Source organism: Atractosteus spatula, chromosome 1 (assembly GCF_055471065.1).
Source record: "Atractosteus spatula isolate fAtrSpa1 chromosome 1, fAtrSpa1.hap1, whole genome shotgun sequence".
NCBI lineage: Eukaryota > Metazoa > Chordata > Actinopteri > Semionotiformes > Lepisosteidae > Atractosteus > Atractosteus spatula.
This window is the reverse complement of record NC_142706.1, coordinates 60,572,447-60,695,676: the sequence shown is the minus strand read 5'-3', so window position 1 is coordinate 60,695,676 and position 123,230 is coordinate 60,572,447. Positions and strand designations below refer to the sequence as shown.

At 48.2% G+C, this 123,230-nt stretch overlaps 2 protein-coding genes and 1 long non-coding RNA gene across 5 annotated transcripts; 1 reads left to right on the top strand and 2 right to left on the bottom strand.

The window, feature by feature from the left end:
* Positions 1–11,350: 11,350 nt before the first annotated feature.
* Positions 11,351–15,122, bottom strand: LOC148841443 (uncharacterized). The gene is made up of 2 exons (XR_016091051.1): positions 14,874–15,122; positions 11,351–13,484 (listed from the first exon to the last, which is right to left on the bottom strand). It is a non-coding gene; the product is annotated as an uncharacterized LOC148841443 (long non-coding RNA).
* A 692-nt stretch (positions 15,123–15,814) lies between these two features.
* Positions 15,815–73,469, top strand: rarga (retinoic acid receptor gamma a). Of its 2 annotated transcripts, XM_088913759.1 has the most exons (9): positions 15,815–16,527; positions 30,779–31,686; positions 63,617–63,765; positions 64,196–64,337; positions 67,635–67,798; positions 68,133–68,309; positions 69,694–69,898; positions 70,047–70,205; positions 70,375–73,469. In XM_088913759.1, exons 2-9 carry the CDS (start codon positions 31,518–31,520, stop codon positions 70,716–70,718), a joined length of 1,509 nt encoding a protein of 502 aa, XP_088769885.1. In that variant the 5' UTR covers positions 15,815–16,527; positions 30,779–31,517; the 3' UTR covers positions 70,719–73,469. The 2 variants fall into 2 exon arrangements, with proteins under 2 accessions (XP_088769885.1, XP_088769893.1); XM_088913767.1 differs by lacking the exons at positions 15,815–16,527; positions 30,779–31,686 and adding an exon at positions 47,183–47,678.
* A 4,073-nt stretch (positions 73,470–77,542) lies between these two features.
* Positions 77,543–94,206, bottom strand: calcoco1a (calcium binding and coiled-coil domain 1a). 2 transcript variants are annotated; one of them, XM_088915133.1, is made up of 15 exons: positions 94,125–94,206; positions 91,801–91,973; positions 91,069–91,171; positions 90,263–90,471; positions 89,943–90,113; positions 89,715–89,863; positions 89,537–89,627; positions 88,975–89,130; positions 88,526–88,780; positions 83,435–83,560; positions 82,909–83,004; positions 81,816–81,903; positions 81,266–81,498; positions 81,071–81,168; positions 77,543–79,467 (listed from the first exon to the last, which is right to left on the bottom strand). In XM_088915133.1, the coding sequence occupies exons 2-15, from the start codon at positions 91,942–91,944 to the stop codon at positions 79,437–79,439; spliced, it is 1,950 nt and encodes a 649-aa protein (XP_088771259.1). In that variant the 5' UTR covers positions 91,945–91,973; positions 94,125–94,206; the 3' UTR covers positions 77,543–79,436. The 2 variants fall into 2 exon arrangements, with proteins under 2 accessions (XP_088771259.1, XP_088771260.1); XM_088915134.1 differs by having other exon boundaries at positions 83,468–83,560.
* Between the last annotated feature and the right edge of the window lie 29,024 nt (positions 94,207–123,230).

Sequence of the window (123,230 nt, the reverse complement as noted above, 5' to 3'; positions counted from 1 at the left end):
GCTCCCCCTCTCCACCCCCCCCGCCCCACTCTCTCTCCTCTCGTGCCTTCTGCATCCGTAAGCCCCCCCCCCCCCCTCCTCCTCCCCAGCACCGAAAAGTGGCAGGACGCTGAGAGTACGCGGGGCACGGGCACGGGCACGGGCACGCCGCGCAGACACGCCAGCCGAGCGGACAGCCAGCGCACTCGGGCTCGTCACGTTTTCTGGCTGTTGTTCCGCCGCTGAGCGCAAACAGGAAACTAGGTCAAGCCGCTGTTAATGTATTATTTGTGTGGCGATGTAAAAAAAAAATCCAGTGTTGTTGGCGATGGCGGCGGAGATGCGAAGAAGGAAGGAAAGCAGAGACGCGCTGGGACCGCATGTCGATACAGTCTCCCACGGCGGGCCGAGACACCGCGCTGGCTGCTGAGGGAGGTCTGCAGGTGTCTGAGAGGGAGGAGCGGCGCTTCAGAAGCCGCTGCGTATGAGGATCCGCGTTTCGCATAAGAAAGGGTACCGATGAAATGAGGCCATTCCCCATCTACCCCAATTATCTCCCAACTAACTGTGGTATTTGTATTTAATTGATCTGAGGTTCTCTTCTTCAAAGAAAGCGGCTTCAACAACGTGGCTGGGCAGCTTTTCCAACACACTCCCACCACCCTTTGTGTAAAGCGGTGCCTCCTGTCCTGACTCATCCAGCTGTGTCCTGGTAGAAGTCAGGCGATAAGCTACAACCACATGGCTGGGCAGCTTGTTCCACACTCCCAGCACCCTTTGGGTACAGAGGTGTCTCCTGTTCTCGGTTTTAAATAAATGCATTCCCACTAGTTTCCGCTTGTGGAATAAAAATAACTTTATTCCTCGAAGGAACATCCGCTTGGAGGATAAACATCCAGAAATGAATAGTGAATTTAATTCTTCTGGAACGTACCCTCCCTCTAAAATCCCGACTCCCCCAGTCCGGGGCTGCGTCCTCGCCCACCGCTCCGCCGTCCCGCCAGGCAGCAGCGCCGGGCCGGGGGAAGGAGAGGGCTCCCCCTTGCGGCGTGTTTGCGAAACTGGTTTTGCTTTCCCTTATTATGACAGTTCCCGGTCTGTCCGCTCCAGCCGCGAGCGAAGTGCGCCTGAATGAGCTGGTCGTGTCGCAGAGACAGGAGACACAGTTTCATGCCGTCGTGTGTCCTCAGTTCTGCACAAACAGTGTAACACGACAACTGTACAGGCCACCTTCCGATTGGAGTAGGGTTACCATTGCTGGTTACAGCCAGCAGCCATATCACCCTGCAACTCACAGCTGACAGCCCACTGAAGCCCAGCAGGTATGAGCCTGGTCAGTACCTGGATGGGAGACCTCCTGGGAAAAACTAAGGTTGCTGCTGGAAGAGGTGTTAGTGGGGCCAGCAGGGGGGGGCTCACCCTGCGGTCCATGTGGGTCCTAATGCCCCAGTATAGCAACTGAGACACTATACTGTAAACAGGCGCCATCCTTCGGATGAGATGTAAAACCGAGGTCCTGACTCTCAGTGGTCATTAAAAATCCCAGGGTTCTTCTTGAAAAGAGTAGGGGTGTAACCCCGGCGTCCTGGCCAAATTTCCCATTGGCCCTTACCAGTCATGGCCTCCTAATAATCCCCATCTATGAACTGGCTTCATCAATCTGCTCTCCTCCCCACTGAGAGCTGATGTGTGGTGAGCGTTCTGGTGCACTATGGCTGCCGTCACATCATCCAGGTGGGGCTGCACACTGGTGGTGGTGGAGGTGAGTCCCCATTACCTGTACAGCGCTTTAAGTGGAGTGTCCAGAAAAGCGCTATATAAGTGTAAGCAATTATTATTATTATTATATGTCCTCTACTCTGATCCTTATAACTCCGTCCGGGAGGAATTTCCAAATATCCACAAATATCCGGGATTTCGACCCCATTATTTTCACCATGAAGAATAATTAACAAAAGTTTCAAGGAGAGTAGATGAGTAGGTTAGAAAGAGAGACCTAAGTCGTCGTTGGGTTTTCGTCCTGTACGCGTGTGATTACAAAGGAACAGGTAACGGGTTTATTCCATGCTGAAAAGAAAAGAAAAGAAAGGAAAGGCAACGTTTCGGCTGTGGAGATTCTTCAGGCGTGAGGGTGTATGTATCCCAGATAAGGCAATAGGAAAGTTCCTCAGGGTGTCCTCCTTTTGTGATGTTCAAATATGGTGACCCTAGATTTGGGGTTGGTCTTCTCTCACGGTAAGCGGGTCTTTGCGTTAAAAACGTGACGTTTTCTTATCGCGGGTGGAAATCATCCCACGCTTCTCCGGCTCCTGGTAGTTCCCGTGTTCTGTCATTTCGGGTTTCAGTCTGACAGTCCTTAGCGCCGACACGGGCGACACACAGCTGTCGACGACCTTCCTGGTCTTGATGCCAACGTACCAGGGCAAGACAGTGGACCCAGATACCGTCTTCAGGGCCTATTTGAAACCCAAGGCAATGTCCTGGATCAACATGGACCAGTTGGGTGGGGGCACAACTGCTTCTGAGGTTCCCGGAAGTGTCGACGCCTGTGATTTCCGATTTCATCTTTGCATGGAATGATAATGCCTTTCATTAATGATAATGCCTTTCATTAATAATAATAATAATTGCTTACATTTATATAGCGCTTTTCTGGACACTCCACTCAAAGCGCTTTACAGGTAATGGGGATCCCCTCCACCACCACCTCCACCAGTGTGCAGCCCCACCAGCCCCAGACGGCAGCCATAGTGCACCAGAACACTCACCACACACCAGCTATCAGTGTAGAGGAGAGCAGAGTAATGAAGCCAGTTCAGAGATGGGGATTATAAGGAGGCCATGATTGGTAAGGGCCAATGGGACATTTGGCCAGGATGCCAGGGTTCCACCCCTACTCTTTTTGAGAGACACCCTGGGATTTTTAATGACCACAGAGAGTCAGGACCTCAGTTTTAAATCTCATCCGAAGGACAGCGCCTGTTTACAGTATAGTGTCCTCATCACTATACTGGGGCATTAGGACCCACATGGACTGCAGGTTGAGCACCCCCTGCAGGCCCCACTAACACCTCTTCCAGCAGCAACCTTAGTTTTTCCCAGGAGGTCTCCCATCCAGGTACTGACCAGGCTCACACCTGCTGAGCTTCAGTGGGCTGCCAGTTGTGAGTTGCAGGGTGATATGGTTACTGGCTTTAGCTAGTAACACTAGATAAATGTTGCTTTTTAGTTAAAGGAAAAAAAAATATTTGTGGTGTCTTAAACGTGGTTTATATTACTTTTGGAAGGCTGACTGTTCCAACTATATTTTAAAATAGTATTGAGAAGTATTTTGTGTGTATTCAGTTGTTAATGGCTGAACTGAAATAGCATGCATTTGGCAACTAACAACTCTTAAAACGCAAACACAAACTATTTCCCTTGTTAGGACAGATCCTTGGGATAATAATTTTTACTTTTGGGACAGACGTCTGTGATAACATTCCTCCTGGTTAGGACTGAGCACTGAGAAAATATTCGCCCTGATTTGGAAGGTGGGTTCGTGTTCATCCCTATAGAAAATTCCTGAGCTCTGCCATATGCTTTGGAAGTGTCTACAGTAAGAGAAATGATATTGTGCTATGATCTTTAATTCCAATATGTAAACACTACTGTCTTACTGAGTTGTGGATCACAGCTTTAGCCCTTGTTTTGTAATGAGATGTTATTGTTTACCGTTACCGTTTCCCCAGTGCAATCGCACACCCATTACGATGTTTAGTGGGAGGGAATGTGCAAATTCATCCGTTAAGCCTGGTATGGATCACTTTCCCAAGAGGGAGAAACTGAACTGCATTTCACCGCTAGACGGCACTGTTGCCAAAGAAAGGTCGAACTGATTGCCCTGTTCCACTTCAAACCACTAGAGGGCGTGTATCCGTGCGTGTGTGCGAAGATATACTGTACACTTTGGGGATATTGAAATCCAAGGGAGGAACCGTATCTGGTTAAGCAGCAGGAGACGCTGTTGGATCACGAGTGAGTGATAGGTGAGAGGCGCATGAAGGCACTGATCACAGTGTGCACGCGGATGGACACAGTGCTGTCCTGGTCAGTCAGGGTCAGAATACAGACACACTGAAGAGTGTAGGAGTGACTTCAGAGGGGCGCAGGCCATTAGAGTAGACTTGGCCATTGTGCAGGGGGCCATGTTTGAGACAACACCCCCACAGTAAGACTTGATAACTGGGAGAAGTGCAGATGTCCCCATAATGTAAATTACATTTCATGAGTAGCCAAATGGCCCCTTTGCTCAAACTCAAAAGCTCCAGAAGCGTTAGTTTGGTTTTATTTCAGTGGCGTAGAGAAAGGTAGTTAAAGCCAGAATGGGAGTGAACAGTGTGTGTGTATGTCTGTGTGTTAACGTGCACATTTGTGTGCGCGGGTGTGCATCTGTGCCTGTGTACATGTGCATATGTGTGTGCAGGTGTGAGAGGTGTGTGTGTGTGTAAATGTGTAAGTGTGTGTAAGCATGTGGGTATGCGTATGTTTGTGTACATGTGTGTAAGCACGTAGTTTGTGTGGGTATGTGTGTATGAGTGTGTAAGCATGTAGTTTGTGTGGGTGTGTGTGAGTGTGTAAGCATGTGAGTGAGTATGTGTGGGTATGTGTGTGTAAGTGTGTAAGCATGTAGTATGTGTGTGTGAGTGTGTAAGCATGTGGAGGAGAGAATGTATGGGTCTGTGTGTGTGTGTAAGCATATGGGTGAGGTTATGTGTGGGTATGTGTGTTTGTGTGAGTGTGTAAGCATGTAGGGGAGAGAATGTGTGGGTATGTGTGTGTGTAAGTGTGTAAGCATGTAGTTTGTGTGGGTATGTGTGTGTGTGAGTGTGAAAGCATGTGGGTGAGAGTATGTGTGTGTATGTGTGTATGTGCGTAAGCATATGGTGACAGCATGTGTGGTATGTGTGTAATAGTATGTGTAAGTGTGTAGTTGTATACAGTATACTTGTGGGGATATGTGACGTGTGTAGGTGTGTGTGTACACATGTGTCTATGTGTATGTGTGACAGAGCTCGCAGTGCCCTGGGCAGGGGGTGTTTTGCAGGTGTGTTGTTGGCAGCATCTCTTGTTCGGTTACAAAACTGCAGCACAGTCTGTAATTATCCACACGCTCTGTCACAACATGCACTGACACACACAGGTTGTTGTAAGAGCTGGGAGACCTGGAAAGAATCCAGAGAGCTCAGGGAGGTACTGCTACTGATTGTTCACACACAGACAGTGTTTCATTAGGCCCTGCCACAGTCCAGGAACAGGGGCAGAGGAAGGTCTCCACACTGTATAGTGCACAGTACGGTGTAGTGCGGCAGAGCTCACAGGGAGCAGGTGAAGGACAGACCGGTACAGTACAGTGTGTTTATCAGGGTGCACTGTAGTATTGTACACTTCAGTACAGTCCATTACAATACAGTACAGTATAGTGTGGTGCAGTTCAGTGGAGTATAGTGTAGCAGGATGCAGTATAATGTACAGTTCAGTACACTCCAATTATAGCACAGTACAGTGTGGTACAGTTAATTATAGTGACGTACACTGCAGTACAGTGTAGTACAAGTATAGTACAGTATAGTGTAGTACAGATCAGCACTGCCATTATAATACAGCACTGTATAGTGTAGTACGGTAAAGTATTTTGCAGTATTGTATGGAACACTATGGAAAAATCCATTATAATGCAGCAAAGTATAGTGTATTGGAGTTCAGAAGAGAATGATGAAGTACAGTGTAGTACAATATAGTACAGTATGGTATAATACAGCAGAGACCATTATAATGCAGTACAGTATAGTATACTGTAGCACAACAGTGTCCATTTTAATGCTGTATATTACAGCACTGCCCATTATAATGCATTTTAGTACAGTATATTACAGCTCTACCCATTATAATACAGTACAGTATAGTACTGTACAGCACTGTCCATTATATTACAGAATAAGATAAGATCTAAGAGATAAGAGATCTAAGAGATTAAGAGAGAGAATAGTATAGTATAGCCCAGCACTGTCCGTTATAATGGACAGTGTAGTATAGTGTAGTAAAGTACAGAAATGACCATTATAATGCAGTACAGTACAATACAGCACTTGTCATTATAGTGTAGTATAGTACAGTACATCACTGCCCATTATAATGTAGCATAATACAATACAGCACTGCCAATTATAATCCAGTACAGTATTGTATAGTACAGCACAGTCCATTGTAATGCAGCACACTAGAGGTAAAACACAGCAAGAAATCACATGGAAGATGTGATTCAGGGATCAGGGATTACTGTTCTAGTGAGCAATCCAGACTCCTCACTCGGATTCCTCGTCTGTCTCTCCCTCATTCTCACAAAGCCGGTCTTGTTTGCAGGGAAGGAGGGGTTGGAGAGAGAGCCCCCTCCTCTTCCTGCACTCCCAGATTCAAAGTAATTAGGGAATGACTTCCACATGTGGATCAGGCTGCCTTTCCACCGCGGTATTACTCCCATTCCCTCTCCCTCTGTCCTCTTCTCCCTTCATTGTCCCTCCTCTCCCTCCTTCTCTCTCTGCGCCTCCCCCCCCCCATCTGCATTTCTCCTTCTCTCCCCCTCTTTCCATCCCCTCTTCACCACCACCGCCATCCCTCCTTCGCTCCTTCTAAAACTGGGATCGAGTTGAAAACCCTCTGTTTTGCAAAAAGCCCCCGTCTTAATCGAAACAACCTGGCAGGTTTTGGCACTGCGGTACCATTGTGGTCTCTCAATCGGAGGGAGAGTGTGGAGGAGGGGGGCTGAGGGTCTGGAGGAATGGAGGGAGGGAGACAGGAGAGAGGGAGAGAGGGAGGACAGGGAGTGAAGGAGTGAGCACAGTGGACAAAGAGGAGAGAAGAAGGAAGACCTGGAAAAAGCAAATAAAGCCCATGCACAGCACTGTGGGAAAGGAGACAGAGCAACAGAATGGGGTTTTGTTTAGCCGCTGAAATCTGATCAATCCCAGAATCTCTCTTCAGAAGTTCTCCTCCCCCCAGTTTGCTCTGTTGCCACCCTGAATGAATTATCACTTTGCCGATACACCTGTCCTACCGCTGCACCCCGGTTCTGTTTCTGGGTGACCACGAGAGCTTTAAAGATGCTCCTCTTCGTTTGTCAGGTTGGCGCTGCAGTTCACCGCGGCAGCTGAGGGGACGTCCTCAGAAGCAGGCCGCGGAGGATGATGGGACTGGACCGGAACAGGGGAAGCTGGACGGAGCATGACGAGGCCAGAGGGAGGGGCAGGATGACAGAGGAGAGGGAGGAGTGAGGTGGACAGCACGCAGGCGGGACGAGGGAGAGAGATACTCCAGGGACAGGAAAGCGAATGGAGATGGACTGGGATGCAGGACTCAAAGGCTATGTCTGTCTGACTGTGAGATGTCCGGTGGCGTCAAATATTTATTTTTCATTTATTGTTAGGAATGTGTAGGTTTACTAATTGATCATATTATTTTCTCTCTGTGACCCAGCATCAAATGTGACTGTATCCTTTTTTAAGCTCCTGTGAACTGTTCTGTTTTCCTTCACAGTTGTATTCATTACATCACTGGTTGCCATTGTGATTAAGAGGGTGGCACAGTGATGCTGTGGTTAGCACTGCTGCCTTGTAGACATGGATAGACCTGGGCTACTATCTGCGTGGAGTTTGCATGTTCTCCCCATGTTCGCGTGGGTTTGCTCCGGGTGCTCCAGTTCCCACCAGTCCAAAGACATGCTGGGGGGGTTGATTGGCTTCTGGGAAACTGGTGTAATTGTGTCTGCCTGCTCTGCGATGGGCCGGTGTCCTGTCCAGAGTGAGTTCCCTCTGGCGCCTACTGCTTGCCAGGTTAGGCTCTGACTTTCCGGTGACCCAGTACTGGATAAACGAGCTTAGAAAATGGATGGATGGGCTACTTGATTAATTGTGAGCTGTTGTCATGCGTTTGGCAGCACTGTAACTGGTCTATCAGTCCCAGTAAAGCAGTGTGAATCTGCGAGGGAGCAGGGTGACGGGAGCGATCAAGAGAGTCACACTGTTCGACAAGAGGTGGGTTCAGGCTGAGGTCGCGATGACATCATGGCCCGTTCTGAGGAAACTTTATACAGCAGAGCCATAGAGACTGGAGCACTTTTCATTGGACACACATGTGGCAGAGTGTGTGTGCACACACACCCTGATAGGGCACAATGGACACGCATTGCGTCAACAACAAACGAACAAGGCATTTCAAAATGCCCAGAGACCTGGGCAAGACTCCTCAGCCTCCACAGCAGTCTTGCGGGCTCCTGGCCTGAGGGTCGTGGGTTCAGCTCCCAGGTGGCAAGCCTGACACTGGACCCACAATGCTCCTGCAAACTGAGCTGTTTAAAGTTACAGAAAGGGGTCGCTGTAGCCCCCACCTCTGATGAAAGTGGCAGCCGGAAAATTGGGACACTGTCTGATAAGGCTTGTTAGATTGCTGTGTGCTTACTGAAGGGGGGCTTCACGCTGCTGTTTCTTGAATTGTCCTGTGGCTTCAATGAGTTGGCATTATTCCAGTTCCAGTCTCTATTTGTCCCCTGTCCCTGTCTCTCTCTGTCCCCTGTCCCTGTCTCTCTCTGTCCCTGTGTTGAGCAGTCTGCTATGTGAGCGAGAGAGTGCTCACACTGGGCCCTGTCTCTCTCTGTCCCCTGTCTCTATCCATCTCCTGTCCCTGTCTCTCTCACTGTCCCTGTCTCTCTCACTGTCCCCTGTCCCTGTCTCTCTCTCTGTCCAATGTCCCAGTCTCTCTCTGTCCCTGTCTTGAGCAGTCTGCTGTGTGAGAGAGAGTGCTCACACTGGGCCCTGTCCCAGTCTCACTCTGTCCCTGTCTCTCTCTGTCCCCTGTCCTTGTCTCTCTCTGTCCCCTGTCTCTATCCATCTCCTGTCCCTGTCTCTCTCACTGTCCCTGTCTCTCTCACTGTCCCCTGTCCCTGTCTCTCTCACTGTCCCTCTCTCTCTCTGTCCCCTGTCCCTGTCTCTCTCTTTCCCATGTCCCAGTCTCTCTCTGTCCCTGTCTTGAGCAGTCTGCTGTGTGAGAGAGAGTGCTCACACTGGGCCCTGTCCCAGTCTCACTCTGTCCCTGTCTCTCTCTGTCCCCTGTCCTTGTCTCTCTCTGTGCCCTGTCTCTATCCATCTCCTGTCCCTGTCTCTCTCACTGTCCCCTGTCTCTCTCACTGTCCCCTGTCCCTGTCTCTCTCACTGTCCCTCTCTCTCTGTCCCCTGTCCCTGTCTCTCTCTTTCCCATGTCCCAGTCTCTCTCTGTCCCCATCTTGAGCAGTCTGCTGTGTGAGAGAGAGTGCTCACACTGGGCCCTGTCCCAGTCTCACTCTGTCCCTGTCTCTCTCACTGTCCCTGTCTCTCTCTGTCCCCTGTCCCTGTCTCTCTCTTTCCCATGTCCCAGTCTCTCTCTGTCCCTGTCTTGAGCAGTCTGCTGTGTGAGAGAGAGAGTGCTCTCACTTGTCCCCTGTCTCTCTCTGTCCCCTGTCCCTGTCTCTCTGTCTGTCCCCTGTCTCTATCCGTCCCCTGTCCCTGTCTTGAGCAGTCTGCTGTGTGAGAGAGAGTGCTCACACTGGGCCCTGTCCCAGTCTCACTCTGTCCCTGTCTCTCTCTGTCCCCTGTCCTTGTCTCTCTCTGTGCCCTGTCTCTATCCATCTCCTGTCCCTGTCTCTCTCACTGTCCCCTGTCTCTCTCACTGTCCCCTGTCCCTGTCTCTCTCACTGTCCCTCTCTCTCTGTCCCCTGTCCCTGTCTCTCTCTTTCCCATGTCCCAGTCTCTCTCTGTCCCCATCTTGAGCAGTCTGCTGTGTGAGAGAGAGTGCTCACACTGGGCCCTGTCCCAGTCTCACTCTGTCCCTGTCTCTCTCACTGTCCCTGTCTCTCTCTGTCCCCTGTCCCTGTCTCTCTCTTTCCCATGTCCCAGTCTCTCTCTGTCCCTGTCTTGAGCAGTCTGCTGTGTGAGAGAGAGAGTGCTCTCACTTGTCCCCTGTCTCTCTCTGTCCCCTGTCCCTGTCTCTCTGTCTGTCCCCTGTCTCTATCCGTCCCCTGTCCCTGTCTTGAGCAGTCTGCTGTGTGAGAGAGAGTGCTCACACTGGGCCCTGTGTATCTCTGTTTTTTTCCAAGCTGTTTTTTCACGGCTGCGGGAATATTAATGTGTAAATTGTGACGAGGTGGGATAAGGCTGAATGAATGGTTTCCTTCATTGCTAAATGGCCGTGTTTAACTTTATACCCCAAACTGACAGCTGCCCCCCCTTCTCTGCGTTTACTTTTCTGTTTTCAGCTCTCTTCATCCCTCCCTTTCTGCCTGTCTTTTCTCCTTCAGCACTTTTCCCCTTCGCTCCTCCATCTGCTCCTCCTCTCCTCTCCCCTCTCTCCCCTCCTCTCTCCACCCTTTCCTCTCTACCCTCTCCTCTCCCCTCTCCTCTCTCTCCTCTCTTTCTCCCTCTCCTCTCTTCACTCTCCCCCCTCCTCCTCCTCCTCTCCTCTCTCCCCCCTCTCCTCTTTCTTCCCCCTTCTACCCTCTCCTCTCTCTTCTCTCTCCCCCTCTCCTCTCCCCTCTTCCCCCCTCTTCCCTCTCCTCTCTCTCCCCCTCTCCTCTCCTCTGTCTCCCCCTCTCCTCTCCTCTCCTCTCTCTCCTCTCTCCTCTCTCTCGGTTCTAGAGCTTGCAGTGAGCTGTGTCAGTGTGTAGTGTGTCTCTCAGAAACTTGCACACAGACTCACATGACATCAATCTGGAGGGAGGGAAACAGTGATCTCATTACAGACGACTTGTTTCTGATTAAAACCTGCCGCGGCCGAGCCCCCCCCCCCCCCAGCCTCAGGCACACACCATTCTGTGGTTTATACTGTTTCCAACTGGGGCCCTCTTTTAGCTATCCCAAAATGAACAGCCTCTTTCCCTCTCTCGCTCCGTCTCCCTCTCTATCTCTCTTTCACCTTTGCCTGCCCCTGTCTTTCTCAGTCAGCTGGAGAGACTGTCGATCAGTCTGTCTGGCAGTGGGCAGCAGTGGATTCGAACCGCGTGTGTGATTTAGCCTGGTGAGATTTTCACAAATCTTGCGTTCCTGCAGCGCACAGCTGGGAAACCGGTTGGGTCTGCAGACTTCACCGAAAAAAGAGGATGAGGAAACACTGCAGGAAATTCGAAAAGATTTTGACAAACTTTGACAAACCAGGCCAACACCTGCTCGATGAGATTTAATATAGTCAAGTGCAGAGTGTTGCATGCAGGTAGCAGAAAAATAAACAGATAAAGATGGGGAAACACTGAGCTTGAAGAGGCCACTTATGCAAGAAATAAATAAATAAGGTAAACAAATTGTTGGATACACAGTTTAAAGCATGGAATTTTAATTAAGGGATGTTATATTAAAATTATACAATGACCTAGTACAACCTTATTTAGTATGTTGTTTACAAACTTGGTCACCGCTTTACAAATAAAAGATGTAGCTGCCCTGGAATCAGTCCAGAGAAAAGCAACCAGACTCATTCCTGGGCTTAAAGGAATGTCCTGTCCTGAGAAGCTGAATCTTTTCAGTCTTGAACAGAGCAGGCTAAGATAGCACTGCACTGACAAATCAGACTTGTAACTAGAGCTAACCAGAGCGCACAGATGGAAATTACTGGGACAAGGCAAGAATGGACTTTTTAGTTTGTAAGACTGAAGGAGTCTGAAGCTATGATGGCAGTATTGCCATCTTGTAGTCTGATCAGATAACAAAAGCTAGCCAAGTCTGGTTCTGGTTGGTACTGGGATAGGTTACTGCTGCTGTGGACCAGTGGGTGGCGCTCTTTCCACTGGACCAGAATTTCCACACCAATGTCCCAGTATGGTCACTTGTAGGAAGTGCCACCTTTCAGATGAGACATTCAGGTAAGGTGCTGACTACTTGATCATTCAGGATCTATTAGCTGTTTGTAAAATAATAGGTGTTAACCCCAGGGAAGCTTAATTTCACTCTGGGTTTGTAAAATCTGGAATCTTTCAGGTTTTCCCTCATTTCAAGTCTTTCTCCTCCCCTTGATCTGCTGTGCAGTGGGGCTGCTGGTGCAGACTGGCTGCTGTGTGTCTCCCAGGTGGGGCTGCTGGTGCAGACTGGCTGCTGTGTGTCTCCCAGGTGGGGCTGCTGGTGCAGAACGGCCGCTGTGTGTCTCCCAGCTGGGGCTGCTGGTGCATCGAATGGTCTCTTCCTCTCATCAGTAACCTTTCTTGTGTTCTCCATGTAGTGAGATAGAGAGAGAGGAGTGAGAGAGAGAAATAATTTGTCTTCATTCTCTGCATGAGTCTGCAGCCCAGACACTCCGATCATAAATCTCCAGACCCCCTCCTCCCAGCACACTCCACTGACACTGAAACACAAACAGTGCTGACCTCTGACCCTGCTACTGATACACACGCACTCAGACTGACGCGGAGGTGTGCTCATTCCCATTGACAAGATGCCAGGCCCTCTGCAGTTCTCTCAGAGAAGACCAGCAGGATTCGCAACAGACACAAAGCAAAATGCTTTTAGTCCGATTGCAGAGCAATTTTAGTGTCATTGAGATAGGCACACAACCTGTATACCATATAGAGATATGGTAGTGAGAAGGAAATATTGGAACCTTGTATTGGGAGCAAGGTAACTCATTTATTGAGTGTATAAGATATGGTTTTTAAGCTCTATGTATCACACAGTGATCCTTCTTCTATATTTGTCTAGTTGTGTCCAGTCCTGGTCTTGGGGGTCAGTGTGTCTACATGGTGTCCTGTCCTGGTTCTGGGGGGTCAGTATGTCTGCACGGTATCCTGTCCTGGTCCTGGCTCGTCAGTGTGTCTACAGGGTGTCCAGTCCAGGTCTCCTTAAAGAAGCACCTGAAGAACTGGGAGAAGCTGTTCAACTGGTCCCATTAATCCAGTAAAATGATGAGCTGTTTCAGGTCATTCAGACACAGGCCTGGAGAGCCCTGTCCTGGAGTGGGAGGTGTGGCAGCTGGCTCTGCTCTTAACAACCTAAACCAGCTCCTTCTTGACTAACTCAACAGCTTCTCCCAGTTCCTCAGGTTCTGCTGCTTCAAGGAGATGTACTGTAGAAAAACAAGACTGGAGCTCAACCACTCTGGTCTGAGATGCAGAGATACACTGATCCCATTGTTATAATAATTGTTCAGGTCCTCACTTAGGTAGTGCCATGTTCAGCAAATGCCGATGATTTCTTTTATTTACTAAACACCATTAAGTCATTTTTAAAAGCACCAGAAAATATTTGTTTGTTTTATTCTGGAGCATTTGAATATTGGACAGAAAAGAAGTGAGTCATCTCTCCTTACACTGTGTCCACTCAGACTCGGTGTGTCTCTGGGCATCTAGCATGATCTGGGCTGGCCGGGCTGGGCAGTCTGTGTCCAGACTGTGTCTGCATTGGTTCAGCATCTGTCTTTTCCGGAGGACACTTTTGTCTTGACCACAGTGTAGGTTCCCCCTATAGGGTACAGCAGCACTCTGTAACTTTGTTTTGACATTTCTTACCAATGCACCAACATGCAGGCCCTGCACTGAGACAGATATACTGACACACACACCCTCTTTCTCTCTCTGTGATTCTGTTTGCCTGCCTTCGCCTCAGTGTGGGTGAGTAAACCACTTCCTGTTGACTCCGCTGGGTACCTGAGAAGGACCCAGCTAGAGCCACTGGTTGGAAATGGGCGTCTATCTCGCTGCCTGACTGCAGAGCCATGTGCATGTTTTATCTGAGCGTGAATGTGTCTGTGGTTTGTTTTCTGTCAATGTGTGTGTGTGTGAGTGTGAATGCTTGTTTATGTGTGTGTGGCAGTCTCTGCAGTGTCTGTAGTGATTGTCTGGTATGTGTTGTGTGTGTGTGTGATTGCCTGGGGCTGTCTGTGTGGTCGGGCTAGTTTAATGACATTGCTGCGTTAGCTCTTCAAACTTGACATGTACCCGACACACCCTGCAGAGAAACAGGCTAAGACAGACACCCGCCCTCCTCCCATGTCCCTCTCTCTCCCCTATCCCTCCCTTTCTCCCTCTCTCTCAGTTCCTCAGTTCTAGCTGATAGCTCAGACAGCCTCTGTCTCTCACAGCTTCTCAGCTCAAATCACTGCCTCACACTGTATTCCTCATTCACAATCCCTTTCTCTCCTCTCTCTGCCTCTCAGTTTCTCAGATCTGTCCACTGGTTCACACTGCCTCCCTGTCTCTCCAGTCCTCTAATCTGACCACTGGTCCACACTGTCTCTCTCCTCTCTCCGTCCTCTAATCTGACCACTGGTCCACACTGTCTCTCTCCTCTCTCCGTCCTCTAATCTGACCACTGGTCCACACTGTCTCTCTCCTCTCTCCGTCCTCTAATCTGACCACTGGTCCACACTGTCTCTCTCCTCTGTCCAGTCCTCTAATCTGACCACTGGTCCACACTGTCTCTCTCCTCTGTCCAGTCCTCTAATCTGACCACTGGTCCACACTGCCTCTCTCCTCTCTCCAGTCCTCTAATCTGACCACTGGTCCACACTGCCTCCCTGTCTCTCCAGTCCTCTAATCTGACCACTGGTCCACACTGCCTCTCTCCTCTCTCCAGTCCTCTAATCTGACCACTGGTCCACACTGTCTCTCTCCTCTCTCCAGTCCTCTAATCTGACCACTGGTCCACACTGCCTCCCTGTCTCTCCAGTCCTCTAATCTGACCACTGGTCCACACTGTCTCTCTCCTCTCTCCAGTCCTCTAATCGGACCACTGGTCCACACTGCCTCCATGACTCTCACTCCAAATCAAAGACTCTTATTGTGTTTCAACCTGTAAGTGCAGTGACTGAGCTGTGATTCAAGATTTCTCAGCAATCGGCCCTATAATCACCTTTCTGTGAGAGGTGTTAACCTCTTGTTCTTGGTGTCATTATTTCCATTTTGCTGTATGTCTCCTTCTCTCCCTCCATCAGTCCCTTCCTCTTGGTCTCTCTTCTTCTTTTCATTCCACTTAGGTTTTTGTCCTCTGTCTTTTGCCCTCCGCCCCCACCTCCACTACGCTCTTTATAAATTCCAAGGGAGTTTATCTGCGATCAGCGTGTTTTCAGATTTGCAGCAATCCTTCCTGTTAGCCTGCGATGCTCCTAACCGCGCATGCTCTGGGGGTGACTGTGCCCTTGCTGTTATTTCCCTCACTGGCTCCTCCTAGCCTAGCATGGTTGAGTTCTGAGGAGGGTGAGAAATGGGGTGTTGGGGAAGACAATTCAGGTTGCGCCAGTGCTCTGAAGCCTACAGAGTGAGGGAAGCACTGCCTTTAATCCACTGGCACATCGCAAACCAACCCCCCCACCTTCCCCATCAAGACTTTCCTCTTTCTCCTGTATCTCCTTCCACCTCCCCCTTCTTCTCTCCTCTCTCCTCTCCCCGCTCCTCTTCCTGTGTCTCCTCTCTCTCAGTGACTCACACTCCCCAGCGCCTGGTGCCCCCTCACTGCAACCTCTCGCCAGTCTGTTTGTCAGCACTGGGTCATGTGCCCAGGTCGGGGGCAGGCTGCAGGAGGGTAAGGAGGTCACAAGGTCACGAGGTCACTCCCTCTCACTTAGCAAGAAGCTGGGCGCAGGTTGATTAGAAACCCCACGAGATGCATCAGCTACAGCACTCTGTGCTCCAGTGATATGTTTGCCTGCAATCGTCTGCGGCATGTTCCCATGACTTGACACAAACTCTACACTAAAAGCAGCAGTACCACGTTTCAAGTCTTGGGGGCAGCGGTCATTGTTCCTTGGAAAAACCACCCTCTTCCCGACCTTTTTTTTCTTCCCATACGGAGCAGCGAGTCGGAGTCACAGAGGGTCGGGCCGGGCAGCCAGGGAGACTGAGGGACGGGGAGACTCCCGGGAAGACAGATGGGACAGACAAGGCTGGAATCGGAGAGAGAACAGAGAGGGACGGATGACTACAGGGAAGGCACAGATCAGAAAGCCACCGAAAAGAAAAAAAACACACAAGAAGCAGAAGGGAGAGAGAGAGACAGATCTGAGGGAAGAAAGCCGAGAAGGAGAGAGCGAGAGAGAGGGGGGGGAGCTGCCGACTTCAGATTTCTGAATCTTTAAATCCGTCTGCAGGCATTCTGTGGTTTGTAAAAAATGTGCTGTATATTTGGAGTTGGGGGGAGGCGTCACGTGACGAGGTCTTGGTTTATGAATCGAAGAGCATAATGATTTCTTAGTGAGCGTCAGTGTGTGTGTGTGCGCGTGTGTGTGTGGGGAGAGAGAGAGAGGAAAGGGAGAGAGTGAGAGAGAAACCGAGACAGACTGCCAGTGACTGACTTTGCTCTGCGAGAGAAGGGGACTCCAGCTACAGCGCCGTAAACTTCCCTCTTCCCCTCTTCAACTTTCCTTCTCTTCGGCAACGCCAGATCCCCCCCACCCACCCCACCCTCGCCCGCGACGGTCTGGGAGACACCCCCCCCCCACACACACACTCCTCCTCCTCCTCGTCTGTCCGTCCGTCCGTCCGCCTGCCTGACCGGCACCCGGAGCTCGGTGAGTGTGGCCCTTCTGGGGCTCAAGAAGATAGCGATCTTGCTCTACTGCCTGCATCGCGCTCTGCTGCCTGCATCTGGGCTCCGCTGCCTGGGCTGCCACTGCCTCTCCAAGCTGCTTCTCGCTCTGTCGTGATCACCGGGGCACCGGAGAGGAAGAGGGGGAGAGAGGGAGAGGAAGAATCTCGGGGAGGCAGGAGAGAAGAGGGAGCAGGAGACGGGGTGGTTGTGGTGGGGGGGGGGGGTGCGGGAGGGGGAGACTGGGGGGATCTGGAAACTAGAACGAGTTTAAAAAAGCCTTCTGACAACTTTAATTGAAGTCAGAGATGGAGAGTGAGTGGTAGCAGAGGGAGCGAAAGTGACAGATCAACTTAAAAGTTGCTGAGGTTTTGCTGCTGGGCCAGATTGTGTCAGCGAGTGTGTGTGTTTGCAGGGGGGTGTTTGTGTGCGTGTGTGTGTGTGTGTGTGTTTGGGCACCAATACATTCTGTATGGGATTGCCTGTGTTACTGTTTGCTGGGCTGCTTTCTGTTTGCTACACAGGGAGAAACAGGCTTTGTCGGCTCTCACTCTCTTTGTGAGGTGTGGCTTTCCTGAGAGCAGGACACGGTGAGCTGTCCTCTGAGCTCCTCAGACCAGGGAGAAAGTGTACAAAGTCTTGGTGTTTCTGTGTGAGCAACTCACTCGCTTCACATCAGCAGGGATGTGTGCAAGTTTGTCCTCTTAGCCAATGGAAAGAAAATGGAATGACAAGAAATTTAATAGCAGTAAAATACCCGAGCGCCTGCTTTTGTCAGCTGATACTACGGGGCAGCTTTCTGAAGAGTGAAGAGTGAAGAGTGGTGTGCTTGTGGACTCTGAGATGTGTCTTCATGTCTGGATGTGTCTTAATTAACAGCACTGTGGAGGCACTGTCGGCGCGCAGGGTGGTGAATCAGGGACTGTGTGCTCTGACTAGCACTGGAGACAGGCTGCTGACTAGCTCTGTCTCTCTGACTGCCTGTCCCTCTAACTGTCTCACTGTCTCTGTGACTTTCTGTCTATTTTTCTCCGTCTGACTCTCTCTACCTGCCTCTCGATCCACTGACTGTCTCTCTGTCTTACTGACTGCCTGACTCCATCTACCTGTCTGCCTCTCTTTCTACCTGCCTCTCTATTCACTGCCTGTCTACCTGTCACTAACTACCTGATTCTCTGTCTACCTATCTCACTGCCTGACTCTGTCTAGCTGTCTACTCGACTCTTTCTCTACCTGACTGCCTGTCTCACTGATTCTGTCTACCTGACTGTCCCACTGTCTGCCTGACTCTCTGACTACCTCACTGTCTCACTGTCTGCCTCTGTCTCACTATCTACCTGACTGCCTGTCTCTCTGTCTACCTGCCTACCTGTCTCACTCTGTCTACCCGACTGCCCGTCTCACTGACTGCCTGACTCTTTGTCTAGCTGACTGCCTGTCTCACTGACTCTGTCTACCTGCCTCTGTCTCACTGTCTACCTGACTGTCTGACACTCTGTCTACCTCTGTCACATTGACTTCATGTCTCTCTGTCTACCTGACTGCCCGTCTCACTGACTGCCTGACTCTCTGTCTACCTGACTGCCTGTCTCAGTTTACCTGACTGTCTGTCTCACTGACTGTCTACCTGACTGCCTGTCTCACTGGCTTCTTGTCTACCTGCCTCTGTCTCATTGACTCTCTGTCTACTTGACTACCTGTCTCACTGTCTGTCTACCTGACTGCCCGTCTCACTGACTGCCTGACTCTCTGTCTACCTGACTGCCCGTCTCAGTTTACCTGACTGTCTGTCTCACTGACTCTGTCTACCTGACTGCCTGTCTCAGTTTACCTGACTGTCTGTCTCACTGACTCCGTCTACCTGTCTCACTGACTGTTCGATTCTCTGTCTACCTGTCTCACTGTCTGCCTGACTCTCTACCAATTGTGTCTTGTTCACAAACATGACAGTTCTCTTCGGCTGAGTGACACAGATAGTAGACGCATATGAACAAATGAAACGAACGTGTGCTGTTACAAGTTTACAATGTCTTCGTGGTGAAATCCCTCAAGCAGACCGAATTCTTTCCACCCTGACTGGGCAGAGGGCAGGTGTGTCAGGGGGCCGGTGTCACACAGCTGGGCAGAGGGCAGGTGTGTCAGGGGGCCGGTGTCACACGGCTGGGCAGAGGGCAGGTGTGTCAGGGGGCCGGTGTCACACAGCTGGGCAGAGGGCAGGTGTGTCAGGGGGCAGGTGTCACACGGCTGGGCAGAGGGCAGGTGTGTCAGGGGGCCGGTGTCACACGGCTGGGCAGAGGGCAGGTGTGTCAGGGGGACAGTGTCTCAAGGCTGGGAGCATCAGGCCAGGTGCAGGATTCCCTGTCCCTCCTCTAGAGTCCGCTAGGAATCCTCTCATTTCCGCACAGCGGGAATCGGTCAGGGAAGAAACATACCGGCAGGAAGACTGGGGAAGAGCAACTTTACAGGGAGCAGCAGGAAGCAAAGTTCAAGACAGAAAAGGGGACGCAGCCAGGGGAGAAGGAAAGGACAGCCAATAACGGTGACAGAGGGGGAGAGGGGGAAAGGAGGCAGCTGCTCAGGGGGTCTCACTCGTGCCTCCATGCCTCCTGGGGGGGGTGTGTGTGTGATCCCCCTGGACACCTGCGTGCTCGTGACTTGAATCTCTGCGAATCTTCTCTGGCGAGGGCGTGCCATGGGTACTGAGGGCACTGTGGGCTTTGCTGGCTGAAACCAGAACCTTCAGCAGGACACCAGTGGGCTGATGAGACAGGAAATGGGAGGGGGTGAAGTTGGGTTTTGCACACGTTGGCTTCAGAGCACTGTGTACCCTTAACTAACCCCCTCCCCTGCCACTGCATGGGGAACCTCCAAGCAGCGTTTGAGCAGCTCCCAGTAGAGTTGCCAATGATGCTCAGAAGGCAGCAAAAGACATATCAAAAACACAAAGCGACAGAGTGGACTGACTTTGCTTCTGTCACGAGAAAGGTCTGCACAGTAAAATGGTGCATGTCTTAGACTGAAGGAAAGCCTGTGTGCAAGCCCGAGGGCCTGCTGGTAGTTTTCTCTGGTGTCACCGAAGATCACTGAAAGCGCGATGCTTGATTTAAAAAGCCATTGTGGTCTGCCAGCAAAAGACAGGGCATTCCTGAGGAACTGCCCAACCTTGGACCCTGGGACGTGGCTTGTTGTGAGTCCCCACACGCAGTGCGAGCACCTGCCGCACAGACAGGGCACAGCAGGCCGGAGGTCACACCTCCCTTCCCTCCTGCCTTTGCGTGTTTCTCGCTGTACAGAACTCACAGCAGTCTAGACCCTGCTTAAAAGTTTAAGACGGCTTATTTATGACTCAGTGCTATATACCTCACAAGTTTTATGCAATAGGACCCAAAACTTCCCAACCTTGCATGGCAGCTCCTGTATGAACTGGAATGTGGGAGATTGGCGAGTCCCTCTATTGTGCTGCATAGAGCCGCCATGCCGGGACATTTCTAAAATTATCAGACATTAATGCACCGGGATCATAAGGGATTTTGCAACAAGGCCTCTTCGGTGCGGAGTTTGCATGCTCCCCTTGCGACTCCCAGAATCCCCGTTCGGACTGTGGTTTCCTCCCACGGTCCGGGGACATGCTGCCTGGGTTAACTGGCATCTCAGAAGTTCCCCCGCAGGGCTGACTGCGCTGGGCGGGCGTCCCGTCCAGGATGCAGCTCTGGGCTGGTCTCCAGCTCACCGCAGCTCCCCGAGGGAAACGGACGGATCGCTTCAGACAATGGGAGCAGGCAACAGCAGCCGCCCTCCGGCAAGACTGCTGCTGGGGGTTTCGTCCTTTGCGACGTGCTGCTGCCAAAACCGCAGGGAAAGCAGCTCGGCTCAGCGCCGATCGGTAGCGTGTCTGTGCTGAAGAGCTCTGTTGGTCAGGATCAGAACTCGGAGATCCATATGCTTGACGTTCGTGCCTCAGCCCCCTCCCCCTTCCACACATTGTCCGCTCCAAACCCCCCATGGACTGTCCGTGGCCGCTGGAATCTGTCAGATTCCTGCTGCCCCATGAATGGACATGGATGTACTGTATGGACTGATGTACGGTAGTCCAGAACAAGTCATATCAATACTGGAATGAGTGCTGATGATATGGGGGTGGCACGGGGTGGGGACACAGTGTTTAGCATTGTCGCCTCGCAGTGCTGGAACCCACAGTTCCATTCCAGAGCTGGGGTGATGTCTGTGTGGAGTTTGCATGTTAGTGGTTCTCTCCTGGTGCTCCAGTTTCCTCCAAAGACATGCTAGTAGGTTAACTGACTTCTGGGAAAACTGGCCCTGGTGTGTGTTATGGGAATGTGATGGACTGGTGTCCTGATCGTGCCAGTTGTCTGCTGGGATGAGCTCCCCCTTACCCTGTATTGGCTAAAGTGCTTAGAAAATGGAAGGATGGATTTTGGGGATATTGATGCTGAAACACAGTGTCAGTTCAAGCTGCTGGAGAAGTTTTAAGTGGATGAATAAAAAAAAAATGTGCTAAGATCCAGAGTGCCCAGCAAAATCAGCCATTTCTAGCCCAGATGTTGGCAGTGAGGTACTGGTGATGTATGGGACATATTTTTTCGCTACACCTGCTGGCTTTATAGTGTTGTGCACCATTAATTCCCCATACCTACTTCCTGCCAACAAGCATTAGAGTTTGAAGCAAACAATGAGTCCTTGTGGTTCTCAGCACGCTGCCGTCACTGAAGCCCAACACAGCTTCCACATGCACTGAGCACGCTGTTTGCCTGGTCTCTCATGAAACAGCAGTGGGCTCTGCTTATTTCTATACTTTTCTGAGCTTGACTGAGACTCTGGGCCTATTTGGCACATCTAATCAATTCAATGGGACTTGAAATGTTTTGAGAACACATCCCTTTGACTTATTGGCTAAGAAGTCAGTGATGGGACTCCGTGACCAGACTTTTGTGGTTCCAGTCCCAGGTGGGAAAAGTACTTTTGTACCCTTGATTAAGGTATTTTTCTCATATTGCTCCTGTAAAATGTCTACTGTAGTTGTATTGATGTGTACAAATAGTTTTGGAAAAAACGCATTAGACAAATTAGCAAATCATCCAGACTGGACAACAGACTTCGGCGCCTAAGACTTCACCAATGGGGTTCAGAAAACTGTGCAACACCAAAATGTTTCCCATAACCATATCCTCTGCAGAAGTCTGTCCCAGATTCCTTCCTGTCCTTATGTTCTAGAATTCCAGAAGGACTTGTCCAGGAGTGTGAATATGAGGTTAAGGAATCTGCAAGGAATAACTCGTGTAGGTTTAGACACATTAAAGAACACAACTGGCAGAATGCAGACAATACAAATTATTTGTAAGAAGAAAGGGCAACGCTGCACAGATGACTGAGCACGATCAGTTTTCTGCCTGTGGAGACAGCAGGAATGACGATAACCGCAAGTGTGCGTTGTGTTTGTGTGTACGTGTGTGTGGGGACCAGTTGTTAAGACCCTCCCCAGCACACACACACACACACACACACTCTCACAACATCCTGTGGTTGGGGGGCAAATGCTGACAGTGTGTGCTTGGGGTCTGCCCTCCCCTTGCTCAGGCCTGTAATTAGCAAGGAAGCGTCAGGAGACTGTGCTTCCTGTCGGAGCGTCGACAGGTGTGTGCGCACGACCCTGGGGTCAGGCCAGACAGGCTCAGGCGCCCCTTGACAGGCTAGTGATCACTCCCACAGATAGGGGTGTGATTCAGCACAGAGTGTGTGCACATGTGTGTTGTGCACGGGGGCTCAGCGTTTAATATGTGCACAACAGGCTGCCAAGCTAAATGCAAATGGCACGACCGCGGCAAAACACTGGGCACAAAACAGAGCCAGCACCAACATACTGGTGTTACTGTTGGGTGTTTTGTCTGGAGGATGAAAGCGAGGGAGCGTCTGTGGGAAGTCCCCGGTGGAGAAAGGCTGAGGTGTGTGGTGCATACCTGAACATCTTTAACTGCTTTTTAACTGCATTGCAAAGTTTTGTTTTTGTTCTCTGCACCAGTGATTTTTAAGGCCGAGCGCACCCCGAGGGGGAACTTGCTCCGTCTCCCGGCCTCTCCCTCCCTCCGTCTCTCTCTCTCTCTCTCTCTCTCTCTCTGTCTGTCTCCAGCCGTCTGTCAACAGGGTTCTGGGTTTTCAGCACTGCTCTGTCAGCCTGCCCCGGCATGGCCTGCCCGTCTCCTTACCCCTCTTCTCTCTCCCCATCCCTCTCTACCTCCCTCTCCCTGTCTCTGTCTCGGCCTCTGTGCCTGCCCGCCTGCCGCTCCTCTCTTGCGCCCCGAGTTCTGTGCCCTCTGTGCCTGCTCTGCCCCCGTCTCCCCCCTCCTGGCAGACCCCACCACAACAGGCCTCCCACTTTCCGAACTGCCCCGCCCTGTCTGCCCTGGGGAGGATACCCCCAAAACGCTCCCGGGAAAGTTCACTTCTATCCCTGCACCAGCTCTGCCTGGAGTCTGGGCTCTGATGTGGCCGAGAAAGGCATGGACACCCACGCAGAGTGGCCGAAGGATAGTGTGAGAGAGCAGCGCAGCATCCATCCACTTTCCTTACTGCTGTAGTCTAACACAGGCTCGAGCTGTATACACAGCACTGCAACAAACACTGTATACATATACATTATATATGATTAGGAACAAGTAATGGGTTTATTCCATGCTGAAAAGGGAAGAAAGAAAACACAACGTTTCGGCTGTGGAGCCTCCTTCACACCCTCACACCATCTGTTCAACACGGAATAAACTTGTTCCTTTGCAGTTTACGCACGCTGATGCAGCTACCCACCTGGACTACTTCATTATATATAGTATTTTGCATAGCGGTTCAAGCAGGGAGCTGCGTCAGCATGTGCAGGCTGCAAAGGAACGTGTTAAGGTTTATTCCCGGCTGAAAAGAGAAGAAAAGAGACACAACGTTTCGGATGTGGAGCCTTCACCGGGTGAGCATTCTTCGGGTCACACCGGAAGAAGGCTCCACAGCCGAAACGTTGTGTCTCTTTTCTTCTCTTTTCAGCAGGGAATTAACCTTAACTTGTTCCTAATATATTATATACATACTGTATACATTACACTACACAGCAACAGAAAATAGCGCGGACGCAAAGCAAAAAAAGGTCAAATATACCAGAATAAAAAAAGAGATACGATTGAGGGCTCCGGCGGTGCACACAACCACCGCTCGGTCCGCTCGCTCAGAACGAGCACGAGCCAGGCAGCGAACCGCGTGGGGTCCTGGGTAAACGAGGCGCGTGGAAAGGGCCGTTCTGGGGTCTTTCTTGCTTCTAGTCCTCTTGAGGCTACTGTGCGTCTGAACATCAAGAGGCGCTAACTCGTGCTGGGGAATACCTAAGCGCTTTCAGATAGTGGATTATACCAGCGCTGTATACCGCAGCAATAGGTTTTACTCTTGTCTTGCTTATCTTAATTGTTCACATACCTAATTAATAATAATAATAATAATAATAATAATAATAATAATAAGAGTCTACGGAGCTTTTTCCAGTGATAGATTTTGAAATTTACTTAAATGGATTTTGTAGGATCAATTTACGGTCGATTACTACATTAAAAAAAAAACGATTATTAGTACCATGGTTAAAAAGGCAACGGTGAGTGGCGGAGGGCTGAGGTGTCAGTTTCAAATCTCACCCTTTCGCCCACGCTCCACTGACAAAGCGTTAATAAGAAGAAAACTGAAGTTCGCCTGGTGTCTTGCTTAACGACGCGGTACGAATTAAAGGGTCAAAAGAGTCTGACAGCAGAACGTGTCAATTAGGGCTGACCCCTGACCCGTGCTTTAGCCGGAAGTGTTGGGCTTTGGCTGAGGGGCGCGAGAGGCGGTGACCTTCACCGTGACCCCTGCCCCGTGTCAGCAGTCCGCGGGGCTGGTTTGCCCCAGTATAGCCTACGGGCACACAGCACACGACCCCTTTTTTACTTCTAAGTTGCCTCCCCAACAACAACAACAACAACAACAACGAAAGAATAAAAAACACGACTGGATATTTTTTTAAAAACTGAAAAGATTTCAACGTAGATTATACCTGAAAAGCATGCGAACGATCAACAAAAGCACATATAACGCACTACTAGTAAAGTGATTATGAAGATTAATTAGCTCTGACCTTTTAACCGTGTAAGAAACCTCAGCCGTTTAAAAAGATTGGGTTTTCTTTGTTGATAGTCCATGTTAGCAGCCGCGGAGCATGCGCAACGGGCTCGGATATGAATCTTGATGGACACACATTTCGAGATCATGGCATGTTAAGAGCAAGTTGCATTTTCTTTCAGGCAGCAGTCTGTAATCAGCGGGAGCGACCTCCCATAAAGCACAGTTCAGCGCTCTGCTATTTCAGGGGAGAGATGCTCAGGGTCGAGGGTTCGAGTCCTGCGTGGGGCGCTGCCGTGGCGGCCTTAAGCGAAGTATTTTTTTTCCCAGATCTGGTCTTGCTCCTGTACATGCACGGGTCGCTCTTTTCGGGTCTGCGTTGCTAATGTGAATTTGTTCTGATTTGGATAAAGGGTTTTAAAGGGGGGATGGGCGAATCACCGACTGGTACTGCGGAAATAGCCAGCAGCGCCTTTCGATCGTGGGCCGTGAAGATCGCATCTCGTGATGCGCGAGTGGCGCAGCAGAGGCCCTCTCGCGCTGCGCCCCAGCGGAGCGCCACACTGCCCAGGGTTTCAGAGAGGGTGACGTCACGTCTGGAAGCTCGCTCGGAGCGCTGAGCCCTGTTCGACGGGCGCCGTGAGTCAGTGTGCAGTCGCGGCCGAGTGGAAACATCGACCCACAACGAGAGCTGCAGTAAATATGCCATTAAATGAAAACGACACTACCACACAGGAAGCGTTGCGCTGGGGACCGCTCCATCCTTCTTCCTCGTGGTCGATCGGGTCGGTTGATTTGATCTGGTCGATCTCGTAATCTCATCGAGACGATCGTGTAGCTGGTCTAGAAGAAACAGCCTTCCCTTGTTAGGCCCTGCTAGGGGCAGTCAAGGAAGGGGGAAGGGGGTTTGTCTCGAGCGGGGTAAAGTAATACGAAAACTGAAAGGCAGCTGCTTTAAAAGTCACGGGCGTGATTTATTTGAATTTATTTTTTTTGCGTCAAGGAGTTGAAACACTTCGTTTCCCCTCTACCGGCCCGTGGCCGTGGCCCCCTGCTGCCGCGCCTCTCAGGGAGGAGGGACAGGTGTGCGGGTCGGGTCGGGTCGGGTCCGGCACTCAGAACCGGCGGCGGGTCGGTGCCGCCCGGAATCACGCGAGGGGAGTGAGCGCGCTGCTGCTTGTTAACTGTAGAACAAACCACGTCCGCTGGTTTTGCGGTCCGTGTTCTTCCTGAAACCTTGATTTATTTTTCTCTTTTCGTTTTCTTTGCTCTTGCTTTGCATCAACTGGCTATACAAAAAAAAAAACATTTTCAAATCCTGTGCATTTCCGCTGTTTTTTTTAACGATTACTTATTCAGTTTTTTAAAAAAATATATATTAAAACCGAAATGGAGGCACTTCTCTGAGACGTGGTTTTTTTTGTTTGATTTTCATCCGTTTTTACCTTCGTGGGTTCAAAGTTAGACGCTTTGTTTGGTGTGCGTGTCGGTGTCGGCGCTCTGCTGTCCTCCCGAAGTACAAACAGGCGTGTGTTTGAAAATACGTGTTGTAATAATTAGCACGCTGCGTGAAGTGCCACTGCGAACCGTTTATTAACAGCATTCGAGGAAAAAATTCCAAAGGAACGACAGTTGAGTAATAACTCACATAGGCGCTATATATTATTTATTTGTCAATAATAACTTTGTATCTGTCATAAACTACTTCAAACCCCAATGATAAACTATAGCCAAGGTGGTCATGTGGTACACCATGGATTGCACCCATAAATCCTGTAATTTGCTGGGATTTACGATGCCACTCCTGAACACCGCACTGCCACTAATCATCCCATCACACTCCTGCTCCGCCGCTCTCTGCCTGTAGGTGTGAGATGTAGCGGTGCCCATGCGGAGGTCCAGTGTGTTCCTGCTGTCTGCGTGTATCTGCGTGTTGCACGCGGCTTATGAGGGTGTGTGTGACGGATCGCGCTGCGGTGTCGGCCCGGGTGAGAGTGTGCCCATTGCTTGACAGCAAAGCAACTGTCGTGGCTGAGTCTCGCCTCAGGGCGGAGAGGGTAGAGAGGGTAGAGGGCGGGGGGGGGGGGGCGGTTAGTAATATGGGCTAACCCCGATCAGAAACCTCTACGCGATCCACCCAGGCGCCGCCACAATAAATAACGTTTCATCTTCTGTTTTCAGCGACTGTTGAGATGATGTTTATCAAAACTGCGCATTGTACATTCTCTCAGTATGGTGCGTTGAGCTGGCTATCGGGAGGGGCCGCGGTCGGGATAATTACGTCATCAGACTCGCGTCCGTACTTGGGCACCGATAAGTTCATATTGGGAGATATTGCGCATTCCGCTGACTTCTCGGCCATGGGGAATAAGCTAACTAGACACATATCGAATTACCGTTTTCCCTCTGAAACTATTCGCCATAGTAACTGGAAACCGTTGCCTTTTGGACGTTCATGTCGCTGTTTCTGATTACTATTACTTTGGCTACCTATTGGTGTTAAAGTACTGGGAGCTCCGAGGGTCTGCACGAGGGGCTTCATCTTGTTTATAAAAAAGTGGCGGTTTCGGGTGGGCGAGCGCGCGAGTTGCAACGGCCCTTGTTAGTTTCCACCTCGGTCCCAGAAACCGAGAGTCGTTACACTGGTGAATCGTCTGGGTTGTCAAGAGTTGTTTTAATAACCACGAAAATCAATAGATACGACTTTCACGTCACATTTAGGTCAGAAAATGGGGAACTGTGACTTGGGTGCAGATTTCTCGGAACTGGAAAATGTCGCCATGAAACGACGATGGAGGGTATGTGGCGAGAGTTTCGTTATCCCGTGGTTATTTGAACTATCCTGTGTAGGGGGGTGTTTGTGATTTAGACCACAGAAGGATATCGTTGGCAGACTTTTCCCTTTAGGTCTCAACTGGAAAGAGGTTTTAGGCGACAGCCACCGAATATGTGTGAGGTAGTTGTTTCACCCATAAATACAGATGTTAATTTACGGTTAGGTTAAAAATGAGCCGTTTTTCTTTCTCGCAAGGAAGAAAGCACTGTATATAATTCACATGAGTGCTGATGGGAGACTCTGGTGGTGAGATTGATGGGTTTTCTCGATCTAATGTGAGGTAAATAGGGCCTACTGTAAACTATCCCCCGTCAGTTCGGTTTCTACTGACAGGCTGGGCCTTGTTGACGTGTCTGCCTGCCTGCGAAGGACAGGCCTCTTATCCCCCTGTCTGCTAACACCTGTCCCCGAGAAGCCAAGTCATGTTTTAGCAGCGGAGATGAGAAGAAAAAAAATCGCCTCACGCGGCTCTCTCTGGAAAACCCCGGGTTTTTAAGGCTTAGTCAAGGCACTCTTTAAACTCCGTCCGCCCCCGGCCTCCAGTCCCCGAGACGAGCCCGCAGGGGCGCCGCCGAGCGGGGAGCCCCTCTCTCTCTGCGGCAGGTTGGGTCAGGCCGAGGGGGATGAGGTCATTGCGAGGCCCCCTGCCCTGCCAGCGTCGGGCCCCGGTATAAAGAATGCATTGAGCCCCCGCCCCCCCGGCGCATAGCGTCTTTTGTTTGCTTGACGGTCGAAGGTGCGAAAGGAGAGGGTCAACCCGTGTTTTTGTTATTGTTGTTCCGTTGTTTCAACTTGTGTGACTCACTAAAAAACGGCGCTTATTTGTTTTAGTTAGATATTCATTAAGAAAGAAATAAGGTTTTTGTTATGTAAGCCATTCCTCCGCCTCCCCCCCCCCCCCCCATTCTTTCCCTTCTCGAGTACAGAATGTGCTGCTTATTAATGTTTTTTTTTTAATATAAAAGATCTGGTCTTGGACGACGTAGGCTGCATAATAAAGTTAATAGCAGAAAACCTGTGAGGGAGCAGTTAAACTTATGTATTTCAAAACCATTTGCCTTTCAGAAAAAAAAAAATCTGTTTCTTTCTTTTTCTCCTTTCTCACTTTTAATTGGCCCTGTTTTGAATCGGAGCCGGCTCTGGTTAAGAGGCCTGGAATGGAACGTGGTAAACACATGTTTGCACTCATACACCATCTGGGCGCATGTTTTCCAATAAGCTGTTCGCCAGTGTTAAACGTTTACTGTCAGTTTCGTATTTGAATGAATAGGGCTGTGTGGTGATGAATTGCTTGGTGCAGAAAAACCTGTCTGACTGTGACTGGTGGTACACAGTGAGTATCTGTACCTCAGACATACCGGCATCGCGATGGCTATTTCTGTTGTCATTGCTTGAAGGACAAAAGACAGGGAGTGTGCGGACAAAAGGGACAGACGCATTCATATTATTGCTCAGCGTCAAAGAACCGGACAAAAGTGACTTTAAATGTTGTCGAGAGTAATTAAAGGGAGGACAGACCTGTGTTTTATGGTGGAAGGGAGGAGGGAAAATAGGAGCTGAAGGTGGAAAGGATAGAGAGAGGGGTGTAGAAAGGAATGATGGCGTTAAAAGAGCGGCTTCTTGGAAAGGAATGAACGAGAGAGAAAGAAAGAAGAGAAATCAAAGACATAAAAGAGGCAGTGAATGCAGAGGTGGGAGGACGGAGAGGAGGAAGCGAAGGGAGTCGGGGGAAGAGGAGAAAGAGAGAGACGGAGAGAGGGGTGGCAGTGGTTACGGTGGCAGGGGTGGGGGTGGGGGTGGGTGCCTGTCTGTGCTTCTCCTTCCTGAAACGTGGCCACCCCAGCCGGCCTGCTCTCTGGATTCACATGTGGAACAGTTTACTGTAATGGAACTCTAAATTAGTGGTGGTTTGAAGCTGCCTGCAGCGGTAGGGTGTAATTAACTGGCTCTGTGGAAAGAGAGAGACGAGAAAGGGGGGAGGGGGTATGAGTGTGTGCTGGGGCGGCCGTCTCCCCCGTGGGCACGGTGCCACTCTGTGGCCCTCTTGGTGCCCCCCAGTGCCCAAACCCTGTCACTACAGCCCGTGTGGCTTGTGGTAATTGGGCGGTACAGCCACTGAGCTTTAGGTTTTTATGAATTTTGTTTTTGTTTCGAGTGCGCTATCCAGGCTTTTTTTCTCTTCTTGTTCTTTTCTTTTACACGCCAAAGCGCTTCCAAACTATAAATTCTTTGGCCCTTGTTTGTTTACCGCGTTCAACCAGATCTGTGCCGCCACCCACTCATAAAACTGCACCGGGGAAACTTGCAAATGAGTTGATCGCAGCAAAAAAAGGGTCTTTCAGCTCACTGTATGAGTCTCCTCTCACTGTATGTGAATTTTGCTGATGCTGAAGAGCACATCTAGGTTCCATGACCTGGGCTAGAATTTAGGGCTGAGGGACTCGGGGGGGAGGGATGGAAACAGTGTGCTAGTCTGCTAGTCGTGACAGGGAGGCAGTTTCAGAGCTGAGGGAATGAGAGAGAGGGGGACTGAGAGGGGGACTGAGGGCTTGTGGGTAGAGCTAATGGGCTCAGAGAGACAGAAGGAGGAGGTGGCAGAGCGGGCTAGTGGCTAGATTTCAGGGAGGGGGAACAGAAAGAGGGACTGAAGGAGTTAAGTGGGTAACCGATTGGTCCTCTCCCTTGTGCTGTCGAACCCGAGTTTGGGGCCCTGGCCCGAGGGCAGCTGGGAGGGGGCTGGCTGCTGTGTCAGGCTGGCAAGGGAAACAGAGGAGCTCTTTATTGTGGAGTTCTGGTGATTTAAATCATATGGCATAGCCTGGGATCACAGAGCTATCTGGATTCCTTTCAAAAAACTGCAGAAACAAGAGTTTTCCCTCTCCTTCTCAACTCCCTCCCCCTTTCTCCATCATCCTCATCTTTTCCCTTCTCTTTCTTTGCCTGTGTCTTTCTTTCTCTCTTGCTTACCTGGTATGTTATCATAGACAAGAGCTACACACATCTGGCCAGTTCCTGGGCTGTGGAAAATCTTCCCTTGTACAAAGGCCAAAACACAGAGTGTGCATGGTTGTTAACTTTTTTGTTGTTCAGTTACGGTATAGCCATTGACATTTTGTGTGTTCTTTTTGGTAATCCCATCAACTCTTCTTGTTTTGAAAAGGAGTGAATTTTCTCATTTAGATGTATTTATTCATCATGTAAAGTGTAAGATCATTTAAGAACAATAATAACCTCCCATCATCCTTTTTTGTCTCTCCAGGTCAAAGGATTCTACAAATTCCCAAAGAGAAGAAGCTTTGTCTGTTTCTTGTCAGCCCTATCACAACCCCAAACCTCAGGCATTGCTCAATATCCTTTCCCCAGTCTGAATGTCGAAGAAGTACAGACCCTTGGCTTTTACAAGAAGACAGCACAAGGACTGAGTGAATCTTCACAGCCTGAGCTTGCATCAGTGGGCTCTCAGTCCCTGCAGTGTTCCTGCCTGAGATGCCATTGTATACTTGTGTGTGTGTGCCTACATAGACGGAACTACCTAGTTCCTTAGTTAGGCACAGTTACACACACCTCAGGCCAAGCAGTGTCCACAGCCTAGATTTCAGTGATACCTCAATCTCAAACATCTGTGGTGGGTGCCAAACGAACCTGAACATTTTAAAACAATGTAAGCTGCATATTGAGGATAGTTAGCATTACAGTCCCTGTTCTCAAGCTTTTAATTTTTTTTTTAATCTCAATCTTTTCGGCATCTTTACTCTAAATTTAAATCACTCTGGGATTATTGATAGGATTGAAAGAAAACCCTACTGGATACGCTGGACTTTGTGAACATTTGTTTTTCCCAGATGAGAGACTGAGTGAGCACACGTCAAGTCAGAGACGGGTCAGGATAGAGAGTGTTCAACCTTTAGGTGAGAGTCGCACCTACTGCTGGCTCCTGCTCCATCACCTGACAGCTTGGCCTCTTCTCTGGGTGGAGGGCCTGTGGGGCGTCGTTTGCCATGGCTACCAACAGAGAGCGTCAAGTGGGTCACATGACCGGTTTTCCACCCGCCGTCTATCCCTTTGCCTTCAACTCCATCCGAAGCCACTCCCCCTTCGACCTCCTGGCCAATGGGAGTCTCTTCGGCAGATTTGGGGCGGACCTCCCCAAAGAGATGGCTGCTTTATGTAAGTTGACTATTACAATGCATAACAGTTATCTGAAGGTTTGTTATAAATTACTATCTGTATCTAATAAAAACTCCAAACAAACACTAAAGACTTTTGCATCTTATGACCCAGTTCTCTCTCTTTCTTCCTTTACATAGGCACCACCCTGACAGCCTCTGCTGTGGAGCATATGGTGTACCTGTGTTCTGCCTGTTCTCCTATTCTTTCTCTCCTCCCTCTCTATCACATCACCACCTTTCCTCTCCATTCTCTCACCCTTTCTCTTTTTATTCTGGTGTGGAATGGCTGCTCTGTTTCACACCGAGCATCTGTCATGCAGGTGCTCTTGCCTTTAAGTGCTTTGAAATCTTTGGTTACAGTCAAAAGAAAATTGCTGTAGAAACGGAACCTGCATGGCTTTGCACAGAGAGCAGCGTCAAAAAAGAGACTGGCCTCCTGGCAGCGAACAGACAGGCCAGCCTCTCATTAGTCTGGAAGCAGAAGCAGAACAAGGCTTTCTTTATATATGGGAGCTATGAAGTAACTCAGGGGTGAATGATATTTAAAAAAGATTTTTTTTTAAATCCCCGTGCCGAAATGGCTCCTTAACGTGGTAGAAAGCTGTCATACTTTCCACTGTGGGTCACAGGGGGAGCTGTTGTCCATCAGTGAGAGTCTCACTCAGAGTTCGGGAGCACTTTTTCCATTGTTGCAGTCCTGACAACCCCTTCAGAGGCAGAACCGCTGTTCCTTTGCCAATTATATGTATTCACAGCCCCCAACACACCTCCTCCTCAAGGAATTCAAATCCCTGTTGTGGACATGTATGGACTAACCTGTTCTTGGAATACAACCAAATACTTTGAAATTATTATTATTGCATTTGTCTCTTTAAGCTAACACTACGTATTGATGGGTCGATAGACTCAATAAATAGATTGATTTTTACGCTGTGAGTGCTGTGAGGTGTAATGTGGACTGGAGAACCAGTGCAGATGCCAACGGGTGCTCGGGGGAGGCTGTGGCAGCGCCGATGTTTCTCCGCAGTGATGCTGTGCAGACAGTGACAGGCAAGCACTGGGAGCTGTGCGTGGGCGGCCGATCCCTCTGCCTTTCTAAGTGCTGGGTGTGCCGCAGGCCGGTGCCTCTACCTGCTAATTAAAAAGACAATGCGCTGCTTCAGCAGTAATTGCGCGAGGAATTACACCTCCTTCCGTGTGTTTCATTTTTCTTTAGTTTGCCAGAGTTTATGTTGCAAGCTGCCTTTTCGTAAAAAAAATGCCATTTAATAGCTCAACTCGTACTAGTGAACTCTGGCTGCCTTTGTTAATCACAGGGTTGAGAGGTTTTCATAAGGACAGGCTTCCTGTGCTACAGTCATCTTCTGCTGGTTAAATCCTAGCTCTGGGCGGTAGGTCATAGCTGATCATTTTGATTTAATATAGTGCCTTTTTAAGTCGATTGCTTGTATTCTGCCTGTCCATTCTGGTGTCGGCACCTTCTGTCCCATATTAGTCCCATTATTTCCCATTCTAACCGGCTCTTTGCCATCCTCCTCAGTCCCTTAAGTGTGCATTACCCCTATGCTGAGTGACAGAAAAGGGTGTGATAAAGCTCCCGTGTAAATTTAAGTGTTGATTTAAAGATGGAGATAACAGTTCTACTTGGGAAGGTGGGTTTCAGATTTGTTGTTGGGAGCCTCCTCTGCATTCCCTCTCCTAGCATCACTGGATCTTGACATGTCTGTATCATTTATAGGCAGCTTTGTGCTGCTCGGGTCCATGTTTTAGGGGTGGAGGCTTAGTGTCAAAGTTATTATCGTATAGTGCTTCTATATTACTTTTCTAATTTTAGCTTGGACCTCTCATGGTCAGTAACGTGGAGAGGCATACCATCCACAGCAGGGGAGGAATATTGATATCTATATTTTTATTTCCTAGACTGTTTTGTATTTGATCAAAAAAATGTGCAAAGAAAGAAATTCCTGCACACACACACACACTGTAACCCTCCTTCCCCCCATTTCTCGGCACCTCTCCTTCTTGCCCTCTCCATACTCCTGGCCCCCCTCTCTCCCAATCCCCTCTGGTCAGGACTTGTCTGAGCAGTGAGCCAGTCTTTCAGCTGTCAGTCAATTCCCCTTTCAGCCCCCCCCCACTGCTTTGGAGTTAATCCTTGCAGTATTTTAGGAAGAAGCTGAAAGACAGCCCCAGGGTTAGGTCTTGGTGTTGAGGAATCTGGGAACACATCCTGCCTGTAAAACACATATATTCATGCACACACATGTGCGCTGTCTCTCTCACACACACTTTGTTATAACTCGTCTGTATTGAGTTGTAGTAGTTTTTTAAACACAAGTATTCATGGGGTGCAAAAAGTGACAGTGCTTTGGAGCATGGAATTGCTTAAATAGGTAAAACAAATACCATAAATAAAAGAGGTTACAAATGAGTAACCACACCATGTATTGAAACAATGCCATTGGTTAGATTTTTTAGTCATTAAGCACAGGGGTGAGTTATAGAGTTCCAATATAAGGGTTTAGGATTAAAGTTCTGATCACAGTTAAGACAACCCCTTGTTATGAGATGTACTAGGCTTAGAGCAAAGTCTTGAGTTAAGGTTGGGGCTGGCTTAAGGTTCTTTATAGGAATGGATTTGGGCTGTTGTTACCTTCGGTGTTAGAATTAGTGTTAGGGCTTGGAGTTGGGTCAAGGTCAAAGAAAGGGCTATATGATTTAGGGGTCAGATTAAGAATAGGTACAGCAATGTGGTACCAGCTGGATGTGGGTAAGGGCTAAAATTAGAACTAGGATTTAGTTTGGAGTGGGCCTAGGGTTGTGCATAAACTTAGGGTTAGTGCTGCTCTTTAATATTTATTATGACTATTAGGGTAAGTGTTCTTTACTGTTGGATTTCAGGTTTTTACTGCCTGGCATTTCTAAAAATCCTTTCCAGGTAATTAACATGACCTAGAAAATTCAGCTTTGGAAGCAAAATGTAAACGCAGCATTTGTCATTTCAAGGCAGAATATCAGGTCTTATTTTGCTCACTTTTTTGTGATTTAAGAGTTGGACCTGCCCTGTTGTTGTCTGTGTTTTTAAAGCAACCAGAGTCAGTCTGTAGGCTTGACTTTTGGAGTGCAGAACAAAACGACAAATAATGCTGCGGACCAAGAAGGAAAAGCTGCGGAGTCTTCGAGTGTTCTCTTTATTTTTCAGTAGGCCAAGGCCTCGTGCACAGAGAATAGTCAGGGGCACACCTACTGTGCATGAGCTGCATTTCCAAGGAAAGAGCAGCACTGACAGGTTAGAGCAGCGTGCCACAGCTGCACAGTTGGCAGCGTTTTTGGAAATACCTGTTTAACATACAAAGATGGAGATGAGAGAGAGGGTGAGGGTGAGAAGAGGAATGAGGGAAATATATGCAGTCTTTCATAAGATTGTGTTCACCTGATCTATGTATACTGTGTCCAGTATACACGTATACTTGTGTATGAGTTCCTAAATCTTTTTTTTATTTCATTTTGTGTTTGCCTCGGTTTCTGTACATATTATTTGTAATTGTGGGTTTTCTTTGTTATTCTTAAGTTTTCAATTATTTAGTTCAATTCAGTAAATGTTCCTTCATTGACATGTTTTTACAGTATTGACAAAGCTGTTGCTTTAAGTATCGAGCAAAAAAGGGACAAAGAACAACATTATCCAATTCAGTTCTGAATTGCCTGGTCATACAGCTGTGATCAGTCTTCTAGCTGTGATCTTTTGTAATAAGCCAGATATTTATAGTGTGTCTAATAAATATTTCCCACACCAGGTGCACTTGTAGGAGTCAGTTTGACTTAGACATGTCATACTTCCATTATCTAGTTACAAATGAAAGGGACAATTTTCATCATACATATTTTATAAGGCCTCTGTAGTTGTCTCTGTGCCACACTGTGAGTGCTTCATTATCCATTAGTTGTGTTTTGCTTTTCACACTTTTTGTTAGGTATGGGCTTTTCACAGGGAGTATATATGCGTTTGTGTGTCTCTCTTTGCAGCAACATGTTTTTAGGCAGCGAGTGAGAGTTGGTGTGTCTGTGTAAGCAAGTGTCAATGTGTCTATGTCAAAGGCTGTTATCAAGTTGCCCCCTGTCATTATCTGAGCTCTTCAAACAAACAGCTGGAAGCCCATTACTGCCACTTATGATGAGATAACATCTGGACTGAGCACTTTTTAGCTTCTACTGGGGCTGCCGCAGAGGGAGTGACAGAAAGAGGGGGAGGTAAAGAGTAACTCAGATAGTCCTAGGTCATATTACACAGCATGAGAAAGAAAGAAAAAAGCGGACTAACCTTTAAAACTTGACCCCACACACACAAAGCCTGAAAATCTTGGGGCCCATACTCCTTATGGATTACCTCTTGAGAATCTGTAAGGAGTTTTGCCCACAGATCCTGAAGGATATCTGCATGTGCTCTGTAGTTTTTTTTTTCTGAGAATCCTGTAGTTTTCTTGTAGATTTCTCAATCTTGTGATTGAGGTAAATATTTAATTTTAAATTTAAAAAAGAAGCTGTAGAGCACAAAATAAAATTAATAACTATACCTGTTGAGTCTTGTCTTAAAGTCTTCTGGAGCACTGTATTGAAGGTTATATTCCTTTTCCTTTTGCACTTTACTGCCCCTATAGGACACTAAAGAAACTGTCGCTCAGTTTAAACACAATCTTAAATAGAAACATGCAGTCAAGCAGACACATACAGACATGCCAACACAAATATATTCACACACACACTCCATAATTAAAAACATACACAGATACATACACACTGAAATAATCACACAATCCCAGGCACGAAACATTCTTTTACTCACACACACTGTCGGATACGTACACTAGTACAAACACACACTCTCTGACCCGCAGTCACACAATAAAACACACAAAAACTCTCTCACACAGGGAAAGTGAGCCGTCATGCCGGTTCTTGAGCCTCTGGGGGGATATAAAAATTAGAGACTTTCTAGTGGGAAGTGGTTTAAGTTGGAATGGAAAAAGGAGCATTAAAAAATGAATGCCACATTTTTATGGAAAAAAAAAGATAACAGGAAAATAAAGGTTACTTCAGTGTTTAAGCCACTGAGCACAAACAGCACATTGTACCTACTTATTTATTTTTATAAAACTTGATTTGAAGTGTTGGGTTTCAGCCAGGGCTTGCTCTGAACTGGCAAACAACTGTGTGTGTGTGTGACAGAGAAAATGTATGATTATGTCAAAGTGTGTGTGCTCTTTCCCTGTTAAGAATAGTGTTCATTCTCTCTCCCAGTCCATCAGCCTTAATCACTAGCACACAACAGCTCCCTCTCTCTCTTCCAGTACCTCATCTCTAAGCACTAGCCATCCCTCTCTCCTAGTTCCTCATCTTTAATCATTCACCCATTCTGCCTCCATCCCTTTCTGAATTCTAAAATCTAGTGCACACTGCCTCCCTCTGCCAGGCTCCCTGAGTCTCACAGCTCTAATCAGTAGGTCTGCCACTCTTTTTCGCAGTCTTTCATCTTTAATCACTCACACTTGCTGCCTTCCGGACTCTGTGCTTTTAAACAGTTTTCCTCCTTCTCTGCCGTTGGCTTTATTTTAATAATTATAACCCCTGCATTTATATAGTGCTTGTCACCCCGAAAGGATCTCCAACTTTACATAAAGGAGAGAACCCACTTTATCCAGCTGAACCCACCTGGGTGACACACAGCAGCCAGTCTGCGCCAGCAATCCCCCTACACAGCAGTGCAGAAATTGAGAAGTTGCTTCAAAATTGAATTAAGGATAAACCTGATGCCAGATTTGAAAGGCCTAGAATGGAATTTTTATCCAGGACAATGAGTGTAATAACCCAAGTTTATTAATAGGGATCTTTAATGACCAAATAGTCAGGACCTCACTTTATTGAATGATCCTATTAATGAGCAGTACCTCCTACAACACAATATCCTTGGTCACTAGTTAGGGAATGTTGCCATTTATTTGGATATTCTAGCAGCTCTCCTTACAGCAGCATCTCATTTTTCCTTAGAAGTCTTTCATCCTAGTACTGACCACCTCCGGCCCTACTTCTGAGATCTGACCAGATCAGGCTGCTAGATGGTAACACTTCAGCACTTCAGTTGTGCTTTCCTTTGCATCTTACAGTTGAAGTGAAAGAGAGGTGGTTGAAGCAGAGTCAGGTGTCAGTAATTGTGAAAGGCTAGGAGTGACTGTCAGTCTGGGGTTGGCAGTTGAGCTGGTAAATGTCAGCCTGGGACACCCCCATCCCAGTGCTGTACATGTACTTTCACAATGAGTATTCTCTGACATTGCCAACCAGATGTCCTGTTCCTGCCACAGCGGTTTAGCTGTAGCTAATCTAGGTCTCAAGGCTTTGTTGTTTTAACAGATTTTCTTCATTTTTTTATCATTTTTATGGAGATTTTATGAAAGAAATATCAAATCAGTCTAGACAGCCCCTACACATCCAGTTACTCTCCCTTTTTTCTCTGCCTCTGTCTCTCTTTGTCCCTCAGCTCTGACCACTTGCGCAGTCAACCTGTCTTTCCTCCTTTCCTCACAGGTCTTGGGTTTATAAATTTAGAATAATCTAATATTTTTTACCTGGCTTGAAACACAAAGAGGATAATGAGGAAGTGTAAGTATACTTTGATTCCGCTGCCTTCTCCCCACTTGTCTTTCAATACTTCACAGGCAGTGCAGCCCTGTGCTGGAGGTTTAGCGTTGACTGGAAGAGAGGCACCTCTGTCACTGACAGCCCTGTATGACTGTAATTTCGCAGGAGGCCGCAGAGGTCATTGTGAGCTGAGACAGTGCTGGATGACTAGTTCCAACCCATCCTCTGAGATGCGACTGCTTGGAGAATCCCAGTTACAGTCAGCTAGTAACATGACTACACAGCCTCGGTCAAATTACACAGCATGAGAAAGAAAAAAGTCAACGAACCTTCAAAACACTACCCCACACGCACAAAGCCTGAAAATCTTGAAGTCCAAACTCCTTATGGAATACCTCTTGAGAATCTGCACGTGACTGTACTTTCCCAGGAGGCTGCAGGAGTCACTGTGAGCCAAGAGAGTGCTGGGTGGCTAGTTCCATCCCAATCTCTGAGATACCACTGCTTGGGGAGTCCCAGTTACAGTCAGCTAGTAACACGACAGCCTCCCTTCTCTCTGACTTTCAGCAGTGACCATTACTGCTTGCTGTGCCCCCTTTTCCCAATGTCCTTTGCTCTATCCTAGAACCTACACTACCTCTTTTTTTCCTTCCGAGTTCGATAGCTCTGTCTGCCTTTCATGTCTGCTCCACCATGCCCTGGGAGTGGGGAAGACATATGCTGAACCACTGTTCTGAGTGTGCACACGTTGCACAAAAGGATAAAGTAACCAGGAAAAAACAGCAAGGTCTGTGAAAGATAAATCACTGTTCTCAATATTACCCCAAAATAAAAAGGGAACGGTGAGTTAGCAAATCCTGGAAAAGACATCAAAAGTCAGATTGAACCTTTTTAATTTATTTTGTACTTTTCCGCACAGAACAAAAAAAAAAAAGAGGTAAATACGTTTTGAAAGCACCAAGTCACTTTTTGCTTGGAAGGTCTTCAGTACGTCTGGGCTGTTGATGTCATTTTTTCTTGGAAGACATGAAAGTACAACATGAGTGAAAAAACTGAAGGAGAGAGACTGGCAAAGAGAAACACAGAAAGAGCGCGGGCGAGCCTGCCCGATGACAGATGAAGATAAAGAGACCGTCTTTGAAGATGGGCGGGGTTTTTCCGTGAGGTTGCACTGGGCACGTGTGGGATAGTGACAGGGCAGTGGCGAGGGAGGAGGGAGGGGCTTCAGGATGGCAAGGGTGGGGTATGTGAAAAGGGCATAGTCAAAAAGTGTGTTGGCGGGGGGGACGTCAGGACTCTGCCAACCAGAGAGGGAGAGAAACACTATCGAACTTCTTCACTTTGCAAAACCACAACAGTTTTTTTTATCTATAGCATCTTAACTGTCATTTTCGTGGTTGAATTGTTGTTCAATAAATGTAGGTCAGGCCCATCATTAATAAGTGTAACAATAAGTATAAAAAACAGTGTTAATAAACAATATTTATTAGGCTTATTGACCTTGTTTCAGTTGCCCTGGCCTTGTTCTGTCTGTGTTCAAAAGGCTCTCCACCTAGATTAAGGGTTGTGGAGAGTCCCAGTCCAGTTAGTTTTACAGGTTGCCCCATATCACCTAGTGTTTAAACATTAGGAAAACGTCTGTAAGATAATTTCAATAAAGCAGGTGCTTAGTTCAATAAAGGGGTCCCTGAATATTGAATGCTAAAGGGGCTTCCGGTTTTAGTGTCAAATAATCTTCTTCATTAAACAACAGATGATTCATTGTAGTTAAATTGTTCCAGGTGTTTAAAAATGGATTATTTAAGGACTAACGATGAATACTGTTGGACGGGGGCTCTCCAGGAGGAGAGTTGGAGATCTTGCCCTGGATTAAATGTTTAGTATTGTGTGATATACTGATGCAGAATGTCTGCAGTCATGTTCCACCTCAGAGTTGGTTGTTTCCAACATTTCTTCATTTCTGTGTGCATTTCAGCTGTATCTATATTTATTGCAGAGCAAAGAGCAAATACTTTCAGATGATTTCTGTGAAGGGTGCTATATAAAATATTATTTTTTATCATTCAGCAGCACAGTTCAAGGCAGAAATTGGCAGTGACTGACCTCCCTGCTGCTCTAATGAAGGACCGGTGGGTGGCCATGCAGTCTTAGCCTGAGTGCTGAAGGGATAGCATTGTATCACAGGAGTCCTGCACGCAGACTGGGGGTCCGGCTCTCTCCCTGAGGGCAAGGCACAGTAACACATCCCTCTTGTCACTCTCACACACACTGAGGCTATTGAAGGACCTTCGGCTAACTCATCATGATGCTCACAGCAACATGACATCATTGCTGAACATTAGGAAAAAAACATTCAAGTCAGGTTTTGGTTTCATACAGAAATGATGGATCTCACAATTTCTTAAAAATAATTACTCATTAATTAGAGACTTTTTCAGAGTGATTTACAGAGGAAATCATACTCTGACAACTACTACTGCAGGGTTTCTTACAATAGGACCTTGTTTTGTGTGTTGTAAGCTGGATAGAGTAACACGGAGGTTCAGTAAATTTCTCAAAGGTAGAACACTGTCAGTGACATGCTTGAACAGGGAACCTCCTGGTAACAAAGCCTTTATCTTAACCACCGAATCACCGAGCTTTCTCTTTCACAGACATTCACATAATCTTAAGAATAATCCAATCTATCATTTAAAAGTTTAACAAGTCTGTATTGGTCAAAGTAAATTGAAACAAAAACAGCTCTTAATTACTGATTAAAGGCAAGTAATGGCTTGCATGTACACCAGCACAGTCCAGCAGGAGGCACTTGTGCAGCATGACAGAGATCCTTCCATTCCTGATTTCTGTACCCAGCCCAATCTCTAGTGTCAGCCTTTTCAGTTAGCAAAGCAGCTGTATAGTCAATACAACATCCACACGGTCAGACTGTCAGATAGTCTAGCAGTCAGACTGTTAATCAAGCAGTAAGTCACTCAGTAGGACAGCCAGACAATGGACAGATCTTGACTTCAGATAATAGGTAAATCAGTCAGTCACCATTCAGTCAGTTAGCAGTGCCACTGGAGAGTGAATCAGCCTGGAAGGGAAACTGAGCTCTCTTGGTATGCAGTGGTAACGTAATAAATCATGTTTAGTCTCAAAAATATTGATGGAATGCAAAGAACAAATATGTTTGAACTGTGGTGAATGCTAGCTGAAAAGATCATATCTCTATAAACTCAACGGCATTTACAAGAGACAGGAAGACAGGAAGGGTGTCTGTTAAATAATATATGGGAAATAGGATAACCATAGTAAATCACATTGAATCTAAAATAAAAGAAATAAATAAATAGAAAATGATCAGACATGCTCTTTAAAAAGGTGGAAGGTGTGTGTGTGTGTGTGTGTGTGGGGGGGTGGACCACAACCCAAGCCCATTTGAGGAAATGCCACCCATGCTGTGCTTCAGGTGGGAAAACATGGGTGCTCTGTTGGCTGAAGGTATTTTTTGTCTTGGACTTCTAGTTTTTCTAGAGATATGTGGGGTGAAATTGTGACAATAAGCAGATAGCATGATGGGTGCATTTTCAAGGAACACAGATGTAGTCATCCTGCAGTTTTGTTGTCGTATGAAGGGTTCAGCCATCTCGGCAGATCATGGACTGAAGTTTCCAGAACACGAGGGTGAGAGAGTCTTGAAGAATTTCTGATTCTGTTTTTTTTTAAATGTGGGTCTTGCAGAGAAGTTCTAGATTTTCCTTTCGAAGTCCCCCGTCACTGTGTTATTGTGCAGCCCAGAGAGGCATGCCTCAGTAACCTGAGCCCTGAGGCAGGAGAAGACAGTCCTGTGCTGCTTGTCTCTGTCATCGGACCAGGCTTCTTCCAGCACATCCCCCGTGCCCAGACAGGCAGGCCGGGCTCCTCTTACCTGCCTCCAACCGTCCTGTTGGTGAAGACAGCACCAGGGCGTATGGCGTGTAGGTGACTGTGTTTGTTAGTTAGTGGCAATCCTAACGGTTAATAGGAATGGTAGACATGAGTGTTGATTAAGCAGGAAACACAGTGCGCATCGGAATTAGGAAAAAACAGTGCTATGTGTATTTTCACAAAGAAGACAACAGTGCCTGATTCGTTTATAAATGCATGGAAAAATAGAGTGTGTTAACCCTCTGCTGCAGTAGATTGGAAGGCAAGAAAGGTCATATGACTTGGTCAGGGGTGCTGTTTCCCACTGCCATACCTGGTGTCACTGTGTGCTTGTTTTTACAGAGTGTTAATGTGGACACTGGTGTCTCAGTGTGTAAGTGTAGCCTTAGCGGGAGTTTGTGCTAGATACATATACACAGTGAGCAAGTGAGAGAGAGAATGGGCCTCTCCTTTCCTGTCTGCTTATAGCTCCCCACTTCTCTGTTTCTAGTTCTTGGGGGGGTAAGTGGAGGGGAGAGTAATTGTCTCAAGGTGTGGATAGGACAGAGACAGGGCCATGTTGAGACTGTACAGCACTCCTTCATGACAGACAGAGAGAAATGAAAGGTCTGCGAGAGAAACTAGCAGAAATTCTGGAGTTGACAAGGGAAAATGGAGAGGCAGAGACTGAAGAAACAGCAGTGTGGAAAGAAAGGAAAAATAAGGGAAGAACAGAGGGGCAGTAGACATGTGGTGACAGTGGGGAAAACAGGAGAAAAATGTGGTGGGAGATGGAACAGAAAAAGAAAGCATCGAAAGAGAAGCATAGACTGTCTAAAACCTGCAGTAGAGAAAAATAAGGAAAAGCTGTCCAGTGCAGAAAAAATACACATACTGTATAGAGAGATTCCAGAGAAAGGAGTATTGCAGCAAAAGAGGGGATGAGTGTGAAAAAGACTGGAAGAAGGGAAAATAAAGTTGTGGAATACAGGGACTAGCACAGAGAGAGCAAGAGAAAGAGAGGGAGAGAGGGAAGGGCAGGATAAGTTTGGGGGGAAAGTTAGTGGCCCACTGGGGGTGTCTTGTAGAGTTCAGGCTTCTCGAGCAGGGAAGGAAAAGGAGGAGGGAGTTAGGAGGGGGGTAGTATGAGTGTATTAAATATCCAAACTAACTTCACTGGCAGCTGAGGACTTGCTTTAATTTAACGGACCTGCCCAGTGAAGTACTGTCAGACTGAACTGACGCTTTACAGAGAGAGAGAGAAGACGCGAGCTTATTAAAAATAATGGAAAAACAGAGTAAGAAATAAAAGTGGCAGAGAAAGGAGAGTGGGATGTAGGGTTTTGGAAGGCTGAAAAAGAAAGATTTTCACAGAAAAACAGTACTCAGTATTAATGTTGATGTCTGCATTGCGATGTATCTAATTGCTAAACAGAATTCTTCAGTAGAGATGATAGGTTAGAATAAACACATTCTTAGAAATGGAAACATAATTTTAGTGCATTAAACGGTTAACAGAACTTTGTTAACTTTAAAGTAGTTTTGGTGAAATGACTGAGAGACAAAAGGGGGGAGGGAGAAAGGGATTGTGTGAGCGGTACAATATGCACTGGTTTGGGCAATAATAATTGAATCTAGAGGCCATTCCAATAAAAGCATGATTGAATTAAGCGGGGGAAGGGGAGAGAGGACTGATGTGAGGAAGCAAAGGAGCAGAGCGGAGCGCTGGGCATCGAGAGGGAGAATGAAAGAAAATGAAAGTGATACACTGAAGCTGAAAAAACTAAGGAGAAGAAAAACGAGAATGTCCTTCTCCCTCTCTTTTATTCCATCTGTGACCAGGACACCCTGTCTTGGACATCTCCGTCTCAGACCCACTCTGTGTCTTTCTCTTTCATCTCAGTTGTGACCTGGACACCCTATGACATTTTGTCTCGGACATCTGTCTCTGTTCTCCCTCAGTCTCTCCCCCTTACTGCAACTGAGACCGGCTCGCACCCTGGCACTAGTCCTGTCTCGATTTTTCTGTCTCCTTCTCTCTCTGAAAGACTTTCTTACTGTCCCTCTTCAGTTCCAGGTGGTTGGTGTCCAAACCCAGTTCAGGGGACCAGGGGACCAGGGGACCAGAGATCTAGAGCTGCAGGGCTGTTCCACCCCCAGGGTGGGCATAGTCTCTGAGCTAATCAGCGTGCCCTTTGGAATTCACTATGGATCTGAAGCCGAGGGGCTGGGGGTAGGATCGTTTGATAGGAGGAATGAGGAGGAATTCAGGATTAGGGAGGGAAAACAAAATAAGTAAGAAAAAGTTAAGGCCAGAGGGAAGGAGAGAGAAGAACACATAGAGAAATAAAGAGAGGGAAAAGATTTTTTTTGTTTTCTTTGTTTCCAATGCCTTTTCTTCTGATAGAGTTAAGTCAATAAACAGTACCAAAAATGTGATGTTCCTAAATACATCCAAGATGTGAAAAAGAGAGAGAGGGAGAGAAAAGGGGAGGGGGGGGGGGGAAGAAAGCAAGAAAGTATGAGAGAAGGGAGGGCAGAGAAAAACAGAAGGAGAAAAAAAATAAAAAGAGAAAGAGGGAGGGGGTCTGAGTGTGTGTTTACTGAGAGCCCAGCCAACAGCACAGATTGACAGGAAATGGTGTCTTTTCAGAGTCTACCGGACTGTACCATTTTTGCCAGCGGAGGGGGGTGGAGCTCCAGGCAGATTGAGCTGCTTGCAAGCTACTGATACAGTATGTGCACTGGCAGCAACAGAGACACTTAGATGACATCAGATCACCTTTCTGTGTTGTCTTCTTAATTTGAACAAGTTTTATTTTAGGCAGTGTTTTTTCTAGGTGAACACTATCTTATAGTGCTTCACAGTTTACTATACAACAATGGCTATGGTAACAGTGTAGGGGAGTTATATTTTAAGTACATTCTAGTACTACTTTTAAAACACTTATATAAATACATCACCAAAAGAGGTGATGTTTCCAATTTAAACTATGCTATTGGTGATAAATTATTAATGTTTCCTTGGTCCTGGAAAATTGAAAAATATTGAAAGGTAACCCAGAACAAATTGTTAGAAATTGTATTTTGGAAAACAACAAAGAAAGAATGTCTAAAATTATTTTCTATTCCACATATTTCGAAGTGGATAATTATGTGCCATAAGCATATTGACTAAAAATATATTTTTACATTATACTAAGTTAGTACAAGTAAGGTTTGTATGAAGGTAAACTAAATAATACCTTCATCGACCATTGTACAGGAACTTTGAACTTTTTTAGTTTTCGTACGTTTGTGATGATTTATCTTCAAGTACATGTCTTACAAGGGTGGTTGAATCTGCAGTGATGGTAGCATTGATCCCTTATGAAAGTGGTCATAGCAAGGGCAACCACCCTGTACTCTGTCTCCCTCTGTCTCCCCTGCAGTCACCCTGTACTCTGTCTCCCTCTGTCTCCCCTGCAGTCACCCTGTACTCTGTCTCCCTCTGTCTCCCCTGCAGTCACCCTGTACTCTGTCTCCCTCTGTCTCCCCTGCAGTCACCCTGTACTGTCTCTCCCTCTGTCTCCCCTGCAGTCACCCTGTACTCTGTCTCCCTCTGTCTCCCCTGCAGTCACCCTGTACTCTGTCTCCCTCTGTCTCCCCTGCAGTCACCCTGTACTCTGTCTCCCTCTGCCTCCCCTGCAGTCACCCTGTACTCTGTCTCCTTCTGTCTCCCCTGCAGTCACCCTGTACTGTCTCTCCCTCTGTCTTCCCTGCAGTCACCCTGTACTCTGTCTCCCTCTCTCTCCCCTGCAGTCACCCTGTACTCTGTCTCCCTCTGTCTCCCCTGCAGTCACCCTGTACTGTCTCTCCCTCTGTCTTCCCTGCAGTCACCCTGTACTCTGTCTCCCTCTGTCTCCCCTGCAGTCACCCTGTACTGTCTCTCCCTCTGTCTCCCCTGCAGTCACCCTGTACTGTCTCCCTCTGTCTCCCCTGCAGTCACCCTGTACTCTGTCTCCCTCTGTCTCCCCTGCAGTCACCCTGTACTCTGTCTCCCCTGCAGTCACCCTGTACTCTGTCTCCCTCTGTCTCCCCTGCAGTCACCCTGTACTCTGTCTCCCCTGCAGTCACCCTGTACTGTCTCTCCCTCTGTCTCCCCTGCAGTCACCCTGTACTCTGTCTCCCTCTGTCTCCCCTGCAGTCACCCTGTACTCTGTCTCCAATGCAGTCACCCTGTACTCTGTCTCCCTCTGTCTCCTCTGCAGTCACCCTGTACTGTCTCTCCCTCTGTCTCCCCTGCAGTCACCCTGTACTCTGTCTCCCCTGCAGTCACCCTGTACTGTCTTTCCCTCTGTCTCCCCTGCAGTCACCCTGTACTCTGTCTCCCTCTGTCTCCCCTGCAGTCAGCCTGTACTCTGTCTCCCTCTGTCTCCCCTGCAGTCAGCCTGTACTCTCTGTCTCTCTCACCTGCAGTTACATTGCACTCTCAGCCCCTCTTTTTCTCTCTCCCTCAGTCACCACACACTCACGCTCTCTCTTTGTCTCTCTTTCTGTTTCAGTGGTGGTTTTGGCCTCTGTGGCTGTACTTTAATATGGTTATGATTAGAGGGGGTTCTGTTCTGTAACCAGAGAAAGGCACTTATTTACTAGAAGGGAAATGGGGGAGGGGCAAAATAAAGTGAGAGAACTAGGAAATTGTGGAGGACAAAGGGGTGGGGGTGGGGGGTTATTATTTTATGTTCAAAGAAGATGAAAAGAGAGAGAGAGTGAAAAATGAAAGAAAGTTTGTCCTGTAACCAGATTAGACAATGCACAGCTCCTTCTACTCAACACACACCCCTCCCTCTCCTTCCTCCCTCCTTCTCCCTCTGCCTCAGTCCTCTCTCCTCTTCTCTCCCCACCTGGTTCCCTCCCCCTGTGAGGGCCTGGGCAGTTGGTTTGATCCACAGTATCTGGGAGGCAGTGAGTGTTGTGCGAGCCTGTTATTTAGGTCTGTTTCAGCAGACAGCGCACAGCTAGCCCAGGGGCAGGAGGAGACTACAGGAGCCAGCCAGGAACCAGCACTACGAAACAGGCTGAAAGGGGGCTTGTGCTGGAGGACGCGAAAGTCAGACACAGTTCTGCTTGGTGCCCACTGAGAGGCGGGTGTGAATTGCACAAGGGGTGGACTTGCAAATTGGGGGAGCAAATTAAGATAGGAGGTGCCAAACCAGTTTTGCTGTGCTTTGGGGTTTGTTTTTGTTTTTAGTGGGTTTTTCTGTGACGTGTGGAAGGCGAGTCCAAGGGAAGGGGCAATTGACCGGTGGAGGGGTGGGGGGGGCGTGAACAAGTGGACCATGTTTGACTGTATGGAGGCTCTGGGGATGGCCCCCCGGCAGCTCTACGACGTCACCAATCGGGGTGCCTGCATGCTGCGCAAGGCGAGCCCCTTCTTTGGGGGTCTTGACCCCTTCGCCTGGACTGGGACGGCCAGTGTTCAGTGTAAGTGGCCCGTTGCATCCTTATCTCTCTCTTTCTCCTGCTCTGTCTTGTTTGCTGCCCCCCTTTTAAACTAACAACCCAATCAAGATTCTTCTGTACTGACTGTATCAGAGACTTGGGGAGGGTTCCTTCTATGTGGATTCTTAGAAAAAACAGAAAAGCCCTTATTAGATTCAGCCCTGGTACAGTACTAAACACAAAGTTCAGACACTTCACACTGAGATTGTTTATGTATGTGCACATACGGTATCTGAGTATTTATTTTCCTCTGAGTGCCTGTAAATAATGATGAAAGTGTGCTGAATAGAGCCACTTAAATTGACATACTCATATATTCAAAACGGAAAGAAAGAAGATTAGTTGGGTAGAGAGGAGAGGAAATCTGACACGTACTGAAACAGACAGTACAGATTGGAATTTCCTTAGTTATTCCCACAAATGCTGTGGTTGCTGGTTATGGCTGGTCAGCTTTCGAACAATCAGTATTTTATCAAACAAATTATTCATATTACTTTTTACTATTGTTTGTGGTATTTCTTTTAACATTTTTTTTACCTTGCTTAACATAACAAACTTATGAAACATACTTGCCCAAATTATCTCTATTTTTTCTTTCAGTATTGATTTCATTAAACCTCTTTTTCAGACAATTGCTGCTTGGGCTCCGATTCCTTTAACAGTATTGGAAATCTATAGCTTTTTCTTGTTGATAGCAGAAGAACAAACCGATCTTCTACAGAGGGCCAAAGGGCCCAGCCAGTTCTCTCCCCCTCTCCCTGTCTCTGTCTCAGAGCCCTTGGGCTTGGGGTTCAACAGGAGAACAGCTAGAGGACACAAGGACATTTAACTTAATTCCCAAAGCTTTCTGGGCTGTATATGTCCTGGCTCTCTTCAGCATGGAAGAGGCCCTGCGTGCAGCCTCTGAGCCCCTGATATCTTAGACAAGCTCCATTACTATTTAAAAGAAGGGCCATTTATACAAATATTATTATTATTGCCATTTAAGTTGATATTTATTTGTTTATTTGTTGCCCGACAACGTTTTTGAAAAGCCATTAATCTTCATTAAATCTGAAGACACAAACATTTCAGAGCCTGTTATCCACACAGTGTTTTCCTTAATGAAGACAAATGTCCTGTCTCTGGTAAGGTGAGGGCACTGGTTTGGTGTTGCAAACTATTTCTTATTTCTTCACTTATGTGCTGTAAGACTGCCGTTTTTCTTTTATTTTACACGAAGAGTTCTTTGTTTTCTTCTTCACCAAGAAGAAAAACAAGATTGAGATAGGAATCTAGTTTCCAGTGTGTGCCCTGAGGGGGCTCTGTGTTTGTGGTGTACAGTTTCAGCACTGCGCTTAACAGCCTTTCTAAACATCACAACAGTATCAGACGTGAAAAGGCATAATGGTGCTTTATTACTGAGAGCAGTCCCACTGTATTATCCTTTTCCCTGGGCAGATTCATTGATGTTTGATCCAGCAGTAAAGTGTGTGCCACAGGTTGCACACAACAAGGTAGTAATACTAGTCCCTGATCTGTCCAAGTCAATTAGTAAAGAAATCTCTCGTAAAGGGTTGGCTAGGTTTGTCAAACCACAAGAAAGCATTGTACAAACTGTGGAGGACCTGTTGTGAAGCCAGATCTGTGCAAGGTGTCAGTATGGGAAAAACAAGGTGTAACCTGTGAAGGTTTTGTCCGGATTTACCATGGTCCGCTTTAACACAACAACTTAGTCCAGTCTTGGAAAATGTAACAGTGGGCTGAACTAATGCTTTGTCCTAGAAAACAGGAGTGGCCTGGGGTATAGATGGGGTTCAGACCCTATCCGTCAGCTGACAACAATTGATATGACACAGGTATAAACTTATGATGAGTCCATTTATTTTTACATTAGGAAAAGCAGGAGTTAATTGTGTGCTAGAAAAAATGTGGCAGATGTCACACTCCCATTGCTTTGTTTAGGCCATTAGTTCCTCCTCCTCTTATTTCTGCGATATACTTCAAGACATCTGCATTTTCTGACTGTGCTGAGCTGTGGAGGCTGTGTTGACTCCTGTGTCAGGCGTTTAGCTTCTTTCTGTGCCAGCTGGGTTTAAGGGTTTCAAGTGAGAATGCACCAACATAGTTTTGTCAGGTATCAGGAGCTGAACTAGCTGTAGTAGGTATTTTTTGATGATTAATTTCAAACTGTCGATATAAACATTTCTGCCCACTACCACAAATGACGACTTCAGCAATATTTTCAGAAAATAACAACATTTAAATCTCACGACCTTTGCTCTTCTGTAGCTTAGGGATCCTTGGCTTTGTTTCCAGCCATTTACGGAAATATTTGTAAAGATCTCCACCAGCTTTCTGAATAAGGATTTCGAGTAGTGCGTGCATTGTTTGTAACAAAAGAAAACAGGCAAAATAAAAACTCCCCAGCTTTTTCAGTCACTTCAGTGCAAGCGTTGTGTACAGTGACATCTTCAGGGAGTGCTAAAAGGCCTCAGAGAGCTGGAGGGAGATACTTGTGCCTTTGTGAATTTAATTTGAGTTAATTTGTCTGGATGGAAGTCTGTAGTTGTTTAATTATAATTACAAAGACTCAATTAAAGGATTAAAAAGCCAGCACGGCTTTTGTGTGTAGAAAGGGTGGGGGCAGGCAGCGTGGGGAGAAGAGAGCAGGGCTGATACGGAGTAGAAGAGAATAGGTTTGGGTGGGGGCAGTTGTCAGGTGGAGTCTGAAGTTAGCTTTGGTCAGTCCCTTGTTAAGATTTCCCTGTACTTCCAGCCATGTTTTCGTAATGGGATTAGCTGGGACCTTTCCTCTCTTGTATAAAGTTAGACCACTGGGACTTGAATAGTAAAACTTATTCTGTTCAATTTTGAATTTGAAAGCTGCACTTTTATACTTTTGTCTTCGATGTGACCATATGGTATTGTTTCTTGTTTTTGCAACATACAGAATTTTGCACCGTTCTTGCAGATTTGTTTCTGAGATTACAGACCTCAGTTTTGGCGTTAGACTGGTTTTAGTAAAAGAATATCTAAATTAGCAGGAAAATGAGACCCATATCCCTTTCCTTTGGGGAAGAAAAATATGCCCTGAGGTACTGGTGTTGACCTTGCGATTTTGAATATGCAAAATCCAGTTTAGAGAGGCAGCAGCCACAGCAATATTAGTCTCTGATGTAACGGCTGATCAGGGTTGATTTCCCAGTTGGCACTTGTTCCATTTTTGTTTTTCTGTTTTTATAGCATTGCCTATTTATCTTTGGTTAACATACCGTACTATAATCTAATAATATTGTGGCTGCATAAGTGTCTTTTAAGGATTGAAATGTATTGGGCTCAACTCTGGTGGTTTGTAAGGCTTTACTGGGCTTCAACCAATGTTTCAAAAAGGTTGAGAAATTTATTAGAAGCTCTATTTGACTGCTTTGATGTGTCCTTTCCAATTCCCAGTTGTAGATTAATCCATTACTCACTCTGAAACATATTCTTTGAAGTACAAACTGATTGACCAATTGGCTGAATGCATGTGTAGCTCTCTGGTGCAAGACATGCTAGGATTTCTTCATTGTTTTCATGCATGTTTATTGCTAAGTAACATTTTCTAATTGAGAATTTCAGACTCTTTCACCAGATTTATAGTTCAAGTTTATCTACCACCGTACATCATGTGAGTTAGGAGGAACGTATATAAGTATGCTGAGGCAATCCCAGGGCATTGACCACCCTAACATCTTAGTCTCTAGAAGCTAGAATATTAACCAATTCACTGGTTACAGACTTGAAGACCTTTTAAAGTTTATTTTTTGCCACTGACATTTGATTTAGTAAATTAGTAAAAGTATCTTAGAGGGAAGGTAAACAAGGCAAATCTTTTTTGCTTTTACAAATCCAGCCTGCGCTCCTCTCTGCACTTTCACGTACACAGGCTCTGTTTGGAGAGGTTGTAAACTGCTGTGTATTTACTGGTTTTCAAGACCTCTTCTGCCGATTGGGCTGGTATCCACAGGGTCTGGGAGGAGAGGCGAAATTTGCTCCATTTTCTGCTGGAATTCACCTCTGTGTTGTAATGAGGAATTTATAGCTTGGACCAGCAGCACAAATGACAAACGGAGCTGTAAAGAATATCAAGTTAAATTGGGTAGTGAAGTGCTAGTGTTCAGCATTTCAATACCATGGACAGTTTAAGACAAACGTATTGGCACCCTGTGCTTGGAATGAAGTTATTACTTTATTAATCAAACTGAGTTCATTTGTCAGTGATGTCTCTTTTAAGATTACTGAAGGCTGATTCACTCTAGCAAGTAGCAGCAAAGGTGTGCAACTGAGTAAACATATTTCAAGTACAGGGCAATGGGTATGAAGTAGTTCAGGTGGGTAGCTGCGTCAGCATGCCTGGGCTGCAAAGGAACAAGTAAAGGTTTATTCCATGCTGAAAAGAGAAGAAAGGAAACACAACGTTTCGGCTTTGGAGCCTTTCTGCTCTTTTCTGCATGGTAATGCGTATGTCTTCATCGGTATTATAGACTGTTTATCTCCCTAGCTGTGATTAGAGATGATAACTGGCCCCTGACCCTGAAACTGGGTTCAGGGTAGTACTGTAGTACATCAGTTTGGATCTGGCTGAGTATCAGTTATCTCAGACAGTAGGATGTCTACCTTCACTTGAGCTGAGCTGAGCTGAGACCATCTCACATGCAGAATAACACTTTTTTTCTGCTTAGTTGTTGGCTGAGAAAAGTATTATTTCATTGTAAATAAAATTCCATTTTGAAAAGTCTACAGTGTACAGGGGAGTGATAACCTTAGTTGCACAATGGGTTTAGTAGTGTAACTCTATCATCTGACAGTTTAGAAAGCTGACATACTGGCTACCCAACATAAATGTTATTAGAGCGCAGCAGTACAGTGTTGGAAGCAGTGATCAAATGTAGATTACACTGGATTCTCTTTTTTTGCAGGATACTTCAATTGACAATCTACTCTGCGTTACTGTGCTGGGGAAAAAATAATTGTTCTTTACCTTTTTAACACTCTTCTATTTGTTGATGTTTTGTGTAAATGTCTGGCCATTAAATATGGTGGCCATTATTTAATCAGGCAGAGTGTAACATCCTGTATCCAGCCATGTATGTAAGAAACAGATTTGTCCAGGAGTGTGTGGCGGCACAGAGGTGTGTGTGTACTCTCCCACTGCGCTCGGCTTGTGAATGGTTCTCTGTGTGCTGCTGGGTGCCAGACTCCCACTTCAAAGGCACAAACTCTGGATACCTGCTTCTAATTTACACTCTCCCCCCTCCCCCCCTCCCTCTGAATCAGATACAGCACATTTTTGACAGATTGTTTTTTTGAAATGGATCCTTAAAGCCACAGAGCCCAGCTGTTCTAGACACCCCCAGCACTACACCTTGTCCTGAGACCGCAGAAGTCAGTGCCAGAGTTCTGTCTGCCAGTGGAGATAACAATAGTACAGCACAATCCTGTCTGGAGCCACGGGTTCTCATCCTGCACCTTTTCCCTGGATTAAATTTCTTGTTGTTTACCATAGTATACCATGGTAAAAGGAGAGTGAAATTACATTAAAAATATGGCAAAGCACAGAATGCTAGAAACTAGGGGGGGAGTAGGATGCAAAAAGTGAATGCATAATACAAGATTGATAAAATCATGAGAAACCTGCACAAATATCGTGAAGAGTTTGATGTGGTAAGCTCTGGAAGGATATTGTCCTTTGCTTAAGATGAGAAATGAGCAGTTTTTGTGGTGCGGCCTGGTAATGCGGATGGCTTTGTGGACTGACTGCCTTCCTCCTCTCTTGTGCTCGTTTGACTTATCCGCTGCCTGTTGCTTACTGAAGCTCTGACAGGTATGAACATGCAAAGCTTCACAAAAACATGATATGATTACGTAGTGTGTTTTGTGGGAGAGGGGGCCAGACTGACCCTGACTGGAAAGAGGAATACACATTGAGATGCAGCACTAGTGCTGGTGCTGATGGATCAGTGCTGGGTGTGGGGAAATGAAGTGAAAACGCTTCACCTGGGAATGAACATGGAGAATATATCCATAAGAATCTGGAATTCTACACACCTTCACCATATTTTTTGTCCACAAAATGTTTTGATTCTGAAAGGAGTTTTCACATGATAAAATGATTAGAATAACCTGATGACTAAAAAACAAGGAAATAATGAATATGTCTTGCCAAGGTCTCTACTACTACTCTACTTAAAAAAATCCTAAACCCAGAGTCTAATGAATTATGTTTTCTAAATTAAAATCTAGTGAAGACGTAGTGACTGATACCCAAGTCTGTAATTTTAATAGCCTTCTGAAACCAATCTGAAAACCAATCTGAAAAATCAAATTATCACTTTGTGCTGCTCTCTGAACTTAATTTCCTGATGAGAGCAGGTGTACACTGTTTGACCCTTCTCATGTGTCCAGTTGTCATTAGCTGAATGATCCAGGAGCTCCCTTTTTAAAGCCTCAGGAGATTCAGTACAACATAAATACTTTTTGCAGGTTGTCAGAAAACTCTTTAATCCCATACTCTAGATAACTCATAGAGGAACAGTAGCTTATTTTTGAGATTTTCTGTCTTCTCCCTCTGGCTGCTGAGTGCTCTGGAAGGCAGTCCTGACCCATCAGGCAGATCCCCCGCACACAGCCTGCAGTCACAGCCTGGATAGAACTGGGGGCGCCACCGCAGGGTCACACCAGATGTACGCCTGTTGTACAACTCTGCGTCTCCATCTTTAGCAAAAATAAAATAGATATTGAATCTTTTCCATGTTGCCCCTTGCCTGCCATCATTCCTTTGATCCTTCTCCTAAACAATTTCTATTGCTGTTGTTTCCCAAAGTTAATTTTTTCCACCAATTATGTGGCACTTAAAGGCACTTCCTTGAATCAACACTATTTTTGTAGATACTTTAGGCTCCCAACTGGAGCAGCTGCACTAATCTAATTATTGTGGATTTTTTAAAATTATTTTGAACAGAAGGAATTGGTTTCCCTAGTTGAATTCATAACTGTATGTGTCAGACTGCTCACTGGTATTCAACCACTGATTTTAGGAAGATCAAGAGCTGGTATGAAGCATGAAGTATGAAGCTAAAAACATAATTGAAGAGGTGCTGACTGTACCTGTGGTTTGGAGAGTGTAGGGCATTCAATTTTAGCAATTGTGGGTGAACAGCTTCCAAGCTGCTCCCCTACCCAGATGCACCCTGATCCTGAAGTACAAGAAATGTGGTGACAAAGAGAAACTTAATACAACAGAGAGAATCAAAATGCAGGAATGAAAGTAAGAAACCAAGTCACAGGATGTAATCTAGCCCTCTGCTGTGCCTTCTGGGAGGGAGCGGGGACCTGCCCTGTGATGCTGGTGTGGCATGGATGTTGCCAGTGAGTTTCTGGTGAAACTGCTGTGGCTCCTGTCGCAGAGCAGCTGGAGGAAGTGGTTTTTTTCTTCTTCTGAGAGGGAGACTCACTTCTCTGTTTGAGCGCAGGCTGCCCACTTCCACGCCAGCAGGAGATTTTTGAGGTTTCTATTTGCTGAGAGGAGGAAGCAATTGCAGCCCAACAAGCAAGTGGCGCCTGGCCGTCGCGAAGAGCCATTCTTTCTGACCGTGACCTGAGAGACGGGCTCGTTGAATTTAGCGCGGGTTCGAGAGAAGCCTGGCTATCCGAGGGCTCTTTTTCAAAAGCGGTTTGGGAAAGAGTTCCTGTGAAGTGCGAAGTGCGGCCGAACGAGAGACGCTGAGTGGATATAAACTGGCTCGTTATGCCAGGAGGACTGAAGAGAGGGAACGAAATCTAAACAGCAGATTCTAAACAGCTTTACTGTGACGTGAAAGTCAGATCCAGGCTGTTGCTTCTAGGATAGAGTAGAACACAGGAGCTGTACGTGTGGCTGAAATTTGGGATTTTTTAATGAAACTTTTGGTAGAGATGACCAACCAATGTCCAACTCACTTCAGCTACTCTAACTTGTGAGCTCTTGTTGATTTTTCTAGTTCCGCCCTCCATCCCTTCTCCACCTTTGCAGCTGCTCCTAGATTAAATTCTCTCCCTATATGGGGGTCTTCAATTTCTCTCTTTACCGTATCCTGGTGGTTGGCCCTCAGCCAGGCAAATTAAACCAAAATGTCTCATGCTTACCTCTTTAATAAACACTTCTTTACGCAGGTTCCTGTTGGGCGATGTTGTTTGTCGTGAGCAGCAGTAATTACAGATGTACAGTAGGTATAATCATTTATACTGACACCATACTGTAAACAGGCGCCGTCCTTCGGATGAGACGTAAAACCGAGGTCCTGACTCTCTGTGGTCATTAAAAATCCCAGGGCGTCTCTCGAAAAGAGTAGGGGTGTAACCCCAGCGTCCTGGCCAAATTTCCCATCAGCCTTTATCAATCATGGCCTCCTAATAATCCCCATGTACAAACTGGCTTCATTACTCTGCTCTCCTCCCCACTGAGAGCTGGTGTGTGGTGAGTCTACTGGTCACTATGGCTGCCATCGCATCATCCAGGTGGGGCTGCACACTGGTGGTGGTGGAGGGGAGTCCCCATTACCTGTAAAGCGCTTTGAGTGGAGTGTCCAGAAAAGCGCTATATAAGTGTAAGCAATTATTATTATTATTATTTATGCTTTAATCTAAATCAGTTTCCAGAGTCTGGGGCTAAACTGGAACAGTGATTCCTGTTCCACCAGGTTCTTTTCAGCTGAAGGGCAGAGTGGAAGGAGGTTAAGGTTTGGGGCAGATGTCAGACTTAAACTGTGACCTTGAGAAATTAAAGAACCTGTTTTTAAATAAGTAAAAATATATTCTGCACTGCGATGGACTGTATCCTGTCCAGGGTGTACCCTGCCCCGTGCTCATTGCTTTCTGGAACTTTCCTGGGTTATCCCTTATCCCACTTATCCCGGAAACATCTCCCAGTTTCTGGGATAGGATTGGATGGATCCCTGGATTGGAAGAAGTGGTTGGAAAATGAATGGATGGATATGGGTTTAATGTAATCCACAACAAGCAGCAGAACCTGGAACCCTCCGAGTGAGCCTCAGCTGTTTGAATTCAGACTCATTTCTTTTTTAGCCATGCCTTTCTTCTGCCTTGGTTATAATTTCCATGTATTATCTCCTTTCTTTTAGCAGGGTTCATCCCTCCTTTACAGACCTGTGTCCTTTCCTTTTGTGCACGTCGGTTTCACTTTCACTGTGTTGTTTTGTGCTTTTACTTCACTTTCACTCTGGTCTGCGTGCCAAACCATTATATCCGTTTACTGTGGTAGACCAGGGTGTAAAAAAAGTGCAGGGAAGCAGGGCTAAATCATGATAAATGTGTGGGAAAGCAGTGAGATGTATGGTGAAATATTAAGAACATGGACAACATGAAAATTCCACAAAGATGTACTATTATTAACTTTGTAAAGGCGTTTTTTTTTAGGAAGACGGCCTAGTGCAGTGAGAAGAGGGAGTCTGGGAACATTTCGACCCCTGTTTTTAATTCGGTAGAAGAAGCATCAGTTTGGAGGGAGCCAGGCAGGGAGGACTCCTTGAAACTCTGTGTTGGTTGACAGGCTGGTGTTGTGCAGAAGGGGGGCGCAAAGTGTTGAGGCCAAATGTTGACTTGGCTTCATCAAAATAAAGACTGGGGTTTATGGGCTGCTGTAAAAAAAGAAAGGCAGTTTTGTATGTGTGCTGCTGAATAAGGGGGCAATCCTGGTTTAACAACCTGCCCTTAAAGCAGAACCCCACCTACCCCTTCCTCCCCACCCTCCCCCAGAAGAAGAGTGGAGAGGAAGAATAAAGTCTGTGATTGAAGTGCGAGTATGGGTCTGTGAGGATTTGTCTCTCTGTCTGTAAACCCATGGTTAAACAGACTTTGCTTTGAAGTGACAGATTTAACAGACAAAAAAGGGGAATTTTCTCTTAAATAAAAAAATCAGAAATTCTGCACTTTTGCCACAATAATATTAAAATGCACAAATAATAAAACAGGTTATAATAAATACTGCATAGGAATATTAATCGCGGCCTATAGGGGTCGGCCAATTGCTTACAATGGGGGCAGTTTGTGTTTCGTATGCTTTAGCAAATTTCATATGGTATATTTATGACACATGAATAGAGAACTTGTATATTCATCATAAAAAAGGCAAATGAACAATTTTCGTTGATTGTGCTGATACCAATTGTTCAAAAATAAGTCAAAAGATCCAGTAGGCAAGTGTATATTTTTTTATCATTCTCATATAATTTGTGTTTTGGTGTGAAAAACTGTAATTCGTGATTTAACGGACATTCTGTAATAACTTCAACCCTTCCCCCCTATTAGTCTGTTAAACTAAGGCTTTACTGTATTTAGATCTGAGTGTGTGTAAATGTGTGTGGTTATGACAGGGGTGTGTAAATTCCTACGGGTGGAATCCCTGCCCCTGTGCAGTTTGGTGTTTTTATTGACCCATCTCCTGGACGGGAGCCCAGTTTCATCACAGGCTCCTTTTCAAAGACAGCCTCATTTGGACAGGAAGAGCTGCTCCTCTTTATGGGCTGGAGGGGCAGGGGCGTAGGTAATGAGTTAACAGACAGCTGCTGAATGGAGCTACTCTCTGCTCCGTGTCAGTTCTAAAACCTCTGTAATCCACACATTTACAGCCCTGTCCACAGTACAATTCGGGCACATGTGGGTCTCTTTTATTTAACCCAGAGGTTAAATAGTCCACACCCTCATATTCTCCCAGGTGAAAGCAGTGGAAATAACAGTAGTGCTGATTTTAGTAAGAGCCTGAAAAACCTACAGACACAACACAAATGCTCTGAGATATTTGCATTGATAAACGCAGTACTTAACGTTGAGTGAAAGCTGTTGTGTGTTATGTAGTACTGGTGTTCTGATTATACTAAGCTGTTTTACAGGCACATTTATCAATGGTGACATATAGACACTGGGGATGTCTATACTATGACATGACCATATGCTGCTTCAGGGTCACTGACAACAGAACCTCCATTCGATGTCTCATATGAGAGGTGAAGTGCAAGGAAATGAGTAACTCACTCAGGATGTCAGTCTGGACAAATTGATTCAGTGGCAGAACAAGGACTTGAGCTGAAAAAGCCCCTAAGCCTTCATCAGTGGCCTGCTTACCCTCTGTAAGTTTTTGGATCTCTTATGCATGTTGGCTCAATGGATGCACTGGGCTCTCCATATTCCAGTTTGAAACCCGTGGCTCTATGGCAGAGAGCTGCAGTGTAGAATTTGCATAGAGATCTGATGGAAAAACAGGTCTAGTCAGAGGAAGCAGGGAGAGGGAGAAATGCAGTTTGTGAAAGGGTGCTTGTGCAACCACTGGCTGATGGGCAATGACGCTGGCAGAGGGGAGAAGGAAGAGTGAATGAGGCAGGAGGAAGTTGGCAGGGAAGTGGGGGCCAGCCGCCTGTATGTGGCATGCCATTACATTGCGCAACAGGTACACATACCTACATTTAGAGCATCACATAGTGTCTCCAGCAAAACTCCAAGACACTGACCTGGGCACAGGAACCCACGAAACTTGGGACTGCTGAGCCCAGGATGGCAACTAGTTAATATGCGCATCGGTTAGTCAGTGTATTCGTTTGCCAGTCAGTAAATATGTCTGGCAGTAAGTGTGACAGCCAGCCAGGCAGTGGACACAGTAAGGCTGGTTTTGGTTACATTTGGCAGTTAGCAGTAGTGCATTTCAGAAGTGCTGGTTTACAATTACAAGCCAAGCATTACTTATTTGCTTATAAAAATAGCTTGTAATTGACATTTGCTGGTTCAATGCAATGTTGTCCCACTGGGCAAAGTAGCAGAGATTAATGTTTACATCCTTTGAAAGTTTTCGCCATCCTTCAGCACTTCCACATGGCCTTCCCTCCTCTTCTCCTTATCCCTCAGCTAAAACTACGAGCCCGCTTTGCCTTCCTGACTAAACTCCCTTTGTTGTCGAATGTGCGTTTTTTGGTGCTCAAAAACGCATCAGGTTTTGCAAATCAGAGCACACATACACACAAACTTATATAACCACACAGACCACACACATACCCCAGAGCACATTGGAGTCCTTTGTTAGCAAGGAAAAGCTGAACCTCAATTTGCAAACCAAATAAAATACTGTTGAGACTTGGGGAGCTAGTGCCTGCTTCACAGGATGCACAGAGCTCTGGATACATGTAATGCAGAGCACACATAAACTTGAAAACAGTCTTTTGCAAATAATTCTAAATCCACGATTGAGTCACAGTTCCTCCTACATTGTTACAACACAACATGAGTCTTCTGTGGGTGTGTACTGTAATGGTTTGATTTGCAAATAGGAGCACTGGAAACGTGCATGACACCTAGGTACCAGTGAGCAAATCGAGATACAAGAATCATAGATCTGGATCTGGGTCAGCAAGGTGCTCCAATACATTAATACAACACTGAGAGAGATGGATGGGTTAGTAAACACACCAAGAGGTTCACTGAAAGAGTGTATACCACAGTATGTTAACACTGCTCTGTCTGAGAGAGCAAGATGGATGAGTTAATGCAGACACTCTGACAGACTGAACACTGTGCTAAATTGACACTCAACATGGGGACAAGAGCGCAAGAGACTGACATGTGTCAGCAGAGAGTCCCTGCTGCGCTTGACAGAGGGATTAGTCCAGGGCACTATAACTGTGTTACTCCTGTACAGAAGCCATTGAGAGACGGGATTAGGAGTAAACCGATACTTAGCAGGAAATGAGCAGCAACACTGATAACACCCTGCCACACACCAAAGCCACATTCACTCCCCTTTCCCCCACTCCTGGCTGGGAATTGTAACGCAAATTGAGACCCAGGCTTTGGAACTGATAAGGGGAAGGCCTTGGGTTTCTAAGAACTTTGTTTTCTAAATAGTGCTGAGTGGGAGTGGGGTGAGGGATAAAAGGATTAATTACCAGCTTCATTTAGTATCCTGCTTAAGTGCTGATTGACATTCTGATGGTGTTTTGGAGGGGAGGAGGATGGAAGGAGCTGTGTATTAAGTGAGGGTCCAGTCCAAGGTGTCGATGGATGTTGATAAATTGTGTTATTGTCTCTCTGAATCTCTCTGGCATTGTCTTTCCCCACCTTTGTCTCTCCCTGGATTTTCCCCTCCAGTCTCTCCTGTTCTAATGTTGCCAGCAGATACAGTTCCCCCCTTTCAAACGAATTTCAGCATTTCCCTCCTCTTCCATCAAGACCATTGTTGTCATAGCACAAACAGAACACGACTTCTCCATTGTTCTGCAGCTTTTAGTTCAGTTTTGACATGTAAATATATTTGAGTGTGTTTGTATGATTTAATTTTGAAGTGTTACCATATTACACATCACGTTGCAATGATGACTATTATTAGCAGTAGTGGTTCTAATCCTCCTTCTAATAATAAAATGATAGCCAGTGCTGCCAGACAAAGCGCAGGCCACCGTTTAAAGTTCTAGCAGTAAAAAGCAACTTTTGTCCTCCTCACTCCCTCTCTCTTTCTTTGTCTCTCTCTCTCCCTCTCTTTATATGATATTACCTTTATTCCTGAACTGCTTTTTGAAGCCCCCCTCCCCATTGTTAACAGCCATCTCACAGTCTGGAGGCTGTGAGGGACATAGAGGATGACTGTGGAGTATGTGGTGGGAGGTGCAGACTGTGTTTTGTCTCGCCCTGGGGTATTCGTGGGGGGGGGGGGGGGGGCAGGGTTCCTAGTGAGGGAGAGAAGAGGGCAGTAAAGTTTTAACCCCCCTGCTTCTATTTTATTTTTATTTTTTTTACGGGCTGGGTGTCCGGGCTGCAGCTGGCGGGGTGAATAGCTGCCCGAGGTGCCTGGGTGCCAATAAAGAGCAAAGCAGCCGGACTGGGGCCTCCTTTCCCAGCTCTGGGACCGGCTTTACAGGCCACCTTACGAGCCTGGGCCTCTATTAAAACCTGGCAGGGCTGCACTGAGGAATTTAGGGCCAGGAAACAAGAGAAAGGGGTGGGGGCTGGGGTGAGAGTTGAAAGAGGTTCTGTGGGGCCTGTGTGTATGTGTCCATGTGTGTAGAAATGTGTGTGAAAGGTAAATGTTGTCTAATTGGGTGGGCATGTTAGCCAGTGGGATGAGTATGTTAGGTATATTGTGCCTACTGTTTTAATGGATCATTTTTGCCATTTATCACACAAATCACATCATGAGAAATAGGTACACAGGTAAACGGGACGGGAGATCAAGGGATTGAAAATGCCAGAGGAATCGTGGGGCGGGGAAGGCATTTTGTAAAAATGGAACATGTTCAAAGCATGTATCTTTTTGTGTGCTGCGCATTTTGTGAAAGTAATCGGACAGGCATATTCAGTAGCTGGGTAGTGTAGTGTTTGTGAAGATGCTGGAAACGATGTGTTGAGAATGGAGGCTGATAAAGAAGTCAGCGAGGTGATGTGAAACAGCCCAGGTATGGAATGAGGAAGCCAAACTAGGGGGGAGGAGGAAAACAGAGAGAGGGGGAAAGAGAAAGAAGGAAGCTGCCTGGGGCAATGATGGAGATTCCATTAAGAGCTCAGTTGTCTGTCTTATCAGATGAGCTATTGGGCTATATTATCAGCAATTGTCTAATTGTTTGTCTTCTCTTTCTCTTCTTTGTCAATCAGCATTCCTACCTTCCCCTGATCTCTCCAAATATTTGCATCCAAGAACCCCCTCCTTACTCACAAATCAGCAAGCAGGGAGGTGAATTCCACTGATTGACAAGCCCTTCTGTCAATCTGTATCTGTCAGGCGGTGCCTGGTGATCTTAGCCTAATGTAAGCACCTTCTGTCCACAAAAGCAGAACACCACTGGGGCAAAACAACAATACAAAGCTGGTGTTTGCCTTTGATGTGTTTGTCCTTCTTACACTTAATGCATGAAAGGTAAAAGCTCCAGGAAGACTGACTGACTTTTTTCAGTCTCAGAACCTGGAACAGTTCTCGCAACACACAGGAGAAACTAGTATCTGCAGAAAGGATCGGAAGATAATTCCTTAAACTCTCATGATGTACAGAGAACTGTCTCCCATGCTCTGTCTTGTACCTGCCTGCTTAGGGTGACACGCAGCACAAACAAACCTCCAATTGACAAGCCTTTCTCCTGAACTACTGAAGCACCTAGCTTCCCTCAGTCGCAAAATTCCATGATGTCTTCTAACCTTTTTGAAATTATGCAGTACTGAGACTCTTTTCCTTCATAATGCATACATCTCAGTCATGCTATTATTTCAGAGGCACATTTTCATAAAATGATAATTTGGTGTTTCACACTGAGTTTTCTTTCTTAAGCAAAATCATTTTATTTTTTTTTGTGGCTGCTATGTACAACGGGTATGAAGACAAATAGGTTTTAATCTGGCTTTTTTTATTGATTTTGTTTGCAAAGTGAACAAAGTTCCTTCTGTATTTTTGGACTGTATCCTCTGTGTGAGTGTGTGCATTTAAGAATAGCAGCAATGCAGCCAAGCCCAGGTCGACCTCAACACAGACTGGGGTTTCACAGCTCCCAAATATTCACTCCAGGACAGAGTGTGAGAGGGAGGAGAGAGAACCCAGAGAGGGGATAAGGGTTTCAGGAGGAGGGAACAGTCAGCAAACAGAAGAGGGAGAAAAGGCAAGGAATGGGAAATAGGAGGGTGGATAAGAGGGTTTTGGCATTCATTATGGAAAAAAGAGAGAAGTTTTCATTACTTGCAAAGTTACGAATGTTTGCAAGTTACAAAATAATGGAAATGGATTATCATTGTAAAGGAAGAGGTACAAATAAAACACAGTCCAATCGGAAAGGTCTTTCACACAATACCAGCTTTATACTGGCATCTGCATCATGGTAGCATTTCGTTCGTGGTCTGGATGCTGCCTGGTTAATAACTGTCCCCTTTCTGGCTCTGTGCAGCGGTGGAGACTCAGAGTACCAGTTCAGAGGAGATGGTGCCCAGCTCACCCTCGCCACCCCCCCCTCCCCGTGTCTACAAGCCCTGCTTTGTGTGCCAGGACAAGTCCTCTGGGTACCATTATGGGGTCAGCTCTTGCGAGGGCTGCAAGGTGAGTCTGGGAATACTGCCCATAGACTGGGAATACAGTAAACAGAATGGAGATGTTGAGGATAGGGAATATGGCACATGTACATAAGAGTATTAGACAGAGACAGGGAGCACTAGAGTACTGAGGACTAACTGGACGTAATGGAGACAGATGCAAAATACATGTAGAACAAACAATACTGGAGTTAGACTGAGCATCTCAGGGCAAACTGAAAAAAGTTTTGCCTCCAATATTACCATTGTAAGTCCTGGGAATAGTGGAGATAGACTTTGGAGTGCAAGAAATTTAAAGGGGGGTACTGGACTGTCAGTGCATGACACGGGGTAACTCTGCAGATGAGTAGACAGTGTTTCGTGGACAGTGAAGTTCCTTTTTCCTCTGTATCTCGTTCTCTCATCTGTCTAAGCGGCGCTCTGTCTTCCTGTTCCAGGGCTTCTTCAGACGGAGTATCCAGAAGAACATGGTCTACACCTGCCACCGGGACAAGAACTGTCAGATCAACAAGGTCACACGCAACCGCTGCCAGTACTGCCGGCTCCAGAAGTGCTTCGAGGTCGGCATGTCCAAGGAAGGTGAGTGTCCGTGGCCAGAAACTTGCTAGGTTACCTGTGCCAAAGTAATACCTGAGCAAGAGCAGACATGCGCGTTGCCGAGGCAACACCAAGTTTCTGGTAAGGCTATTTTTAAGAAGAATGTTCAGTGCCATTCCTGGGGCTTAGCACTCAAATAGATGAGTGAGTGTTGGAGCACTTGAATCTTTTAGGCCTAGTCTAAAAGTCTTTCACCTTTAACCACTAGCCCTCTACACACCCTCCCCATCTTTCCCAGTCTGTTAGCTCCGATCTCCAAAAGCGGTGGCAGTTCTGCTCCGCACTCCCCCAGTATGAGACAGCAGAATCGGAGGAAATGCGTAGGGGTGGGAGGGATTGTGACACCAGTCTCAATAAACACTGTTTCAAAACCCGACCGGCTGTTTCCTGTATTGCTCGGAAACGTCAGTCGTCCTCGCAGAAAAGCAGAATTTTTAGGAACGCTGAGTTATGATTTCCTCAGCTCTGTTTTCCCTGCATAGTTTGTGATTTAGCTGTAATAATCTTGCCTATATGCCACCGCCTTCACTGTCTTCTTTAATAATAATGATAAAAACAACAACAACAACAACAACAACAACAACAACAATAATAATAATAATAATAATAATAATAATAATATCACCTGGGTTTCTTCCGGGTGCCCTGGTTTCCAAGGACATACTGGTAGATCAATTAACATTGGCGTAAACTGGACCTGGTGTCAGTGTGTCTCTGAATGTGTGTGCCTTGAGATGGATTGGTGTCTGTCCAGGTTGTACCCAGCCTTGTGCCAGTTGGGTGCTGGGATAGGTTCCGGGTCCCCCATGACCCTGAATTGGAAGAAGAGCTTAGAAAATGGATGGATAGATAATATTAAAATTATCATTTAAAAAATCAAAAGAATAATTTTGCGGATCGTATTCAAAGCAGTTGCTGACACATAATCAGTTCATCTCTTGTACATCTCACCTGAAGGACAGTGCACAGGGTGGTTCAGTATTTTGGTCAGGACAGCACAGTGTCAGTGGCAGATCTGGGACTTGAACTGGTAACTTCCTGGTATTAAACCCTTTACTGGAACTACTGCAAAACTTGTCCTTCATTGTAAGCACTGCTCCTGCTACTCATACAGATGAATATGAACTTTGCAAAATACTGACCATAGTTTATTCTTCCATATATCAATTACTCAAACATCGATTTGCAAACACAACCCAGATAAAAAGCTCTGTGATAGTATTTCAGTATTGTGCACCTGACAAAACAGAACAACAAAAAGGTAAATTAACACTTGCACATGTCATATTTTAAAATTTTGTTGAAACACATTGAGCCTAAGTCACGCCTTTTAAAAGAAGTAGATACTGTATACCGTAGATTCTGCAGCAGTAATCGGAAACACTAGTTACACAACAGGACTTTGTTACTTAAAATTATTACACATCTTTGAAAGACTAAGGTCAACACCCACTGATGTATAAAGATTCTTATTACTCATAATATATTTGCATTAAATACATATTCTGAAAGATCCTGGTAAGTGTCGCAGAAACCCAGAAATTGATTTTATTTTAAACCTGTCAATTAAATATCTAGGCCCACAAATTATATTTATTTTTATATCCTATATTTTTCCATTTATTAGTTGTTAATGAAAGAAGCTCACAGCTATGGCCCATGCACCAAGGCAGGAAAGGAAATATGGACTCGCTGAAACATGCACTATCATCATCTGCTACTCTTTACACTCGGAGCCCTGCAGCACAAATACTGCAAGAGCACAGGTGCTCGAGAAACCAGAGGGGTCTCTGCTTCGTGATGAGCTACTGGAGAGCTGGGCAGCCTCAGACCCACCTGAGTGCTCCCGCCTGGGAAATCCCAGTCACGGCTAACTGTGCGTGCAGAACAAATCTGATTCCGTGAACTCTGGACTCCAGGGCCTGATCTGTTCTTTGAACAAGGGACCTTTACTGCTTGAGCCACTCTCAAGCCCCATAGAAAAGAAAAGTTAGAGCTCAGTGTATTTTTAAATATGTCATTCTATCCCTGACCTACCATCCACTTTGTTACCATCTTGGTCAGTAACTCCACTGAGATATACAGTTTCAGGTTATTATGTAAAGCAGCACAGTAATGTATAATCAGAGGGTGTATTTTTTGTTTTTTGAAAACCCTAAAAACAAACCAGAAGTATTTTTTTGTGTATTTTTAGACCTTTCAGCCACTTTTATTGCCTGTTTATTTTCAAAGTCAGAAAAGAAAAACGATAAAATGGACAGGTCATATTTTGGCTGGGTAGTCAAGGCAGCTGCTGTCACCTCAGAGCTGTGCTGTATCAGCAGCCTGTGGGTGGAAAGGACTTTATTGAGGGTTAAGTGGAATCTAGAAGATCATAAAGGCCTATTTCGGGACCACAGTGTACTGTGCTTGTTACCACTGAGTCACATTTTCTGATTTTTCCTCCCTCTCTCTGTTCTTTCTTTTGGTCTCTCATTTCTGCCCGTCCTGTGGCACTTTTGCAGTTTTATCGTGGTGTCATCACAACTTAGCATGTATTTCCTTTTCCATAGCTTGGATCTTTACCTTACTTCTCTATCCTTTATACTTTTTCAGCTTGGTTTACTATACTTCTACCCTGACATACGACAGTAGATCTGTGTAAGATTGGCCTTAGTGATGTGTATACCACAGTGTTCGGATGAAAGTCTTAAAGCAAGGATAGGATCCAGTTCACATGGGTCAGGCAGTGCACTGAAGGGACTCTGTGTGCATATCCAGGAGAGAGCCGCTGGGGTCCTGATTGCAAGAAGAGCATTGTGCCTCTGCTATTACTGGATATCCTGAGAGGAAGGAAAGAGGGGGAGGAGGGGAGAAAGGAGGGGGGGGGGGCTCAGGGGACGTATTTCCTGCAGCCTCTGCTTCTGACTAGGTAGGAGTGTCAAGGAGAAGGAAAGGGAGGAATTAAGAGCAAGGTGAAGTGAGAAGGAGAGGTAACTGCGGAAGAATACAAAAAGAGACATGGGGAAAAGGTGAGGCACGAAGAGAAAGAAAATGTAGCGTAGTGTGATGAGGAAGAAGATTGAAAGAAACAGGAGCAGTGACAGGGATGGATGCGAATCCTGGCAGTCTCTTGGCAAACTTGGCAAACAGGAGAGGAAGAGAGGTACAAGAGTAAAGGGGGGTAAAAGAACTTCAAAAACCACACTTGTACACCTCACACGGACGTCAGTCTCTCCTCTCTTTCACTGCTCCCAGTCCTTCCACTCTCACTCATTCCGTTCTACTTTTCTCTCTCAGCTGTACGGAATGACCGCAACAAGAAGAAGAAGGATGTGAAGGAGGAGGTAGTGGTGCCGGAGAGCTATGAGCTGAGCTCAGAGCTGGAGGAGCTGGTCAGTAAAGTCAGCAAGGCTCATCAGGAGACCTTCCCCTCGCTGTGCCAACTGGGCAAATACACCACTGTGAGTAATTCACACTACCACACACTTGTAACACAGTTGATCAGTAATTAACAAGTAGCTTTTATCTGACGCAATTTGCCAAAATGTACAGGGTTGAACTATTGTTGGCTGACAATGGGACCTTGTCTTCACATGTCATCAAAATGATGGAGCAAATGCAGGTGAAGTAACTTATAGTGCTTCAGTGCGTCACTGATATTGCACAAGGACAGCACACAGTTACAGGGCCGCTGAATACATATAGACACGAATGCACTTCTGTCCTGGGTCACACACCTTTCTGTGTGCAGTCTTCATGTCTGCATGTGTCTCACTCTTTCTCTCTCTCTGTCAGAACTCCAGTGCTGATCACCGGGTGCAGCTAGACCTGGGGCTGTGGGATAAGTTCAGTGAACTGTCCACCAAGTGCATCATCAAGATCGTGGAGTTTGCCAAGAGACTGCCAGGATTCACCACACTCACCATTGCTGACCAGATCACTCTGCTCAAGGCTGCCTGCCTTGACATCTTGGTACGCCCACTCTCTCTACCCCTCTCTCCATCACAGTCTACCTCTGTCACTCTCCCTCTCTTCCCTGTCTCTGTTACTGCGTCTTTCTGTCCCTCTCAGACCATATTGTCCTAATCAAACGCGTACCCACCAACCTTTTTACCCCATTTCTGTCCCCCTTAAGTGAAGACAGAAGCTTTGCACATGCCTGGAAAATTAAATGTAAGAAAATGATGTAATCTTCCATACTCCTGTACTTCTTTCCACTGTTTGGCTCTTTCACTTACTGCCCTATACTGTGGCTACACTTACACCCAGTGGTGAAGAGCAGTACTGCAGCCATAGCCCAAGACCATATGAATTGCAGGTAGTCCAGACAGTCCTAGTGCTTAGAATACAGTTGATTCCTGAAAACCACTGAACCGATTTTATGGTAGAAACATTCTGAAAAAGGGACTGGTTCATGTACTAAGGCCGAATAACATATTTTTACTAAAATGGCCAAAAGTTTGAGTTCAGCCAATTATAGACAGGTTCCCCATATGACTGTGTTCAATAGAATACTTTGACAGGACAGAACAGGAATTCAGAACCGCCATGAAATTGTAAGAAGTTAATTTGTAAATTTAGCACTACACATTTGGCACGAAGAAAACTAGCGGTTTATGTCCGTGTACAGTAAAATGTAATAACGATCAATTGTTCACTATTGCTGCCGATGATCTGACTGCATGAACAGTTGAACAGTATAATTTATCTGAAGGTGTCATCTCGGGTTTGGTTTTGTTATTTCAGTGGGAATAACAACACCCAGAAATTAAGTGTACTGAAAGGATTTAATAAGTGTTTAGTCAACATTTGGCATAACCCGCTTGTCTGAGGGCTAACCTCCTGGCAATAGGACGAGGAGTCTAGGATCCTCTTGCAAAGTGAGGAGTGACCAAGGTGGAGATGGGGTGGAGGTGGAATGCAAAAAGAAATATGTGAGGGAGAGAAGGGATCGGGATCATGTACAGTATTTCTAGTGTTTCAGGAGAGGAAAAGACATCTTGAGTCATTGCAAATTACTGACAGCTGAGTCTGATTGAACTTGGTTGTTGTCATCCCTCCCAGACTGTTGTTATAAACTCCATATCTTCAGAGTCATAGTCACAGACTGCCTTTCTTAACAACAGCCAGCCTCTGTCCTTCTGAAGCAGAATCATCATAAGAAAATGATGTAAAAAGATGTTATTAAGAAAATAGTCTGTGTGCCTTTTCCTTTATCTTTCCCTCTCTCTGTCCCACTCCTTCTCTGTCCTCTCTCCTTTTCTTCTACACCCCTCCTCTGTTGCTGTGGTGGATTTGTGACAGTGACCGTGACAGTCAGCCATCTTGAAAGTGTGTGCCTCACTCTTCCTCTCAGATGCTGCGGATTTGTACTCGCTACACGCCAGAGCAGGACACCATGACCTTCTCAGATGGGCTGACGCTGAATCGCACACAGATGCACAACGCCGGATTCGGGCCACTCACCGACCTGGTGTTTGCTTTCGCTGGCCAGCTGCTGCCCCTGGAGATGGACGACACTGAGACCGGCCTGCTCAGTGCCATCTGCCTCATCTGTGGAGGTAATCCACAGCTTGGAGTTTGCGGGGGTGTGTGTCTGGCTGTGTGTTTGTGTGATTGTGGCATGTTGTGTCTCACTTTGAGCATGTGGCCGTGACTCTTGCTGCATCTCTGTCTGTGAGTGTGACCGGGTCTCTGCGCGTTGCTCAGATCGTATGGACCTGGAGGAGCCCCAGAAGGTGGACCGGCTGCAGGAGCCACTGCTGGAGGCCCTGAAGCTGTATGCTCGTCGCCGGCGCCCCAACAAACCACACATGTTCCCTCGCATGCTGATGAAGATCACTGACCTTCGTGGGATCAGCACCAAAGGTCAGTACAGTGCAGCCGTATGGCAGTGTGCCACAGTACACGCTACACTGCGGTACAACAGAGAGACACCGAATGGAGCAAATAGACATTCCAGTACAGCACACAGAGAGTGCAGGACTGATGTACAGTACACAGCTCTAAAACCTGTGTTCTCTCTCTCTGCCTGCAGGAGCGGAGCGTGCCATCACTCTGAAGATGGAGATCCCCGGCCCCATGCCGCCGCTGATCCGGGAGATGCTGGAGAACCCGGAAGCCTTTGAGGACAAACAGCAAGAGGACAGCGAAAGCACTCCTCCCGTCTGCCCCCCTGCCACGGTCAAGCAGGAGCGACAGGAGGAGGAGGGGGCCGAGAGTGGAACGGATCCCCCTGACGAGGACGAGGAGGAAGATGAGGGCCTCAGAGGAGAGAGGGAGGAGGAGGAGGAGCGGGAGTGGGACAGCGAGGGGGAGGCACGGGGACAGCCGTCCAGCAGAGAGGCCGCCAGGAAGAACCTTGTGGGACGAGCACAGTAATCACCTCACGTCCCTCGTCCCCAAAACCCCAAAGCCCTCTCCTCCCATCCCGTCTCATATTCCGCACAGACTGGGGCACTGCCCCCATCCCCTTCCCTGCAGCCCCTCCTTGGCCATCCCAGAGTCAGGGCAGGAGAAGAGATTGGACCACCCGTTAAACACTCCCTGCCTGGAGACCCAGTCGCACATCACAGACAATGACAGGGAGATAGAATGAAACAGAGAGCACCTCATGGATGGCTGAATGGGAGAGATAGAGAATGAGGGAGAGAAAGAAATTCTGGCTCCTTAGATAAGGAGAGACAACTCTTTTTTCTCATTTATATTTAAGAAAATGTTTTTAAAAAAAACTGCCAAAAAGGTGAGGCAAATAGATGGCAGAGGATGCCTTACTGCCATTATCCTCTCCAGGTTGCAGTGATGCAAGAAACCAGCAGGGGGCACTAAAATGCTGCCTAAAAACAAAACTTTCTAAAAACCAATAAGCCAACCAAACAGAACATAATAATCACTTTTGTATTGTTTTTTTCTTTTTTAAAAAAAAATGTTATTTTCATTTTCTTATTCTTTTTATGTTTTTTATGGTATGTATACACACAATTATATATATTTTTTGTCTTTGTTTATGGTTTTTGTATTCACCCTCCTGTTTGACTAGCCTGCCAGGGAGAGAGTGAGGACTCTTACCCTGCTAGTGTCCCTGTTCCTCTACAGCACCTTTTTCCAATCAGCAGCACAACTACAGACTGTGCTGCGGATTGGGTAACACTGTCTGTGCCAAACGTAGCATTCTGTTGTGTCGTTTTGTTAATGAGGTTGGATGCTAAAAATGAGTGGAAGCCATTCTTCTGTCCGAACAGCTGTCTTCCTCTTCCTCCAAACTTCTGCTGCTGTGTCTTGAGATTCATCCATGTAACTCAGCCATCCCTGCAATCCAAAACATATCCCACCTTTCTACTCTCGATTACCAGAGAGGTGCACTAAATGGATAGACTGTGCTTATTTTTTCCAGGACACAATGTAACAGCAACCCCATTCCTGTCTGGCCATTTAAAGCACTTAAAGCACAGGATACATACAATACTCTATAAATGCATACGATTAACATTGTATTGCATTGTGTGTTTAGCTGTATTTGGTTCTTGGTTCCTGCTTTTCAGATGCTTGGAGAGATTGTTTATGCCTCAACGTTGGGCAGTGGGCCAGAGGTCAGAGGTCACAACCTATATCTATGCAGGGTATTGAAGGCCCCTTGATGCATCTCTGTGTTATGCCACTAAGAATTAAGGACTAAGGAAATTAGCGGGATCCATTTTTCTGTGGATTAACTCAGTTTGTGAGGACCTGTAGTGGTCACACAAACAAACACCTCTTTGATTCCATAAAAGACTTGTCTCCAACAGGAGCAGTAAAAACAGGGATGCCATCTTCCTGTGGGAGAAGAATGTACAATGGGGACACCGCCCTGGGCTTAACAGTTGTCAGGGGAGGAATTCAGCCATAGCCTCCACTGGGCATCTCTCATTGAGCTTTGTGCATTCATGACTTGGATGTCTTCAGCATTTTGCTTTAAATCAAAAGCTCACAAAAGTCACTTCAAATTCATACACAGGCTCCAAAAAGAACATGCTATAAATAAAACAACTCAACCAAATAAAAAAAACCAATACTACTACCAGTTAGGTCATGGATTCACAATCTCTCTTTTCTTTTTTTTATTACGATGCAGCCAGCGCTCCTATGAGAGGAGCAAACCCCAGCTGTCCTCTGCAATACAGGACAATACAGTCCTCAGACATGTCCTTCTGTTAGCGCCAGCATGCAGAGCAGGGAGACTGTGTGAGAGCACCTAGAGACCACTATCATGCAATCAGTGTGTGGGTCTCGTTTTTTCCAAATGTAGGTTTTTTTTCTATTCTTCCAGAGCACAATTCAGAGGTCATAGGATGCAGCCAGCCGGTTACTGTCAGTTGTGTTTCTCTGTCTTAATTATTCCATTTCAAGATGTTTCAAGTTTTAATTACTCCATTTTTTTTTGTTGAAGGGAACAAACATGCTAAAATGCTCTTCCCCATTCTGTTAACAGTAGCACCTACACATGCACTAAATCTCAGGAAAGATCCTAAATCCAACCTTTGGGGAGTGAAGCTGCACTTGTTTCTCTGCAGTTCATGTGCTGATGCAGCTCCCCACTCTAACTACCAGCCATAGACAAAAGATTGCACTTCATATGTATTATAAAAGGAGGCTCAGTATATATGCATATATCGGTATACTGTAGCAGGGGGGGAAACGGCAGCTTTGGAGAGCTCTGTTTAACAAGCCGTAACAAACTGTTCCCTGCAGTCTCTTTAGAGTATGTTGCCTTATTTACATGAGGACATACAGAATTTCATTGAGTTCAATAAAAGTATTTATTGGGTTAATGGGAAAAACGAATGAAAAGATCTTGAAATGCAATCGAGTGAGAATTGATCCTCCCAGTTTTTCTGTTGTGTTTTTAAATTACCACATGTTAGCTGGGCCTGGTGTGCAGCTAGGGGAGCGATCTTTTTTAAATGTAAGCCTTTGGTGCTGTTACACTAAAGGAATGATGTTTGCCAAAAAAAAAAGAAGCTATGTTTTGTGTATTTTTTTTTTCACAGCTCAGCTGGGGACTTCTGTTCATTCTGTCAAACACTATCTTGCTAAAGAAATGTCATTTATACCAAGAATGGGGTTTTGGAAAATAAACTGCTTTTGTAAGCTCGTTATTAATTTTGTTATTCATTTATTTATGCTGTTGCCATTCTTATTTTTTGCGCTCTAGAGGATGGCACCGTGTATGAAAGTCTGGCACCATTTACTTACTGTCGGTGGTTTTGCAGTGCCCAGTGCATGCACCACCTCTCTTCAGCTGACCCTGGGACTTCGCTGTGATTTTTATCGTATGCCACTGCAAGTATTCAGTGGAGTGTGCCCTCCACTGTTGTTCTATATGGCAGGTTTCCAAAAAGTGGTTTTCAAACAAAAGCTGGCTGTGGTATACTGTAGCTCTTGTGCAGACAAAGCTGGACCAGAGTTACAGTGGTTTTTGAAGACCTCTAGTCATAGACACTGCTACGGGCTTAATGTAAGTGCAAGTTGTACCTTTTCATGAAGTGTTATGCACTCACTTGGTGAAAACAGATCTCACTATATGCTTCAGTGTTGTTTTTCTTACACCGGCGATGCCCGCACAGCAGCGATGATTGCGCTTTTTAAATACCTCCTTATGAACACCAGAGGGAGCCAGTGCACCACAGGTGGAGGGAAGTGCTCTAGAACCGCTCAGTTAACGCTGACAGACCGGTTGCGGAGCAGAAAGGTACATGACTCAACCCTGGAGAACAGTCTGCGGTCTGACAGCAACCAGGCATGGGTGTTGGCACACTGTAATTCAACAGTCAACAAAAACATCTTAACTAGTATAAATGTGTGCTTCAAAAATTCAGAGATCATGCTGAAAAACAAGCTTAGGTTTTAAAGCAGTATTTGTGATGCTTCATTTTGTATAGTTTCATGTACAGAGTGCTACTACACCATGCACATCCACATGACATGCTCAGTGTTCCTGTCAAACTGGTGCCTAGAGAGAAATCCTATATAGCTGGAGGGGAGGACACCTAAATAGCTTTATAAGCTTTTTAAAAGGAGGTGTGAGAGACTCTGTGCTGTGCCCCCTGTCTGACAGGCAAGCTGATGGAGGTATTAGTGATAGGGGGCTATTTACACATGTGTTAGAGAGAAGGCTGCATGGTTTTGTGTGCTTATCCTGCCATCTATACAGCCCCCCAACACATGCACTGAGACATGCAACCTGCACAGACAATACACCTACACAGCATGGGGACAACAGGCACGCACATACAAATGCACATATTTGTCAAATCACTCTTTTACAAGCAGACATGCAGGTAGAGTCGCAATGCCTATGACACAATCTTAACACTCACACATTCACCCCTCTCTGCACTGTAGCCCAGCGCCCCATGGCTGGATGATAGATGCTGGTGACAGAGTGGTCATTTTTATTAATAGGAAGAGAGAGGGGGGCGATAAACTGAGATAGGATTCTATTAATTAAATGATTGCTATAATTAACTTTCATTAAATGAAGATCGATAAAGCAGCGCAGGAATGTAAGCAGCGTCCATACATTATGCACTGTTTTACAAGGAAACACTAAATGACCTCGTATATTAAAACCAGAATAAGATGTGTTTCCATGGGAATGCTGGGTGATGGGTGTGTGTGTGTTGGGGGGGGGGGTTATTTAAAGAGACAGTGACTTGTGTATTCATTTTTTGGTGGATTAGACCAATATAACCCTGGTGCACACAGAGTACACCAGGAGGCTGATTGGTGCCTTCAAGAGCAAAATACACCAAAGTATAATCTAGCTGGATATATATTTCAATTCACTTTCATATCCGCTGCCCTTATCTTTCCTGTCTACATGCAGAACTGCAGGGAGAGAAACAGAGGAAGAGAGAGGGGAGGGGAGCAAAGCATCAAAGAGAAACTAGGGAAGACAGCAAGTAACAGGATGAGGATGAGGAGGAACGCCCTGATACACTGTCTCAGCAGAAGAAGCATGATTGGCGAGGCCAGTTGCATTCAGATAAAAGGAGCTCCTGTAGACACAGACCATCCTTCCATCCATCCATTTTCTAACCGCTTCATCCAGTTCAGGGTCACAGGGGAACTGGAGCCTATCCCAGCAGGCAATGGAGGCAAGGCAGGCTACACCCTGGACGGGACACCAGTCCATCACAGGGCAAACAAACTCACACTCACACCAGGGCCAGTTGACCTACTCGTATGTCTTTGAACCGTGGGAGGAAATCATATCACCCAGAGTAAACCCACACAAACATGGGGAGAACATGCAAACTCCACACAGACAGCGCCTCAGGTCCGGAATTGACCCTAGGGCCCCAGCGGTGCGAGGCAGCAGTGCTGACTACTGCGCCACCTTGTTGCCCACAGACTGACCAATACAGTTCAAATGCTTAGTAAGTACAGAACATTACTGCAACACAAAAGGAAGACATATTCCATCACGCCCTTCCTCAACACCACCTGCTGACCACATCCGCTCTGCAGCAGCTGGAATTAACCTGCCCTAGCCTGATTGCCAGTTGTTTCCAGATGTGCCCCAGAGTTTTGTGATCTAAGGGATTTGTCTTAATATGGGGAGAGGGGCTGTCCACTGAGGGAAGTGGATAAATACATACAGATCTATTCATCTATAGGATTTTAAATGAAAAAAACTCACTTCAAGAGCAGCAAAAATATTTAGACTTTAAGTTAAAAAACGGGGGTTCAGTTTTTGGCCACCACACAAGAAGTTTACTGCCATGGAAAGTGTAGGAGAAAGAGCGGTCAGAACAATCCCAGGAATGTCACAAGCAGGCAAGGGCTGGGAGAAACCGAATCCCTCTCCTGAAAAGCAGAGTTGGTGCTGGGTTTGAAACGCACCCAGATTTTGACAAAGCCAACGCCCAGAACTCAGCAATGAAATGATGTCCTTCAGTCACAAGAGGAGATTCCGAGCAGGTGGATTTGGGATGGAAAACGGGAGGCAATTCTTTACACGGACCCACACGCGTGCAGTTGGAGCCGTTTCTCATGGCTCTTTCAGGAAACAGCACCGCGAGACCCTCGAACAACCAAACCAAGCCAAACACAACACAACACAACCAGCCAGACGACCCCAACGGCCTCCCCTCGTCGCAACCCCTCATGTCTTCTCATGGTCCGAGCACTCGTGTGTCTCTAGCACGCGTGTGCCGCTTTCCACATAACGGCACTAACTGCCCACCTGCTCGTGTTCGTTCCACACCAACTAGGTGCCCAGTGTCACAGAGGGGCAGGACCGTGGGACGGAGGCCGGCGTGGGAGAGATGACTGCAACACTCTCCACTCTCTTGGCAAACAGAGCCACAGACGCCCAGGTGGCACCTCACAGAGTTACAGTACAGCACTGCAGCAGAGCGCAGGAGAGAGGAGAGCTGGGGTGACAGACCTCCAGCAGGGACAGAGAGAGGAGGACAGGAGAGAGGAGAATATGAGGAGAGAGAGGAGGAGGTGAGAGCAGAGAGCAGAAAGCAGAGGGGAAGAGTAGACAGAAGAAGAAACGAGAAGAGGAGAGGGCACAGAGGAGGGCTGAGGAGATGAGAGCAGATTGAGTTTTGCACTCGGGTGCTCCTCCGAGATATCAGAGTGAAGGTCAGGAGAAGGTGAGGAACGTTTCAGAAGGAGGGAGGCAGTAAATTTTATACCTGCGTGAAATATTAAACAGAGAGATAAAGTGAGAGAGACGCAGAGTGGGCGAGGAAAGAGAGAGAGAGTGTGGCGTGCCCTCAGGTCTTCTTATCTTTTACATTTCTAATTAAAACAGATAAAGAAGGAGAGAGGGTCGTCAATCCCTCAGCGATTTCTCTGTTCAGGTTTTAGAGGGGTCCATAAAACAGGCAGGGCAGCGCGATTGATTTTGTAATTAGCTCTCGTCACTGCAGCTTTCCAGCTCGTGGAGCGATACACTGAGAGGAAGGGAGAGAGGGCTGCTGGAGGGAGACAGGTGACAGAGAGACAGATAAAGAGGTGGGAGAGCGACAGTGCACTCCAGTCAGGTACAGTCTCAGTCCCAGTCCAGACAAGCCCAGTCCCTGTCCAGTTCATTCCAGTCTGGTCCAAGCCAGTCCAGGCCAGATGAGCCGAGTATTGCCAACTTCAATGCAGTCCTCTCTATTCTCAGATCACTGCTCGCACACTCGGGGAAAAAGAGACAGCAGACACAGAGCCCATGGTGTACAGTCTGGTCTTTATTGCAGCAACTCAGCACAACCACACAGCATAGCAGAGCAGGACAGTCTGCGACACTGAGGAGGAGTTAATCCTTAATCAACCAGCCATGAACAAATTCTCAAAGAAAGAACAAAGCACACCACCGATAGATGCCTGTGGATCTTGCAACAAGCTCTCGGGACCTGCTCTTTGAGGATCACGGTGTTTGCTAGCTTGCATTCTGCCCTTTAGTTATTCGAACTCCTTACCCACTTAAACCCAACAAACCATTGTTCTAGAGAGACAGTAGGTAATTATTCTAAGGACTCCTTCTGATAACCACCACAACCCACCAGAGAACTAAAATATAAGAAGTAAAACAGGACAAAAACAACAACAGCAATAATACAATAATAAGTATTACAGTAATAATAAAAGCTGTTCTGCTTACAGTCAGTTTCTTAAATGTGATATTCCACCTAAAATCAACTAGTACAGTAAATATCTGGTACAAGAAATCTGTGCAAGGTAACAGTTAATATATCAGGCAGTATGAAGTAAGCATCTTAATTTTTAAAAATTCAAATTTAAAATTTTGAAGAATAAACATTCAAACCAAAAAGCTTCCCTCCCCGTCTCTCCGTCACTCCAACTCCCACCCTCTGCCTCTTTCTCCCATCTTTCTTCAGGACATTCCTGAAAATACAGCTCCCGCCCCTGCCTCCCGAGCCCTGGTCCCTGGTAGCACCTGTAGCTATTGCTTATAAGAACCAGAGCTGACAGATAAAAAATCGAATAACAGCTGTATAAGCGACTGGAATAGGTCATACAAAATATATGCACTTTAGAAAATCAAAAGTCTTATTTTTGGTATCTCAAAGCTATAAAATCTCTGCGCAGCCGCTCTCTTTTTGCTAAGCAGTTTAAATTTAACCTTAGAAAAATACAAATGAAGTGACATGTGACCCAGTCCCACCCACAACCCACCTGTCAGGTATTCCTGAGCTTACTTAGAACATCTGACTTTTTCAGCTGCTAAACTGATGCTGAAATTGAATTCTGTCAATATAATAATAATAATAATAATAATAATTGCTTACACTTATATAGCGCTTTTCTGGACACTCCACTCAAAGCGCTTTACAGGTAATGGGGATCCTCCACCACCACCAATGTGCAGCCCCACCTGGATGATGCGACAGCAGCCATAGTGACCAGTAGACTCACCACACACCAGCTCTCAGTGGAGAGGAGAGCAGAGTAATGAAGTCAGTTCATAGATGGGGATTATTAGGAGGCCATGATTGGTAAGGGCCAATGGGAAATTTGGCCAGGGCAATTATAGGGCCATGCTAGTCATATCTGAAAACATATTTCAGTGCAGCCCTTTACGGGTTTGATGGTGCAGATACACATGTAAAATAAAGCAGTAATTGATAACTGTGAAATTTAATCCAACGAGGCTGCTTGCCTGAAAGTCAGCCCAGGAAATTGAGTATTTACACACGAAATTTAAAAGTTGAACCTTTTTGTTTAAAAGAAACCCTCAGTCCGTAAACACAAACACGCACTCATACAATTACAAAAAATAAGACTCCTGCAGTTTGCTGGAGCTACGTTACATTATTTGTTTAACTGCAATCTGTCTGTGCCACATCACTGATCGATCAGCGCATGGCATGGGTGTGTATACCAGTTACATCTGTGTGTATATTAACCGGGTACCAACTGTGTGCATCAGTTACATAGAGCGCACTGTCTTTAGTGTAATAGATTTAAAAAGCAATTTGTGTAGTCACTGTGTGTAGTAACTGAAAATGTATATAATATTGTATTATTTGCTGTAAAAAATTCCCTTGCTTCTCTACCGCCACCTTGTGGTCATCTCGGGGATAGCAGTCTCTCCACTCAGTTCCACAAGGGGGAGCCAGAGCGCTCACTGAAAGAGAGAGAGAAATATTAATCCAGTTCCTGGTGGTGGGGGCAGAGATTCTCTATAAGGAATTCCATAAGTCCCACTCGGCCTTTTCTTCTGCTTCTGCCAGCATGGTCCATCATGGGATCCAAAGAATTTCACAGCTGTTTCTCCGTCTCTATTTCAGAGTATTTGCTGCTAGCCTAAGCCTCCTCATTTAGAATGAACCAATTGAATGGAGAGGGCAGCGCAGTGGCGCACTGGTTAGCATTGCTGTCTCGCAGCACTAGGGACCCTTTGTTCAATTCTGGACCGGGGGTGCTGTCTGGGTGGTGTCTGCACGTTCCCCTCACGTCCGTGTGGGTTTCCGCCACATGCTGCTCTTTTAATAATAATAATAAAAAACTTTATTTTATATAGCGCTTTTAAAGGTGGCTTCTCAAAGCGCTTTACAGGATGACAACAACAATAAATAAAAAGAATACACAAGATAAAACACAATTACAATATACAGAGGAGACATGGATGGTGGTAATAAGAAAAGCAGAGGGGTGAAGAATGGAACCAGTTAAGTTAAGGCTTTTCTGAAGAAGAGGGTTTTGAGTCTGGATTTGAAGGAGTTAAGAGAAGGTGACTCTCTGATATCCATAGGCAGAGAGTTCCAGAGCTTGGGGGGATAACAGGAGAAGGCCCTGTGACCCATAGAATCTAGATGGGCTTGGGGGACAGACATGAGAGCAGAATTAGAAGAGCGAAGGTTGTGAGGTGGGGAGTAGGGTGATAATAGTTCAGACAGGTACTGAGGTGCCAAGCCATGCAGAGCCTTATAGGTGAGCATGAGGATTTTAAAGTCTACAAGGAATTTGACAGGAAGCCAGTGCAAGGACTCCAGGATAGGAGTCATGTGAACACTTGCACTAGACCTGGTCAGGATTCTGGCTGCTGAATTTTGGACATACTGCAGTTTGTTCAGAGTAGATTTAGATACCCCAGCGAGTAGAGCATTACAGTAGTCAATTCGAGAGAATACAAATGTGTTGATCAGATTTTCAGCCACAGTTAATGATAGCATAGGGCGTAGTCTAGCGATATCTCTAAGGTGAAAAAAAGATGTTTTGACAGTATGCTGCACACAGACTCACTGATGGTTTCACTGCTGTGTGACCTGGCTGCTCACCATTCTGGACCTCTGTGCCACTTTATTCCCTCCCTCACCCCCATCCCATGGATCCACACACGCCTCTATTCCCTGTCTGTGCACCTTTCCCACACACACACCTCTATTCCTCGTCTGTGCAGTGTTCCCCACACACACCTCTATTCCCTGTTTCCCAACAGAAGACATGGCTTTTCCACCAACAACCCTTTTCCCTGTCACCTGGAATAATAATTCTATCTGCAATATCTGAGTATTGACAAATCTGGTACATTTAATCTGTTTTATTTAGCCTGCTCTGTGGAGTAGAACAGTCGGCAAGGCGGCCCTTTTACCCCACAGTGGGGCAGGAGAGGGTATTTACCCCTCAGTGGGGAAGGACAGGGTATGAACCCAAGGTGCAGGGTGGGATAGTCTATCTACACCCCAGTGGGGAGGCTTCTGGTGTAGCAGCCACAGTAGTGTATTTACCCCTCAGCAGGGCAGTTGTGCTCTGGCAGCAGCAGGGCAGTCTCGTCCCCTGAACTCTGGGCTCCATACAGCGCCAACTCCTTCTCGTCCTCTGGCTCCTGGAGACGGACACAGAGTTAGAAAGACAGGCCACCGGGCCGACAGACTCTCTCACAAACAGCCCAGCTGCGCAGGCGAGATGTGTCAGCGTCTTACCGACTCCGAGCTGTGGGCCAGTGACTCAGTGTCTTGTTGCCGTGGGGAGGAGAGGGGGGCGGGCTGGCTGATGACCACGCCTCCCTGTGGAGACGGGGGAGGGGTAGCGAGGAGCAGGGCCTCTGTTGTGAAGGTTGGGGGGTCACAGAGGCTGTAGGCACCCAGGGGATGAGGGGGCTGCAGGGCTTCAGGACTGTCCTCCTCTGACTCTGATACAGGGCTGTCAGGACGACCTGCATACACACAGATACTGTAGTGCAGTGGGCTGCCGCAAGGTACAAAAACTACAACACAGAATGAAACTATACAGCATAATGCAAGCTGGGGAAAATACAAATCATTATGGTACAGAATAGTACACCACAATTAAGCATAGCGTAGTGTACTATGATCTGAAAAGGTACAGTGGAATGAACAGTGTTTCAGCATGGCACACTTAAATTAAAGTAAATATTATAATATAACATCACAATTGACATTCTGAGCTATGTATGGCATCACCAGGTGATGTCATGGCATTCTCTCACACAAAAGGGATGATGTCACTTACTGTTGGAGTCAGAGGCAGCATCCCTCCACTTAGCATCGGCCACAGCCTCCAGCCGCTGCTCCAGCTGGCGCACGTACTGCAGCAGCTCCTGCACACACACCGGCTGTCAGTACCTCACACTGCACCTACACAGTGTCAGCATCTCACAGCACAGCACAGCAGGCACACACAGTGTGTCAGTATCTCAGAGCACACACACACAGGGAGTCAGTATCTCAGAGCACACACACACACAGCGTGTCGGTATCTCAGAGCGCACACACACACAGCGTGTCGGTATCTCAGAGCACACACACAGTGTGTCGGTATCTCAGAGCACACACACACACAGTGTGTCGGTATCTCAGAGCACACACACACACACAGTGTGTCGGTATCTCACAACACAGCACCTACACAGTGTCAGTATCTCACAGCACACAAACACAGTGTGTCAATATCACAAAGCACACACACTCACACAGTGTGTCAGTATCACAACACAGCACCTACACAGTGTCAGCATCTCACAGCACAGCACACAGTCACAGTGTGTCAGTATCTCAGTTTAGTGTGCACACATACTGTATCCATATCTCCCTGTAGCATGCGCACACAGAAATATCAATATCTCGCAGTGTAACACACACTGTGCTAATTTTTGCATAAAAGAAAATACTGCACAAATTTGTTGAAGTACTGTACAAAAAAAATCTGTAAAAATCTCAATGTTCATGTAACTGAACATTTTAGAATTAATATGGTCATTGTGTCAGTACCTCACTGTGTGCACTCAATCAACGAGATCTATGTTGTATTAGTTATGTATGTATAATGTATATACGAGGTCAAAGTATAGCCGTAACACAGAAACTGTGGTAATATCTTATACTTTAGCATGCAGACAATATGGAGATACTGAGCTGTACTGCAACTATATAGGGACCCTGTTACATCAGCTGCCTATACAGTTAAAGAAAACTGCATATCAACAGCATATTAAGACCAAGTCCCAACACTATACATACACACTGCATATAGACTACATATCTGCTGCTTGTGCATAAAGGTAGTGTACATCTCCTGAATGGGTGTGCAGAGGCAGTGTACTGGCCTGTTGCTGGTGCAGAAGATGCTCTTTCTCCCTCTGGCCCAGTCTCAGGCTGGATTTCAGCTCCTGCAGCTCCCGGCTTGCCTCTCCCCGCTGCACCTGAGGGGGGCGCCACACACAGGCTCACACTTGAATGCACACAGGGATGGTGTATTCTTACACATGTCATTGTGCACAGAGGTGCACCTTTGTGCTGTTTTAGTATACAGTGTGTGTATTTACCAATGTAAAGGGGCTGCATATACTGGACATTAACGGTTAAGAGTAATTATCATGTTAATAATTTGCCCAGGTGGTGAGTTTATTTCACTATACAGTGTGCTTATCTGCCCAGATGGTGAGCCTAGTCACAAGAACGTTAAGTGCACATACCCCAACTGTCAGTATCTTTCACTCAAAGGTATGTTTCTCTGAATTATCTGTACATTTATTGTATTAATTGAACTGGAATTCACATTCTCACAGAAGGCTGTGAAGGTGTGAGTGGGTGCTGTGTTCTGGCTTGTGACCAGGGGGTGACTACATGTACCCGGTTACAGTCCCTTTCTCTTGCCAGCTCCACCTCTGCCTTCTCCCTCTCCATCCTCTCCTCCTGCAGCCTCGCTTCTGCCTGCTGCAGCGCCTCACTGAGCTCTGCAATCCTCTCTCTGTCCATCTGAAAGGTTAGAGGGCACCCTCTTTAGGCTGTTTTCAGGGTCAGGCTTGACTGAGTCTCAGTTTTGCCTTGGTTCAGTGTGTCAGTCTCTCCAGCAGTGAGTCAGGACTTCAATCAGAGCAGCTATCAGTCTGTGTGCTTGTGTGTCTATGTCAGTGTCTGAGCTGTCAGTCTGTGTGCCTGTGCCTGTGTCAGTGTGTGAGCTGTCAGTCTGTGTTGTCTGTGTCAGTGTGTGAGCTGTCAGTCTGTGTTGTCTGTGTCAGTGTGTGAGCTGTCAGTCTGTGTTGTCTGTGTCAGTGTGTGAGCTGTCAGTCTGTGTGCCTGTGTCAGTGTGTGAGCTGTCAGTCTGTGTTGTCTGTGTCAGTGTGTGAGCTGTCAGTCTGTGTTGTCTGTGTCAGTGTGTGAGCTGTCAGTCTGTGTTGTCTGTGTCAGTGTGTGAGCTGTCAGTCTGTGTGCCTGTGTCAGTGTGTGAGCTGTCAGTCTGTGTGCCTGTGTCAGTGTGTGAGCTGTCAGTCTGTGTTTTCTGTGTCAGTGTGTGAGCTGTCAGTCTGTGTGCCTGTGTCAGTGTGTGAGCTGTCAGTCTGTGTTGTCTGTGTCAGTGTGTGAGCTGTCAGTCTGTGTTTTCTGTGTCAGTGTGTGAGCTGTCAGTCTGTGTTGTCTGTGTCAGTGTGTGAGCTGTCAGTCTGTGTTGTCTGTGTCAGTGTGTGAGCTGTCAGTCTGTGTTGTCTGTGTCAGCGTGTGAGCTGTCAGTCTGTGTGCCTGTGTCAGCGTGCGAGCTGTCAGTCTGTGTGCCTGTGTCAGTGTGTGAGCTGTCAGTCTGTGTGCCTGTGTCAGTGTGTGAGCTGTCAGTCTGTGTTGTCTGTGTCAGTGTGTGAGCTGTCAGTCTGTGTGCCTGTGTCAGTGTGTGAGCTGTCAGTCTGTGTTGTCTGTGTCAGTGTGTGAGCTGTCAGTCTGTGTTTTCTGTGTCAGTGTGTGAGCTGTCAGTCTGTGTTGTCTGTGTCAGTGTGTGAGCTGTCAGTCTGTGTGCCTGTGTCAGTGTGTGAGCTGTCAGTCTGTGTTGTCTGTGTCAGTGTGTGAGCTGTCAGTCTGTGTTGTCTGTGTCAGTGTGTGAGCTGTCAGTCTGTGTTGTCTGTGTCAGTGTGTGAGCTGTCAGTCTGTGTGCCTGTGTCAGTGTGTGAGCTGTCAGTCTGTGTGCCTGTGTCAGTGTGTGAGCTGTCAGTCTGTGTTGTCTGTGTCAGTGTGTGAGCTGTCAGTCTGTGTGCCTGTGTCAGTGTGTGAGCTGTCAGTCTGTGTGCCTGTGTCAGTGTGTGAGCTGTCAGTCTGTGTTGTCTGTGTCAGTGTGTGAGCTGTCAGTCTGTGTTGTCTGTGTCAGTGTGTGAGCTGTCAGTCTGTGTGCCTGTGTCAGCGTGCGAGCTGTCAGTCTGTGTGCCTGTGTCAGTGTGTGAGCTGTCAGTCTGTGTTGTCTGTGTCAGTGTGTGAGCTTTAAGTCTGTGTTGTCTGTGTCAGTGTGTGAGCTGTCAGTCTGTGTTGTCTGTGTCAGTGTGTGAGCTGTCAGTCTGTGTTGTCTGTGTCAGTGTGTGAGCTGTCAGTCTGTGTGCCTGTGTCAGTGTGTGAGCTGTCAGTCTGTGTTGTCTGTGTCAGCGTGCGAGCTGTCAGTCTGTGTGCCTGTGTCAGTGTGTGAGCTGTCAGTCTGTGTTGTCTGTGTCAGTGTGTGAGCTGTCAGTCTGTGTTGTCTGTGTCAGTGTGTGAGCTGTCAGTCTGTGTGCCTGTGTCAGTGTGTGAGCTGTCAGTCTGTGTTGTCTGTGTCAGTGTGTGAGCTGTCAGTCTGTGTTGTCTGTGTCAGTGTGCGAGCTGTCAGTCTGTGTGCCTGTGTCAGTGTGCGAGCTGTCAGTCTGTGTGCCTGTGTCAGTGTGTGAGCTGTCAGTCTGTGTGCCTGTGTCAGTGTGTGAGCTGTCAGTCTGTGTTGTCTGTGTCAGTGTGTGAGCTGTCAGTCTGTGTGCCTGTGTCAGTGTGTGAGCTGTCAGTCTGTGTGCCTGTGTCAGTGTGTGAGCTGTCAGTCTGTGTTGTCTGTGTCAGCGTGCGAGCTGTCAGTCTGTGTGCCTGTGTCAGTGTGTGAGCTGTCAGTCTGTGTGCCTGTGTCAGTGTGTGAGCTGTCAGTCTGTGTGCCTGTGTCAGTGTGTGAGCTGTCAGTCTGTGTTGTCTGTGTCAGTGTGTGAGCTGTCAGTCTGTGTTGTCTGTGTCAGTGTGTGAGCTGTCAGTCTGTGTGCCTGTGTCAGTGTGTGAGCTGTCAGTCTGTGTTGTCTGTGTCAGCGTGCGAGCTGTCAGTCTGTGTGCCTGTGTCAGTGTGTGAGCTGTCAGTCTGTGTGCCTGTGTCAGTGTGTGAGCTGTCAGTCTGTGTGCCTGTGTCAGTGTGTGAGCTGTCAGTCTGTGTTGTCTGTGTCAGTGTGTGAGCTGTCAGTCTGTGTTGTCTGTGTCAGTGTGTGAGCTGTCAGTCTGTGTGCCTGTGTCAGTGTGTGAGCTGTCAGTCTCTGTGCCTGTGTCAGTGTGTGAGCTGTCAGTCTGTGTTGTCTGTGTCAGTGTGTGAGCTGTCAGTCTGTGTTGTCTGTGTCAGTGTGTGAGCTGTCAGTCTGTGTTGTCTGTGTCAGTGTGTGAGCTGTCAGTCTGTGTGCCTGTGTCAGTGTGTGAGCTGTCAGTCTGTGTTGTCTGTGTCAGTGTGTGAGCTGTCAGTCTGTGTGCCTGTGTCAGTGTGTGAGCTGTCAGTCTGTGTTGTCTGTCAGTGTGTGAGCTGTCAGTCTGTGTGCCTGTGTCAGTGTGTGAGCTGTCAGTCTGTGTGCCTGTGTCAGTGTGTGAGCTGTCAGTCTGTGTGCCTGTGTCAGTGTGTGAGCTGCCAGTCTGTGTGCCTGTGTCAGTGTGTGAGCTGCCAGTCTGTGTTGTCTGTGTCAGTGTGTGAGCTGTCAGTCTGTGTGCCTGTGTCAGTGTGTGAGCTGTCAGTCTGTGTTGTCTGTGTCAGTGTGTGAGCTGTCAGTCTGTGTGCCTGTGTCAGTGTGCGAGCTGTCAGTCTGTGTTGTCTGTGTCAGTGTGCGAGCTGTCAGTCTGTGTGCCTGTGTCAGTGTGTGAGCTGTCAGTCTGTGTTGTCTGTCAGTGTGTGAGCTGTCAGTCTGTGTGCCTGTGTCAGTGTGTGAGCTGTCAGTCTGTGTGCCTGTGTCAGTGTGTGAGCTGTCAGTCTGTGTGCCTGTGTCAGTGTGTGAGCTGTCAGTCTGTGTTGTCTGTGTCAGTGTGTGAGCTGTCAGTCTGTGTTGTCTGTGTCAGTGTGTGAGCTGTCAGTCTGTGTGCCTGTGTCAGTGTGTGAGCTGCCAGTCTGTGTTGTCTGTGTCAGTGTGTGAGCTGTCAGTCTGTGTGCCTGTGTCAGTGTGTGAGCTGTCAGTCTGTGTGCCTGTGTCAGTGTGTGAGCTGTCAGTCTGTGTGCCTGTGTCAGTGTGTGAGCTGTCAGTCTGTGTGCCTGTGTCAGTGTGTGAGCTGTCAGTCTGTGTGCCTGTGTCAGTGTGTGAGCTGTCAGTCTCTGTGCCTGTGTCAGTGTGTGAGCTGTCAGTCTGTGTGCCTGTGTCAGTGTGTGAGCTGTCAGTCTGTGTGCCTGTGTCAGTGTGTGAGCTGTCAGTCTGTGTGCCTGTGTCAGTGTGCGAGCTGTCAGTCTCTGTGCCTGTGTCAGTGTGCGAGCTGTCAGTCTGTGTGCCTGTGTCAGTGTGTGAGCTGTCAGTCTGTGTGCCTGTGTCAGTGTGTGAGCTGTCAGTCTGTGTGCCTGTGTCAGTGTGTGAGCTGTCAGTCTGTGTGCCTGTGTCAGTGTGTGAGCTGTCAGTCTGTGTGCCTGTGTCAGTGTGTGAGCTGTCAGTCTGTGTTGTCTGTGTCAGTGTGTGAGCTGTCAGTCTGTGTTGTCTGTGTCAGTGTGTGAGCTGTCAGTCTGTGTGCCTGTGTCAGTGTGTGAGCTGCCAGTCTGTGTTGTCTGTGTCAGTGTGTGAGCTGTCAGTCTGTGTGCCTGTGTCAGTGTGTGAGCTGTCAGTCTGTGTGCCTGTGTCAGTGTGTGAGCTGTCAGTCTGTGTGCCTGTGTCAGTGTGTGAGCTGTCAGTCTGTGTGCCTGTGTCAGTGTGTGAGCTGTCAGTCTGTGTGCCTGTGTCAGTGTGTGAGCTGTCAGTCTGTGTGCCTGTGTCAGTGTGTGAGCTGTCAGTCTCTGTGCCTGTGTCAGTGTGTGAGCTGTCAGTCTGTGTGCCTGTGTCAGTGTGTGAGCTGTCAGTCTGTGTGCCTGTGTCAGTGTGTGAGCTGTCAGTCTGTGTTGTCTGTGTCAGTGTGTGAGCTGTCAGTCTGTGTGCCTGTGTCAGTGTGTGAGCTGTCAGTCTGTGTGCCTGTGTCAGTGTGTGAGCTGTCAGTCTGTGTGCCTGTGTCAGTGTGTGAGCTGTCAGTCTGTGTTGTCTGTGTCAGTGTGTGAGCTGTCAGTCTGTGTGCCTGTGTCAGTGTGTGAGCTGTCAGTCTCTGTGCCTGTGTCAGCGTGCGAGCTGTCAGTCTGTGTGCCTGTGTCAGTGTGTGAGCTGTCAGTCTGTGTGCCTGTGTCAGTGTGTGAGCTGTCAGTCTGTGTTGTCTGTGTCAGTGTGTGAGCTGTCAGTCTGTGTGCCTGTGTCAGTGTGTGAGCTGTCAGTCTGTGTGCCTGTGTCAGTGTGTGAGCTGTCAGTCTGTGTGCCTGTGTCAGTGTGTGAGCTGTCAGTCTGTGTGCCTGTGTCAGTGTGTGAGCTGTCAGTCTCTGTGCCTGTGTCAGTGTGTGAGCTGTCAGTCTGTGTTGTCTGTGTCAGTGTGTGAGCTGTCAGTCTGTGTTGTCTGTGTCAGTGTGTGAGCTGTCAGTCTGTGTGCCTGTGTCAGTGTGTGAGCTGTCAGTCTCTGTGCCTGTGTCAGCGTGCGAGCTGTCAGTCTGTCAGTTCGTACCTGAGCGCTTTGCTGCAGGGCCTCCCTCTCCCCCTGCCAACGAGCCCGGCCCTCCCTCATTGCCAGGCGGGTCTCAGCCAGCTGCAGTGTGAGCTGTGCGGCCTCGAGCCGGGCCTGGTGCAGCTCGGTTTGCCCACGGTCCCTCTGCCCACCCACCACCTCCAGCTCAGCGCCCAGTCCTTCCACACGGCGCTCGCTGGCACACAGACGCTCCCGCAGACTGGACAGCTCCTGGCGCAGGGAGTCGGTTTCCGCCTGGGGCAGCGGTGGGAGTGGCAGGCGGCCGGGAGCGGGTCCCAGAGAGGGGTGAAGAGAGGCAGACGTGCAGAGAGGTGGGGGGAAGGGAGACAGAGGAGAGGATGCAACATGAGCCCGAGACGAACACTCACTGACGCTCTGCTGCTCTCTGTACCCGTCAGCCTCCCAGCCTGTCTCCCCCTCCCTCTCACCTCTCTCTGCTGTGCAGTGTTCAGTCTGAGAGTCAGGGTGCTGATGGTGTCTCTCAGTGTCAGGGCCTGCGTCTCCCTCTCAGCCAGTGACCCTCGCAGGCTCTGAAACTCCGAGCACATGCGGTGCAGCTCCTCCTCCGAGGACAGCAGCTTACCCTGAGGATCAACACAGCGGGGAGGGGGGCAGACTGTACATGTGCTGTCTGAAAAGAGCGTGCGCAGTGTATGTGCAGCAGGAGTGAACAGCATGCAATACAATGTAACCAGTGCCCAGTGCGTGTCCATCAGGCCAGAACTAAAAACTACATACATTGCATACACTACTGTGCAAAGTTCTTGCATCCCATGAGAATTGTGCACACTGAGTAAGCAGTAAGCAGAAGTGAGTATATTGTGTGCAAACTCTTTGAGTGTGAATATATGTGTAGTGTGTGAATGTGTAAACGGTGGGCAGTCTGGCTGTATTATGTGGAAGAACAGATTGTGCACGTATCTGGGGTGAGTGCTCATCATGTGTAAACTAGGTGCAGCAGGTTGTACGCCACGAGCAGCCCTTGAGCACCTGCAGGGCCTTCCTCTCCTCCTCCTCCTCCCTCTTCTGGCGCACCGCCTGCTCCTGCTGCTGCGTCAGCCTCCTCAGCCGCTCCTTCATCCTGCACGGACACCGAGCCGGCCGTCAGAACAGAGAGACAGACTTGTGCGGGGTCGTGGACCTGTCGGGGCCGGCGGGCTGCAGTCACCTGTCCAGCTCGGCCTCCCGCTCCCGCCCCCTGTCTCCGAGGGCGCCGACGGCCTCCTCCAGCTCGCCCACGCGCCGCCGGCCCGCCGCCACCTCGGCCAGCAGAGCGTCCCTCTCGGCCACCGCCGCCTCCCGCGCAGACTCCGCGCCCTGGGGGGAGGGAGACGGGAAGGAGGCAGTGCCGACGCGGGGGGGCGCGGCCCCAGCGGATGTCTCGCTCGGCGCTTACCTGCCGCGTCTCCCGCAGCCGCGAGGCCTCCTCCCTGGCGCGTCCCAGTCGCTCACTCAGCTCCCGCCTCTGCCTGTCCCACTCCTCCCTCTCCTCCTCCCGGCCCCTCTGCGTCGCCTCCCTGGCCTGCAGCAGCTCAGCTCTCTCTCGGAGGCACTCCTCCAGGCGAGCCTGGCATTCGGGGGAGGCAGGGACAGGGAGTTTACGGAATGATCCACACAATGAGGAGGCAAGGTCAAGTGAGCTTCTGGGCAGTTAATGTCTACTTGATGGCATTTTCACCATCTTCTTCTGAGCCTCCCTCCTCCTCCTCCGCTGACCTGTAGCAGCTCAGCCCGCGGGATGACCAGCAGCATCCCCTCCCCCTCTTCCTCCTCCTCTCCCTCTCTCCTCTCTTCCAGGGTGACCAGCTCGTCCAGGGGCTTGGGGGCGCAGAAGGTGAAGGGGGAGCTGCGGGCGCACACCTCGCCGCGCTGGTCCACGTAGACGAACTGGTACGAGTCCTCGCCGGGCCTGGGGAGGTAGCAGGCTGCGCGGGACAGAGGACACGGTGTCGGTCTCACTCACAGAGCACTGGCTGCCGATACCTGGGGCCCCCCTGCTCTCAGAAACCTTGCCAGCTCGGAGAAGTATTTTTTCAGATCAACATCAAGATCCTTTTCTTGGATTAAAATTGCGCCAGGCGCTGCTAAAATGGAAACGATCCTGTTGCTACTTGTTTGTAAAGCTGCGGGAGAGGATTACAGCCACTGCAACTATATTCATCTTGGGCTCATTAGGAAGAGGAAGAAACTAATTATTTTTGCATCAGTTTGCAAAACTCAATTAGCTACTAACTACCAAAAGATAGTCCAGATAAGCCAGAGATCCAGCATAATCTCCACACGTTTGTAACCATTCTTAAATGTTATACTTTGTGCTTATGTGCTACACTTTGTTCTCATGTTTAACACTTTGTTTTGGGGCTCTGGACTCTGATTTTGCAGAAAGGCGGGTGGGTTGAAGTTTTTTTTTTTCCCTGCACCAGGTTTTTTAAATAATCCTCACCCCACTATTTATCTGCCTTTCTCATCTCTTACCATTAAATGCCACACAGACGGTGCCCAGACCTGCTCGGAGTTCGTACCTTGGAAATGCACACAGCCGTTGGCAGAGGTGCCCTCGGAGTAGCCCTCCGGAGACAGAGCCCAGACAAAGGTGTGATAATCCCGTGTAGAAGACCAACCCACCTGCGCCGGGAGAGAGGGAGGCACAGAGACGAGATCAGATTCCAGGACAATAACTGTGAAACCAGCAGTGACCGTAACGACAGCAGTGCTGCTGACAACAAGGCTCCCTCCTGCCCGATGTGTTCGATTTTGCTGTGCAGTAAAAAGCTCACCCTGTAAAGCCAATGGCTTTATTTAAATCAACACTGACACCTGCCAATTGGTATCTCTCCCTGAAGCCTGGGAGACAGCACAGGGTCTCCATTCACAGAGAAACTGACAATCAGCGGTTTGTGTTTTTCTATATTAATCATGAAGTCAAAACCGCCTCAAATCACAATTTTTTTCACAGTGGGAGAGACGCACTTTTTTGGCCTTTGGGAAAAGAAAAAGGTGAAGGGAGGTCTGACTGAATTCGCGCATTTCCTGAAAACCCGAAATGGATTGTAAAGGCTGAACAATCTATTTTAAAATGCTAAGCTCTTGCCTTCTGGACAAACATGTTAAATTAGGGAAGTTAACGTTCAGATTAATTGGCTGAAGCTCGGCAAACAAAATGTATAATTGGCCAAAAGGAGCCAGCCTAGTAAAAGCACTGATGAGGCTGCTGAGGAGGTGGGGGAAAATGACTCAGAGGATGAGGAAGGTACCTTGAAGAGGCCTATCCAGTCACTGCTGGCCCAGCAGTGAAGGGGGCTCATGCTGTAGTGGCACTCCACGCGGCTCTGGGGGAAGTAGCTCCTCCCCACATTCCGAAACTCCACCCTCCACTGGGGCGGGGCTGTCGTCTCCATGGCGACTGCAGGGGTCTGGACACACCCACCTGGGGGTGAGGGGAACAACAGAGGTCGACGCAGGAAAACGGAGAGCGGAAAGCAGGGCACCTGGGTTATAATGTCAACTCAATGGAATACCCATGAGATGCAGATCTATGTACCACATCACCATTACACAGAGCAGGAAGAGAGTTTAAGTACTCTACTTCCCTCCTCCCTCTCTCACTTCTTTCCAGGTCCCTCATCTCCCTTTCTCCCCAGCCTTTCTGTTCTGCCTTGTCTCGGCACCCACTGTCTCTCCCCGCACACCTCCCACCCTTTATCTCCATTTGCGCCCCCCCCCCTCTCCCAGACCCCCTTATCCCTCTCCCTGGACGCTCTCCAGGAGTGTTGGCAGCCCTGCCGTGGGAACTGCTCCTGACTGCCTCCGGCACACCTGGGCCAGGTAATTCCACCAGGCTCGTCCACATTCCCTTTGTCTTCCTCCGGTTCTGCCTCGCACACGGACCTCGGGGCACACCGCAGCAGAGCAGGCACCCCCTCCCCCCCCCCCCGAAAGCAGCCCTTGTGAATCGGCAGGTCTGTGCTGCTGGTACAATAGCGCCTGCCAGCAGGTGCTTTCAGGCACAGACAGGGGAGGGACCTCTGTCCTCAGTGAGTGCCACAGGGATTGTGTTACTGCTAGTGGGCCGTGGCTGTTCTCTCCATCCTCCGCACCGATCACGAGCAGGCTCAGTCACTCGCTCCGGGTGTCAGCAGCCAGGGACCACTCAATCCCGGAACCGCTGAGGGTGCTACACAGCCTCCTGCTGGGGGTGTCCAGCACAGACCACTCTGTACCTGCAGCAGTGTGTGCAGGAATGCCCAGCACCCTGAGATCAGACACACAAATTTCAATCCTCAAGGACAGCCTCTGAAACAGACCCGTCCCGTCCCCCGGCTTCCCGACAACTTGAGGCCGCGAAGAGGACAACTGCACACCGCCTCTTCAAACACGAAATTAGATGCCTTTGAATACCCGAAACAGCGAGCCGAAAGTCATGCGACACGGAGAGAGGCGGGGCTCAGGGCTCAAGGTGTTGTGAAACCGGGGGTCCAAATTCTTCTGGAAACTGAAGTCCTGCTTTTCTCAGAAAGGGACAGAGCGGGAGGGGGGCGCTGTAACCTGAGCAGGGGGACTCAGGGGACACCGCGGGTCCAGCTGACGGAGCATGACTAAGGGAGCGGAGGAGAGGAGGGGTCGAGAGGTTTATAATCATCGCCAAAGAAATAAACAACAACTCCGTCCGCCAGAGCACGACGCAAACACGCAGGGCGGACCCGCACCACCCCAGCACCTGCGAGAGTCCCGGTCCACGTGTTCCTCTCAAACGCTAGGTGAAGGCAACCATCTCTGCGGAAGCTGAGCTAGTCATCAAGTTATTTATTATTTTCATTAACAAAAACACGCAGCTCGCTTTGTCCGTGTACTCGCTTGAGTTTTGCCGACGTGAACAAAATGAATTCCAGCAATATCGCAGGCGCCCGCAACCCGAGTCGTGCGCTTCAGTAGCGCCAGCGACACGACGGCGCTCGACGGGTCACGCAGAACCCACGCTCTCACCCGCCGCCGCCTGTTCTCAGTCTTGCTCAGGACGGGAGGCCTGTGGTCCACACAGCTCTAGGTCGCTGTAATTGTTCCCCAGCACTCAGGCCTTCAGTGTGTCGAAGGCCGCGGTTCTGGAGACATTTCAAGTGTGTGCACGGCGTAACACCGGTGAGACAGCTCTTGATGAGGACTGCGGTGATGGAGGTTCATTAATAGTTCTAAAAACACGTTTAGCAGAAGCATTCCTGGCATCCGGGAAGCGGGACGCATGATTCAGTAACGGTGTATTAAATTGCAGTTTTCGGCTTCGCTCGCAGCAAACTAGTTTAAAATTACTCTTATCCTGCAGAAATTAAGTATATATATTTTTAAACCGTGTGCATCGAGTCCCATCTGGGATCGCTGTCCCCTTAAGAAACCCATAAAAACTGCGTACGAAAACATTTAAAACCGCATAAGACACATATAATTAAGTTACAGAAGACATTTTTCTCTCTCTCTCTCTGAAAATAATAAAAAAGCAAAACGAACAGTCAAGTACACTAAAGTAAACACAAGATATTCTTTGTCTTTAACTTGTTTTCCATTCAACTAGTAGATAAAACGTCACCTGTATTTTCTGAAAAGATGTTCAAATGAAGACGCACAGAACTCCTTTCTCAACGACCTCTCTCCGCGTCAGCTGTTCCACTAACCTATAACAATAACAAAAACAGAGACCTGACCGCGTGGGCCGTCACGCTGCTTCCTGGGAAATGTAGTTCTTTTCTGTCTGGCGGACTGACGCTATTGGACACTTTGACTGCAGCTCCCCTGTTACGGAAATGACGCGCTAGTAATCGAACATGCGCAGCAGCCCGTTAGCTGCGATGCATTATGGGGGATGTGATTTCTGTCCATGCAAACCTTTAACCAACTTCAGGGCTCGCCTGTACAAGCTACAGTTTCCAGAAAAAAAATAAATAAATCGGCAGCTTTTGCGATGGAAGGAACAAGATGAAGATTTATAGGCCAGGAAAGATTCCAGATTCAGAGACAGTTTCTTCCCACAGACTGTCAGATTACTGAACTCTACCCCTACCGCCGGCTCACACTGATGTGTTTTTGTCTCTCATACTGCTTATCTGACTTTTTAAAAGTTGTATGTTATTTAATTGTTGTTGTTGTTGTTGTTGTTGCTGCTGCTGTTATGTGTTTATGTTTTTGGTGATGCCTTTATTGTCTTTGTATTGGAGGATACGTGTAAATACGCATTTCATTGCACTTGTGCATATGACCTGAACTGAACTGAAAGGTTTGACTTGGCTCCACGCCTTCTGTTTTGATCAGGGCGATAGAGTACTTTATCACAAACGTGGATAACATCAAACACATCACTAATGCTCAACGTTGTACGACGCTGGTGTCGTTTCATAAAGGTTTATCGAGCCTTCCAGGATTCTGAAATGCCAGTTTATTTTCTGGAGCTTAGACGACTAATAAAATCGCTGTTATTTGACCCTTAGTAATGAACTCGGCACCTGACCAGCACCTGTAGTCTGTAATAGGGGCCGGTTAACCTGCACTGGTGTGTATTAAGTTTGGGGGTAGCCGACACGCGTGTGTCGCGCTGTCGGGACACCCGCGACAGGTGTTGTCAAACGCGATGCGCATCTGAACACCAGATGGCGGCAAACTTTAATGAACAACGCGCTTGAGCAAAGCTGTCACCCTGTTCACTGCTTTTTTTTCTTAATACCGGAAGACACACAAACTGCGGCGGACATTATTATTAGACACATTATTTAAAATGAATCTATTTCACGATCGATGGGGAAGATCTCAGGACTGTTGTTTGAGACCCTTGACGGGGAAGGAAAATCCTGGTTCTCTCTCTCGTTTCTCTGTACTCTCGGGATTTATAGACTTCAGCCTCTTGTGCAGACAGGGCCGGCCCAAGTCTTTTGGGGGCCCTGGGTAAGATCTTGGAATGGAGCCCCTCCAGATCATGATTTGTGCAGACACTACTAGTAACAGCTCCCAACACAACCTTATTTCACTATTTAGAACAATTCAATACATGAATTATACAACTAGAAAACTTTCACTAACCAGCTTTCAAGAACACATAGTAAATAACTTATCAACCAAAACATGGAGCACACATTTAACAAACATAATATATTTTACCATTGAAAGTAATAAATAGTAACATTAATAACAATATATAACGCTAAAAGGACCTCTGTTACTTCAAAATAATAGCGAATCATGACTCACAAGGTACTGCACTGCAACCTTTGTAGAAAGTAATTGTAGAAATAAATATGAAATTAATATTGATTACGTGTAATCGATTGTGCTGAGCAGTCTTTTGTACTGTTCACTCATCTTCACGCTGTTTTCGGCCGGACAGTGCCGATTTTCAGGCAAGCGACCCACATGGTATGTGTACATTTGTTCATTTCTAGTAAAACACCTCCAGCAGTCTGCGTGTGTAACATGAAAATCTGGCTTGTCTACTGTTCGCTGGTGCATCTGACAGACTCAAAACCAAACGAAGTACAAATGATCACATTCTTCTGCATATTGTACACTATTGCAATGACCTGACATGGCGTAGCTCTGGTCTGAGATCGCTTAGCCTGCTCTTCTTTTCTTCAGCTTCAGAAAACACGATGTTCTCCATTATGGCCGCCTTCCATTAGGATGATCCACAGCCACAACAGAAAGAATATATCAAGCTGAGCCGATGAATAAGATGTTGTGTTGCACATTGAGGGGGCCCTAGGCTGTCGCCTGGTTCACCCCTTTCCAGGGCTGGCTCTGTAGACAAAGCTGAAAAGTGCCTAAATCACCAAAGGTGCATTTAAGACTGGTCTATCCTTCACTCCCGAAACCACTGTGCCCTAGGCGTCTGGTCTAGGCTGAGCTGCTGCAGGGAGAGTCGTTTCCCGATTGCATCCTGTGGATCTCAGGGCTCTGCAGCAGATCCAGCAGCCGTGGGACTGAGTGTCCGACAGTGGACCTCTCTTCTGGTACAGGGCTGAAGGCTTTCCCTTGTGCTTGCACGCTTAATTGAGTTAATTGAATCAATTAGCCAGCTGATTGTCGATGGGGGGGTGGAGGACGACCACCCCCGCTCTGGGCAGGCCCGGCTTCTTCCCATGTGCCAGACCTGATGGGGGGGGGCGGAGACCCTCATGAGTGACAGCTCCCCCCGGTGATAAAGAGCCCAGGAAACGGCACCTCAGTACATAAGCGCTCCGCCGCCGCGGCTGCTAATGGGATGCAGGCAGTGAATGAGCTGCCCCAATAAAGAGCAATGAAGTGGTTTTAACAGAGTCAGTCTGGCTGGGGGAAGCAGAGGCGGGTGGGGGAGGGGTGTGTGTGTGTTGGTGATTTACGGCCGGGAAGCTGAATATTACTGCCAGCCCCCTCTGCCCATCCATCTCTACCCCTGCCAGCCCCTCTCTGCTGCTGTGACCCGGCACAGGTGAGCGAAAGCAGCTGTTCCTTTCCATGCCTACCTGCTCCATTGCATTCTGCTGGACAGTCCAGTCCACTCCAGGGAAGGCCATCGGTACCTCATGAGCATCCCTGGCCCCTACCTCTGTAACTAGCTGGCCTGCTGCCGCAGAGCGCTGGACTCCCTGATCCCTGCCGCTCCAGACACACAGAGCCCCCAGGTTTTTAATCTAACCCCTCTGACTAATCGTTTGCACGGGTGAGCCTTTTTGTGATCGTCTCTGACTCCCGGTAACAAAGGATTTGGTGAGAACATGAGTCTAATTACAGGGGTCAGTCCCTGACCAGGCCGCGAGCCCGTGGAGGAGGCAGAGGCGACAGGGCTGACTTCCCAGTGCGACAGATTTTCCTGTCTGCGAGGAGTTTGCACGGGGAGCAGGAGAGGGAGTGGTTAGAAACACAGGCCGCCCCCAGCGACGAGGGAAGTGGGATAACTGATGGAATTGTGCTGGGGTCTTAGCATGGGATATCCCCCTCTTCCGGACTTCTCCTGCTGGTCGGCCGGCCCTGCTGCTGTTTGGCTTCTCCTTGACAGCTTTACTGCAGGACACAGAGCTGAGAAGTCCCAGAGCCCCAGCCTTTCTGCCACCCAGCTCTCTCTCTCTCTCTCACACACACACTGCAGAAAACAGAACCCACAGGGAGATCCCTATCTAGCAGAACAGTCTACAGTAATGGCAGCAGAATCAAGCAGGCAGACAGTGCCTCTCTGCACAGTGCAGTAAGAGGTGCTAGAATGAGGCACAGCGGAGTGGTTTGCAACACGGCAGAGCGCTGACAGTATGACAAACTGCCGTGTGACGTCATTCGGCACCATGCGTCGCAGCCCTGTCCCGTACATACGCAGCGCAGCAGAACGGAGAACAGGCTCGTTTTTCGGTGCAATAAACGTGCATTACAAGAAGGAGTAATAAGATGCAGTCCGCTGAGCGATCTTTATACATGAAACCAGGGCGAGACCGGGGGCTGACAGATGGGTTGCTGTCATTGGGCAGGTTAATGATGCCACAGCAGACTGTGGACACAGGTTCGCCACTTGTAAACCGAGCGGCGTGACGGCAGCAGTGGTTTTCATGTTGCTTCAGCTCGGGGTGAAGGGAGCGGAGCTTGCTCGTGAAGTCTGAGGCGGCAGACTGGCTTGTTGGCTCGTGCTGCTGCCTCACAGCTCCTGAGTCCAGAGTCTGATTGCACACTGGGACGCCTGTCCTGTCTGTGTGGAGTTTGCACGTATTCCCCATGTTGTTTCCTCCCATTTCCTAAAGACAAATTGCTGGCTGTGTTAATCGGTATCTCTAAACCATTCCCGCCTGCGTGTGTGCGCTCTGCGATGGACTGGCTTACTATCCTCTGTGTATTCCAGTGCCCTGTGCTCCCAGGACAGGCTTCAGGCTTCAGGAATTGCGTGGCTGATCGGGGACGGGACCCCCAGACTGGTGTTTCTCATAAAGGCCTTTTACTTAGGTTGAGCTCTGGGGTCATGGCTAGGAGTGATTTCTGGGGCTGGGGTTAGTGTTCGCCGTAGGTTAAAGGGGTACAGTGATGGGAAATATCCCAGCGGGGTGAAAGCGGGTGACAGGACTGACGTCCCGGTGTGATTGATTCTCCTGTCTGTGGGGAGTTTGCGCGTGGCGCCCGAGAGGGAGGCCTGTCTGATTCGTCCTCGAACCCTGAACGCAGTTCAGCTCCCGCCTGCCGGCCCGCAGGAGCGGAGTGGGGGAACGGGAGAGGGAGAGGTGCGTGGGGGGGAAATAGGAATGAGTTCTGACAGGGTGGGGGAGACCGGCAGGAGCGCAGGGGGAGGGAGAGAAGGATCGGGAGACGGAGCAGGCGAGGGGGGGGGAGAGAGCGGAGGGCCGGGGGTACAGAATGCAGGCGGAAATGGAGCGAGCGATTTTAGTATGCACAGCCAAGCGGCCCCATCTGCTTAGCACAGCAATAGCCATCGTATAACTGTCTCCCGTCCTCGAGCTGCATAAAGAATGTCCCAGATTTGATGTAATTCCGTGAAATTAACGACAGCTTTATGCAGGATGGGCCGTGAGGGAATGATTAGTGTTTCATCGCCCATCTGAGCACTGTCCTGGCGGAGCCTGCAGCCCCGCGCTCGCTGGAACGCGCCGACACGCCGGCGGTTATTGCCGACTACGCCACCTGAAAGACTCTGCCTCATTACCGCGTGCTCGCTGGCGCGCGCGGGCGCAGACACACACACTGACGGCGCAGCGGCCCGGAGCGTGTCAGAGGGAGGAGGGCGCTGCGTTCGGACTCTGGGGTCGGGGTCTGATCTCAGGGGGCGGGCAGCTTTCGTGCCGTGCTCATCATGGGCTGAATCCTGCTCATCGTCATCATCCTGCTTTTTTTGCCTTTGTCGGAGGGCCTTCCCAAGATTCTTCCCCTTCCATCTTTGTTTTCCCACCTCTGGCTGGTTCCTGCCAGGCTGGGCTTGTCTTGCCTGTTTGTCTGGGCCTGCTGGTCAGGCGTGGGGTCACGGCGCTTCTGAGACGGACCTCTCTCCTGCTCGCCGAGGAGAGGCCCGCTGGTGGGCCAGCGATCCGTTCAGCCTTTTGGCGATCCTTGTGGGAACTTCGTTCTCGGCCCCCAGAGCCCCAGACGATCCGGAACAGGTGGGTTTGAGCTGTCTGAGTGGCAGTGGGTGGGGGTGTGATGGGCCGACCTCAGCTTGAGGGTGAACAGGGGGCAGTACCAACTCCATGAGCTGCTGTTTTATGAAGAACCTTCCAGGAAGTGGGTCTTTTACTGTTTTTTTCTGGACCCAGTTCTGCTCCTGACAGTCCCGTCTCATTGCCAGCTGTCTGTTTCTTCCTCACAACATTGGTGTCCACTGGTACCCCAGCAGCTGGTACTCCTGCTGTCCCGGACAGCAGGCTGGCATTTTGATCAGCGTGGGATCTGGCTTCTGATGCCACCACAGCTTTGCTGTGGGGCTTATGGCACGGAAAAGCAGCAGGAGACCCTGCTAACCCCGGTTTCACAGGAAACACTGGCCATCTTTTCCTTTTCCACAGTCGGTTAAGATGTAGTGATTCTTGTTCGGGTTTATCAAAAAAACACAACGATTAGGGATTGAATTTAAATTAATGATGGGGGAAATGCAGGCATGGTGACGCTTGGCTAAAGTTTGCAGCACTGCCTCACTTGTATAAACCACAGAATTTGAGATCGCTAGTGTTCTGACGGACATTCCTGGGAAAACTGACTCTTCTCATCCCTTTGGAACCCCACGGTCACCTGTTCTCTGCTCCGGCCTCAGGCTTTTACAGGGATGCTGGGTGATTTGGGGCACGAGCCTGGTTTGTCCTGGCTTCTTCCTGGGCAACACTAATGTCCCGCCCCAGGCTTGTCAGTGCAGGGCCTGATGTAGGGGATTGCATAATGCTATCCCATCGGGCAGTTATACATCTCCAAAGCTAAACATGCCCTAGGCAGCTAACAGGCATGGAACAATAGACAACTGTTCCCCCTTGGGAATTCAGCGCAGATCGCAGAAGGCAGTGTGAGGGCCCGCAGTAGAGAGGTGTGCATCTCTGCGTTCTGACAAGGGGAGGTGAGAGACAGCAGTGTCCACAGTGTAGCTCAGGATTCCCTGCAGGTGGCTCAGAGGAGAGGGACACCAGCGGCAGTGGCAGTGGCCACAGCACCTTCAGGTGGCAATGACTGGTGAGGGACTAAAGCAGACCTGCTCGTGACTATGGTTGAGTGGGCAGGGGTGAACCCTGTTGAGTACAGACCACCCCATAAAAAAAATATTGTAAACTTGTATCAACAATACGTATACAGGTCCACCACCACAATCCGCAGTGCCATTGCTAGGCCTCTCCCCAGTGTCTGCGTCTGCTGTGGGTTATTCGTGCCAGGCAGCGCACATTTCTGCAGTGAAGGATGGGCTGCAGGAGCAGAGCTGCTCGCCCATCTGGGCAGGGCAACGAGCCCATATTGCCCTCAGAAGATGCCTAGGCTGCTGATCTGTGGAGCAGCGCGCCCGTGTGTGTGTGCCAGGGCAGATTGCTGGGCATCACAACTGGCACAGGTCCTGCCTCCTCTAATGCAATGAAACAGGAGCCTAATAACTTGAGCCTAATAACGAGTGCATCGCAGTAAAACAAGAAAGCAGGAAATGTTTTCTGGCATCTGCTGCAATGGTGTGTTCGCCTGATAGCCTGTCTCCATGGCTTTCCTCTTTTTTGGTCTCTCCAGTCCATTGTTTTCTAACTCTCCTTCTCTCTCGATTGTCCTTTCTCACTCATTTCTATCACCTTCTCTCTTCTCCCCTTGTCTCTCTCTTCTCCCCTTGTCTATGCCTCTCTCTCTTCCTTCTGCACTGTCTCTCCCTCCCCCCTCTCTCCTCTCTCCTTCTTTTATTAAATTTTTTGGCTCAGCTTGAGACCTTTTCCAGCACGGTGACCTTTCTGGTTTTAAATTAAGCCCCAGTGCTGTGCGTAGCTCTTCATAGACTGCGAGTTACGAGCCTTCTGAGCGCCGCAAAAAAATAATGATTCAAGCGAAATGACCTCTTTAAAAGCTCTTCCAAATTCCTTTTTTTTGCCTTTCCTTTTCTTTCGTTTCTTTGGGGTTTTTTTTTTTGGGGGGGGGGGAGTTGTGCGTGTGTGCTGCTGTTTCTCATTAATGAGGAACAGAGGGCAGACCTGCGTCTTGGCTGGGATGCGTGAGACACAGACAGGCCTGGCAGTTCACAGCAGCCCGTGAGTGTGAAGCCACCCTTGTCCTGGTCTGGTACATGACAGATGAAGGCCAGACAGCCAGACACTGGAGCTTCTAGTCAGGGGTCCTCCTGGGGGGGGGTCTGTGTGTCTGCGGGGTGTCCAGTCCTGGTCCTGGAGGGGTAAGTGTGTCTGCAGGGTGTCCAGTCCTGGTCCTGGGGGGGTCAGTGTGTCTGCAGGGTGTCCTGTCCTGGTCCTGGGGGGGTCAGTGTGTCTGCAGGGTGTCCTGTCCTGGTCCTGGGGGGGTCAGTGTGTCTGCAGGGTGTCCAGTCCTGGTCCTGGGGGGGTCAGTGTGTCTGCAGGGTGTCCTGTCCTGGTCCTGGGGGGGTCAGTGTGTCTGCAGGGTGTCCTGTCCTGGTCCTGGGGGGGTCAGTGTGTCTGCAGGGTGTCCTGTCCTGGTCCTGGGGGGTCAGTGTGTCTGCAGGGTGTCCTGTCCTGGTCCTGGGGTGGTCAGTGTGTCTGCAGGGTGTCCAGTCCTGGTCCTGGGGGGTCAGTGTGTCTGCAGGGTGACCAGTTCTGGTCCTGGGGGGGTCAGTGTGTCTGCAGGGTGTCCAGTCCTGGTCCTGGGGGGTCAGTGTGTCTGCAGGGTGTGTCTAAGTCTATTTAAAGCACAAGCACCTGGAGAGCTGACAGAAGTGGTTAAATTGCTCCAATTAAGCCTTCTGTTAGCTCTGTTGTACATCATGCACAGCTCAATTGGAATGAGAACCTGCAGGACTAGGACTGGACAGCCTGTCCTCAACTCTGCCCCCACCCCAGTAGCCCAGGCCTCTGAAGGCGGGCAGGTCAGGGGTGCCCCCGGGCTGCAGAGTGAGAGAGTCCGAGGGCCTGGACTGAGTGCCCGTGTCGAGGAGAGAGTGAGTGTTTTCTTCCACTCTGGAGAGCGAGGAGCCAGAGAACACAGAATCACAGGAAGACGGAAAAGTGCTTTTCCATTTGTACTCCTGTAAACACACACACCTGTATACACACACCCCCTTACACACACACTACCTTATACACACACTCCCTTACACACACACACACACACACACCTGTATACACACTCTCCCTTACACACACACTACCTTATACACACACTCCTTTACACACATACTCCTGTATACACACATGAAAAACACACGCTCACACCTGAAGAAGGCTCCACGGCCGAAACGTTGTGTTCTCTTTCTTCTTTTTTTCAACATGGAATAAACCTATTACCTGTTCCTTTGCAGCCTACGCATGCTGACGCAGCTACCCACCTGAAAAACACACATACATGCACATAGTCACATACACACATGCATACCTACAAACACATACTGACATGAACTCACACACATTTAGACACACATCCTCATACACAAACACTCCCTTCAACACTCACACACTTATAAACACACACCCTCATACAAACGTGTAAACACACACATTCACACACACATACAAACACATACCCGCATACAAACATGTAAATACTCGCACACATATACTCACTTAAACACACACATTAGGCATATACTCACATACATGCACACACATTAACACACACCCTCATACAAAAACAATCCTTCACAATCAGAACCTTCACAGACTCTCCCCGATCTCACTGAGACTCAGAACCCTCACACAGACTCTCCCCGATCTCACTGAGGCTCAGAACCCTCACACAGACTCTCCCCGATCTCACTCTGCACTGCTGAGGCTCAGAACCCTCACACAGACTCTCCCCAATCTCACTCTGCACTGCTGAGACTCAGAACCCTCACACAGACTCTCCCCGATCTCACTGAAGCTCAGAACCCTCACACAGACTCTCCCCGATCTCACTCTGCACTGCTGAGACTCAGAACCCTCACACAGACTCTCCCCGATCTCACTGAGGCTCAGAACCTTCACACAGACTCTCCCCGATCTCACTGAAACTCAGAACCCTCACACAGACTCTCCCCGATCTCACTGAGACTCAGAACCCTCACACAGACTCTCCCCGATCTCACTGAGGCTCAGAACCCTCACACAGACTCTCCCCGATCTCACTCTGCACTGCTGAGACTCAGAACCCTCACACAGACTCTCCCCGATCTCACTGAGGCTCAGAACCTTCACACAGACTCTCCCCGATCTCACTGAAACTCAGAACCTTCACACAGACTCTCCCCGATCTCACTGAGACTCAGAACCCTCACACAGATTCTCCCCGATCTCACTGAGGCTCAGAACCCTCACACAGACTCTCCCCGATCTCACTCTGCACTGCTGAGACTCAGAACCTTCACACAGACTCTCCCCGATCTCACTGAGGCTCAGAACCCTCACACAGACTCTCCCTGATCTCACTCTGCACTGCTGACTCAGAACCCTCACACAGACTCTCCCCGATCTCACTGAGGCTCAGAACCCTCACACAGACTCTCCCCGATCTCACTCTGCACTGCTGAGACTCAGAACCTTCACACAGACTCTCCCCGATCTCACTGAGGCTCAGAACCCTCACACAGACTCTCCCTGATCTCACTCTGCACTGCTGACTCAGAACCCTCACACAGACTCTCCCCGATCTCACTGAGGCTCAGAACCCTCACACAGACTCTCCCCGATCTCACTCTGCACTGCTGAGATCTTCCAAACAAATATACTAGTGGTCAGAGTAGGACTGCCCAGAAATGAAGGGGTAGATCTGATGGAATCGTGAACTGTATAATATTTAATGCTAAATTACAGCAGTGTAATTGGACATTTTGAGAGGTGAGAGTGATATTATTTGTGTCTTTTGTAGAAACAGAATAGCTGCTCCTCTAGGCTGCTGGGTAAGCATTCCGATGCTGTTTCGGCTAGCAGGCTGGTTAGTAGAGAGCAGCGCTCTGCTTATGGGACGCGCCCTGGCTGTGCCACTGTGTGCGTGTGACCTCCTCCTCCCACTGGCTCCTGCAGCTGTCAGTCTCCTGTGTCCTGGTCCCCGTCCGTCTCCGCGGGCTCAGTGTCTCCCGAGCGGAGCGGAGGAGCAGTGTCTACTGGCTCCTCGGCCGTAAATCTGCCTCTCGTTCTCCACGCCTCGCCGCGCGCCCCTCCTGACGCGCTCCCTCTGTCCGCCGTCACGCCGCAATCGCAGCATGATCGATCGCCGCGGCGGCCAGTGCTTCACTCCCGCAGCAGGCCGAGGTTAGAGAGCCGGGCTACAGCGTGTTCAGTATCTCAGTGCTGTAGATCTGGGCTGCAGTGTGTTCAGTATCTCAGTGCTGTAGATCTGGGCTGCAGTGTGTTCAGTATCTCAGTGCTGTAGATCTGTAGATCAGTGTTTTCGGTCTGTCAGTGTTAGGAAGCTGGGTTGCTGTGTGTTCAGTACGTGAGTGTTACAGAGCTGGACTGCAGTGTGTTCAGTTTGTCAGTGTTGGAGCACTGTGCTGTTGTGTGTTCAGTATTCTGGTGTTAAGAGTGTTGGGCTGCAGTGTATTCAGTAGCTCAGCAATGTAGCGCAGTTTTAGACTACTGGTCTCCAGTGTGTTCAGTAGCTCAGTGTTAGAGCGCAAGGGTGCTGTATGTTCAGTAGGTCAGTTTTAAGAATGCTGGGCTGCAGTGTGTTCAGTATGGCAGTGTTAGAGTGCTGGGCTGCAGTGCGTTCAGTCTGTCAGTGTTAGAGCGCAGGGCTGCAGTGTGTTGAGTAGCTCAGTGTTATAGCTCTGGACTGCAGTGTGTTCAGTAGCGCAGTGTTAGAATGCTAGGCTGCAGTGTGTTCAGTATGCCAGATATAGAGCACTGGGCTGCAATGTGTTCAGTAGCTCATTGTTAGTGCACTGGGCTTCAGTGTGTTCAGTCTGTCAGTGTTAGAGCGCTGGGCTGCAGTGTGTTCAGTATGGCAGTGTTGGAGAGCTGGGCTGCAGTGTGTTCAGTCTGTCAGTGTTAGAGCACAGGGATGCAGTGTGTTCAGTATGGCAGTGTTGGAGAGCTGGGCTGCAGTGTGTTCAGTCTGTCGGTGTTAGAGTGCAGGAATGCAGTGTGTTCAGTCTGTCAGTGTTGGAGAGCTGGGCTGCAGTGTGTTCAGTATGACAGTGTTAGCGTGCTGGGATGCAGTGTGTTCAGTGTGCCAGTGTTAGCGCGCTGGGCTGCAGTGTGTTGCGTGTGTCCAGCAGGTCAATAGTCAAGAGCTGGACTGCAATGCAGATGCAGTGGGTTCGAGTCACACCAGCACATGCGCAGCCACCCTCACCTCCCCCTCCCACACCCTCCACTGCCTTTAACCCTTATCTGAGAAATAAGCATTTTTACAGAGTTTGGGCTGTAAAGCGAGGAAGCAGATAGCCCATAAATCTGACCATAAAAACGTAGAGCTGTCAGAGGTGCCAGTGGCCATCAATCCACTAGGCTGATGAAGGAGAAATAGGTGATAAAAAACAGCATTTTAGGGAAATTATGTCCAGTCTTCCATTTGCAAAGTGCTGCAGTCACATCACACCAGAATCTTAATCGCGGGTGGCGCAGAGCTGAGCCAGTGGAGGTGGGGGAGAGAGAATGTGTGAGGCAGGAGAGGGGGGGATTATACAACTGGTATAAATCACTTCAGCACTCGTTTCCTCTCCCTCTCCTCCCTCATTGTATTCCTCTCTCTCCGGGCTCTTCTCTACCCTCTCCTGCCCACCTCTCTCCTGCCCTCTTCTTCTCTTTCTCTTCCCCTCCCGCTGCCAGCGAAACCCCAGGATTCTGAGCTCTGCTCGTCGATCCTTCTCTTTGTACTTGTCTCGCGGTCTGTCTCTGTCTCCCATTTCTCCATGACCCCCCCTACCCCCCCCTCTGAGTCGTGAGGCTGCAGGGGGCACAAGTGGGAGACACATTGGTCTGGTAAGTTTTGGGACGCATGTTGACGAAAACAGCACTAACTGATGCTGTTGCAGCTTCGACAAGCTGAGTATAATTTAGCAGCTGTGTGACGGTGTTCTGTCTGTTCACCGGTCCTTGTGCAGGCTTTGTCTTTAGCAGTCGGTCCGCAGTGGATGCTGAACAAAACAAACAGTCTTGACATTTTCAATCTTCCATCCAACTCTTGTGACACTGAAGAGCGCCTTCAACATCCGACTTCAAATAATGCCTCAGTATCAGCGCCCCCTAGTGTCGGAGGTCTCTGGAGACGCACACAATCTGCACTCGGTCCATTCTGATGTTCGGCTTCTTTTACAGTCCGGCTGCAGAGGACAGAGCATAGTGCTGTCAGGCTCGAGGTAGTGAATCCCCCTTAGTCCTGAGCAGGAGAGAGTCCTCCAGTGATCCAAAACTTCAAAGGCGTTCGACAACATCAAGCCAGAGGGCTACATCGGGATGAACAGCGAGAGCAGGATCCAGGGACACAAGTGGAAGCCTAGTGAGAGTGCATTCACAACTGGGAGCAGGAGAGACGTCCTCACTCCAGGGCCTCTGGCAGTCTGGGATAAGCTGCCCAGCCACATTGTTGAACTTGGTTCCAACAGGAAATGACTCAACAACATCCTCAGGTCAATCATTTACAAGCAACCAAATGAGCACGCAGGTCTAGACAGCCGATTTACCCCCCTTTTATCCTTTCGTCCGTTCTTACAAACACGGATGAGAGAATTTTGCAGCTTGAGCTAGACTTCGCTCTCTGCAACAGCAGTGAGGTTGTGTCCTTACTAGACTGGAACAGGGTCTGGAACGGTTGGAGCGGAGCGATATGTTCACAGATGTCCTCACGTTGTTTCTTGTCCACCAGGAGATATCTCCGTGATTGTCCTCGAGGAGGGCGGGCTTCTCTTTCTCAGCCTTTCCAGACAGAAGAGAACGACCTCTACGGGCCAGCCTGCCTCTCCAGCGTGTAACAGAGGGTCATACCTAGGCAGGCTAAAATAATTCATGGGTAGGAAGACCCAGAGAACACCTTACCTTATGTGAAATGGGTCACATTAATCCATTCTGGGGCTCAGCTGAGGCAAGAGCAAAAGACATGATGCCTTCCCATGACCAAGGCTGCTGTAGAGCATGTGTGAAGAGGGCCGTGCTTGGACAGTCCTCGCGGGTGTGGTCAGCTTCAGCCCATGCTGGATCGAGTCGCTCCATGACCTGCCAGCCTTCGCTTATGCCGGCGTCACACTACACAACTGTTCCTAGGATTTCCAGTCGTAGCCTTCATTTACATAATCATAAGAAAATCACAGCGAGTTGTAGAGTTGCAGCGCGCGCCCATTACCGTCAGTAAGGTGACACCCCCAGCGACTTAGCAGCCCCTACGACTCTCTGCGACTCACTACAAGAAAATCAAACTGGTTTCCAGTCACAAGTCGTAGGGGTGGGCTCCTGTGTCGGCGACAGTCACAGCCGATGAGCGCTCAACCGGCAGTACAATGCAAACAATGCAGCTGCAAGGAAAGAAGGAGAGCGAGGGTTCTGGACTGTGCACATGGAGGAGAGGCTCGTCCAGCTTTGGAGGCAGCACAGATGTCTGTTCGATGTTTCGTGTTTGTCATTTCGTGTTTGTTGTTTTTGCTTCCTTCCGTGCTCCACGTTGATTGGCTGCCGAAACGAGGCGACCTCGCGGTACTTGCGCGGTGTAATGCGAGGTTTGGAAGCGTGATGGAAAGTCGTGAGGGAATCGTGTAATTAGTCACCCCCTGCGATTCCTAGTCGTATAATTTGACACCCTCTAGGACAGAAAAGGCAGCGAGATTCAGGAACGGCAGTCGTCAAATTTGATATGCTCTCCGATCAGAAGTCGTGTTGAGTCCTGTAGTGTGTCAAAGGCTTTAGGTGACCTCAGTGTCTGCCAGTCATTGCTCAGGGGACCTCAGCATGAGCTGTCACGCCTTCCTGCTCTGTCGGAAGCTGCAGCTGGGCTCCTCCACACGCGGATGACGAGTGGAGCTGTCGACACCCTTCCGTTCGTTTGCGGTCGTGTCCATGAGCTCATTTTGATTGCCGTGGAGAGGAGCCCTGCAGAGAGCTCCTGGGTCTGCGAGCTGCAGGCGTAGTCGTGGGCAGAGGCAGGCTGAGTTTCCACATGTGCTTGTGTGCTCACATACAGTAGACATGTAACAGGGTAACCCTCCGATACACCATCTATTAGGGTGGTTTGAATATTGCTGGTCTGGGTGCTTAAGATACCTTAAGTATGAAAAATGCATTAAGTGTTTTACTGTGCTATATATAGCACTTCTCCTTAAGTAGGTGGTGGACTTAGAGCTACACCCTTATAGTCCAGAAATACTTAAGAATGAAGAGTGAAACAGGAACCAGAGGACACTAAGGGGAAGTGCATTTATAGCCAAGAACAGGAGACACGTCTTTACCCTGAGGCTTATGGGAGTCTGGAACAAGCCATCCAGCCGTGTGGTTGAAGCCGATATTTGGCTTCCTCCAAAAAACGACTGGGATCAATTAGCTACTAATTACCAAATGAGCCAGATGGACTGAATGGCTCCTCTTGTCTGTAACCTCTCTTGTGTTCTGATCCGGGGGAGAGTGCGGCTCGAGAGGTTCTACCGGCCCATGGATGGGACAGAGGTCACTGCCGTTCGCCATCCAAGCTGCTTATTCTCCCATGTGGGGCAGAGACAGTTGGCCGAGTCAAGGCATCCCGGTTTGAGCTGTTTCGCTTAGGGGATAGAATGACAGCGCGCCGCCGCGTATTTCACAGCGATGCTGATGGCCTAACTGTAAATCACAAAGACTGAATGGGGATCAGAGCAGTCTGGGATAGAGTGATGTGGCCATTTCAGTTTATTCCGCATGGAGTGGGAATAGCCAATCAGATTGTTTTCATACTTCGCAGCCAATCAAAACGCTATGTCCAGGCCTGAGGCCCTTGCTGTGTCTTTAGTGCTCCTCTGTCATAGGTACTCTGCTGCCACCTTCAGGCCATCTATGGGAATACACCCAGCGCTCGCTGACGGCCCTGTTTCCGCGGCTATGTGCTTCTTTCAGTTCATTATGAGGACAGCAGAAACACAGTATGCGGCCGTGACGTAGTAGTTGGATCCCTGTCAGTGTTCTTTTACGAGGTTCAACATCCTGCACATTTGTGTGAGCTTGGAAAAAATAATATGTGTAACATTATTTGGGGGGTCCCAACGTCTGTGCAAGGCAGTGCAGTGGTTACCATTGCTGCCTCACAGTGCTGGGGCTCTGGGTTCAATTCCGGACTTTGGGTGCTGTCTGTGGAGTCTGCATGTTTCTCCGAGCTTTTGCATAGGTTTCGTTTGGGAGCTCCAGTTTCCTCCCACAGTCCAAAGGCATACTGGCAGGTTAATTGGCTTCTGCGAAAATTGGCCGTGGTGCGAGAGTGTACATATTTGAGTGTGTGTCCTGGTGTGGACTGGCATCCTGTCCAGGGTGTGTCCTGTCTTGTGCCCATTGCTTTCTGGGTTTGGCTCCGGCTCACCTGCAATCCTAAAGTGGAAGAAGTGCTTAGAAAATGGATGGATGTCTGTGCAAACTTTTTTTAAAAAATAATTTTACATGCTTTTATTACAAAGTGTCTTTTTTATGGGCTTATATAATAGCATGTGATATGGTCTGAAAGTGAATGAACACATGTACCACAGGAGTTCTGCTGGTTACCTGGAAAAGCAGAGAGAGTTCTAGTGATTTCTGTAAATGTAACACTGAGCATGGCCTTGACCTGCGTTTAGTGTTGAAGTGGGGAATTTGCATAAATCGCACTGATCTTACTTTACAACACAGAAGGTTGCAAGCAGAGAATTCAAGTAAAGGATAGAAAAAAATCTAAACTTTTACTTAAAACATTTTAAAATGTGGCCCTGGAGGACAGCTTGTAGGATAAATTAGGGATTTGGTTTACCGCAAGAATGAAAAAAATAGATGTTGTATTCAGCTTTATTCATTATATTGGTATTATTTTTTATTCTTATTTTGTGCTGTAATATACTACATGAGCCGTGCAGGCTGTGCTGATCAGTATTACCCCCAGACAGTTGTGTAATTCTTACTACAGTTGTACAATAAATACATTAATACATTGGAATATTATAATTAATATATATTTAATTATGGTCAGGTAATGGATTTTGTTCTGCATCCTGATCATTATCGTCTTCGTCATTATAGCTGTAATGTTATTAAATGTACCACGTTCCAGGGCTCAGAAAGACAGGAGAAGACTAGAGTCAGGGCATTGAATCTTCAGGCAGGAAGACAGACAGCTAAAAACCAACAGGGTCCTACCAGCAGTGTGTGATTGACAGAATGATGGCACTGTTATCCTGACGGGCTTTGCGGTTAGATCCGTCTGTGTTCTCATTGATCTTTCCTGCCTTTGTGTGCGAATGTGCGTGCGGACAGATCGATCAGCGCAGCCTCTCAGTGGCCCGCAGAGAAAGTGCTTGTCCTGGTCTCTCCTGTTGTATTCGCACTGCAGTTCCGGAGCGCCCGGACCCAGACAGGCGGGGTCTCGATTTCACAGATTCACTGGCAGACAGGTTCTCCGCCGACTAAATCAAGGAAGTGGGGCGGAGAAGGGGGGGAACTGCTCAGCGTTTTTACAGCCCAACACATCATTCAGGCAGGGGTGCAATTCTCCTGGCGACGCTAGGAGGCGGTGGTGTATACATAAAGACGGGAACGACGTGGCTCTTCCGCAAATTTCTTTTCCCGACTCCAGCCTTCAGCTCTGCTGGCCTGTTCTCCCACCCCCCTCCGTTTTCGTTAAACAGAAGGTTAACCCTCTCGGCGCCGAACGGTTCTCCCCAGTAAAGGCCCAGCGTGTTCCCTAGCCCAGACACGCGACACCGCCTGGCGGTTCGCATACGCGGGGGAGGCTGTCTTGTTACGTAAGGGGAGTAGGTTAGGGCTGAAGCCCTGTCTGTTATTATAACCGATATTTGTCATTTACTCATCCCATAAATCACTCGAGACCGAATCGCCCGGAAAAGTGAGTGTGTGTGTGTGTCTGCACGCGTGTATGCCGGGGCTCGTGCACGGCGAGCGTGTGCGTGCGCGCGGGGGCTGAGTCCCCGGTTACGACATGCTTGAAGGGTCTAAATATTCGCACAAGAATCTCTTACAAGAAAGGCCATAAACCACTGTCCTTTTTTTTTTTTACTGCGCCTTATAAAGAACACCTGTATCCTCCCTCAGTCTTCGCTGCCGAAATATCATTTGCTGCTTTACGGCGTCGCGGACTCACCCGGGGGGGCCCACACACGAGGACTGCAGCACCGGGCTTGCTGGGCTCAGCCCATCCCGGCCGGGTCACGGTCCAGAACGGAGGACACCCCCCCCCCCCCGGGCTCCCGCTGCCCCCGGTGTCGACTGACTCAATACCCCCCGATAGTCCCTCGCGGCAGAAATGCCACCCTCGACTGGACCAGCACATGCAGACTCAGTTTTTGAGCTCTTGAAAATAAATAGACAGATTTCAAGTACTCTATAAAACACAACCAGCAATTGGCAACTGCTGTGAGCCAAAAAGAAGCTGATTTCTAATTAAGCCAACTGTTAATATCAATTATGGGTTTAATTAGATAATTAAGAGCCTGTTTGCAACAAAGCAATGTGACACTGGAGCACTGTGGACAAAAGGCAAGAAGCTGAAATGACAGCCTCTCCCGTGTGCAAGTCTGCGCTGTGATCTGCTCTGTCCCACATCGTCATGTCACTGGCTTATTGCTCGTGTTATTATCGTTGTTGTTCGTCTAGGAGATGCTTTTATCCAGTGAAGATTGTAGTACATTTTTTAGCAGGGTAGCTGCGTCAGCATGCATAGGCTGCAAAGGAACAAGTAAAGGTTTATTCCCTGCTGGAAGGAAAAGAAAAAGATATGTGTCTCATTTCTTTGTCCTTTCATGTTGGAAGAAACCTTTACTTATTCCTGTGCATTTTTTAGGTTTCAAAAACAACCTTTGTTCAACAAGCAAACACAATATAGTTACCTACCAATACACACCTGACCATGATAATATTAATTCCTCATCTCCCACAGCTCTGCTCCCACCCCCTAGAACACCTCTGTGTGAGCCCATAATATTTACATTATATTTATACAGACAGGCTTTACTTCAACACTCTGAGCTACATATGTCACTCTAGGGTACAAGAGCTATGCTCCCCTTGGGAGTTGAACCCAAAACCTCCCATCTACAAGCCTAGAGCACAGAACCACCCTCCACAGGGCTGTGCCACCATGGCACATCCCCTGAAGTGGAGCACCCTGATGCCCAGTGGGCTTCAAATTGTTGATTTTCATGACCTGAATGAGTTTGTTGTCCCTGGTTCTGCTCGATCCAGTTCTGTCCCACTGGATCTGTGCCCTTTTGGTTTTTTCCCCATGTGAGCTTAAGGAAACTCCAAAGTGACTCCAGGGCGTTTTGTTCTTCATTGTCTTAAATGTACCATTTGTTTTAGGTTTTGCGATTGCGCAATGCTTTGACAGTGCTGTAGTGTGGCCGCATGCTGTATTTTTTTATTATTGAGGCTTGTGGCGAGCAGCTAAAATAAACAGGGAAGCATCCCAACTGCGTCACCCAATTTTCCACAGACTTACTGTGAGTGAAGCAGTACCATCTAGTAGGTCTGAGTGCACACGCTGAGTGGATGTGGTATTCTTTTGAGACGTGATGGCGTTGACACACTTCACCCCTTAAGGAACTTTAGCTCAGAAAATGTTTGGAGTCTCCAGCAATCCCCACCATCTTTAGATTTGAGAGAACAGGTTAAATGAGCTTAATTGAGGCTTATTGGACCAATCATGCCTTCTCTGCAGCTAACATCACTTTATTCGCCCTATACAATTTCTTGCATTAGGAATCTGTCTTTTCACATACCCCAGCTTGCTCTCCATGAGACACACAGACAGGGAGAGAGCCTGGGGTCAGAGCACAGGGTCTGCCATTGTACAGCACCCCTGGAGCAGCTGGAGTTAAGGGCCTTGCTCAGGGGCCCAACAGAGTAGGATTCCTCTGCCAGCTGCAGGATTTGAACCAACAACCGTCCAGCCACAGGCGCATGTCCTTAGCCACAGAGCCACTTGATTATAAAGAGTCCCAGGAACCTGGAGGAAGTTCTAGACTTAGAAGAGCTTCAATGTTTCCACAAGGAACTTAATTTGTGTTGCTGAGTATGTCAAAAAACATATTCAAACATAAGTACAAAAAAAAACAGCACCCCGTTTTACAAGTGCAGGAGTCTGAAAGGCCCAAGTCCAGGCAGGGAAGAGACAGAGGGGTGCAGCCACTGCAGAGTCTTGTTCCTCCTGAGGTCTCAGCGGCCTGACTGATCGAATGATTTGCGTCATAATGGAACAGTTCCAGGTTCAGGATCTGGAAACGTAAGGAGACCTGTAAGACACGTGGGCCTGTGAGACCTGCAATATGGGTCAGGACAGACGGACGAGAGGGGACTTCTCTTTCATGAACGACTGGATTTGTCTTAATGAAGAGCGCCCTGCTGGCGAGAGCATGAGGCTTTAACAATCCTCCTGCCGGTCCGGGCTGTGAGCTGTTCTTCCTGGGGGGGGGGGGGTAGGGTCTGCGGATTCCAGGAAGCGCTCCAGTGGAGGGCTGACTCATTCCCGAGGATCAAGGTGGGAGAGATGGATCCCCCGTCAGAAAAGTGTTTGAGGGCTCCCTGGCCTGTTATTTACTGGTAATTCAGCCACATCTGCAGAGCCCTGCCCCTCTCTCTCCCCCCATGCAGCCTCCAGTCTCAGGGCTCTGTGTGTGCTCCACTGCCCCCCCCCCCCCCATGTCTTCCACTGCCCTCTGGATTCCTCCCTCCTCCCTCCCTCCCTCTCTGCGGTAGATCTGTCGTAAACGCTCCCTCCGTGAGTCACCTTCAAGGTAGGGCTCCCCTGCCGCCAGGGAAGACAGACAGCTTTCTGCCCCCAGGCTGACAGGCTGCACCCCAGGCCGCCCCCGCCTCGGCCTCCTGCCCTCCGTCCCGCTGCCCTGCCCTCCCGTCTCTCTCCCACTGTCCCCTGAGATCTGAGATCGCTCCTGCAGTCTCGGAATCACGAATCCTTACAGGAGCACGGGTCTCAACCCCACCTCTGACTTTCTGATCTCCTAGCCCCTCTCCTCCCTCCCCCCTCTTCTGCCTCCACTCGGTGGCCTGTCTCCTCACCCACTGATCCTCCTCTCTTCCTCTCTTCCGAGAACCTCATCAGATTGGCCACCCACAGCCCAGCCGAGACCCTCGGGTTGGTGTGTCCATGCTGCACACTTCACATGTGTCGTGAGCTAGACTGACACAGAAATAACCGCACTGCCGGACCGGATTCATATAGACAAGGGAAGGGTTTTGCAGGCAGGTAATTAAAACTCAGTCTATATCTACCAAAAGGGGAAATGCAGAGCTAAAAATGGCTTCTGTGGAGTTTATGTTGACACATCATTTAAATCTTCTGGAAAATGTGAAGAAGCAGTTAAGAAAGCAAACAAAAGATGGACCGACAATAGACAGTTCAATGAGTAGAAATTAATAGAAACGTGTTATGTTAAAATTTTAAAATTGCACTAGAAAAGCCTCACGTTAAGAATACAGTCTAACATTTTGGTCGCCATGGTTTTAGAAAAGATGGTGCTGCTCTGGAATCTGTCCAGAGAAGAGCAACCAGATACATAACATTGCTGACAGGCTGGAGGAACTGAGGCTCTTCAGTCTTAAGGGAGTGTCATACACTGACAGGCTGAAGGAACTGAGTCTCTTTAGTGTGAATGGAGTGCCATACACAGACAGGCTGAAGGAACTGAGTCTCTTTAGTCTGAAAGGAGTGTCCTACACTGAACGGCTGAAGGAACTGAGTCTCTTTAGTGTGAATGGAGTGTCATACAAAGACAGGCTGAAGGAACTGAGTCTTTTTAGTCTGAAGGGAGTGTCCTACACTAACAGGCTGAAGGAAATGAGTCTCTTTAGTTTGAAGGGAGTGCCCTTAATTGACAGGCTGAAGGAACTGAGTCTCTTTAGTCTGAAGGGAGTGTCCTACACTGATGGGCTGAAAGAACTAAACCTCTGCAGTCTTGAATAGAGAAGACTGTAAGTATGCAAAATCCTGTAAAGCACTGACAGAGTCAACCCTCCTGATTTCTTTAGAATGAACAATGAGTCACAAACCAGAGGGCACAAGTTGAAACTATGTGGAAGTCTGGCACAAGTTACCCAGCTGTGTTATTGAAGCTAATACCCTGGCTTCTTTAAAGAGCTGGGAGAAATCTCCAGACCAATTAACTACTAACTACCAAACAGGTTAAACGGTCTCCTCTCATTTGTAACCTATCTTACGTTCTCAATGAACAAAAGCAATTGTATCACAGTACAAGAACCACGGACTAGTGACAAATATTAACAAAATATTAATAGCTGGCTAGTTCAGTGAGCGTCCCGTTTCATTCTGCTGTTTGCTGCCCAGCTTGGTCAGACCCTGTCCTCTGGTTTGACAGGCTGTTGGGAGCCGGGCTGCCCGTTGTGCACATCTGGACTCCTCCGACCAGGATCGCACACCGGAGGGTCTGGACGTTCTGCGCAGAGATCTGCTCATTCATCCGGGGAAGAACATCTGTGTGTATCTGGGAACACTTTAGTAAAGAGATGTCTCTCTGTTTCAGCTGTGTCTCTCTTTCTCTCCCTCTACCTTCGCTCTCCTATTCCTCTCTCTCCCTCTCCCCCCTCCTCTCTCCCTCTCCCCCCTCCTCTCCCCCTCCTCTCTCCCTCTCCCCCCTCCTCTCCCCTCCTCTCTCCCTCTCCCCCCTCCTCTCCCCCTCCTCTCTCCCTCTCCCCCCTCCTCTCCCCCCAGCTGCACCCATCAATCCTCCGAGACAGCTGGCTGCTGTTGCACGTTATTTCGGGAAACAGCGAGACTAGGCAAGATGCTGGGAGTTTTGGGCTGGTCTTTTTTTGGGATGGGTGGAGGAAGAGGATCGAGGGGTGTGTGGGGTGGGTGTTGGCTTTAGGATGTGCACCTGTTTTTTGGAGGGCATGTGTGTGTCTTGAGTGGGGTTTTTGGGGGGTGATTGTGTTTGCTTTGAAGATGCCAAGCAAGGTTTTGCACTGGGTTGACAAAGAACATGACTGCATTTGGGGGGGGATTTCTCAGCCCTTTCCTGCAGACTGTATGTGACTTCACTGAGCTTTAGTGTTACTATGGTACGCGTGGATTTGAATTGTGGTCTCTCCCCTTTGTGCAGAACGAGCACAAATTCTGCTCAGTGGTCTCCATCGGTATTCTGCTACACACATCTCCCTTGCACACAGGACTGTAGCAGATCACAGAATCGGTGTTTTGCTGGTCCATTAGGCTGCCTAGTCAGCTGACACAGGCATTTGGTTGGCTTCTCCATCTGCCACTCAGGAAATCCTGGGTTCTTATTGGCTTCCCTGCCTTGGTGGGAACCGTGTGCTATTATGTCCTGGGCTAAAGTAAGCCCCATTCACAGCCAAGGGCCTAGTTTGTGTGCTCTGCAGGAGCTTGCAGTCTTTCTTCCTGACGTCTCTGTAGGCTTTTACAGCCTAGCCGCTGATGTGCAGTTGCACAGTTGCATTGCTGACCACCCCGAATCAGCATCTTTCACTGGGACGTTGCTGCGATTCCCAGATTCCCAGACAGATACTGCTCTTATCTTACCAACAAGAATGGAAGATTTCAGTGTATATACTGGATCAGGAGATTCCTCTTTTGAATGATTTTTTTTGCCAGTTGGATTTGAAGAATAAAATCATAAATCTCTTAATTGCAACATGAGGTTTGTTGATTTTGAGCTCCTGTCTTGGCTGAACTGCTCATGTCTTCTCCTGTGTTTGTATTTGGGAAATGGCAGACAGGTTTCTCGCTCTCGCACTGTCTCAGTTCCCCTTCCCCTCTTCCGAGACGTTAATGTGGTCTCTGGGGTGTCTTTGTGCTGTGATTGTTCTCATCAGGTGTTGTACAAGACACATGCTGACATTTTCATCACACCTCGGGATTTCACGGACCGCTAAAATGTTGTTGATGTGTTTTTGCGATTTCACAATAACTTCGATTCAGTAACATAATTTTACTGATGATTTCACTACTTCACAATACCTTGAGCTTTAGCATCATTATCTTACAATACTTTCACCAAGTTTTACAATAATTTACTATTTTACAATGATTTCACCAAGATCAGCAATGATTTTTCTATTCCACATTGATTTTACAGATGATTTTACCAGTTCATGGTGATTTAAATGATTTTACAGATGATTTTGCTGCTGATCTATCTGTTCTGTGAGTCTCTGCGTTGGTTTCCACGTATTTTGCCCTTTGCCCTTTGCCCTGACCTCACCGCGTCACGGCTGTTCTGCCACAGATGGCCACAAGGGGGACACGGCAATGGGGGACAACAATCCCCAACCGGACCACGGTCACACACAGCCCTTCGAGGCGTGGGCGAGCTGCTGGGGTGGGGGGTGGCGGGAATCTCCCTGGTGTCGAGGTGGGGGGGGGGGCAGCGACTGCAGGCAGTGTGTCTCCCAGCCCTGCAATTTAAACCACATGTACCAGCCCCCTGCTTCCCTGTGTACAGCCCCACAGACAATATCCCAGACGCGCCAGGCCTCTGTCTGTGAAGAAGAGGCTGACTTTCATGTACACATTATTATGTGGAAAATGGCAATACCATACGCTATTGTCACGAGGGAGTTCTATCAGTTTATTTAAAAAAAACGAAGAATGAATTCCACGGCACACTGCTCAGAAAGGTTCAGTATTGTCTCCAGTGTAGGGATTCACTGGATCGAGATCTACAGGCAACACAGGGGTGTGTTGGGAGGTATCTGCTGGAATGTGTTTGACTGTCAGACTGTTGAACACCTGCAGCTGGCTAGTTCTCCTCACAGAAACTCACCAGCCACCCCCCACCCCTCCCAGAAAACCAGGCTGAGAATCCCACTGATGTCACACTGCTGTTGAGCTGGGGGGTGGGGGGTGGGGTGTTCTTGGCAGAACTGGAGAGGATCCTTCCTTGGGATGCAGAACTATAGCCATTTATCATCATCCTCAATCTTACTGATATACTGTACAATAACAGGAAAGAAAATGTGGGTGGCACAGTGATGTAGTGGTTAGTGCTGCAGCTTCACAGCTCTGGGGTCCTGGGTTTGATTCCCACCTTGGGTGTCCGTGTGTGTGGAGTCTGCATGTCCTCCCTGTGCTCACATGGGTTCTTGTCTGGTGGCCAAGTCTTCACCCACCCCCCACCCCCCCAACTGACATGCTGGATGGCATACACTGTCTCCTGTTTCTGTTGCCCTACGATTCGATCTGAATTCCCCTTCAGCCCTCAAGGATCAGAGCTGGTGTATTCAAATAAAATTACTTTCTTATTCGACCAATAACTTGAAGGTGTTCCCACTCTGCAGAAACAGGACTCGAAGGTGTAAAATGATTCTTTCTTTTTTAATGTCACTATAGCGTACAATTGTATTTCCATCCTTAGTTTCTTTTTTTTAAAAAAAAGCTTTTTTCTTATTTAGGGTGAAAGCTGAGGTATTCTGAAGTGAGGATGGGGATCTCTTCCCTACAGTGGTGTCTTGCGAGTGTAATGTCCCAAGCCATTTTGGACAAAGCCCCTGCCTACCCCCACAGCTAAGCCTCCTCCACCCAGATGGTACCCCACTCTACACTGGGACCCCCTCACCCATCTCTGGACACTAGGAACACGGCCGTGGACACGCGGATGGAAATCTCTGTCTTTGATTACCTGGACACCCCTCCTATCCCCCCGGCTTCCTCTCCCCTCCAGATCCCCGGAGCAGCTCACTCGTTAGCCTCTTAATGGGCCAGCGATGCTGCAGAAGTGACATTTGCTGTCTCCGCCACAGCGCGATTAAAGCGTCCCCCAGGGCGTGTGGGGCATTCAACACGATCAGGATATTTCACAGAGAGAGAGAGAGAGGGCTTCCTGTTTGAGGCTGGAGGGAAAAAAAACGACTGAAATTAAAAGCAGGAGAAGGGATAGGGAATGAAGATGCAGGAGCTGTAAAAGGGCTCTGTGTTTACGAGTCTCGGGGCGCAGGAGGAGAACCGGACGGGGAGAGGCTGCTCTCCTGTGCGGCTGACTGAGATTCCTGAGGGTCTGGCCGTTCTGTCTGCCTGGGCTGCTGGACTGAGCTGGACTGAGCTCTCTGGGTCTTCGGTATTTTCACCCCCCCCCCCCCCCCCCAGCCCATCTGCATTTTTTGCATTTAAAATCAGAACCACACTACATGCTTGCGTCTGACCGGGAGGGAGCCTTCGCAGAGTCCTGTGGCCAGCTGCAGAAATTCCTTTTAAAATGTGAAATGCGATCATTTTCCCCCGCGACCAGCTTATTGACTGAAGTGTGTTCAGGTGCTGTGTGCAACCAGCTGAAAGGCAGGGAGCACTTCAGACAGAATGAAAGTAAAACATGGCTTCATACAGCTGGTGCAGCCTGGCTGCTGGGAGCCAGACAGAGCGGAGTCAACTCAAACTCCCACATCGCTGTGCTCTCCCTATCTCCATTCCTGTCATTATTACTCTGACTCATGGTCTGCATCTTTGCTTGAGGTGGTTTAAAGTCAGTAACACCACTAGCTTCCCTATAAAGCCATATTGTACACTGCTGTAAAAGCAGCAGTGTGCAGCCGTGGCGAGGGCTCTGGACAGGAGGGCTGTGGGACGCCACTGTGGTGCCCCAGAGCAAGGCACTTCTCTCCAAACCCCTCCAGTGCTGGCTCCGCTGCAGACACCATCCTCTTTGTGAATGAGACTGCGTTCTCCAGTGGCTGGCCTGAGAAAATAAAATACCGGAAGAATTACAAACTCTCAGGTCGCTCAAGCAGAAATTCTGTCATTTATTACAAAACCGAGCCGGTGTGAGAGATGATTAAGGAAACACGTTAAAATGAAAATTAACAGAAAACTGTTTTTTTTCCTGGGATTTGTGGCTATGAATGCCTCTTCTATTGCTGCGACTATTATTATTGCTGCTGCTACTACTACTATTATTACTAATATTACTGCTACTTTTACTAGTATTACTGCTGCAAATACTACTAGTCTGCTACTAGTAATACTGCTGCTATTATTACTGCTATTATTTCTACTACTCTTCTCATGGCTACTGTTATGATGAAGAATACTATTATTACTAATAATAAGAAGAGCAGCTTGACATCATTGCAGCAGTGACCAGAATTCCACAGCATCAATCCTGGCTTTGCCCTGTCTGTTCTCTCCTTGTCCATCAATCACTCCCTAGGGAAGTGCCTGCCGGTTCCAGCTCTGGCTCCAGCTCCAGCTCCTGCTTGGCCTGTGAGCTCTCGGTGGGCCGGACCGGGGAGCAGACCCAGGACCCAGTGAGTAACAGCGACGGGCGTCTGGCATTGTGCATTGGCTAGCACCTGCATAATAAAACAGGATACATCTATGGCTGCACAGCGAGTGTGTTCCTCTCCTTTTGTCACCATGTTTTATTTCAGATTTTTCCTGCTGTTTTTTTTTGCTGCAAAATATGCCAGATCTATCAATCTTCTCCACCCTCCAGAGTGTTCAAGAGGTCCCATTTAGCAGGCCTGCTGACTCCCTGCACTTGGGGGTGGGAGCTACAGCTTAGGTGCCTGCTGCAGCTGCAGAGCCAGAGGTAACAGGAACTCCGTTTCTTCCCCAGCCTTTTCATCCCGGAGGACGGAACGCAAGGCGAGTGGTAGCCTGCTTCCAGCACCTCTTCCTGAGCGGAGGGAAGGGCTGTGGTTTGAACCAGGAACCTCCTGGTAACCAGCCCCTTCGCCTTCATCACCAGACCACCCTGGAGGCTGCAATGCGCTGGCTGCTCTCCAAGGGAGACCTGTTGGTCCTGCTGGCGGGGGTGGGTGAAGGAAACAGATGTTAGCTGTACTTGCAGGGGTGGGAGGATGCCGGGGGGCGGGGGTATAGATTCGGAGAGGCCGAGATTTTATGGCCTGTCTTGGGATTCTGCCTCGACTCGGAGGCACAGCTTGCTTGGTTTTGTGCACGGGAGGCGCGGCGCGATCGTTAACGTGCTCAGAGCCGCCAGCCGAGCTCCTGAACACAGCTCCCCCTGCAGCCCACAGGACGGAGAGCACATCGCTGGGCTCAGTCCTTGTTTGTTTTGGACGTTTTCTGGCATGTTTTAGAGATCATGCTGCCTGGGGAGGCTGGCATGGGGTGGGGGGTGGGGGGGGGTTGTACTGCGAGGTGAGACCAGAACACAAGGCTGCAATTATGTTCAAGAAAACCAAAAAGAATGACTTAATTATGGGATGTTCCTTCTTTGGAAGGCTTACGGCCGATGAAAAATCACAGTTTTTAGTGTGTTAAGAAACGAAATGCAACATTCAATCTCCTTGCCAGTGCATTTAAGCCTCAGCCAAGAGACACAAACTATGACAAACACTCCCAGTCTATTTAATTAGGCCCTGCTAATGGCTTCCATGCTCCTTCATGGCTGGGGAGGAGGAGGAGCCGGGGGGGTGGGGGGCTGGAGCTGTTGGTGGGTGGGGGTGAGATCAGCGCTCTTAATTGGAAACAGACGGGATGCTAATTAGCACAAGCCATGCTGTAATGGAAACAGCGCACGGCGCTGACACAGGTGTCAATGAAGACGGAGCAACAGTGGCCAGTAGTTCCTGGAGGGAGCGGGGAGGAGTAGGGGGTTTGGTGTGGGAGGAGGACAGAGCTGGCGAGCGTGTGAGAGTGTGAGATTGCTCTCCACTTGGCTCGGGGGGAGATGTCCATCAGCGTCACTGCTGTGGCACAGTCCTTTACCCCTCACCTTGTCCCAGTGCCTTGTGAATTGCTTCACTTCCCTAAGGGCGAAAACAATTCTGTTAAATGATTTTACTTTCACTCCTGGAAAAAAATCAAGCACATTTTTTTGACATTACGATAACTTTTAAGTAAGCGTTCTCTTCTGCGTTTCACACTTCGTCCCAGTAAGTGAAGAGCAGCTTTGGTGTGCACGTGTGTGTTCACATGTGTGTGCACGTGCACATTTGTGCATAAAAGTGTGTGCGCATACAGGTTTTTGTACACATGTTTGTGTGCAGGTGTATATACGTGTGTGTGTGTGCAGGTGTGTATGTGTGCAAGTTTATGAACATGTGTGTGCGCATGTGCAGGTTTATGTGTGTGTGTGCACGTGCAGGTGTATGTACAAGTGCGTGTGTACATGTGCAAGTGTGTATGTCTATGTGTGCATGCTGGTCTGATCTATGCAAATGAAGCAGTCAACAATGGACTGAGACACTGAGATCTGGGGCTGTGGTGGAAAAGCTGTTGTCCCTGAACCTGCACCAGTTTAACCGCAGTTACAGTGCACCCAGAAAGACGAGCTCACCTTTGCACTGGACTTCCATGGCTGAAGAATCTGCAAGACACTTCTATAAAGAAGCTCTTTACTTTCTCCACACATTACAAAAACAAATGAAACTACAGTACAGAGGATAAAATGTGGATATAAGGGGAACTGCAGTTCCAATTTCTCAGACTGGTTATTAAATCTCAGTAACACAATACATTCATTGGCATTATAGAA

Bases quoted from the DNA above. Each gene is read 5' to 3' on its own strand.
- rarga (XM_088913759.1), top strand. From the start codon at position 31,518: ATGGCTACCAACAGAGAGCGTCAAGTGGGTCACATGACCGGTTTTCCA. The intron at 31,687-63,616 runs GTAAGTTGACTA...GGCTCTGTGCAG, and splicing joins CAAAGAGATGGCTGCTTTAT to CGGTGGAGACTCAGAGTACC. The intron at 63,766-64,195 runs GTGAGTCTGGGA...TTCCTGTTCCAG, and splicing joins GCTCTTGCGAGGGCTGCAAG to GGCTTCTTCAGACGGAGTAT.
- calcoco1a (XM_088915133.1), bottom strand. From the start codon at position 91,944: ATGGAGACGACAGCCCCGCCCCAGTGGAGGGTGGAGTTTCGGAATGTG. The intron at 90,114-90,262 runs GTCAGCGGAGGA...CCCGAATGCCAG, and splicing joins CGCGGGCTGAGCTGCTACAG to GCTCGCCTGGAGGAGTGCCT. The intron at 89,131-89,536 runs GTGCTCAAGGGC...GTTGATCCTCAG, and splicing joins AGGAGAGGAAGGCCCTGCAG to GGTAAGCTGCTGTCCTCGGA.